Source organism: Bacillus rossius, chromosome 5, assembly GCF_032445375.1.
Source record: "Bacillus rossius redtenbacheri isolate Brsri chromosome 5, Brsri_v3, whole genome shotgun sequence".
In the NCBI taxonomy this organism is placed as follows: Eukaryota; Metazoa; Arthropoda; class Insecta; order Phasmatodea; family Bacillidae; genus Bacillus; species Bacillus rossius.
Genome location: NC_086333.1, coordinates 72,273,044 through 72,394,939, shown reverse-complemented (window position 1 = coordinate 72,394,939; position 121,896 = coordinate 72,273,044). Strand labels below are relative to the sequence as shown.

The 121,896-nt window shown below is 37.6% G+C and overlaps 1 protein-coding gene across 1 annotated transcript; it reads right to left on the bottom strand.

Annotated features, from left to right (window-relative positions):
• Positions 1 to 1,738: 1,738 nt before the first annotated feature.
• Positions 1,739 to 58,440, bottom strand: LOC134532298 (cyclic nucleotide-gated cation channel beta-1). Its single transcript, XM_063368716.1, has 9 exons — positions 58,302 to 58,440; positions 43,884 to 44,024; positions 41,023 to 41,175; positions 36,667 to 36,804; positions 15,664 to 15,888; positions 7,962 to 8,133; positions 5,764 to 5,894; positions 4,360 to 4,539; positions 1,739 to 2,019 (listed from the first exon to the last, which is right to left on the bottom strand). Exons 1-9 carry the CDS (start codon positions 58,438 to 58,440, stop codon positions 1,739 to 1,741), a joined length of 1,560 nt encoding a protein of 519 aa, XP_063224786.1.
• Positions 58,441 to 121,896: the final 63,456 nt, after the last annotated feature.

The following is a 121,896-nucleotide window of genomic DNA, read 5'->3' as shown; positions in this document are numbered from 1 at the left end:
CATTAATAACGCCATAAAATAGATTTCTAGGATCCGACGACACATGGCACTTTTCATGTTCTGTATCTATACAGCGTTGAACATTGGCACTCAACTTTCCCCTTGAACAGAGTTATTTTTTTTTCAAACGTTTGAAATATTTTCAAACAACATTAAATAACAATTCATAATGGTAATCCTAACTAATAATTTTTTTTTTACATATTTTGACAGAACACTATACATCCATAATGTACGTAAAATAGTTTGAGAGTGGCAGTTGCTGTAACATGTAATGTTTCGCGTGGTGTATCACAGAAACATATGCCAGCGCTACGGTGTGGGTTCTCCTACAGTAAGACACTCCGCACTCGTACTTGGCCACTGCCGAGGGTGGCAGTTCTCCAGCCAGGAAGATCACGTCAAGAACACTTGGGGACTGCGACAGGTGAAGGAGCGCAGGCTGGGGCACCCCCTTTGGTCCCGCACGGCTAAAGGAGTAGGGTGTCCCGACGAGACGCCACTGTCGGAGTCGCGTCTGGGAACGGATGTGTTCGTTTTTCCATCACTGCTGTCCATCCAGTGGCGAACACCACCACTGGTTCAATATTGTCACGTTAAGAAGCACTCATACACACAGTGTCCGGTGCTGCAATCTAATAATTATAGAATCCGTAGTAAGTGTACTCAAGTCTTTTGCAACGCACGCTGGCCAGAAGTAAATTGAATCTTTACCATGTGAACGCAAGGTTCTGCCAAGTCATCGCCACAGAATTCTCAGGAAACAGAAATGTGTTGCAGGATGAAAATGCCTTCTGAACAGACTTACAGAGGTGAGTTCAAACCACCAGGAAGCTAGCGGAAAGTTTCCAGATCGTAGCGATCTCCAGAGATGTTCCCATAAGCAACTGTCGAACCACCCGTATGTCTCCATGATATTAGTAAGCAACCGCCAGCACATTGAAAGAAGCCAAGAGATGATCTTCTTCCAAGTAGACACAATTGTTTTCATCATAGACGACCAGCATGCCCAAAGAAGGTAATTACAAAGTAGCTTCCTCCCCAGTGAATCCCACGTTTCGCTCACATGCAACAAACAGACTGCGTTAAAGATAAAATAAGGTAGCCACGAAACCTGTTCATTCCCACCACCGATGGCCCAACAGCATGCCAAAGGTAGTGTATTAGATTGATACTTCCTCCATATTGGCATCCCAGTTTTCCTCATAAAAAACCAGCAGACTGTTATAAGTATGACAGAAGACAGCCACCGAACATGTCCTTCCACAACACTGATGGACCAATAGCAAGCCCTATGGGAGACATAAACAAATAGTTGCTTACATAGCGACTTACATGCTTCCCTCTCATGCAGCCAAACGGCTGTCGCAAAGATGGCAAAAGACAGCCACCGAACTCGTTCTTCCATATCGGAGATCAGCAAACAGCACGTCCAAGAGAAGATGCTGGGAAGCAGCTTTCTCAAAAGTGACACCCATCCATCGCTCACAGACCCCCACCAGATGGCGAAAGGCAGCCACCGAATTCGTTCTTCCATATCGGAGATCAGCAAAAAGCACATCCAAGAGAGGATGTTGGGAAGCAGGTACTTCCTCCCATCGCTCACGGACCACCAGAAGACGGCGACAGGCAGCCACCAGACCCGCTGTTCCACGTCGTCGACAGGCCGCCGGGGAAGACCGGCGAAGAGCCGCCGCCACGCTCCGCTCACGGGCCGCCGCCGGAGCGGCCCCTCGTGTTAAATGATGGACTCGCGGTTGCGCTCGTTGTCCTCGGTGCTGGAGCCGCCGCTGCTGGCGCCGCAGATCTGCATCTCGATCTCGGCCAGCCGGTGCTCGACCTCCCACTGCTGCTGGTTCAGCTTCACGCTCATCGCCGCGTTCTCCGTCTCGAGCACGACCAGGCGCTGCCGCAGCCGCTTGATCTCCGAGATTAAGGCCTCGTGTGACATGAGGGACGTCGTCTCCGAGCTCCCCTCGTGGCAGATGTGCGACAGACTCCCGGCAGACAGCAGCATTCCTGGACACACCGTCGAGATACCCTGTCCTGCACTTGTCCAACATTTACTTTCTCACTAAATAACAATGTTAATACTTCTTTAAACAGTGTCCAACCAATGGACGGCGGTATACAAGACGTTCAGGTAAGGATATCGAATAAGCACTGACTTGTTGGGATATAAAAGTAACTCGCGGGCCGTATTCCAGAACGAGTCCAAACCGAATCTCAGTATGTACCAGAAAGGCCATCATTTTAATAAACGGTGCCCTGCGCAAGGCTAGAAACTTGTTCCAACGCACTTCAGCGGATGTTTGGCAACCGTCGATACAATTATTACGGCAAAAATACTAGAGAAAGCAGAAGCAACGTCGCACGAATTAAATGGTGTTATTCTAATATATTTTCTCAAGTACTTTTTAAGTTGCGATTTTTTATTTGTTATGACCATTAAAGTGGACAAAATGCATTCCAGGATAGTTTCGCTACCATAAAGGTTCATTTGGCACACCAATACGTCTGGTAGTTACCCCGATATCTTGAAATTGAATATATGGTTATAATGGTGCCAGAGGCGGGTCCACCATCTGACCAAAATCAATGAAAAAATGAACTCTGCGCATGCGCAGAGTTTGGGCAGGAGATATGTCACTGATAAGATACCGAAAGCCTTTCGCTGAATATGAGGGACTGGTTGGTGTCTTGGAATACCGGCCTTAAAGTCATTGAAATTACACCTTAGATTTACAATTACGATAATAATAGATGAAAATGAAAATGTAATTAAGTTCGAAACAAATTGGTATATATAACATTTTGTAAAAATCTATAAACACATGTTACGTGACATTTAGTTTTGTAAAACATGTTCAAAGTGATGTCCATTGACCTGGTTCATAATTTCCGCAAATCATAGAAGCATGGTATAATGGACTAGATGAAGCACATCTGGGATGCTTCCTTAGTTATTTGGCACCTGTTACTTAATGGCAACTAATTCAACCTCTGTGTTCATCAGCGTCTTGTAGATGAGTAACGCCTTGTCACAGGAAGACCTAAGCTTTCGTAAACCATATGTGTTAACATCATGCCACAATTCACAGAGCTGCCAATTAAGGTCAATGTTGGACATTTTGAATAATTGTTACTTTGAGGTTCGTAACATTGTTCACAGTAAACAAAATCATAAATTTAAATATGCTGAATGCATTTTTTTTTTGCTGGAGAGTACCAAATGATTAATTGTAGACAAAATTAGAAAAAAAAATATTTATACATTTGCAAAAGATTATTTAAATCCTGAGATACTAATACTTAAGTTATGTATTATTAATATAATGGCATAATAAAGCCATATTTTATTCAAAACTATTAGGAAGAGTCGATAAAAGAACATAAACTTCTTTATTTTAACTTCCTACTAACATTTCGCACCAGAGCAGTCCCTCTGCGACCCATTGGCGGGAAATAATGAAAAGAAGAGTGCATAAGGTATACTTATTCTCAGGTACCTAGGCTACTCGTGGTACTGATTCTGCATAGCTGAATGTTCCTTTAGTGTTAGCATCAACTGAGAAACATTTATTTAAACAGAAAAGAATTACGACACACATATTACCTTCAGACTGTTAACATATGGAAAGGTATTTGTTAGTTTTATTGCCCCACGCAGTAACTAAAACAGGTTAAACAGTTATAAATCGTGGTTTAGAAATTTACGAATTGGAATAATTTTGTTGCCATTGTTGATAATGGCTACATGGTACATCGAGGAATGAATATGCATTTCTTACTATATGTTTTCCGCGTGAAGCCGCTTTTTGTCCAGCTGAGGTCGGTGCCAATTTTGCAAGACCAAAGGGTAGGTTTGGCATTAAATTGTCGAAATAGGTTTAGAAATCTGTATTTTATGACAGGGACTGTGGGTAACGATGAAAATTCTAAGTTATACTTAACAACACAAGCACTACTTACACAATGTTTTGGGTGTTCCAATATGGCGATGTTGTGGTAGACAGATACTTCAAACTACGTCACAAGATGTCATCTCTTGGTAGTTCCTAATTCCATGTTATTACCCAGGACAGTGCACAGAATTAAATTTTGGGAAGGGGGATATATAATCACTTTGGATGCTGTTTGGTTTCAAATTATTTCTGTTTGTTGGTGGGGAATGACAGATTTTTATTTTTTTATTTTTTATTTTTTTAGGATTTTGGGGGTTTGGTGAGGTGAGATGTATCTCTCCAATCTCTATCTTTGTGTATGCCCCTGCCTATAGCTGTTAATGTCGTGCTTTACCCGCTCATTTTACAATTATCTGCACGCGGTGGTTCCCCCGGGGAGGGGACACCCGCCTACCTGCAGCAGCCTTCGCCGGCACGTCGCCGCTTATCGGGGACGCGGACGAGTGCTCGCTGGTGCAGGAGGCGACCAATGGGGTGGTCTCCAGCAGCTGCGTGGGGGTGGTGCTGTCCCCGTAGTGGCCGCCGGCCTGGTGCGCCTGCGTGTCGCACGAGCCGTACCCGCGGGCTGCTCTGCCTGCAGGACGCCACGCTCACCGTCAGATCATACACAGCAACGACCACTACCCACAGGGTTCGTTCAATACATCTCTTGGAGCAAAATGTGCCACATAAACGTGGGCCCTGTTCCCAAAATTCACGGAGAAATTAAAACATTAAAATAAATGAACACAATAATAAAAGGAGACCTGTGGTTTGGTGTTATTATTTTGTGTAAATCTAGTAATGAACCTTGGTCATTGTAGCACAGGTGATATCGTCTAAAGACATCAACAAACATCTAAAAATCATTTTACAACCAGGAGAGGAAGTGAAATGTGGCACCAACCAACGAACATTTGCGATCGACCTGGATTTTGCACACATTTGTGTATACCGGCCTGGCACCACAAAAATAAAACGAAATTTCTAGGACTCTTATTATAATACATTCAAAGGTAAATACAGCGAATTATCGTTTTCAGTTGAGCATCATATTGCGTGAAACAAGCATGGCTGTACACTCATGTACTGCATGTGTGGCTCTATGTAGTTGAACACGAGTGTCTTTTGATTATTGCAGCTGCGTGCATGGTATGACAAGTGGTTCATCATGCGTTTGTGCAGTCCTTTTCATCGATCCCGATAAAACAATAAGCTGTTGATTTTAAGGTATTTCCAATTTTTCGTATTACTCCGTCAATCGCGAGAACACAACTCACATTTATGTGATCATTATTTTTTCAAATGAAGATAGGAATAAGCAATGCGATTGGCGGAAAATTCTATTGAATCAGCCTGTAATATTCGATACAATCAATTATTTTTCTCAAGCAGAACTCCAAGAAACCTAAGTATTGGGGCTTCCTATCAATACATTGAGAGGGAATGGAGCTACGAAAAATACTAATAAATTTTATTTATATTTCACAAGTGTAATTTAAATTGTTTTTAATATTTTGCCCTGCCATTGTGAAAGTAAGTGAGCCCTTACAACACAAGAAATGAAATTGAAAACACCAAAATTGCCCAAACAAACATAAAGTTTTAATGATTACCTTTTTAAATGTAGAGATTACATGGTGGATGCGAAAAACAAAAAACTAAGAATAAGGTCCTGGAATCATAATTCACAAAAATTAAGAAATAAAAGAAATATACTGAATTTATGCGGGATGAATAATATTTATGAAATAGTAAACCTTGTTTGGTTCTAAGAACTTTAAATGGTGTATTCAAATAAGAACAGAATGGCACTTACCTGCTCTGGCAGTCTGAGGCACATGGTGACGTGTGGAGTGGACTCTTCGGTGGTCCTCATCCGACGACTGGCCACTTGACGTGGCCGACATGGGGGACTCCGCGGTGCGGATGTGCGCTGGCAGTGACCTGCTGCAACATAGCGCAGACCATGGTAAAGTTCCTGTTACAGATACTGTCGGCTTGCAGGAAGAATGGAAATGTTCTATCCTACCAAGCTAACTTTCCAGTGGTTCTTGTCCAAAATTTGGCCATTCAATGTGGCCGACATGGGTGAATATGCGAAGTACATGGAATCTGACAGTGACCTGCTGGAAAAATGCACTGGACAGATACTCTAAGCTTGCAGGAAGAATGCAAATGTGTTATCCTACCACCTACTGACTCTCCAGTGGTTCCTGACCGACGTTTTCCTATTCAACATGGTTGACATGGGTGAATATGCGGAGTAGATGGACACTCTCAGTGACCTGCTGAACGTAGCAAAGGTAATGGGAAAACTCTTGTTACAGAACGGAATTATTTTATCTATCACGTGGACTCTAAGGTCGTCCATGTCCAATGGTTGTACATTAAATATGGCCCACAAGGGTGACTTCAGAGTAGATTGACCATGACAGTGAACTGTTGGAACATATCACAAGCCATATCAAAGCTCATGTTACATGTACTATCTGCTTGCTGGAAGAACAGAATTGTTCTATCAACTATCATATATGTTCTATCTACTATTGTTATATCATCTATGGATTCTCTGATGATTCCTGTCCAATGTTTGGTTGTTAAGTGTGACTTACATGGGTAACTCTGAAGAGTGGATTACAACTTATGGTGACGTACTGGAACACAACACAAGCCTTGGTAAAGCTTATGTAACATATCCTGTCTACTCACAGGAAGAATGGAAATTCTCTGTCCTAACACGCGGATTCCCTGGTGTACAATGTTAGGCCATTCATTGCGGCCGACATGGGAGTCAATGCAGAGTGGATGATCATTAACAGATATCTGTTACAACATAGCACAGGCAATGGCAAATCTCTTGTTACAGATACTGTCTGCATGCTTGAAAAACAGAATTGTAATTTTCTATTACACAGGTTTTCTGGTGATCCCTGTTCAACATCTGTACAGTCAATGTGGCCGACGTGGGTTATGTACTACAGAGTATATGGCCACTGACATTGACCATCTAGACCTTAGCACAGACCATAGCAAAGTTCATGTTAGAAATACTGTCTGCTTGCAGGAATAACGAAAATATTCCATCCTACCCCGTGAAATCTCTGGTGTCTGATATTTGACCTTTTAAGCTATTTTAAAACCCATGTTACATATGACTTCTACTAGCAAAAAGAATTGACCCTTAAAATTCCAACTGTTGAATAATCCTTTGTTTATTGTCTAACAACTGACTGAAGGACTTGGCAAACATAAGCAAATCTGCGGAACGAGTTGTTGAAATAGAACCAATGCCATGATAAAGGTTGCCGATACAAATGTCGTCTAGCTATAAAAAGAACGCATTCGGTCCAACATGTGGGCTGATAGTTGCGCTTTGGAATCGCTCGTGACAACAGTCTATTCGTCACAATGTCAGGTATATTCTTTACGGTTTAAGAGAAATACTCGTAGAGCCTAAAACTAAGATTCTAGAAATATTAACTTACATTCAGTAACACAGCTATTTGAATGTCAAAAATTTTATTCATCTCGATTGAAATAAAAATAATTCTTGTTGTGCGAACTTTAAATGCAAAATTGTTCGAGTCTGAAGCACAGTAAATATGTGCTTGAGTTAAAATACATTGTATGTGTTTAAGTCTCACACATTCCAAGCTTTTACAAAATAGTGGAATACAGATAAAAATGATTACAAAGGGATATGCTAACTTTGTTTATAGTTCTTTTGAGTATTACCCCTTTTTTCTTAATATTAAAAAATGACTTCTAAGGAGTTAAGTCAGGATAGTCATTTTAAATTGACGGTTAACACATGGCTAGTTAAAAAGGCATAGCGGCAACCAAGGGCGTCGCCAGCCGATGGCCAATCGATGGCCTGGGGAGGGGGGGCAAGTTGTGGGAAAAGTATGTATTTCTTTGCATTTGGCTAGATTTTTTGAATCTCTAAGGCTCTAGGGGGGGGGGGGGGGGGACTGCCCCATACCCACCCTGGCGACGTCCTTAGCGGCAACTCACCTGGACGTGGGACTGTGCGCCGGGCTGAAGGAGTTGGCGGAGTACGGCGGGGGTCCCAGCGACGACCCGTCCCTCAGCAAGGGCTCCAAGGGCGAGACCCACATGTCCTCCAAGGGCACCCGCCCCCTTGACTCCACGAGGCCCGGCGTGGAGTGGCTGCGCCCCATCGCGGCTGCGGGACACCACCAGACTCTCTACCTCTCTCTCTCTCTCGACCACCCAAGTGATGATGCCCCATCCGAAATTTCGGGCGGCCCCCCCATCCTTCGGACACCAAACCTGACCTCTCTTTCTCCAGCTTACTTACACTCGCGATGCGTGGGAGGTTGATGGGACGGACACTGAAACACTGACGTCTGCAGCTAACATGACAAACTATAAAAAAAAAAAAACTTACAAGCCACAAGATGCTTGAAAGCTGAACGTACTTGCACTGCCATGGGACCCAGGCTAGATCTTGATGTAAGCAAAGCTGGTCATGACGTTCTATTATTTTTCCTCTCAAACATCTCCTGACCTGCTATTTATTTTGGATGTTAGCCAGTCTGAATATGCCCCACACATTTATCCCTCATCAATCTTAAACCTACCATCGAAAATCAATCAATCAATAAGATTTCCGATTAATTCCTGTAATGAGATATACAAATATTTAAAAACATACTGTTTTAGAAAGCCAATTTTTATGAAAATAACATTTTTAAAAATTTATAATTAAAACAAACTAAACATAATTAACAACACATGAAAAGCCTCCATAGTAAAATTTCTTAAAAAATAAATGAGATTTTTTTTTCTTCGTAAATTCAATCTTCATAATAATGTACATACCTCTTTCACGAAAACATTTTAATCAACAAGTAATTTTCACTCTCACACGAAACACGATGCTCAGACAAGGTATGTGCTTATTTAGTGATAATAAACTTTTCAATAGATAAAATTATGTAAATAAGACGCAATCCTATGTGAGACATAACTGAAATGACAGGATAAAAATGAAGAAAAGATAATAATTAATAATGATGGTATAATTGTGGTCTTTGGATAAAACAGATTTAATTATAGATTAAAAGTAAGGTTTGAGAAATTCAATTAGGTACATGTGTAAATTCCAAGTAGTTTAGGCATTTTTATAATCTTTATTCTTTACACTTTCATTTCTCAAAGAACTGGTAAATGTTTTCTAATTGCGAAAAGTAGATGGAAAAATTACTTTATCTTACTTAGCACTTTAACAAGTCATTAATCATTTAAAAACTTTTAAACAGAGTGGTTTCAGCCTGAAAACCAATTTTCAGTTAGATACTATATTTGTGTATTTGTGTTAATGAGTCGGGAGGATAAGTGCGACGCTCGCTGGTGCTTCTAGCGCGGCATCGCCTCTAAGCGCAAGGCTGTGAACTGGTGGGCAGTCTTCTTATCGTGCATAGGGAAATTATTACATTTGAGCGGTAATCGCATCATGATATAGGCAGAGAAATGAAGATAAAGGTGTAATGCAAGTCCCTTGAGTTTTTCCAAGAATCGACATCGGATGATTCATGCCTAAAAATTATTCTGAAAACACTCGTTTTAGCCTTTTTCACTCTCCTAAAAATTAAATTTAAAAAACAAATCCGGAAAAATAATTACTCATTCGCCCTCAGAATGTTATTAAATGCTTTTTTTAAATAAACAGTCACCAATCGGATATCTTGAATATATATTTTTTAAATAGCTTGGTTCTTCCTGATGCTCTGCTCACCGTATGTGTGATTTGCAGTTACCAATTACTGTGTTATCACGTATTATACGTTTGATGATACATCAGTGTCTCTAGCTAAGCAAATCATTACTGGGAATGTGAGTTGTTCATGCAGCGAAGATGTACAATGTGTTGATAAGACATGCATGCTACGATAGTGAATATCTCAAAACATAAGTAAAACATGATTATTTGATTTCTCGCACGTTAAGTTAAAACGTATGATTGTCAGCCCCACTTTTTTCTATAGCATATTAATGATATGCTTATCGATAAATAATTATCAATTGTAATATTTGGATGGATGGCGCGTTGATGGAGGATAAGTTTAAAAGGAAGGGTGGAGTCGAATATGTTTCACCTATAACCTTTACCTTCCATATCTTCATTAAATTACGTAAGACCAGGCAAACATTTTAAGCTTTGGAATTTATTGATACAACACACTGTTACTAATCTACAAATCGTCATTGCCATATGAACCACCTTATTTACATCAGGATCTACCTCTAGGCATACATAGTTTTAATTACTAACATTCAAATTCCCGCAAACAAAGGCTAGTTTGCGATAATTTCACACACATTCACTGTAAACACAGAAAGCTTTCGAGTTGATACTTATATACACAAAAAAGCAACTAGGCACTATTAGTTCCATAAAACTAATAGTATAGGCTCCTGCTATGCCAAAATTTTCCCATTCATTTTAATGTCTTTGAAATTAGTTTTGGGTTAATATTTTAAAGAAATTTTATACTTAAAGTCATTAGTTAGTTTTTGAAAAAATAGAAAAAAAAATTATGGATTCACTTGTGTATTGTTTTAGTGGGTTAAATTTTTTTTCATCTTTTACAGCAAAATTTCAGTGTTTATATTTACTTGAGTTCTACATAGTTATGTAGAATATTCCATCGTTAGGAGAACTGACTGAGTATTCTGTAACGCTCAAACATGAAGGATGGTAACAGGTAAAGAAACGAGATATAAGTGCACTGAAATATAATTAAAATAAATATTAAAGTTTTTTTTTTTAACAGGCTGTGAAAAAAAAAAATGTTCGGCTGCTTCGTTTAGGGCGCGAGAGGTGGTTTCGAACTGGAAACATCAGCCAGACAGCAGTGGAAGATCGCAGCCAGCCACAGCACAGCGAGACCCCCTCCGTCGCTCTCACTACGGTACACTCTACACCAAAATGCAAAGACACAGACCACAGAGCTGACTTCAAGCTGAGTGCCGCCCCGAGACGCATGCTGTCACAACACGAGCACACTGCTACACATTCACAACGATGGGTGGCCGTGTGCACGGAGTGTCACCTCCGATTCACAAATCCGTTCGTCCCACGTCCGAGTATACTTGCCTTCGTGTAACTTTGTCTTTTTTTTCTTTTGAACTCAACATGTAACTTACGGGAAACCTTAGATTCACACCAGTCCATACCGAGTCCACGTCCGTGCAAATTCGGAGTTTTTTTTAGAGGATTTAGTTTTTAAATTCTGTTTATAGTATATGTTCTGTATTTGGTTAGAAGTTTTACGTTGATTAAAAAAAATATTGGTAGTTCTGAAAGAAGTTTTATTTCTTGAAAATAAAAAATGAAATTTCCAAAATGTTAATTTTTAACACTTCAATGAGTTAGGTGTAAATATTACAAATTGGTGATATCCTGAGAATGGTCGGTTAGGTTGCGTTACCTACATTTAAAATATTTGACGTAAATAGCTTTAATAGCGTAGCCGAGGCTGTTTTCCAGGAGAAATTGCCCTGAGTGTTGTCGCCGTGTTTTATTGATAATAGCTGCAACTTGACCCTGTGGTTCTACAGAGATCTTTAGGAATACAGCGTAGCAGATACTGTTTCCAGAAAATGTAGGGACGTTTAATGTCAGTACATTACGGCCGGAGGCAAGACTGGTTTCCCCCCATATTTGTTTTCCATTACGAGTGAATATTGAAGAAGTATTATCCCATAATAGGCGATAATGAAGTTGCAAGCGAGCATTGAACTCCGGTGAACCTCGGAACTGTTCGGGCCACGGAACACGGGAAGCCCACAGTTCACAGGGGTGAGAGCCACGCCCGAACAGTTCCGAAGTTCTTCGAAATTTACCGATCGCTCGTGAAAAAAAAAAAACACAACATATCGGAAGGATTGATATATTTTACTGCCATACAGTATTTTAATTAACGCTAACCTAACCTAAAAAAACCTTTTATTTTAGTTTCGACACATTAACATATAAACTCCCGGAAAAATAAAATAAAAACTTATATTTTTTTACACTGACCGAACATAACCTAAAATTTTATTTTGGTTAACTTCTGGACTCTTTGGGTTGTAAGTGTGGCTTTCATCCCTCTGAACTGTAGGTTATCCACCACGGAATGGACAGGTGTGAATCTTACGGGAGTATTTTTTTTTTAACTAACAAAATAAAAGTAACACGAAGGTGAATATTCGGCCGCGTGTTGAAAAGACTTTGTGAACAGCAGGCTCTACTTCCGTGAACACGAGAAGGTGGTCCCCGCCATGGTCTCCCGGTTCGACCGCCGCGCTGTCTCGTGTCGGGTGGGTGTTAGTGGAAGCTACAGCAGGCAGTAAAGGTAGCACTGTGAACAGTGGACTGGGGTCACTCACCGACGTTCTCTTTGGATTGCCATTGGCCACCGTGGTTCCTCCACCTGGTACCACCCCATGTATCTACAAACACCATGCATGCCATCAGCCTCCTGCCGTCGAACTTCCACAGCGTTACGTCAGTCGTTATTTAAAGACAGTTTATATGGTTAGCATTTTAAGGTTTACATTGATTTTGTTTATTAAGTGTGAAATTTTCTCTACGTCTGTTCATCACATCGACACATTACATGAACAGATCAACAGCATTATTTAAACATGATTCACTTGCACAATACTGTGTCTTACAAATTATAATGTATTATAATCTGCGGGTAAGTGAAATTCAAGTATTTCATTTTTTTAAATTTTTTAAGGATTATTTAATTTACTTAATTCCAGCTTAATTTCTGACGTTTTTTTAAGTTGTGTAATTGCTATCTTTCGAAGTATTCTCAATCTGTAGAGGCATGCTTGAAGAATGACATAATATTTATTAATGATTAAGTAGATATACCTAGAAAGCATTTTAAAATTGGTAATTAAGTAAATGCAGGAAAATCCCCTAAAATATAAACTACTTTAGTTACCATAGGGAATCCTATTATCACAAACATTAGCTGATAATGAACACTAGAAACAATAATGAATGAAATTCACTTAAAGCTTAGTTTGAAAGGAGATTTTTCGGAGTTAGTATATTGATTTAAGATTTCGTAAGTAATAGACGACTGAATATTCCTAAATGAAGGTTTTACCGAAGGCACTATACTGCAGGGGCCTACACAGGAGGAGAAAGGGGTAAGATGGGAGAGAATGTATCCCCCCCTTCCCAAAATCCTAAATTAAAACCTATCATTTACACCAAAAAAATGAAATCATTTGAAATAAAACGAAATTCTGCACACACTCCTGTCCGATGCTAACATTCATCCCTATTATTTTAAACAATACCATTGTAGAACGATTGCTATAAATATAAAACAAGCATTACTTGCGGTAATGGACGAATAAGTTCTGTATGTATTCATTGAGATATAATAAAAGAACGCACACGTAGAAACTAACTGAAATTATTTTACAACTCTGGAAATGTGATTAAATATCTTTTAATATTTTGTCCTTCATTCAATGTTTTCATTTCAGGGATCTTTCGGGGTGGCACGTACCTGCAATCACTTCTTTCGGTAACAATAGTAACTCTAATACCAAATTTCAAGAAAAATTGTCAAAGGAGTTATTAAAATTTTCCTGTATATATATTCAGCTCACATTTTATAGCATACCCATCTAATCGCATAATTAATCTTTATACTGTGAACATTTTATTATTTAAAATTAGACTTGGGTAAGTAGGAGAGACTGAACTTGAGATAGCATACACATAACAACACTTTAATAACTTTTTCAATTGATACACATTTTTAAATCCCTTATTTGTCCTTCAAACTAAATACTATGACTAAAGGCGATTGGGAAGGGGTGTACATAGTTCACTCTTACCTTTAATTCAAAGGCTACGAATCCATTGATAAGGACATAGTGCGGTTACAGTTATCATTAAAAAAATATTAATTTTTTTATATATTTGTAACCTACTCCTGACATTTAAAACGTAATCATCTCTTTCCAGCAATCGTTTAATATTCCATAATTAGCTATTGCACATTCTTGCAATTGTTTCATACGAGTAAGGATACAATTATACAAACATTCTCTGTTGCTATTCAACGGCAATTTTTTTCTTTACTTTTAATGTCATTGCTATTATCAAACGGGTATTTATGCACATTTAGCACGAGAGATATGTCGCGTTTTATTTTCCACCATAAATCTTTCCACCTGATTTTCACTAAATGTTATCTAAGAATGGTAAAAATAAACACGCAAATGTTCGTAATTATGATAATATTTGTAACATTTTACAGTTCGAAGATAACGTGTGGTAAAAATGTGGTGGGAAAACTTCAGATAACAAATAAAAACCTATTCGAAAAAAAACTCGAATGATAAATATGCAAGAATAAAACCAAAGAATAAAACGAAAAAAAAAATGGAGTGTGAGACTTGGTCTCACAAATCATGTTTCTTATTACAATCAATTACGTGATTTTTCTGTAAATTAATTCCGTCAGTTCTCTGTCACTGGTTACGGAGTCACAATTGTTTCCGACCACGTATTAACCAAATGTTATTTCGGAGTTGCGAAAGGTCAAACAAGCGATCGTAATTATGAACACTTGCGTAAATTTTCACCGCTGTAAGATAATATTTAATCAATGTTACAAAAATTTGAGATGAAACATGAAATGGATGCACAGGAAAAGACCTCAAATAGCAATGACAAGTAAATGAAACATTGTCTTAAGACCAGGTATTGGCCACGTCTGCATGACTAAATGCTGACCGGATGAAAACCTTCCATCTTTTTTTTATCTCACGGCCTGCGCCATGTTGGCTTAAGTGCAGTATTTTGCATCGCGCGTACCTTGTTCAACGACTGTGTTTCATGCGGGCGACTGCTGGTTTACCAGCCATCGTCAGACGTGGTCAAACACCCTTTCCCGCAATGTTTCGGGAATGACAATAATGCGGCGATGGTGAGGTTAAAAATAGTGGCTTCAACCATGTCGCGGCATGTCGCCTCCTGACAGTTTAGTACTCCGTGCCCGAGGCCAACACTGACCTGCGAGGCGGAGAGTTGTCGCCGGCCAAAACACACAACTTGGAACTTTCGTAACTTAGTAACAATGAAGGTAAAATCTTGTAAGTTACGCCTGTTTTAAGTTGCATGTTCCTAAGTTGTGATGTTTCTAAGTTATGATTCTAAATAGCGTGGCTCTGCGTTGTGTGCTTCTAAGTTACGACAGTGCCAAGTCGTGTTTTTCTTAGTTAGGGTAGTTCTAAGTTGTGTGTTTTTAAGTTAAGTGACTAGGCATTGTGTGTTTCTTTGTTAGTACAGTGCTAAGTCATGTTTTTCTTTGATAGGGTAGTTCTAAGTTGTGTGTTTCTAAGTTATGTGGCTCAGCGTTGTGTGTTTCTAAGTTAAGACTGTGCTAAGTCGTGATTTTCTTAGGATAGTTCTAAGTTGTGTGTTTCTAAGTTATGAGACTCGGCTTTGTGTTTTTCTAAGTTACAACAGTGCTAAGTCGTGTTTTTCTTAGTTATGATAGTTCTAAGTGGCGTGTTTTTAAGTTACGACAGTGCTAAGTCGTGTTTTTTTCTTAGATAGGGTAGTTCTAATTTGTGTGTTTCTAAGTTATGGGGCTCGGCGTTGTGTGTCTCTAAGTAGCGACAGTGCCAAGTCGTGTGTTTTCTTAGAACAGTTCTAGGTCACGGCAGTTCTGAGTCGCGAGGATCGCAAGCGGCGCGCTCCTGGACGCCAGGGACAAACCTCTCTCGAGCGGCGCGCGCTTGTACTTCTCCAGGCGCTTGACGGCGATGACCTCGAGGCGCACGCGCGCCGCCGGGTACTCCTTCAGCACGTCCCACATGTCCTTCTTGGACAGCACGAACAGGTCGCTGTAGCCCACGGAGCGCACCGACGCCGTCCGCCGGTTGCCTGTCGGGACAGCAGCACACACTTGCCCTCAGTCACACTACGCCAGTACCCGAGCACGCTCTTCTAGTGCTTCTCGCGGGGTTGTCTGTGAAGTCGCTTTACGGACGATAGTTTAACGTGACAACTTCAACACAAAACATTGATGAAATTATTGCATACTTTTATGAATAAAATTGAATAATTTTTATTGAATTATCTCTATTTCGTATGGATACAAAGAAGAAGTGAAATGAAATCTACAATTTAATTGATAAATTTACTTTTTTTTTGGTACTCATTAATTCAAATATGTTTATTACTTTAACGAAGAGATTATTTTAACTGTAACTTATATACATGTTTGCTATTTAACTTCTTCCAATCTGTATTATTCTGTTAAGGATAGGACGATGATAGGAAATGTAGGAAACGAATGTGAGTGTTTCGAGTTTAATGTGCCTCGAAAAAGTCAAATCGATGGTTGTTCCAATCGAGTGGAAGAGAGATGCGGAGCAAGCGTACAATGAGTGTAACGGGACACAGCGTAACGGGACAATGTGCGTTACGGGACACTTTTTCGTGCGTGCAGCCGGCGTTCATCGATTTATTAGACGTTGTCACTTCAAAAAGCAAAAGTTGTCTGTAAAGTCGGTTCACGGACTATAATTTTACGTGATAACGTCAAAAAAAAAAAAACAGTCATGGAAAATTGCATACTTTTATTCAGTTAAAATATCAACATGCCAAGAAATAATTAAAAAGAGCTTAATGCAAGGAATAAACATGCAATATATATCTTATACAAAATAAAGTAATAACTTTAACTGACAGGCGAACAAATTAATATCCAAATCAACAGCCTCATATACCCAACCGTAGGCTCAGCTTATTCTTACGTCTCTTTTACTGATAGTTGCTCTTACGGAGATCAGTTTCAGACACATTTTGTTTACGATCAAATTTCAACATTCCAAGCTATCAAACAAACTTCTAGCATTTTAGCCTTTATACAGCTACGATTTGTTTTGCTCACCATTCCTAACCAGTTGGCATCAAATTTGAAAACAGACAGACACCTATTCCATAGCCTAATACCTCCATGTACATGACAGTGACCATGACTCGAAACAGTTTTCCTCTCAGCCTGCTGTTCTTGAATTAGACGCAAAAAAAAATACTTTATGTTTTCTTGCACAACGAGGGTGCGAAAAGTTCGTACATTAAATCTCACCAGCAGATTGCGCACTCGAGTTTGAAATCCCGCCAGGGACCTGCCTGAATATTCACAACTCTCACTGATCTGATTACACAGTTCGTCTGCTCAGAACTTTTGAGTAAAGCAATCTATGTTCTGGAAACTTCTTCTTCGCGAGGCAAATTAATTCGTTTGCCTCCGCATCAATAAATCCTGATAATTATAAAAAAATTTTTTCCATGAATTAATCAGTAACTTCAAAACAAAGAAAATACAGACACCTATATTACTTTCTTTTATTGCTGGTTTGAAGCTGTTAATTTTCATGAAAGTCTACGATGTTAACTTTGCATACATATAAATATATATTAATATTAATACAACGGAGTCAGGATGGATTACAATTTTCTAGAACGTAAGTACAAAAGTGTATTTTTTTTCCACTTTCTTCTTACTGATATTTTGAGCCATTGAGTGTGTTTTGTATGTTGCATATAAATATGCAATTCAATTTATTAGATATGTACTTGTAAGCATTATTTAGTAACATAAACCTTTAACCTAAGTACATTTAAGTTGATAAAACTATACTGTCAAAAAGTAACTTATAGTTCAAGTCTACAGTGGTTTACAGTACTTAAACTGGCCACGCAACTAATTGTATCATTCAAATAAATGCGAGCAGTGAAATAAGACACTTCAGACTAATTTTTTTAAAGTAGGTAAAAAATGAAAAGATGCTTTGGTAGATTCCCTTTCTTTATTTGTTACGGAACTTATTTCCGGAAATGACAAATGAAAATTTTCAGAAAACATCTGTAGAAATTTGTACTTAAGTTAATGATACAATTTTTTTAAAGTAAGGTATAATAATGCCAAATCTTACTAAAAAAACAAACATGTGAGCCAGTCTTTCAGTACTCGTCAATTATATGTAACATCTAACCACGGTATCCAGCAAATTCATGTGTTTTCACGTGGCAAATACACTTTAAATACAAAACTCGGACACGAAATAAAAATTTAGAATTTTTTATGATAATGCCGGGCGTGATAAATATGTACGCAAATAGTGTTTGCTACTACATTTATTGACGCGATTCACATTTAGTTTCTGAACCCGCCGCTAGAATTCGTTGTTGATTTGCAGAGCGAAATTTTAAACTATATAATGAAACGGCTCCGATAAAAGCGAAAAAAAAAAAAAAAAAAAATTCGAAAAAGATTAAAAACCAGGAATTTTATTAAAATATTTCCTATCTTGTTAAAATTCATTAAACAGTTAATGCTCTGAAGTTGGCCTTTAGCTTTGTGAACTTCGGTTCGCGCCTTCCGCCACGGATGGCAGCACCGTGGTAACTTCCGCTACATTCACTACCACTACTACTACTCCTACCAATTGCCGTTACCGAATTACCAAGAGCTAAGATGTTTACACTAAAAAAAACATTGGTTGTCTGTAAAGTCGGTTTACGGACGATAGTTTAACGTGACAACGTCATAACAAAACATTGATGAAATGATTGCATATTTTATGAATAAAATTGAACCATTTTTATTGAATTATCACTATTTTATATGGTTACAAAGAAGGAGTGAAATGAAATCTACAATTTAATTGATAAATTTACTTTTATTTGCACTCATTAATTCAAATATGTTTATTACTTTAACGAAGAGATTATTTTAACTGTAACTTTTATACATGTTTGCTATTTAACTTCTTCCAATCTGTGTTATTCTGTTAAGGATGGGACGATGATAGGAAAAGTAGGAAACGAATGGGAGTGTTTCAAGTTTAATGTGCCTCGAAAAAGTCAAATCGACGGTTGTTCCAATCTAGTGGAAGAGAGATAGATGCGGTGCAAGCGTACAATGAGCGTAACGGGACACAGCGTAACGGGAAAATGTGCGTTACGGGGCACTTTTTCGTGCGTGCAGCCGGCGTTCATCGATTTATTAGACGTTGTCACGTAAAAAAATATATATTTTCAACATATGCGATGATTCCAAATGGATGATGTTGGCATCTTTACCTCTGACAATTCCCTGGCAAACCTCCTTGAGTAACGCCGAGGCCGCACAAAGGGCTCCGCTATGTTCGCTATGTTTGCTATGTTCGCTATGTTCGCTATGTTCGCAATGTTCGCTATGTTCGCTGCGCCAGGTGGCCAGACGGGACAGTCTTGTTCGCAACGTCGCGTCGGAGAGACGCGTGCCGAAAGATTCGAGTGTACAAGTACGCGAGTGCGCGGACACGCGAGTGATCAAATATCTAAGTAGGTAAGCAAGACCTATGCGAGTGCGCAAGTATGTGAGTGAGAAATTATGTAAACGAGCAAGCATGTGAGTGCGCATAAACATGCGATTTTTGCACGCGTGCGATTCCGAAAATATGTGTACGAGTGCGCAAGTATGCATTGCGATATGTGAAAAAAATGAAAGAATGCCTAAGCGTCCTACTCCTGTGTCACCTTTCCCTTCTCCGCTGTGATGAATTCATCGCTGCTTCTCGCCCTACCGGCTGTAAAGAAGTTTCGCAAAGAAAAAGGGAGGGTAAGGCGGAGAGCAATTCTCAGGAGTCTGAGACCGCCAGGGAAGACAAGAGAAATACTCGTGAAAGAGGCTCGGCGGTTGTAGAATGGGAAGCGGAGGGGGGATGTAAGACTAACAAATACGGCTGTCGCACCGGCAGCAGCCAGCAACAGGTCACCATAAAATTTTCACGCGACAAGCTGGTAGAACACGCGGAGTGACGCCTTGTTTCGCGGCCCGAGGCACTCGCGGTTCCGCCGCTCGCCGAGAGAATGCGCCAGCTCTCTCCCTGCCTCCCATAAGTCGGGTGTTAGCATTTTAAAAAGTATTTTTTCGCTTTTATCGGAGCCGTTTCATTATTTAGTTTAAAATTTCGATCTGCCAAATCAAATTATTCAGTAGCCGACGTAGCTGCTCCGGCAGCGAATTCTAGTGGTTGGTGTGGAAAATACGTGTGATTCGCGTCCATAAATGTGGCTGAAAACACAATGTGCGTATGTTGATCAAGCTAGGCATTTATTCTAAATAATTCTGCGTTGTATTTCAATTTCGTGTTTCGTATTACAAGTGTATTTTTAACAAGACAACACATGAATTTGCTGGTTACCGAGGTTAGATGTTACACATCTATGGCGAGTACTGAAAGATTCGCTCACATTTATTTGGAAGTTAGGCTCTTCTCTGAGAGTTACAAAATCATGATCCTTAAGATATAATGGCAATGGTGTACGACTTCTGCATGTAGGGCTACTCAAAGTGATTTCTTCCATTGCAACAAAAGAAACAAAGAAATCGGAATCTGCAAATCGAACATACTTTGTTTTTATTTAAAACTCTAATTAACTGCTACCCTAATGGTGGCAAATGCAATGTCAACCGAAAAATCGACGAAATCTTCTCTCTCAACGTGACTACAACCCTGAAGCCATACAACTCTCATAGAAAAACCTGGAAATTTAGGCCTCAATATAATTAATAAATATTTGTTATGTAAATTTCCTTAAAATTACTTAACATCTAAAAAAAAAATTTCTAAGATAAAAATTGCAGTTTCCATACAACTTTTTACGGATTTTTTAAGGTGAAAGTTGAAGTAAACAAAAAATTACAGTTATTTAAAGCTTTGCTATATGCGCGTTACTCGGGAAAATAAACAAATTAATGAGTTAATGTATTAATAATATTTTATTCATAATATGTGTAGATACCGTGGTTGGACTATACAAGATTTTAAAAGTACATGTTATTATATTATGCCATCGGGGTAAACCAGTACAATAGATACATAATTTACGATACGTATGCGCTCAACGGCGAGCTTCATAAACCAATAAAATTTTTGTATTGTTTCAAGCTCAACCAGTTGAAATAAAAAAAATAACTAGCCCAATAACTTTCACCAAAAGTATATTTCCTAACAAGCAAAGATACAGAGTGGCTGTCTTGTGGTACTACCCGTGTTCTTACTACTTAGAGCATGCTTATTATCGAATAACAAAAGCGGACCATGAAAAGTTCTGCGAGTAATTAAAAGTTGTTTTCAATGTAGCCTACGTGAAGTAACAGAAAAAAAAGTCTTAAGACGAAATAAAATTTTCGTTGCTGAAAAGTTGTTAAGATTGATTTTAGTTCGTAACCGATGGAAATCTTTTCCTCATACTTTACAACGAACGACGTTAGCTTGCGTTGGTGAGTGTCGCGTACTTTAAGATCGGCTTGGAACTTTTAAGTGATCTGTCAGACGAGTTCAGTGAAGACGAAAGGGCGGGAATTAAAAGAACGGGTAAGTAAATGAACTAAGACTTGCAGGGAGGAAAACATCAATAAATGCGTGGAAAACCACATTTAAAGATCGTCTTCATTTTAGTGAGACGTTTACTCACCGAATCACTTACAAAGTAATTTTACCACAAAAACATATATTTTGACGTGAATACGTCTTTAAAATTACTTCCATAGTGGGAGACAATTCAAAAAACGAATGATAACAAAATCGGGGAATACAGATTGGTGTTGCAGCTACATATCTATCATCTCCATCCAAAACTTAATTACACCACTAGATACCTAAAGGATCAAAGAATTCGTCCCTGAGGACTGTGACGCATCGCGCGCGATGGAGGGGGAAGCACCGCCATTTTGAGGTCATTTTGCTGCGTTTCGACTCTTCGACCTTTGACTCTGAGAAGCTACGATGTTCGTTTAGGTTTCAATCGTCAGATCTCGTCAAAATCTGTCGATTGCATATATAAAACATTAGTGTAAAATAGTTACAGTGAATATATATGGTTTTAAAATTAAAAAATAGCGTATTTCATATTTTGTATAGAAAATATTACCTGTTACGTACACGTATTCACGTAAAACACACGGCGGTGTCAATGACACATCCACACCCAATTTGTTTTTTTTTTTTTTTTAAATTTATAGCACGAGTTAAGAATTCTTTATAAAGGTTCTCCGGAGAGTTTTGGTTACTTGATACTGAATCATGCATTCATAACTTCGACAGAGGATTCTAGGGAGATACAGGTGAACACCAAATGTTCATAAAACGCGCACATTCTAACCCTGCATTGGCGTTTGCACTCTTAGGCGCAGAGAAGATAAGGTAATATTAATGCACCACCAGGGGAACTTGCAAGTAGCCTAATAAAATGAAAGCTGGCAAACGTAGGAGAAATGGAGAGAGCGAAAAGTCTGGGAAGCATTTAAGACAATATCACCTCTCTTCGTGTATCTCCGCTTATAATCACCTCTCCCAGCTTTTTTTTTCACTTCTCTTCACTTCGCTTCACCTCTCTTCGATTATCCTCTTCTATTTTCACCTCTCTTCACTTATCCTCGCCTCTACTCTCTCCACTTAACCTTGCCTCTCCTTGTATCTTGTTGCCCCTCATCGCTTATCATCGACTCTTTTAACTATTTTCACCTCTCTTCACTCCTCTTTGCCTGGAAGATGATACAAGAGCTGATGTTAGGGTGATTGACGTTAATGTGAGCTTGTAGGTAATTAATAAACCAATATGGCAGTAACACACTTTAGCAGATGAAAATAATCGGCTGATCTAAAATGGATGCCATGACGTCACACTAATGGGAATAATTTTATGCCTTGGTAGTAAGGGTTCGAGCCAGGGGGGGGGGGGGGGGGGGGGCAGTTTGATTGAGGACATCAATGAGGAGAGACCTGTAGTTTTTGTTTTACAAGTGCATCCACCGGGAATCCACCGAAGGACCGAATTCGATTAAGTAATTAAATTTTTGGAAAATAATAATTTTTTATATTTTTTTGAAAACTTTTCGGTCAAAATGTAAAGAATTTAAAGTTGATTGTCAAGGTTGAGGTCATGACTCACAGGACTGAGTTTTTTCCATTTTAAGGAATTTAAGCCTCTGTGAGGAAATAAGCGTCTCCGAGGAAAATAAGCCTCCATGAGTAAAATAAAGTCTCCAGAATTTTGCGAGAAAAAAATTGGGAATTTTTTCTTTGCATAAAAGTTTTCATTTCAAAAAAAGGAAAATTTTTAGTAATTTGTAGGACTTTTAAGTCGTATTTGAAGACTTTGTGGAAATCTTGACACCAAATTGGCCACCGTGTCGTCACAATCCAAGATGGATGCCGGCTCCACGGCTCTACATCCTAAAACCTGCGCTCGGACATACCAAAACATACTATTGTGAGGTATAAAGCCATTTCATTTTTCCTTATTTAACTGGATGTCTTATTACCCTCACGTATAAGATAAAAATCACGAGAATACGATCAACTCGTACTTGATTTAATACTTAATGCTGGACATACGCCATTACCATTTTTCCCCACGTGTCACAGAGCAAACCTGAAGAAGGGACAAACAAAATGTGAATAAACATACACACAGAAAACCTAGATGAATCAGCCAGTGTTAAATTTTAAACGCACAGACAGTACAAGGTGTTCCGCGGAAGCAGTAGCGTAGCCAGGATTTGTGTATGGGGGGGGGGGGGTTAAGAAGCATGGTTCCCCCCTTATTAAAGCGGGGGTCCGGGGTTCCTCCCCCGGAAAAATTAGGATTTTAAGGTGTAAAATAGTGCTATTTGAGCAGTTTTCGGATCTTAACTTTAAATATTGTAATGGTAAAAATATTATTAATTTTTTAATAAAAAGTGTTTGAGTGATGAAGTAAGAAATTAATTAAAGATATTTTAATCAATCCAAGTGCCTTGTCCACGTCCACCCAAAATCATAAATCATGCTCGAAGCTCGACAATAAAAAAAAGGAATAAAAATGGTTGGGTTTCGGCAGAACTGGCATACTCCTGGAAACAATTAGCTTTAGCTTGATGAGTTACCCAGTCACCACCTGCTTATAATTACAGCGCTGGTTAAATACAATAGGTGTAAGATATTTGAAAGCTTGGGACCCGTCACGGCGCGGCGTCAAAACCTTACAGCTTCTGCTCGCGACAGGGGTAGGGGAAGGGAAGGAGAATCGGTAGGGCTCGCTTACTCTTCCCCTCCAGTGCAGCGGCCGGTGATAGCAGTAAGACACCCAGGCTTTTAGCTAACCTGCTTTCAGATAAGAAAAAAATAGTGGCTAGGGGGGGGGGGGGGGTTAGAACCCCTAAACACCCCCCCCCCCCCTGGCTACGCCCCTGCGCGAAAGGAATTGAATTAGAACATTATCACATCACAGACAAACACAGTGGTCTGAAAACGACGAGACAGTTACGACGATAACACTGGCTACCTGTCAAGCAACATATTTGGACAACACAAGAGCGACAAACAGAGGAACCTAACCATGGTCCGAACAGACAGCACAACGTCATCAAAGACACACACGCATGCGAACCCGGAGATAAGAAACCATGGAAACAACACTGACAAACAAAGTAGGCTCCTTGGGACACAACAGTTGCGACGTTTCGGCAACTGAATCTATTCCCGTCATAAGCACAAGTAGACTGTCAAAGTGTGAATATGTCCAACATAATGTTTTAAATCAATGTTCCCCCTTTGCAAGAATCATTCGAAGGACATCTCGTACTCATTAAAAATTGGTCTTTTTTGATGTGACGTCTAATAAATCGATGAACGCCGATTGCACGCACGAAAAAGTGTCCCGTTACGCTGTGTCCCGTTACGCTCATTGTACGCTTGCGCCGCATCTATCTCTCTTCCACTCGACTGTTTATAAAGTGAAGTGAAAAGTTTATGTGGTTTTCATTGCTTATTGCAACAACAATAATTTCGGCAGTAAAGTTGAATTACTCTTGCATTTTAAAAATCTGATTACTAGTATAATTTCAAGTATTTATTCTTTTATTATTAAAATAAAAATGATTCAATTTTATTCATAAAGTATGCAATCATTTCATCAATGTTTTGTTATGACGTTGTCACGTTAAACTATCGTCCGTAAACCGACTTTACAGACAACCAATTTTTTTTTAAATAGCTCGCTTTCTCGTCTGTCAATGGCGAAACTGAAAGATTAGAAAAGGGGGGCGGATAGCTCGCGTTCATCGAGACCCATGACGCTCTACCAAAATTACTGCATCTGAGCAGTTGGGAAAGTTGTGTTGAGGCCAGAGAAGAAACGATGACGCTTGGGAGGGAAAAAAGGGCCCGGGGGGGGGGGGGGATTTGTGGTACGGCAAAGAGGAAGGTGGGAGGGAGGAAACTTTCACCGTCATCCTTCAACCTCTTTGCTTCCTGTTTTCAACCTCGGCTCGGCAACGGAGGAACGATTTATCAATATTTTAACAATCATGTCATTCACGAGCGTAGTGCGAGATCAAGGGAAGCAAGTAGTAAAGAAGGAGAGAGGAGAGAAGGAGGGAAGGGTCGAAAAGGAAGGTGAAGTGAAAACTGTTTTTTTTTTTGGGCTCTTTCTACCCGTCCAAAGACACCCCCCCCCCCCCCCCATTACTCATAGCTGGTAACTTGGTAATTACGGACCTGTCGAGACTGGGGAGACAGATGATAATCTGGCGTGAACAAGTGGAGAGCGAAAAGAGTGGACGGACAGGAGAGGCCCCAGGAAGAAGCGAGGAATGTAACAGAAGGAGCCTGGCGACGTTGGACAAGAGCTGAAAGAAGATTACAGCATAATTAATTGGCATAACGCGGCTAGAGAGCCTACCGTGTTAAGTAGATTATCCATAGCAAACTAGGTACTCCTGAGTGCAAGTTTGATTCATCGTGGCTTTGCAGCGGGTTTAAGTTACCAAGAGATTCACTTTCGTAAAGGAAAGAAATGCTTAAAAAAAAGTTCAACACCCCTCCTATGTCTGAGAGATAATGCTTGCTGTAAGAAGGGCTGTCCAAAGAAACTAAGGGACCAAGGCAAATGCATAACTAAATGTACAACTTTTCAAACCTTACAATTAAAAAAAATGTGAAAACTGCAAACATTACCGTGGTCATAACTGTAAACGTCTGCGGATAAATTGAGGTGTCCAGCATTGTACTTTTTGAGTAACAAAGTTTTATTAATCTGAGTTTTGCTCCAAACGCACAGTAGGGTTCTCTGGCAAACAGATCTCATTCAGAGAAGTTCGCATATATCTGTCTCTTGCACCAAAAGAGACGAACTGTTGAATTGTATATTACGCACACACTAACTCATTTAAGACCAAATGTGATATTGACTGTTTTTTTTGGTAGCAGAACCATGTGTTTACCAATATAGGCTACGTGTTATTTTGTTCTACAGGATGAAATCATTCACAGAGCCTAAGCTACTTTCGTTACAGCACGAAAACAGCATGGAAAGAGTACGTGCTCAGCGCAGAATTCGAAGCTACATTCGTACTCAGCAGAGTGGTTCAAAAAATTCCAATGTTTTTTTCCTCCTTCATTTTTTATCATAAGTCTATTAGTAACAGAATTTATAGGAAACCTTAAAGTTAGGAATGGGACAGTAAAATCTTCTAATCCTACTTAGTATTTGAAGGATTTGATATCGGAGGAAAACTATTCGAAGAAATATATTAGAGAAAGTAAAGTAAATAAGAAAAAAAAATCAACACGGATAACCTCTGAATTTTACTAGCAATTTTTTTCCATACCTATCCTGTTATTATTCCCCAAGATACTGTAACTAAACATGTAATTTAATTATATAACGTATTGACTCTGGAAACTTCGTTTTTAATACAACATTTAAAGGGTTGAATGTTTCAATAATATAGTTAACATTTCTATTTATTATTTAAATAGACCTTTGAGACCTAGATTGGAATTCTAGGGATATATTGGAGGTACTCTTTGAGATTCCAATTCGAGAATCGGATTTGAAAAAAAATGAGACTTGGCCTATCACTTCTTACAGGTAATGCAAAGATTATGTTTATATTTATTGCCCCAGTAACGTTTAAAAACTAAAGAATATTGTTTTTGAATTTTGTGGGGTTTGAAAAATTTATTAAAAATAATATTGAGAGGTATCCAACCAAATATTTTTTTTCCCAGGGCCCCTGGTTTTCTCTCGAAGGCCATACACAGAAAAAAATTTTTACATTTACAAATGATTCCTTTGGAAATCATTTGCCAAGAAATAGTTTGTAATACTACAATAAAGACAATGTAATGTTTTTTTAGCATAAATCAAATACGTTTTTCGAGGTAACACAGAGTATTTATTATGAAAATTGGCGCGTAATTTTATACTTTAATTGGTCTACAGACAAACATAATTTTTTCAAACCTTGGAAAAGATAGTCAAATATCCAACAATTTGAATTTATTTTGTCGCAATATTCTCAGTTAATACTGGATAGCTATTCAGGGAAGATTTTACAAAATATCTTTAACTATTTAAAGTACTGGGACAACGAAAATCTTAATGCCCGAATGAGAAACCGAACCCAGTGTTACTGCGAACAATATTTTGTTTTCATGGAAGTGTTCAAGTGTACAAATATCTTTAATTTTACATAAATATTTCGGTTCAATTCACAAAAAATCCAGTAATATTAAGTAAAAAAAATTGGTTGTATGTAAAGTCGGTTTTAGGACGATAGTTTAACGTGACAACGTCATAACAAAACATTAATGAAATGATTGCATACTTTTATGAATAAAATTAAATAATTTTTATTGAATTATCATTATTTTGTATGGATACAAAGAAGGAGTGAAATGAAATCTACAATTTAATTGATAAGTTTACTTTTATTTGCACTCCTTAATTCAAATATGTTTATTACTTTAACGAAGAGATTATTTTAACTATAACTTTTATACATTTTTGCTATTTAACTTCTTCTAATCTGTATTATTATGTTAAGGATAGGACGATAGGAAAAGTAGGAAACGAATGGGAGTGTTTCAAGTTTAATGTGCCTCGGAAACAGTCAAATCGATGGTTGTTCCAATCGAGTGGAAGAGAGATAGATGCGGCGCAAGCGTACAATGAGTGTAAAGGAACACAGCGTAACGGGACAATGTGCGTTACAGGACACTTTTTCGTGCGTGCAGCCGGCGTTCATCGATTTATTAGACGTTGTCACGTCAAAAAAATTTACAACCTTTAAAAAAATCTTGAGAATAATATTTTTGAAATGAGTGGGGATTTTTAAAAGTTTATAAAATAAATAATAGAGATGATTCTCTATATGACCCTACGGGAATGATTCCCGGCAAACTCTGAGACGATGTCTTGCTGAGGGTCTCGCAACCTATTTATCCACCAGTCTGTGCCATCCGAGTCGTTGCGAGCTACTGACCCTAACGACCTCACCGCCGAACTTGGGACAGACCCGTTCCTCCGGGGCGTAACACACTGTGCCCACTTTCAAGTCTGGGTTCACAATGAGAAAACGGGTCGTTACCACAACGCCGAAATACCATAACGCCGAATGTCAAAATTAACCATAACGCCGACAGCTAGAAAACTGCTGTGTACCACAACGCCGAAATAACAACTCAATGAATTTTTGTGTGTTTCTTAAATGTACCTTAACGCCGAAATACCACAATCAAACCTAACCTTACCCAACCTAACCTAGCGTAATATAACCTAACTTAACCTAGCCTATTCTAGCCTAGCCTAACCTAACCTAGCCTAACCTAACCTAGTATAACCTAACCTAGTCTAACCTAACCTAACCTTTGTGGCAGTCCTGCAATGAAATTTTTCGGCGTTAGTGTATTTCGGCGTTGTGGTAATTCGGCGTTGTGGTACACAGCAGTTTTCTAGCTGTCGACGTTGTGGTCAATTAGGCATTTCGGCGTTGTGGTATCTCGGCGTTGTGGTGCGTCCCCTAAGAAAACATAAAGGAGTGCACACAGCAGGCCGAACAAATGATTGTGCACGCGACTCGTACGATATCGGTTCACAATTGAAACCTTACTGTTGATTCCAGCCAACGAAATTTAGCGAAGTATCCAACACCTGTTGGCAGGGTAAGTAACTATATTAACTACCAAAATGATTGCACCTTGATATCTAACCGGCAATTTGTGAACACGGTTTTTTAAAAATAGATAAAAAAATAAGGGTTATATAAAATTTTTAGTTAACGATTATAGCCACGAAACCTTTTTTTATTTACAATTTTTGCTAGAGACTTCTAAGTAATGGCATTAATCAAAGCAGGAATTACGCCTAAGCATTATAATATCTTGACAATTTCTTGCCATAGTACATATAATTATTGATAAATACAAACAGTTGTCTAGCCTCGTCAAAATTTCTTCCTACTCTACTCTCATTGGTTGTTGCGCCATGCGTCCGTAAAATAACTAAAATATATTCATTTTACTTCTGCGCACACGACCTGTCTCCCATGCACACACCCGTCCTATGCGCTATTGTGAAATAGTAGGTTGGAAAACATGGCGGTCAACTACCTACTGTTACTGTTATTTATATTTTTTCCAATTGTGCACTCACCTTAACCACAAACGTGACCACCGTTTTATGTTATTTCTATTGACATATAACACTCATATCTACTTTTGCCAAATATTCACATATTTTGGGTAGAAAATTGTTGATTATATTAGAGAGGTACTTTCTAAAAAAATTTTAAACTGCTCTCTTGAAAAATACTGTTTTTGTGACGTAGTGGTTTATGGCTCTGAGGTACAGATATATTTAATAAAAATAGTTTCCTGTCGACCATCTTGTTTGCCATTAGGTATTCACATCATATTTCAGAAAGAATTTATAGTAAAAAAAATTTAAAAAAAAAATGTTTTAAAAAGTTTTTATAATCAATCTCAACTTCGTTTTCTGAATTTTAACATTTCGTTTTGGTGATAAAATTGGGCTACAAAATGGCGTTTCAGTTATGTATACATTTAGCTTTCTACGCAATTAACAGCCTATCCGGTATTCGTTAGCATAATATATAAATTGTAAGGTGTAAATGTAAACCACATTATTTTGCAACTTTTCAAACATCAGTTATTTAAAGAAAGTGGATGTGTAAAATTTGTGTTACAAGTTAATTTAAGGAAGGTTAACTACGATAATCACTACCTACTCCGATAATTACTTCATAATTTTACAGAGTTGTAAACATGTGGAAACATTTTTTTTTATGTTTTTAGATTAAGTTTGAAATCTTCAAACTAATTTATAAAGAAATTATAAATAATTTCACAATAACTCTTCAAAACGCGTGATGAAACTACGATGGGGGTTTCTAAATGATAACCTACTAGCTCACACGGATGCTAATCACGTGACATAAGTATTATAAAAGTCGGAAATAGGAAAGTAGAAACAATTGTTATCTAATCTTCATTTTGCTAAAAAAAAATTAGCAGATTAGTTTTACAGAGAAGGGGACACGAAAGAGGTACGCAGTAAGGCAGCTTTTTAATTAATTAACTCATTGGACGACCATCTTTTATGACTTAAGTCCAAAATTTTGCACATGATATAAGTGATAGAAAAATACATCAAACAATATTTGACAGCCAAATTGCTTTTTTGCCCTTAAAAAAACTTTATAATGTCCAAACAAATCGTTTACAGTTACAAAATTTCAAAATACTGAAAAATAATTGAATAATATTTTTCACGTATTCTGAAGTGTTAGTTTAGTGCGCATACATCGCATATAATTCTAAATAAATAAATAAATAATATAATTTTAATAATCTTACAATAATCAATAGGACTTTAAATATAGAAAAAATGATCACCATATATTCTCTATATTATATTTTATATTATTTTCTAGATACTGTCGCTTTTTGAATTTTTTTTAATGCAGAGTTTTGTTTAATTTTTAGGCCTTGAAATCAACCTGAAATTGCATACCATAAAAAAACGGTACTAACACGTTTATATGTTTTAATGTTATGTGCAATTGTTTAGTTGCTTAAGAAAAAAAACTGATTTAATATTTTTCGTATACAATAATAAACAATACAGCATTTAAATCGGATCACGATCGATTGTCAAAGTCAGTCAACATTTTCGCCGCCTTGATACATGCACATAAGGACCTATCTTTGTAGTTTAATGGCAGTGTGATGTATTATAACCACGTGAACACGAGTCAACAAAAAACTTGCATGACAGCCAACTTTACAATATTAAAACTCAAAAGAAAAAATTACGTTTAAAATATATTTAATGAATATTTTGAGTGCTAAATGTTCTGATGAATTCCTAAGTGTGTGTCGCTTTCTGTATTGTTGTGCGTTTTTTTAAAAAATTATTTCTGTCGTCCCATAATAAGTATTATTTTCCCGAAAAATATTGGGCAAACGATATCGTTAATTTAAACTCATATAGCAAAAAAACCACAGTAACTAAAAACAATTTCTTATAACCAATAACCTGATAGACCAATGGCAACGAATAGCCTCCTGAAGGTTTCACGTATGTGTGAGTTAAAATTTAAACATTTCCCTGTCAGTGAAACAGGAAATACAGAGTTAAATTCATTGGATAGTAGCATCTTGTGTTGAAAAATCTTCAATATAACAACAGATAGAAAAAATAAAACTGTTTTACTGTTGACACATTTATTTTCATTGTTATAGTGTAATATCGTAAAAATTTACTTTATGAAAGTATGACCAAATCATAATTAACATTCTTATGATGTACACAGCTCACGGATATAATTTCATCAAATATAGTTTTTATTGTATTGCATTGCAAGAATGTTTTTTTAACTTGTGTTATAATTAATGTGTTGTGTGATTGATTGTTGACATGTTCTAAATCCCAGGGCGTTCAACTCCAGGTGGGATCGACGCAACAAAAAACAAATAACTAAAATAAACAATATCATGTCAATTGATAGAATTTGCTATAAGGGGAACCAAGTTCGCAGAGGCTTCGAACATGCACAAATCCCAAGCGATAAGTCGATAACTTGGCAAACAATTCAGCAATTCCCTTTAGTACGATAACTGTGCGTGGCTTTATTTCAAACTATGTGTTGCAGTCTATCACAGTTCTTACAAAAAAAATTCATTTCATGCTGTACCACGGTAACAATAATAAATCAATAGAGAAAATTTAATCTGTATGCAAATAAAAAAATAATAGTAAAAATATATATTCTTTGTAGCAAGAATATTGATGAATGCAAAATACACACAGGCAGAAAAAAATCTACAAATAATTACATTTTTAGAATAAAACCGTTGGTTCAACGGAGATGAATGGAAAGCAATTAACTTCCGAAAAGCAGACATGAAAATACAAGATCCTACGAATAAATTGTAAAACATTAAAAAAATTGAGAGAGAATAAATACAGAATACAAATTTTAAATGAATGTCTACAGAAACCTTCATAGGAAGAAATAATATTGAAACACGAGGACCCAGAAAAATTAAGCCAGTGATTTTTTTTTGTTCCCGTTACAACGTCAGGTTCACACAAAATTTCTTCTATTGGGTAACGAAGTTCAATAAGTATTGCAATGGAAATTCTTGATGGAATTTGAAGCAGAATTTTTTTTGCCATTAGGAAAGGTTGCGAAGGAGAGCTGAATACCTCTTTCCTGCGTCTTTGAAAACGTCACCGGTAATGAAAAACGCCACCAAAGTAGCGAAACAGCGCGCAAAAGGTCGTGGGATCAAAAGGAGTCGTTGCGGGGTTGATCAGGGGCAAAGGAGTTCAGGCCATGGTTCAGGCAGGAGAGTTTCAGAGACCGACTTCTTACTGGGACCGCGTACTTATGTAAAAAAAAAATAATATTATCATAAAGGAATTCTTGGGAAACTATTTTGCCGAAATATTTTCTTGTAAATCTCCGACCATTATTAAAGCGCCCCATACACTAGCGGACATGCTCGGCGCATGACCGCTACCACAAACTACACGAGCATGCTCGTCTCTTTCTCCATAAAGACAGTCGGCACAATGGCTGCAAGTAGCATTGCACTGTTTGGCGGATTATTTTGTTTGGATTAAGAGCCACTAAAAATGACACGAAGAGTTTGGTCTAAAAGGTGGCTTGTGGAACGAAATCGTTATAGTGAAATGTCAATGCTGAGAGTGCCATACTCAACAGACCTGCATAGTTATTTGAGGATGGATAAATGTACATTCGCATTCACATATAATGTTCATTCACATTTCTCTGGCTTCTGTTTTCACTAGCTGATCGTAGCAATCTAGATTGATATGCCTATTGACATACTCCTTACTACTTATATCCCACATCGTTCGAAAGGTGCGATATAAATTTATGAATTCCTCCCAAAAAAAAACTTGATTGTCACTAGAATACATGACGATGCAACAGACAGCACACTCGCTGTGGGCTCGGGGCGAGCATGTTGGGACCTGCCACTCACTGGCGGATATGCTCGGTCCGGGGCCCGGCTCGGAGGGAACTGCCATCCGACGGCGAGCCGAGCATACTCGGTCTGACGGAGGCCAAACCAGCCCACTCACTGGCGGATATGCTCGCCGAGCCAAGTCGGCGAGCATGTCCGCTAGTGTATGGGGTGCTTTACGGTCTCCGAAGTACTTCGTAACAGTGGGGTTAACCTGGAGACATGCCTGGAAGCTGGAATGGAACCCACTATCCCTCCAAAAGGACGTAAAACGTTAGCTACCACGGGCACGAAGGACCCTAAATAAACAAATATAATACAGCGAATTAAACAGTAGATTCCTGTGCAAAAAGTACTACAAATGTTTTATTTTAAGATGCACACATTATGGTTTCCCAAATCATGATGCATGTGGAGTAAGAGATTACGATTTGCAAGTAAAACAGAAATGTGTTCCATATTTTTTACTTTTAGCAAAACAATAAAACATTTTGGCAGTTAGAATTTTTAAAAAAAGAGCGAATCTTTCGGAACTCGCTAGAGATGTGAAACATCTAACCTCGGCAAAGAGCAAACTCATATTTTCTCATGTTTCAAATAAACTTATGATACGAAACTCGGAAATGAGATTCAACGTACATTTCTTTAAACTAATACCGAAAAAAACAACTAAATTACAAAAATAAAATGTGTATTCAAATAGATTTCTTGACCCGAATCACACGTAGTTTCCGCACCCGATGCTAGAATTCGCTGCCAGAGCATCCACGTAGACTATCGAATAGTTTGATTTGCAGAGAGAAATTTTAAACTATACAATGAAAAAGCACCTATAAAATTGAAAAAATAAAATACTTAAACAAATTTTTAACCGTGAATTTGGACCTGATTTTCGACAAGGAATTTTATAAAAATACAGCAAATCTTCTTCAAATAAACTAAACAGTTAATACTTTAAAGTTTCCCTATGAGCTTTTGAAATTGGGTTCGCGCCATTCGCCACAGATAGCAGCACCGTGCGACTTCCAGCACATTCAAGAGATTACGCCCACCAAATTCCGTATACCGAGAGCTAAGACGGAACACATCAAAAATTCCTACATAATTAAAATAACTTTGCAAAATGGACCAATAGAACACGGACTCAAATCTTCGTAATTTCATATAACTGAATATTCCTAGAAACCCCGCTGTATTTTGATTTCCGATTTGAATGTTTCGCTCTAAACAAAGATAAACTAACAAGTGGACAACAGAAGAGTGTTCTTATTGAAGTTTTGAAAGGTTCCGTAATACACCAAGAAATTGTAAATTTTTTTGAATTCACGTTCAAAGAAAGTGATCTCAGTGTCCGTAAATTTATGAAGATCCCTGGATAATTTTAAACCAGTGATCTTCGTAAATTTGAAGGAAATTTTTTTTAACACTGTAGGAGAGCAATGAGACAAGCCAGAGACTAGCGTCAAAGGTATCACCGTGCAAATCATCCTTAAAGTAGGAGAGATAGGAACCAAAATTAGCCACATTTGTTTTAACAGTTTTAATGCCATAACATATTTTTTACGTAAAAATGATAGTGACTTTGATAAGGCATAAATAAATTATTAAGAAATTTTTGAAGACCACAATATTATGTATCATGACGGTATTATTAAAGCTGCAGTCATTCCAGAAATGAATGAATTAAATACAAAACACCAATGATTTATACGGTAAACTATTTATAGTAGTTAGTCATTACACAGAAAAAACTAATTGCCAAGAAAAATATTGTAAATTTGTAAAACACATAGCGATGGAAATATTTACGTTCATGAAATTCCTTTTTCAAGATAATACTGAGCATTACTTAAAAAAAAACATCGTATAATTTTATATTTTAATAGATGTTTCTATCAAGCATAATTTTGTTAGACCGTGGAAAAGACAATGAAACATTAAAAAATTTGACGTTAGTTTATTTTACCGTGCTTGTTAACATGTGCAGTTAATACTGGAAAGCGATTCAAGGAACGATTTACAAATACCTTGAACTATTGGAGGTAAGAATATGAGACAAGTATTACTGCGAACACTTTTTTTAGTCATGTAGTTTTTTTAATGTAAATTTACAAATTTACAAAATATCTCTAAGTTCACATTAAAAAAAAATTCAGGCATTCCACTTAATTATATCCTATGCTTTAACAATGCTCGATTTTTAAAACTAAAACATAGAAGACTAGCTGCAGTACCCGGCGTTGCCCGGACTGAATCTCAGGGTGATATATTGTCCGTGAGTTAAAGCAAAATTGATAGCGTGGTGGACATAGAGGAATGACACACAATTGCTTTTCGTATACTTATGTCTATGACCTATCATATTTTTTTGTTTACCAATGGCGATCGGTTGAACGGTTTAGAAGTTGATGCGCTGCAGCGCCATCTAGCATGTGAGTTGCGAAGTAAAACCGTTAGCACAAAAACATTCTCCATAAAAAAATAATTGGTGGTCTGTTAAGTCGTTTTACGGACGATAGTTTAACGTGACAACGTCATAACAAAACATTGATGAAATGATTGCATACATTTATGAATGAAATTGAATAATTTTTATTGAATTATCACTATTTTGTATGAATACAAAGAAGGAGTGAAATGAAATTTACAGTTTAATTGATAAATTTACTTTTATTTGCACTCATTAATTCAAATATGTTTATTACTTTAACGAAGAGATTATTTTAACTATAACTTTTATACATGTTTGCTATTTAACTTCTTCCAATCTGTGTTATTCTGTTAAGGATAGGACGATGGTAGGAAAAGTAGGAAACGAATGGGAGTGTTTCAAGTTTAATGTGCCTCGAAAAAGTCAAATCGATGGTTGTTCCAATCGAGTGGAAGAGAGATATATGCGGCGCAAGCGTACAATGAGCGTAATGGAACACAGAGTAATGGGACAATGTGCGTAACGGGACTCTTTTTCGTGCGTGCAGCCGGCGTTCATCGATTTATTAGACGTTGTCACGTCAAAAAAAAACATTACTACGTGCCAACTTTCATGGCAATTGGTCATATGTTGTCGGAGTTTATCAACGTCAGACATACCAACGTCCTTTTTTATGTGTATATATATAATATAAATTGTTACGGAGTGAGAACGGCTGAAACCAAGATGGCGTAAGTTGGGTCCTGACCTCCCGCGCTGGGGCGAGCGACATCGAAGGTGACGCAGGGGTGCGCGCGAGTGTGCGAGAGAGAGAGAGAGAGAGAGAGAGAGAGAGAGAGAGAGAGAGAGAGAGCGTGTGTGTGGCATATTTACCCAGCTGTTTACCTGCGGTGCCCATGTTGAGGATGCTGATCTCTCCGAAGTAGGAGCCGGCCTTCAAGGTGGCCAGCACGGTCTTGCCGTTGTCGGCGACCACCTGCAGCCGGCCGTGGTTCACGATGTACATCTCCTTGCCCACCTCGCCTGCCGAGAGATACAGAGATACAGGGATGAAGCCGCTGTTTCACGTCCACCCGCAGGTCCGGCCGTGGTTCACGATGTACATCTCCTTGCTCACCTCGCCTGCCGAGAGATGCAGGGATGCAGAGATACAGAGATACAGCCACTGGTTCAAGTCCACCCGCAGGTCCGGCCCCCAAGAACGACACGGCGTCATCGAGGGATCTAAGATATCTTTAGTTTTGTAAATATGTAGTTGGGCGGTATTTGTGAAAAAAAAAAATTTAAAAATCCGAAAATACTTTTATTCTATGCTCTTTAACTTCCTCTTTTCATTAAACCTGGCGAAGATAAGAAATTCCAAATACTTTAGGAGATATCGAATTTTTTAATTTTCATCACAATACATGTGCATTCATACGGCGTTCACTTTGTTTCTTGTTTACGAGTATGATTTTTTAACGTTTCAAATTTTAATGTTTTATTTGTTATTTGGATATTGTTGCGAAAATAATGAGTAAAAAAAATACGTGAGTTCCTACTGTTAATCCTTTGTCCCGGTTTGTTAGGTCAGGTCAGTTACATTATAAACACTTTAAAACTAAACAAACATTAAAATTAATTCATATTATTTTCAATGTCTGCTTAGTTTGAAAGTATTTATAATGTAACTGACCTGACCTAATCGACCATCCACATACACACGGCAAAATAAAAAATGGCGACGGTCGAATGATTGGACAGGTCTAGTATTGCAAAATAAGATCGGCGATATCTCCTAAAGTATTTGGAATTACTTATCTCCGCCGGGTTTAATGAAAAGAGGAAGTTATTTACCTTTAGTTTTTCAGAATAGGCCTTTGGAATCACAGTTGGCAAGAAACAGTCTTGTATCACCACAACACGTGGCTATGGTTAATTTTTTTGCACATATGAAATACGTTTAAAACCACAATTTCTTTAAATGATTCATGCAATGGGGAATTTTCATTTATTCAAATTTTTTTTGGACATACGAAATTGCAGATGTTCACTGTTTGTCATGGAAAAATTCCATAAATTAAAAAAAAAAAATCATGATTCTGTTCGTGCCTGATGACGGGAACATATGTCAGTATCCGAAACGTCGCAACTTTTTGTCATTTGAAACCTTCCTGTGTTCGTCAGTGCTATAGTTGTTGTGTTGACCATAGTACTTGTTTAGTTTCGTCGTTGTATAAGTTTGTTTTACATCAGCTGATTCAGTCTTGTGTTCTGTGAATTTTTTTATCTTCATATTATTTGTTTATTGATTGATATTATTTATTTTTGGTATTTTCCCATGACAAACAGTGCAAAAGTCAATGTTGTATGTAAAAAAAAACTACATTAAAACGTTAAAACAATAGTAAATTAAACAGAATATGAAAATATGGGACTTTATTATGTATTATTTTGCTTATTAAAGTGCGCAGTTAAAACTGGAAAAATGCATATGGAAAGGTTTGCAAATAACTTATAGAGTAAAAGTGCCCGGGTAAGAATACGAACTCGGGCACCAAGGAAAAAAAAAGTATTAATTGAGATAAAACTTTTTTGACTTGCGGTTTTAACTTCATCACTATCACTAACCGATAAATCTAAAATGGTTTTCGTTCTACAATGTATTTGCAATTTCGCCCAGATAGGTCCAGGCAAACGCGACGTGCCCTCAGCAGTTTGCAGATCCGATCGGCATATCCCCAATCTCTCGAGCACCCCAGGTTATTGCATTAAACTTGCACCGAAGGAAGCAGTTTACACAGCAGCGATCTAACTTACAAAGTAGCCAATCCAGCACGGAAATTAAACCCGTGTTGCCATGGCTACAAGGCGCGCGCAGATAACCGCCTCGTAAACCTAATTAGCCCAGAAGAGGAATGGAGTGGCGTACCCTTTGTCGCGAACCTACTCGGCGCTGATTGGCCGGGCCATGGTGCCCGGCGCCATGTTGCCGGATCGTTAATTAATAGCCCGACTCGAGCCGGGGCGATTAATTACGCCCAGTGCGAGCTGTAGCTAATTTGGTGTTGCTTTCCGAGGAGGCCCATCGCCACCCTTGAGCTCGAAGTGTACTTGGAACTCGCGCCCTTGTCCACTCCGCTTCCCAAAGAAGCAAGGGCACGAAGATGAAACCCGAGAACCTACATTCTCCATCATCAAGAGGAATCGATCCTCGCCGTATTACACTTGTACGCATACAGCCGCAAGGCTGGGGTTGAAAACCTTCGCAAAATACGCAAGAACGCAGTGACGCAACATGCAACAAATGCAAAAAAAAAAAAAAACCTACAGAGTTTATAAAACACAAGTCAAAATACGCCACTACCTTGCAAACTTAAAAAAAAATTATCTTCGTTCTCGCAGATGCAGTTTCTCACACTGCAGATGTTGTCCCCGGAAAATTATATCTACTACCTTTCCTGCTAACATTGCCACCTGATGATAACATATACATTTACTGTAGTGAAGTCAAACGGATAAAATATATACCACCTTTCCTACAGACGTATTCTCTGGACGAGAAAATTCACTACCTTCTCTTGCAAATGTAGTCACCCGAGGATAATATTTTGTACCTTCTCTACAGAATAAGTTGCCCATTTATAACATCTACTATCTTTCCTGCAGACGTAGTTGTCTGATGTGAACAAACATTAGGATTCTTGCAGGCGTTGTCTCGCACGACGAGAACACATACTACCTTTCTTGCAGACGTAGTTGCCTGATGTGAACACACAGTAAGATTCTTGCAGAAGACGAGCACACATACCTACTTCCTTTCCTGCAGACGAAGTCGCCTGATGTGAACACACAGTAGGATTCTTGCAGATGACGAGCACACATACTACCTTTCCTGCAGACGTAGTTGCCTGATGTGAACATACAGTAGGATTCTTGCAGACGACGAGCACACATACTACCTTTCCTGCAGACGTAGTTGTCTGATGTGAACACACGGTAAGATTCTTGCAGACGACGAGCACACATACTTCCTTTCCTGCAGACGAAGTCGCCTGATGTGAACACACAGTAGGATTCTTGCAGACGACGAGCACACATACCTACTTCCTTTCCTGCAGACGAAGTCGCCTGATGTGAACACACAGTAGGATTCTTGCAGATGACGAGCACACATACTACCTTTCCTGCAGACGTAGTTGTCTGATGTGAACACACGGTAAGATTCTTGCAGACGACGAGCACACATACTTCCTTTCCTGCAGACGAAGTCGCCTGATGTGAACACACAGTAGGATTCTTGCAGACGACGAGCACACATACTACCTTTCCTGCAGACGTAGTCGCCTGATGTGAACACACAGTAGGATTCTTGCAGACGACGAGCACACATACTACCTTTCCTGCAGACGTAGTTGTCTGATGAGAACACACAGTAGGAATCTGGCAGACGACGAGAACACATACTACCTTTCCTGCAGACGTAGTTGCCTGATGTGTACACACAGTAGGATTCTTGCAGACGACGAGCACACATACTACCTTTCCTGCAGACGTGGTTGCCTGACGTGAACACACAGTAGTATTCTTGGAAACGACGAGAACACATACTACCTTTCCTGCAGATGTAGTTGCCTGACGTGAACACACAGTAGGAATCTTGCAGACGACGAGAACACATACTACCTTTCCTGCAGACGTAGTTGTCTGATGAGAACACACAGTAGTATTCTTGGAAACGACGAGAACACATACTACCTTTCCTGCAGATGTAGTTGCCTGACGTGAACACACAGTAGGAATCTTGCAGACGACGAGAACACATACTACCTTTCCTGCAGACGTAGTTGCCTGACGTGAACACACAGTAGGAATCTCGCAGACGACGAGAACACATACTATCTTTCCTGCAGACGTAGTTGCCTGATGAGAACACACAGTAGTATTCTTGGAAACGACTAGAACACATACTACCTTTCCTGCAGATGTAGTTGCCTGACGTGAACACACAGTAGGAATCTTGCAGACGACGAGAACACATACTACCTTTCCTGCAGACGTAGTTGCCTGACGTGAACACACAGTAGGATTCTCGCAGACGACGAGAACACATACTATCTTTCCTGCAAACGTAGTTGCCTGATGAGAACACACAGTAGTATTCTTGGAAACGACGAGAACACATACTACCTTTCCTGCAGACGTCGTTGCCTGACGTGAACACACAGTAGGAATCTCGCAGACGACGAGAACACATACTACCTTTCCTGCAGATGTAGTCGCCCGGGGAGAAGAGCACCGGCCGCAGTCGCAGCACCAGCTCGCACAGGAAGCCCGCCTCGGTGTTCTGGAAGATCTCGACCCTCTTCAAGGTGTCCAGGTGCACGTTGATGGCGATCTCCGCCTTCAGCTTGTCTGCGGGCACCACGCACGTCCCTCTGCGCACCTTCGCCAACCAACGTGCAGGCTTTGTTCCTTACACCACAGACACGTGCGGACGTTGCTCCTAAAGGTGGGTTTGCGATTCAAAATTAAGAATTAAGGATTAAGACTTAGTCGTGTACTTACCATATGACTGTATGTAAACTAGTGGAATGGTTTATGATTGTCGGGTGCGAATTTTGACGGGTCGTGTGCGAACCATATGATGACTTAAGACTTAACAGAAATGGTTATATTTTATATTTTTCGTTAAGACTTAAGGGAAGCGACCTATCTAAACAAACTGGAACCTTTCAGCCGGAAGTTTATGTCTTGGTATTGGACCGAGCGTGGCAGTATTTTTGGTTAGAATTCGTATATTTGTAATTACGAATTAATTTATACATGAGTGAACATTCTTATGCAACTGAATTTTACATTTCAGTAGAAGATGATGTAATGATAGAAGAAAAATGGATATCCCATTTGTCAATAACCTATTTCAAAACTGCTTCTCCATTTCGAACAATGGCCGACCATGTGTTTTGTGATGTGATTGGTTGGAATTAACGACTTCGATGTCAATCATAAACTGGAAAATGTAGTTTTGACTTAATCGTGTGCTCGATGTTAAGTTTTAATTCTTAAGGAAATCAATCGTAAACCCAGCTTTACACTTCGGACACGTGTACTCAAGAACAATCGGAACATAAAACTAACAACTGAATGTCTTCCAAAAAAAAAAAGAAAAAAAAAGAAAAGGGGTTTGTCTGTAAAGTCGGTTTACGGACGATAATTCTACGTGATAACGTCATGAGAAAACATTGATGAAAAATTGCATACTTTTTTTAATTTTCAAATATTATTTACATTTTTGGCATATTTAATTTAAATAATTTGTTTAAATATAATCACGAACAATTAGTTAAAAAGCCCACCTTAACCTGTTTGATATTATTAAAAGATGTTCTCGAAATATAAAGGTAAAAAAATAAAAAAATAAAGACGTGTTCACCAACAGTTTATCCGGCACAAAAGTTACGATTGTAAGAACATATGTGCAGAAATGAACATAAAAAGGAAGTAATTTTACACCTAACATAGATAAAGGACGATAAACTAGCCAGTATTGACCCGATAAAGAATTGCATTAAATAATTTTATTGATTTATTATAGATAATATATATACACAGGATGACTGTTAATAGCACCTAATAATTGATGGTATAGGAAAATAAATCATGAAAATAACCTTGACGCATTACTTGTGAGGTCCAATTTTGGAGCTCGTAGAATTCTTTGGTGGCACGCCTGAACATAGGCAACGCGTGTTGAGTGCAAGTATCGCACGTGGGCGCTACACAATCGACTGGTTGCCAGTGTGAGGGGTGCCAACTATAAAAAATTTATATACGCTAGTACTATATAAAACTCGTACACATAGATCCATATAGTATGACCGTGATTGAATCTGGCCATCAAAATCTTCTATTAGCGTGTATGCTAATTGACTGTCTTGGTTTAAATCACAAAAGCAGTTCGCCCCGAACTGTGACTTAGCCATTATCCGTTTTCAGTGACTGTAAATATGAACCCACAACTAATAACTAATATTTACAATGCAATAAACAATCTTACAACAAAATAATACTAAAAGTAGATAATTGTGGAAACGTTTTCAAAAGTGAACGCAATAAATACATTTTTAATTCATTTTTTAAATTAAAGTTTATATTCTTGTTTATCTACTGTTTTTTTAAATTTGATATTTGAAACGTGTACGTTTTCTCTGTAAGAAATGATACTACCGTTTAAGAGAACCTACTGAAAAATATTAATTGATTATATATATTTTCCCCCTTAGTTTAAGTGCAAGCTATTTTCTTAGCTTAGTCATTTCTTAGTTTTACTATTTAACTTTAATTTTTATTTGTAAAAGTAATATATATTTTTTAAAATAATTGGTTCAGTGTAAGAAAAGGTAGTAGCCACGCCTTAACTTCACCGCATGTATAATAAGATTAATAAACTCTCACAGAAGCTGTATAGATGTATTCCAGTTACATTAAATTGCATGTATTTTTTTCCCTTTAGTTCACCTTCTTTTATTTAGTTCACAGGCATCCAGTAACACGATCTCTGAGGGCACTTTCCTCTTTGAACTCCAAGCCAGGAATTAAAGCGATGCGTTTGATTTTGAAAGCGACATTGTACATTGTGTGTTGATTAAGTTTACCTTAAATTCCTTGACCGTTTTTTTGCTGGTACAAGAAATTAAAAAAAATTCAACGTGCACACCTGCGCCTACCTACAAAGTTTTCACGGAAATTCCAACCAACACGCATGCTATAGAGCCCGGAAAAATTCGCGAATTCATTTCGCGATAGGCTAAAATACAAATAGTTATACCTAAGTGCTGCCTCTGCTATTGGCTCACAACTCACCTGGATGACTCTGGGCCAATGTGAAACGTCCAACCAAAGCTTTATCGAATCACAGGCTGCTACGTTGGGACGTCTCACAAGACAGCAGCCAACGAGTGGGCGACATTCGACGAGAGTGTACGCAGAACTATGGAGTTCATCCTGCAGGTCATTGAACCCGCGAATTTTTCCGGTCTCTATATGCACGCGCGCACAAACGGCGATCGCTCTGGATGTTGCGTCGCCCGGCGGAACACGTTTCATGCGCCGCGTCTCACCAGGCAGACAGCTGACGGCCTTCTCCTCGTCCGAGCACTTCTGCGTGAGCCACAGGTAGTCGAACCACTTGATCACCTTCACCTGCAGGTGGTTCGGAACCCGGCGCATGCGCATGTACGTCTTCACGCCGTCCAGCTTGGCTGCGAACATCAGAGAACAGAGCGCGCGTGCTGTGGGCGTTCCGAACACACCCTTTCGTTTCACAAACCCTTCTCAAGTGAAAACTTCCTTTCTGAGGGGGATACAATTATCGAGCGTATTTCCACTATGTATTATCTATAGCTAGAGACCTGCAAAATTCGCGGATTCATTTCGTGACATGCTACAATTCAAATAATTATACCTTAGCGCTGCTTCTACCACTGGTTCACTGTTAATTCTGGAGTAATGAGGGCCAATTAGAGACCTTCGCTCAAAGAAGTGTCGAATCACAGACACTCAGTCGAGACGACTCACAAGTCAACAGCCAATGAACAGGTGGCATTTGCCCGAGTGTTTAGAGTGTAGTAGAGTCTATCCCGGAGGTCACTGAATCCGCGAATTTTGAAGGTCTCTATCTATAGCTATTTTCTAGTCCTTGTACCATTTATTGAAGAGCTTGATTTGAATGAAGCAGACATCTTATTTTCATAGGTAAATTCAAATCCTTAAATTATATTTTCTAGTCCTTGTACCATTTATTGAAGAGCTTGATTTTAATGAAGCAGACATCTTATTTTCATAGGTAAATTAAAATCCTTAAATGATATTTTTCTAGTCCTTGTACCATTTATTGAAGAGCTTGAGTTTAATGAAGCAGATATCTTATTTTCATAGGTAAATTAAAATCCTTAAATGATATTTCCAAACGCATGAGGGGAATAGTTAAGGGAGTGCCTCCCATTTCAGATCCAGATTTTATATTTACAGTAATTACAGATAATCTTGTATACTTTTTTAATTGGTTAACATTCACGAAATGAAAAAAACATATACAGCGCATACTTTTTGCATAGTTAGCTGCCAAAGTTACATTTTTTAAAAGTTTTTGGGTTGTACGAATAAGGAGAATTTAATTTATTGCAAAATTGAAACTTTGTAGGTTTAATTTCAATGCCACTGGCTACTTAATGATATGGTTTACATATCTATAAAAAAAACTCATTTCATTTTTCTTGACTGTCAAAATCGTAACAAATTTGAGAATTTTGAAATGCCAAATAAAATTATTAATATCTTCTGAAAGAAATTCAAACTATTTCTTGAAGTAAGCAGTGGCATTGCAGTTAAACCTAAAAAAGTTTCAGTTCTGCAATAAATTAAAATTTTCTTATTTGTACAACCCAAAAACGTTAAAAATGTAACTTTGGCAGCTAATTATGCAAAAAGTATGCGCTATATATATATATATTTTTCATTTCGTGAATGTTAAAAAAATTGAAAAAAGTCTAAAAGTTGATCAGTGATTAATATAAATATAAAATCATGACCTGAAATGGGAGGCACCCCCTTAAGATGAGGAAAGGACAGGGGAGAGGTAGAAATGACGCAGCACACTTACAGAATTGCATGCTTGCTCACTTTCATACTTGAACACTTACAGACTCGCGCAATAGCAAAATTTAGCGCTCGCATACATTAATATATACCTATATATATATATATATATATATATATATATATATATATATATATATAAAAGAGAATCATGTTCCCTACACCTATTAATATAATAAGCAAGAGGTTTCACTTCTGTCACGCGTGGATTCCACGCAAACATTGTTTTCATTTAAAGCTATTCTTACTTAGGCGCGTTGTGAAATTTTAGTATGCAACCTAAATGCAATTAAATGCGCGCGCATCCCAAAACGGATTTTCAAACAGCTGAAAAGTCCAATGCGCATGCGCGTTTCTGCTACAGCCACGAGCCGAAGTCGTCAAGTTGGCGTGACCACGTGCGGCAACACGCACCTGTACATATTCACTTTCGTGAACACCGGCAACACGAACCTGTACATATTCACTTTCGTGAACATCTGGGGATGTACTAAGCGTACAGGCGTGCCCAATAAAACTTTATGGTAGTGAAAAAATCCTGGCATACACTTTGTAAACTATTCATTACAAGAAATAATAACTACTTAAAAATACCTATAGTTTATTAGCCAAGAATATTGTGTTGGAATAAAATTAACATCAAGGATGTTTCACATTCTGTTGGTTCTCTTTAACATTACGAACTTGGAGCTGTTACTAACTATATTTCATATAAGCAGTTGCAGTCTAATATATATTTAAATAACATAAATTTTAACGAGCACATTTGAGTTTCTTAGGTTTTACTAAACAAAAGGATAAGCATGTTTTAAAATAAAGTAGAGTTTTGAAATTTTACGTATTGAAAAACTCAATGACTGAGCCATCAAGGATGACGCGCGGTGCTCTAACGTGTAAAGCTGGAATTAGTTAATTAATTACACGGCAGATTGCGCCAACGTGTGCGAAGTTAGAAAACAAGAGACTACTAGGCCGTGAAGTGTGACGTCTGTCTTTTGGCGAGAGGAGAGTTGCTTTCGGATGGGTGCGGCGTAAGGTGGTTATAGAGCGCGAAGTGTTCCGCGGTGGATCTATCGCGACATTCCACCATCTCGCTGGAGAGCCACAGTACAAGCGACGATGTCTGCACTGAGTCTCCTGGCATAGAGCATCCGCCTGCTGTGAGTCTCACGGGTCTCACCAAGGAGAAGGATGGGAAGTTGCCAGACCTTACTATATGGCCGTGTGGCGGCGGACATAGAGAAATGACACATCCTCAATGTGTGTGTGTTATAAAAATGAATTTTCCCCTTGTTTTTCATTTCATTAGAAATTTAATTTCTTAGAAATATTGTGGCCTTTGTGTAAAAAAAGGTTATAAGCTAGTTGTATGCCAAATCTTATCCAATTCCGTTCAGCGGTTCGGCAATTTTTGAGTAACTAAAATGCACACAAAAACTTTCGCATTTATAAAAATTCGTGTGATAAATGCAGAAAATAACCACAGCCATGTGTTGTACAAAGTTACAATATCTTTCTTGTAGCATGACAAGACTATTTCTTTGGCAATTGGCTTTCAGAGGAATGTTTTGTAAAAGTGCAGAATTGTTTTTTTTTTTGACGTGACGTCTAATAAATCAATGAACGCCGGCTGCACGCACGAAAAAGTGTCCCGTTACCCAAATTGCTCCGTTACGCTGTGTCCCGTTACGCTCATTGTTCCGTTACGCTGTGTTCCGTTACGCTGTCGGCGAGTGCAGTAATAATAGGTTATGTTACAATTGACTAAAAAATTATAGTGATTCATATAATTGATGATGGATATTTGATAACAGTTTATTTACTTATATGAAAACTTGTTCATAATTATATTTAGACTTTAAAGCTAATCGCCAGTTTTTAAAATTAATTACAAGTCATCTACACGTGAAACTGTTTCGTCGACTGTTTATAAAGTGAAGTGAAAAGTTTATGTGGTGTTCATTGCTTATTACAACTACAATTTCGGCAATAAAGGTTAATTATTCTTGCATTTTAAAAATCTGATTACTAGTATAATTTCAAATATTTATTCTTATATTATTAAAATAAAAATGATTCAATTTTATTCATTAAAGTATGAAATAATTTCATCAATGTTTTTTCATTACGTTGTCACGTTAAACTATCGTCCGTAAACCGACTTAACAGACAACCAATTTTTTTTCCCTCCCGAGGACTGGCTCATGCGCCGTCCACACGGGGTGGCCGGGAAAGGACACTCCCGTGGACCAGGGGACGGAGGAGGGGAGTCGCAGCGTCGGTCCTGAGTGAACCCCGAAGGACACGAGCCATGTTTCTTCCATGACGGGCTCCCTCGCGGGTGTGTTATCTCCCGCCGGAGTTCAGATCCTCGTCCGATGATCCAGCAAGCCCGTCATCAGAGGGGGGGGGGGGGGGGGCCCGACGGCGAGGCGACTGTCAATTTATTTGACTCCCTCGAACCCCCTCAATCCACCTCTAAATAACCCGCTTCCTTCCTTCCCCCAGAATATTTTTCGGCCAAGTGAAAGCGAATCCTCTAGAGCAGCGGTGGTCAATTTGCTGCCCACGTAAGAAAAATCTAGAGTCCTTTGGAAACCACAGTTGCCTAGAAATAAATTTGTTAAGCTACAAGAACGATATTGTAACCTTGTACAACACATCGCTATAGTTTTTTTTGTATAAATGTAATATGTTTATTTTTTGGTGATAATACTGAGGATTTTTTTTTTTTTTTTTACAAAAATTGGCACTTATTTTTAATTGATTTTACATTTAAGCATAATTTTACTAAACCATGGAATATATAATCGAATATTCAACAATTTGAATTTATTAGGTCTTACCGTGATTATTAATATGCGCAGTTAATACCGGGAAGCTATTCAGGAACGGCGCATAAATGCCCGGGTAAGATTCCGAACCCAGTTTTAATTTTTTAAAATTTTTTTTACAATATTTAATTAATATTTTAATAAATGTTTTAGTGTTTTACAATATTTTATAAATATCTTTTTTTTTGTTTCTTAATCGTATGCTACATAGAATTTATTGATTAACTTACAAAATAATCCTTGTAATATTTAGAGACCGAAAAATTCGCGCTTTCGATGACCTCTAGGATAGACTCCACAACCCCCTACATACTCAGGCAAATGCCATCTGCTCATTGGCTACTGACTCATGACACCTTTCAACTGGGACACTTGCGATTCGATACTTTTTTGGTTGAAGGTTTTCCATTGGCTCAATGTCCTTCAGATAAACTGTAAGCCAATCACAGAAGCAATATAAAGGTACAGTTGTTTGGATTCTAGCATATCGTTAAATGAATACGTGAATTTTTCCGGTCTCTAGTAATATTATAAATGCGAAAGTTTGTGTGCACTTTTATGAATTACAATAAATAAACACATGCATTAACCGAATAATTTGCCTAAAAAACCGAGTTCTTTGTAAATTCAGATAACAGTATCTTCGTATAAACTACGCCGTATTTAAACTTTTGAGCTTTGTTTTTCGTTATAGACGGGCGAACACACACACACGAAAGAAATAAAAGTTTTTTTGCAAGTAGTCTTTACAAGTTTTATAAGTTTTTTTTGATATAATAGGTTTAGTTTTGTTGATTCATGCTCATATTAAGTGAAGTTAGTACCCGCAAATTTACGCAGATCCCTTGATAATTTGTAGCCAGCGTTCTTCGTAAATTAAAGGTGAAATTTTTAAGTGTGTGTGTCTTTGTAATTTATATATATATATATATATATATATATATATATATATATGGTTAACCTACTCAGCTCCTTAACGGCTGCACCGATTTTCATGAAATTCGGTATTTAGTTACTTTAGGTCCTGAAACAGGACAGGGTACTTTTCATTCCCGAAAAATGTATAGTTACTGTGGGGTAGAAACAAAGCATCAAGTTGTTGAGGATAGTAACAAAAACGTAACATTACATTTTCTGTAAGGATTTTGTTTTTTAAGTTTAGCGTATTCGATAGGTGTAAGCCCTGAAATAACAAATTACCACTATATTATTAATACTTATTGAACCAAAAATTGTATGTGTAAAACTTTAACTGACCGTGAGAAACCTGATACCGTAGCTAGAACATTATAAGATCGCTGTAAGAAATTTATGTAATGATTTTTCAAAGGGGTCTGTCCCTCGGATTAGTTTCAAAAATGATATCTGGCCCTAGAAAAGAATGTATTTGGCCAGCGCTGCTCAGGATCAGTGATATGGAACACTACACTCTTTTAGAGGGCGACATACATATTAATAAATATTACATTACTCACAATCTATTTTTTTTAATGTCGTAGAACAACCTACCTATTGTAGCCGTTACCATTGTGCGACCTCCGGAAAATCTTTATATAGTTTTTCGTTTCACGGTCCATAGACCCCAAAACTATCGACAACTCAAAAGTTTATATATCAAATTTTCAGGAACACGATAATTGGCGTTATTTTTCACAAATAACTTCTAAACTGATACATAAAATATAATAAAGGAAAATCTCGGTCAAGTTAATTAATGGTCAATATTTGACCAAAGGGGTGGAAATGGGTAAAGTGTTTAAAAAAAAAACAACAGAAAAATCACTGTTATGATGAATGTCACATCCGTTTGAACATATTATAACTCATAGGGGTAATATCAAAATATTTTGTCTAAATATATATTTTTTTACGACCAACCATAACTGCAAGAGATGAGAAAAAAAAACAAGGCTTGGAGGACTCCCTTAGTAAGCACATTATCTAATAAGTTAAAATTATTTATAAATTATATAATTTTTATCTAAAACGTTTGTTTAAAATAATTGTTGATAAAAACGAACCACTGCAGAAACGAGATTTAAAAAAAGAGGTATAATTAAAAAAATCACATATTCCGTAGCATGTACACTATTAAATTCATTATAATTTAACAAAAATTATAACATTATAACAAAAATCATAAACAACTTTCGTCTAAAATAATTTGTTATACGACCATCTATTAATGAAAGGGGTGGAAAATAACAGGGGTTGCATGGCAAAAAAATTGAATAGCTCCCATAGTAATTACAATATTAAATCCGTTCGAATTGTTTGTACACCTTAAATATATTATTAAACTATTGTCTGAAACAACTAACCATTGCTTCAAAGGGTGGATAAAGATGGGTTAAAATACAAAACTACAAAACTAAATACATAACTATCTTAGAAATCACACCATAAAATTTGTTCAGATTGTTTGTAAATCTTTTAATTGTTATCTAAAAATTTTTGTCAGAAACCATTTTTGATAAGATGAGCCATTGATGCAGGGGGTTAAAATAAACTGGGGTGATATTAAATATAAATTAATAATTTCCGTACCTCGTACACCACCAAATTTGTTCTAATTTACTGCAAAACCAAATTATTATCAACAACTTTCATCTGAAATAATTGTTATTGTACCTACCATTAATGCAAGTAGTGGAATAAACAGGGGTTGAATGACAAAAAAAATTCATAACTCCGTTAGTAGGCACACTATAAAATCCGTTAAAATTGTTTGCACAACTTTCAAATATTACCTAAAACCTTTGTCGAACCAATTTCTAATACAATTAACCACTGGACAGGGTGGATAAAAAGGGGTTAAAATAATAAAATTAATTCATAACTCCCTTAGTAAGCACACCGTCTGAAACAATTTTTGAAAATACAAAGAATTATTGCAAGGTGTTAAAACAAACCTGGTGTTGAAATTAGAAAATAAATGAAACTTCACTACCATGTAAGCTATTGTATCTATTCTTAATTTTTGTTTAACCTTCTAAATATTGTTTAAAACTTTTGTTAAAATTAATTTTTACTTAACCAACCATTTTTGTAAGGGGTTAAAATAACAAAGTTTAAAAGTATACTATCAAATCCTTTATAATTTATTGTATGAATCCTAAACTTTATAAAAAACTTTGGCTGAAACAAATTTTTATGAAACGAATTATTACCGCAAAAAAAGGGGGTGAAATTAAAAACACACTTTCAGAGTATCAGATGCGTTCGAATTTATTTTAAACCATCTTACTATTATTATCTTAAGCCTTGGTGCAAAGCAGATTTTTATACGACTACGTTATTAGTTAAAAGGAATAAAAACTGTTGTTTAAGGTAAAAAAAAATTTAATAATTATTTTAGTTGGCATAACATGTAATTCGTTCTAAGCTTTCCAATGTTGGATGCATTGAGTTAAAAAACAAAAATATAATTTTTGCTACATGGAAACTGAGAAAATGTTTAGTCGATCATTTTGTAATATCGGAGAAAATAAATTTACCATGTACATTAAGTACAAATGTTCCAAAAAATATCCAAAAAGAAGTAGGTACTTAAAAATATACCTACTCCTGTAGGCTGTGCCGAAAGGGATTTTTTTCCCCTTTGTGTTAGTGTTATTTAAATGTTCTCTTTTTCAGACAGTGAAATATAAAAAGAAAATATTAATTTTGAGAAGGGGAGGGGGGGGGGGAGAGAATACTAGGTGAATAAATTTCGTGACTTCACTCTGACAAAATTTCTTTATAATTTATTTTTTAAAATCAGAAATTGATACTTCTCGTCTCCGAGGCGTGTAGCGGCGCGCGGACAAAGAGAGCGCTTCTAAACATGTTCGCGGCGTCGCGGGAGTTTTTTCCTCCGCTAACCAGAAAGCTACCCGACTTAGCCTGCATATCCAAGCAGATCTCCTTTCGCACTTCCAAAAATTTTTTTTTTTCGCATCTCTCTCCCCTACTTCCCCCCCCCAAAAAAAAACGCCTTCCGAGCTTCGACTTCCTGCAGACGATGCAATTTCCTGCGCCGCCAGCCTCTCCATTTGTCCGCGCGGCGGCGCCCCCGAAGCGCGCGTGACGGGAATGCACGAACAGCCGCCGGGGGAACCCGACTGCAAGGCGCGGGCAGTTCGTGGGTAGAACCAATGCAGTTCGCACACCCGCAGTTAACAGATAACTCTGACAGAAATTTATGCCCAAGATGTAGAAATTAATTTTTTTGACGTAACAACGTCTAATAAATCGATGAACGCCGGCTGCATGCATGAAAAAATGTCCCGTTACGCCGTGTACCGTTTCGCTCATTGTTCCGTTACGCCGTGTCCCGTTACGCTGTCGGCGAGTGCCGTAATAATAGGTTATGTTACAATTGACAAAAAAAATTATGGTGATTCATATAATTGATGATAGATATTTGATTACAGTTTATTTATATGAAAACTTGTTCATAATTATATTTAAACTTTATAGCTAAACGCCAGTTTTTAAAAAATTAATTACATGTCATCTACACGTGAACTGTTTCGTCGACTGTTTATAAAGTGAAGTAAAAAGTTAATGTGGTTTTCATTGCTTATTACAAAAACAATTTCGGCAATAACGGTTAATTATTCTAGCATTTTAAAAATATGATAACTAGTATAATTTCAAGTATTTATTCTATTGTTATTAAAATAAAAATGATTCAATTTTATTCATAAAAGTATGCAATGATTTCATCAAAGTTTTGTTATGACGTCACGTTAAACTATCGTCCGTAAACCGACTTTACAGAAAACCATTTTTTTTTAAAAAATGACATGTGACATTAAAACCACATTATTTTTAACGTTTCATTCTATCAGAATATTCCCCCAACAGTAGAAACTAAACAAAAATGTTTTGAAATGATTTGTAACACGGCAAAACATAATTTACAGTTAATGCTGTAAAGGAAATTTCCCCAGAAGTTGAAAATTTAAAATTATATTTAACCACAATAAACAGTTAATTCTGTCAGAAAATTTGCCAAGAATTAGAAATTAAAAAAAAAACGTTTTTTTTCCTTCCAAATTATTTGTGACACGAAAAACCAAAACTAACTGTTAATTTTGTCACATAGTTCCTAATTACAAATAATATTTTAGAATGTTTTTTTTAAATTATTTTTATTATGGAAAACCATAACCAACAGTTAATTCTGTAAGAAAATTTTCAAAGAATTAGAAATGTAAAAAAAAGAATTTTTAATGTTTTCTTACACTGAATGCCACAATTAATAGTTCATTGTCATAAAATTACCAATAAGTAGAAACTTTAAAATCCACAATCAATAATTAATTCTGTCAGAAAAACTTCCCAAGAAGTATAATATTTAAAAATGTTTTTAAGTGATGTGTGATTAGGAAAGCCACAACTAACGGTTAATTCTGTCTGAGAATTATCCAAGAAGTAGACATTTTAAAAGATTTCAGATGTTTGGCGCGAAAACCACAATCAACAGTTAATTCTGTCAGAAAATTCCCTAAGCAGTAGAATATTTAAAGAGGTTATTTAATGAATTGTGAAACGGGAGACGACAAAATACAGTTAATTCTGCCAGCAGATTCTCCATGAAATAGTATATTTAAGACACGGTTTAAAATAATTTGTGACACGTAAAAAGGCAATTAACAGTTGATAGCAGTTAACATAATTATTCAAGAAGTAGAATATTTAAAAAGGTTATTTAATGTTTGGTGAAGTGGATAACCACAATTAATAGATAATTCTGTTAGAAAAATTCCCAAGCAGTAAAGTTTTAAAATGATTTTTATTCCTAACTTTCGATTGTTTTCTGAGAACCAATCACAGGCAGGGAATTTTTCGAACGATCTTGGTGTCTTTTCGCATCATTTGAAACTTTCCGCAGTGATGTGCAGTAGCTTCTCGCATCAAAAAAAATATTTTTGCAAAACTCCGTTCCCCCGGAGAAACCCCCGGAATGGCCACCGCATGGGGAGCCCAAGAAAAGAAACGGGCTCCCCATTTGGAAGCCACCTGGAAGATTTTTTTCTGTTCCACCCACCGTTTCTTTGGTAGCCTGACTTGTTACAAGGGATTGTATTCCTACCAGAGAAAATGCCACCATTTTCTCTGGGCAATCCGCCTTGGAGGAGCCGGGGCGCGAACCCGGGTCCTACAAGTCACAAGGCAGGCGCTCTACCCCAGAACCAGAGTGGTAGAGCGGATACTTGCAGTCTTCTTAACACTGACATGATGTTATTCCACGACTTTATTGTAGTTTCGTGTGTCATTAACACGTGCATTACGTGCAGTAACATCTAACCTCGGTAACGAACAAATTTATGTGTTCTTATGTTGTTCGTTCAGCATTAATTATGTAATTTCATAACAGTGAAATATAATTTGTATAACTAGTCTGGCCATTTTTTAGTTACTTTCCTGCAAAAAAACTTACAATCCCGCTGTACAATAATTATATAGAATAGTAAAAACATATGTAAGAGCTTGCACTGTCGATGTTTAAGTTATTTTGAAATAAATTTTAGATATTAAAATAGTGTGTTTAGTTAAAACATGTGTGTGCTTACAAGCATTAAGTTATTGTATAAACATTTTATTTGGTTTTAAAGCCACAGAAAAGTAAACTTTTTTGACGTGACAACGTCTAATAAATCGATGAACGCCGGCTGCACGCACGAAAAAGTGTCCCACTATGGATGTCCCACTACGGATGTGTCCTTTTTGCTCATTGTTCGCATGCGTGGCATCTCTCTTCATGCTCATTGTAGGGCCTACGCATGCGTGACATCTCTCTTCCACTCGATTGGAACAACCATCGATTCGACTTTTCAGTCATATTTTCGTCGTTTGAATTATTAATATTATGTAATTTAACGATCGTTCACCGATTTTCAGCACAATCGGTACGGTTATTTAAAAGTAATGTTGAAAATTCAAAAACGTTTAGAACCAACAATGGTGTTTTACAGTTACAGATAACAATTCAAATTACACCCAGGATCTTTTGCACAATTTTTAAAAAATATTGCAACACATTATAAATAAGTTTGGTGTATTTGGAATGCGTATTTGTTATAAAATCGTGTTCATATTATTCCCCTACCGTGAACAAATTTTTTATAAATATCTATATATGACATCTGAAACTACTCTACTTTAGTATGGCCTCGTGGGCGTGTGGTTAGCGTACCTAACTCTTAAACTAAAGATTGTCAGTTCAAAAACCCGGCATCTGCGAAATTTTTTTTTGTACTTGTAAAAATAAATACGGCGCACGCAACATTTCAAAAGTAATAAATATATTTGAATTAATGAATGCAAATAAAAGTAAATTTATTAATTCAATTGCACATTTCATTTCACTCCTTTGTATCCATACAAATAGTGATAATTCAATAAAAATGATTCAATTTTATTCATAAAAGTATGCAGAGGTAGATTTTATCATGCAAAATATAGAAAAATTAAAAAAAATTTCTTCCTCAAAGAATATAATATTTTTAATGTCTAAATGGTTTGGTTGCAAAAACCTATTACGGCTCAGTCTCAGGCCGAATATATTTCCTTTTCCTCTGGATCAATCATTTCATCAATGTTTTGTTATGACGTTGTCACGTTAAACTATTGTCCGTTAACCGACTTTACAGACAACCAATTTTTTTATATTACTTTTGGCTTTCTTTTGTTTTACCGTGCTAAACCTTCGCAGCTAATACTGGAAAGCCATTCACACAACTGTTTGCAAATAACTTAATATTGGAGGTAGCTACTGGGGCAACACGAAGCATAAATGGTAATACTATATTGTAGTGATACAGTTATTTTCATGTAAATGTACAAATTAACAAATATGTAAATTTACATTAATATTTCTGTTTCATTTACAAAGTAAATTTACGGTGCACAAAGGCAAACAGAATAACTCAACGATGAAACTTGACAGATAGAAATTGAAAAAAACAACGGCTATACAGAGGGTGGGGGGATGATGGTTTGTCTTCCCCGGGAATATTCTAAAATATATAGTTTGAACACTTATTTTTTATATCTGATGACCCTTTAGTCCTTAAATAAATGAAAAATTCTAAGTATAAAAATTGGTTGTCTGTAAAGTCGTTTTACGGACGATATTTTAACGTGACGTCATAACAAAACATTGATGAAATGATTGCATACTTTTATGAATAAAATTGAATCATTTTTATTGTATTATCACTATTTTGTATGGATACAAAGAAGAAGTGAAATTAAATCTACAATTTAATTGATAAATTTACTTTTATTTGCACTCATTAATTCAAACATGTTTATTACTTTAACGAAGAGATTATTTTAAGTATAACTTTAATACATGTTTGCTATTTAACTTCTTCCAATCTGTGTTATTCTGTTAAGGATAGGACGATGATAGGAAAAGTAGGAAACGAATGGGAGTGTTTCAAGTTTAATGTGCCTCGAAAAAGTCAAATCGACGGTTGTTCCAATCGAGTGGAAGAGAGATAGATGCGGCGCAAGCGTACAATTAGCGTAACGGGACACAGCGTAATGGGACAATGTGCGTAACGGGACACTTTTTCGTGCGTGCAGCCGGCGTTCATCGATTTATTAGACGTTGTCACGTCAAAAAAAATTGGCATGGTGTGCGAGACTAAGATTAAGCATGAGTCACAATGCCTCGACACGACACGACACGACAGGCCTGACACGCTCAGTATCCAGTGACATATAAGCTCACCGTGACGTCAACACGACGAAATACGCGCCCCGACGGCCCGCAAGAAGTAGATTCTGTTTATAATGTCGTCGTGTCGTGCCGCACGACGGAAAGCAAAACGGAAAACCTTAAAAAACTAAACTTCAAAAATGATTACGTGATTGGAAAATCTTCATGCTAATAATAGGAATTTAGTTTTACGTTTGAGTACACTTTCACATTTGTAGAGTGCCTTCAACAGTTTACTAAGTTTATTTTCAATTTTTAGCATAACTAACAGCTGAATTATTTTCTGTCCCTTACCAACATATCTATAGATTTGTTTCCTTGTATCTAATATAAACTTAATCTCACTTTGTGAAAGATACGACTGAATGTTTTATATTTATGCACTTCAGCTATCATAAGGAAATAAAAGATTGCTATAGGGCCTAAGTACACTGTTTTTTTTAGCGCATTCTGCACTGCATTTGGCATGGGACGATTTTCCGACAGCCATTTTAGTGTTCGTCGTGTATGTTGTCATGGTGTTGTGACCCTACGCTGTTAACTCTGTCGTGGTGGACGTACAATCTGATTTATCGTGTCGTGTCCGTCATGGCATTGTGACTCCGGCTTTAAGTGACAGAACTCTCATTAAGAAGGAAACGGGTTCGAATCCCGAATTCCCCCCCCCCTTCCCAAACTGGCCCGGTTGTTGTTGACAAGACGCCAATATTCCATGATGATGTTGCTTTGTTCTTTTTTTTTTTGTCTTGAACCTGGCAGTTGACAAGATTCAAAACTAGATCTGTTTTTTTTTTTAAATGCAAAATCCAAAATCCACGTTGGCGGCGCGATGTTTCCCGAGGAAATTATTCGGATGTTTCCCGCGCGCGGGAAGCCCGACGTTATGCCGCGCATCGCCACTTACTCCCCAGTTCAACCCCCCTTTGCACCCCGTCCAGGTTTATCACCCGCGAAACCTTCCCGTCGGAAGATGAAAAGGAGTGAGTTTTGGGGAGGGGGGGGGGGGGGGGGGGGAGGGACGCCCCCTCGTTGAATAATGCAGGGGACAAGCCCGCGCGGTGGAATAGAAGGCGCTGCGGATAAAGACCGGGAAGAAGTTTCTGGAAGGAGGGGGAAGAAGAGGGAAGGGGTTGGGCAGGGTTCATTATGAGCGAAGGAGGGGTGCAGGTAGTGCGCTATCTCCCGGTGCCCGGCGCCACCAGGTGGTGCTGCGAGGGGCGTGAGGGGTCGATGGAGCAGCCGCGAGATGCCTGGAGCATCTCTGGAGTGTAGCAAGGGTCGGAAGGGTGGTGAGGGGGAGTAATGATGCGAGCTAATGACCCGCGTACTCCGGAGAGTGGCGCCCGACGTCGCGACGCCTGATTGGACGTCCGTCCTGGACTCCAGGAAGGCCGCTTGAACCCCCTGCGGGCAGAGGTGTCTCGGGGCTGTGGGGCAAAATGCAGCGGACGGGGCCACCCCCTTCATTTCAAACACTGTCAAAATATTTAAAAAAAAATGGGTGCGTGTACTTAGGTACGCGCGTGAGAAGTTATACCTACTTCTTTGGCATCATTAAAAAATAGTTTCTAATTGCATGCAAAAAAATAAATCATGAAATCATTCAACGATAAAAGCTGTTTATTTAACTATAAGCGGACGGGTTCGCCCCAAGGAGAAAATTGACGCGGCGAGACCTCGTGGACATAGAGAAATGACACACACTCACTATTTATGTGTCTATGAAACATTATTTTTTTTCTGCAATTTAAATTGTAATATACAAAAAAGGGTATTGGAAATTGGAACAAATATGGCGACACTACAAACTGTCAGGATCATTATTTTTTTCTTACTCTCTACTTAGTTCGTTGGAATATTGGACGCTACTCGTTGCTAACGCTCGCGCTGGCCTGTAACAGGTTTACTACGCGCATGCGTTCGAGTGCCACGCATTCACTCTCGCTCTGTCTCTTTCTATTCCCCCTCCCCAGGAGCGTTAAACGTTTAACGCAACCTTGTTGGAAGTCGCATTAGAAGTATAACTTCAAAAAAAACGCTGACAGTACATTTTTTTTATTTACTCAACGTGGTTTCGGGAGTAGTTACCGCCAATCGCAGGACTTATTCCTTACACGAATTCGAGCAGACTGTATTCGTATGAATGTGTGTCCCACGACAAGTACTAGCAGAGGAATTCGACCAATTGTAAAATTTCTCGGATGGACATAGGACGTTGTTTACCAATGCCGCTGCAGTAATCAAAGACAGCCACTGTAGAAGCAACTCGTGCGGTACGTAAGCAGTATTTTTGCTAGTGTGTGGAAGTAAAAGGAAACATATTTATGAACATCTTTTGAATGCTTGTTACACAACTTTTAACGATGCGGTATGATGACACATTACTGTAATTAATTTTGAACGGGTTGTTATAGTATTCGTTATTTTTATAATGTTTATAATAACTCATTAAATTAATTTTGGGATGGAAGTCATATTTGGACGGCTTTATGCAAAAATAAGTTAAGGGTAAGTTAAGGGTGCATGTCCCGTTCCAGGTAATTATTTATTATTTATGTTCCACAAAGGTTAGACTTGCCGACTTTTTTGATTGGTTGAAATTTCACAATATGAAAACAATGTACAGCCATACGCTGTACATGAATAACTGCCAAGATTAAATTTTTAACGTTTTTTCCCCTTTCAGTGTCGATAAGGAGAATGAAACGGAATATAAAACTGTAACTTTTTATGTTTAGAGTCAATTTACTAGATGCTATGGATATGGTTTAGTTTCTTCCAGAAAACGTATTTAATTTCACATAGCATTTTAAATTTTCAGAGTTTTTATGACTTTTAAAAACTAAATAAAACTAAAGTGATTTTTCTGGAGGAATTTTAAACCAAGCTGCGCAGTAGCCACAAGCATTGCCTTAAAACACAAAAATTTTCAGTTATTTATTCCATTTACCGGTCAGAAAAATTAAAATTTGTCAGATAATTATGCATAAATTATGACTATATAATTGTAATCTTTTTGAAGTTATGCCATTCAAATATTTAACAAGTTTAACCGTGTTAAAAGTAAAAATAAAACAATGATATTTAACGGAAAATACGTCCTTAACCAGTAAAAGTAAAATAAAAGTGAGTTTCTGATACAGCTGTGTAAGTAAATTTACAATACATTAAGCATAATTATTTAACTGACATTACATGTTACTGTGCCATATAGCGGGCGAACTTACAACCCACTGCCACATAACCGGCCATTCTGTGCTCAACTTTGAGCTCAACATACTCAGTTCTACAAAATTTGTGGGTTGGCCCGTTTTTACAAAACACCGTCCATTTATATGACGTACTTCGCTTCAAATGTTAGTGTTGGTGGCGGCAGCACCTCAAGAATCACTCTGTGTGTCATGTTTTTGTTCGTTGACGTCACGTAACAGCAAAACCGTTTTTTTTTCATAACTTCTTGCATGCTTCGAGCCAATTAGATCCAGCCGGTTCCGAGAATTACACGACAGAGTGCGCTTCCAGGAAATGATTAAAATCGACAATCTTGTTACATATAAGAAATGGTAGCTTGTTACGAGGACAACACAAATTTGATTTTCTTTCCCTTGAGACCTATTGAATCCTTACTTCTCTTGCGAACACCAAGTATACATCCTGCATGCTACATAATAACATAGCTTTATAAACAGTATGAATACACCCATCATACTCTGAAACGAAGTGGGTTGAAGATCGGAATACATAGGCTACAGGGTTACATTTGTAGACAGATGGAGAAAATTGGTTACATTTGCTGCCGAATTGATTACATTTGTAGTCATATGGGGGTAACATTTATATTTTCTTAACTAATATTATGTACTTTGTCTAAGGTTTACTTCATTAGAAATAAATAATTAAGTACTTCAAATCAGCATGTTGCAAAATATGTTGGTGAGAAGCGGAACTACTTAACTATGTATTAATTAAAATTTGGAATTAGCTCTCGCTGATAGTTTATTTTAATGTTCTATTTAAGTTTAATATTTGCGTTGGAACTTTCCGGTTGCTTCTGACATTTGTCGTAGAAACTAATATGGATTCTGGTTCGGTGCTATTAACGTCATGAAAACGTAACTGGTGTAGTTATTGTGACAGGGGTTTTACTTTGAGAAAGAATGATCATGTCAAAAACCAACTACATAAGATAAGTTGTGATCGGTGTGATAGATATTTTGCTCTAAGAGAGAGCTTAAAAAGACATTGCAAGACTTGTAAAGCTATGCTCACTGATGAATATTATTCCTTGCCATGAATGTTAACAGCTCGTATGATCTCGACAGAGAATTTGAAATTAAGGATGCTGAAGGTTTAAGGAAGACAGAAAATGATGGAAGTATCATTAGTGTGAAAAGTGGGGATATGTTTCAGCTCATTTCTACTAGAGCCTTCGAACTTTGAACACTGGTGAACACTTATAATGGATGCTTCAAGGCAAAGAAGAAGCTTCGACGCAAAAGATTACGAAATATTATAATAATCTGGATGAGTATGTTGATCAAGATGATAGCTGAGAAGATGATGAGGATAATCACTATGAGGCTGGTGATAAAACCTAATATTTTATCATTTTTCAGAGAAAACAGTATTGGTGTAAAGTTGAAGGTGGCAGCATCATGGGGCGATTCAAATGGGTTGGGGGGACAGGCTGAGACATTGTTTACTTCTTTTTGTGTAGGAAACTAGAACATGTAGTATGGATGAGATAACCTCCATACTTGAACTTTTTCTACTTGTATTTTTACATTGGTGGTATTTAAGTGATTCCAATATTAGATTGAATTCAAAGATGGTGGAAGGCTGCAATATGCTAACGTACAGATTAATTTAATGGTGTTGTGGGTTGGTTTGATAATTTATCACTTTGGTTCATGGATTTAATGTGGGCTTCTAGGTATAAAATTATTTACTCAAAATGTTTCGTGAGCAACTAATGTTTTTACTCAAGTCTCATAATTAGTTTCACACATGCATGTCTATGTTCTAAATCTAAAATGTATTATAAAAATATTTGAAACTTAAACTTGTGATTCTTCAATATGTCCTGTGTTAAATATTAATTCTTCAAGTAATGAAGCTAGAGACCCTAATACCGGAACAAGTTCTACAGAAATGAATTGTGATTGTAACTATCATCACCAATACCATGGTTTCTGCGAAAGCATTCGCTGACTGTTTGCATATATTTTTAAACGATGAGTCATACAGACAGGTTTTAACCGGTTATATGTTAAAACTGATCAGTAGTATATGTAAAAAAACTGATCAGTACGGGTTTGGAAGCCTCAGCATGCAGACGTTTCATCCTGCTAATCCGTACGTTAGTGTGAAACAAGCTTTATCCCTGGTAAGCTACTCTTATTGGAGTGGCAGTGATTTAAAAAGCTACTCGGAAACATGTGACGGACTATTTAATACTTTGGTTTCCGATGACTTGACTTCATACGAGCATTGTCAAAATATTGTTAGCTCTCAAATATAAGGACAATGTCCTGTTTATTACATGAGGGAAGAAACTGTACTACCGAGTTCTATCGATCAAGTAATTGAGTTCGCTAAGAATCAAGAAAGACTACCTCTTCATTCACCCGAGTGTGCAACCATACAGTTCTACAATCCTGCAACAAAATCCATTACTGCGAGTGAAATTGGTATTAAAACCATGAAAGAACAAATTTCCAACGCGTGAAAAGTGTACCATAAAGAAAAGAATCCTCGCAAGCCTGCTAAAAACAATTTGAAAACTACAAGTACTTTCTTCGAACCAACTGCTTACTACAGATGTTCACCTGATTGTACGCAATGAAATGCAAAAGATTTTAAAAAGAATGTCGGAGATAATAAATGTAGAATAAATTTTTAGTGTTATAGTTTTGTAATGTGTTCTTACTTTTAATAAATGTATTAAATGAATCACACCTTTTTATTTCCTTACATATCTATAATGAGTATTTAGCTGTCTGTTCCCCGCACGCAGCTTGGCGCCACGAAGTCGAGGACTAATGGGCCTGTTGTAACAGGCTTAGGGATCGAGCCATTGTGTGGCCCTGTTGTGCTCATGAAGTCGGTGATTAACAGGTCAGCTGTGGCAGGCTCAGACATTCTTGAGTGATGGTTCATGATGCAGGCAGTGCCTCGCGCCCTAATCTCTAATCACCTAGGTCATTAATGGGTGCACTTGGACTTGGCTCGAAAACCTACAGCAAGCAGTGTCGCATGGCCTAAAGGTCGCAATAATACATAGAGTCCTCCAGTTTGAGCAGTCGGCATGGTTGGAGCCATACATTCAGCTGAACACCAACAAGCGTAAAGCAGCAGCTGATGAATTCGAGAAGGAGTTCTTTAAGCTGGCTGTGAACTTGACATTCGGAAAATTGATGGATAACAAGAGGCGGAGGCTCAAAATGGAGTTGGTGTGCTCCGAGAAGAGGTTTAAGAAGTTGGTGTGTCGTCCGTCCTTCAAGGACCGCACGATGTATGAGCCAAACTTGTCTCTCGTTCACCTTAATCACGAAACCAACATTTTAGACAAGCCGATCTATGCCGGACTAGCAGTACTCGACCCCTCAAAACCACTGATGTATGACTTCCACTATGACACCATGAAACCGAAATATCAGGAAAACATTCATCTGGCGTATATGGACACAGACAGTTTCGTATATGAGATTCACACAGCAGACTTCTACCATTATCTAAGAGCTGACCTTATACTGATGGACAAATTCGACACCAGCTGCTACCCTCCCGACCACCAATGCTTCTCCCCCGTCAAAAAAAAAAAAAGTTGTCGGCAAATTCAAAGATGAATATGGGGGAGAAGTGATGGAGGAGTTTGTATGCCTACGGGCCAAACTCTACGCCTACAGGTGCGGTGGTAAGAGCGAGAAAAAGGCCAAGGGCATCCAGCGCTGTGTGGTCAAAAACCACATAACATTCAGTGACTACCTGGATGCCCTGCAAGAACACCACACAAGGAGGGCAGGCGTTAGGGCTATTCGCTCACACCAGCATGTGCTCTATACCAAGTACAGCAATAAACTGGCCATCACGTGTGAGGATGACAAGCGCCGAATCTGTGAGGATGGCATATGTATGGTCCCCCACGGGTATGTCGGTGATGACATGTAAATATTTTACTGTATATGGTTTTCTGCTGTATTTTTTCGATTTTTGATGTATAGTTTTCCATTTTTGTTGTATAGTTTCTGTTTTTTCTGTAAAGTTTAAGTTTTTTGCCGTACAGTTTCATTTTCTATTCTATCGGTTTCAGTTTTTGATGTATAGTTTTTGTTTGGTATTAATTTTTGTTGTATAAAATATGTTATTAATTTAATAAATATGATTTTACCTACATATTACTTATTATTTTTTTAATTTTTATAACCTATATCCCCCAAGGTACTGATACTTAAAAATGTCTTAGAGAATGGTAAAATGGCAGACATTAAAAAATCTACTTCCATGCAGCTTTTAAAACACGAGCATGCAAACATGGGAAGAGAATATTACTTGTGAGTTAGGACTCTGAAAATTTTCTGGTCCTAAATGGAGTAAATAAATTAAATTTACTAAGTGTTTTTTAATTAATATTACTACAGCCATCGCATCCACAACGATGAGATGTTTAATTTAATATACAATAACATATATCTTGTCATATAAAAGTTTAAGGAAATGGTTGTGGACTTCGTGGATTTTTTTCTATAAGTTTCATAACAACACTGGTAGATAATTGAAACTCGACCTTACATACATACACTAAGGTACTTTAGGATGGTTATGACGACATCGGATGAAATCACGATGGCGGTCTCCAGCAGACATAAACAAGATGGCTGCCGGAAGTGACGTCATCCAAGATGTCCGCCACTCGCCGGCGCCTAACAGACCAGACTGCAGGGAGAGGGAGAAATCCAAGATGGCGGACGTCACCTGGCCCCATTTACAGGGGCTACGATCAGTTTACCCCAGAACGCTTAAAAATATAATCTCCGGAGTCATTTTATACAGGCTTGAAATAGACTTGAGCAAGTATCCGGTGGGAAAAAATGTGCCGCTAAGCGGAAAATTAAAAAACCAAAAGCTGCTGTAATAAAAAAAAAGTACTGTAATAGCCCTTACCTAACAGTAATAACAAGCAAATGTTTTTATTCGCTCTTTTAAAATCATTACTCAAAAATCCACGCGAAGTTAAAACAAACAACATCGCCGTTTGCTTTAGCAACGATCGCCCGCAGCAGACCCGAGTCCCGTGCTTTTTCGAGAAAAAAAAAAATTTCCCGCGCCGGAACCTAGCTTTTGCGTTTTGACGGAGATGAGAGCCACGCCCAAACAGTTCCGAATTTCTCAGAAGTTTGCCGATAACTCGTGAAAAAAAAAACTCCCATCATATTTCTAGGATTTTGATATTTAACTGTCATAGAACATTTGAAATAACGCTAACCTAACCTAAACAACTTTTAATTTTAGTAACGATAACCTAACCTAACCGGAAAAAAAATAAATATTATTCAGTAACTGAGCGAACATAACCTAAACTTTTACTTCGGTAAACTTCGGGTTGTGTGGTCGTGTCTTTCATCCCTCTGTCCGTTGACGACGGACAGGCTGTGCAACCAGAAAAAAAAAAAAATATTACCCTCAAATTACGAGAGCGGTGCTGTCTCTTTCCGCCCCGAGCGTGTACGGTAATGGACGGGCCGTGTACAGCTGTGTCCTTTACAAGCATCCCTCCCCCTTCCCCTTCCGACACAAACCCCCCCCCCCCCCCTTTTCCGTCCCGCCGTGGGCGCGGGCGAATCCATCATCCAGCTGTCACGGGCGTGCGAGTTCGTAGGCGAGCGACCGAGCGAGCGAGCATCGCAGCTGTGTGGTCTCCGCACTTCGCAAGACACGCCATGTTGGTTTCCTGTTACATCTTCTTGTCGCGTATGTTATTTTAACGTTATCCCCCCCCCCCCCTTGTGAATCCATCACGGTTGCGCTATTGCGAGTTATGGTTCGCCACACAGTTTTACAACATATATTTACTAAAAAAAACAAACATCCCACGCCAGGATTCTGGAGGCGGAGCGAAAATTCTACCGCCATTTTGGATCTGTGACATCATGACCACCATCTTGGCCACAAAAAAATATTTTGAATTTAAAAAAAAAAGTGAATCATTCAGTACTTGCCATGGGACCTTGGTAACACGAAAATTCACGTGTTATCATGTTGAAAATAACTTAGGTATAATACGAAACCCGGATACAAAATTTTAACGTGGAATTATTTGGAATAATGCCAAAAGTGTTATACTTATTATGATAATTGTGTTTTAAAACTACATTTCTTGATGTGAATCACACGCAGTTCTCGCACCCGCTGCTAGAATTCGTTGCCGTAATAGTTACATCAACTATCGAATCATTCAATTTGCAGAACAAAAGGTTAAACTATATAATGAAACAGCTTCAATGAAAACAAAAAAAAATACTTGAGAAATATTAATCCCTGGCTTTGGACCTAATTTTCGACAAGAAATTTTATTACAATACTGCCCATCTGGGTTAAAATTCATTAAATAGTTAATATATTATAAAGTTTACCTTAGGCTTTGTGAACTTCGTTTCGCGCCATCCGCAACTGATGGCAGCACAGTGGTTACACTTTTCGGTTCCATGAACAAATTCCGGATACTGAAAGCTAAGATGTTATATAAAAAAAACGTATGTCATCGAGTTTGGAATCCTCTGTTTGAACCAAAAGAGGGTTTGTGAATGAAATAAATATTTTTCAAATTATTTCTTTCGCCAAATAGATTTAGCCAGCCAAATGTGAAGCGGTGAATATGTGATTAAGGAATAACTTAAATTAAGCTTTCTTTGTGTTCTATCAGTGCAACGTAAAAATAAGCTAATTTTTATTTTTGGTTGGCTTTTTTGCCTGGTATGCTGCTTTGAAAAAAATTGTAAGATTTCAAGGCATCTCATTCAATTTATAGTGGTTTATCTAGAGATTGTTCACCCATAATTTGTAAATTGCTCAAAGTGAAATAAATCTGACTGGAAATTGTCATATTCTAACAATCGCAATACTGCAGATTATTTCTGTGACAGAAGAGCACTGATGTATTTAATTGACTGAAAATGACTTTATTTAGGATTTGTTTTTAGGACATATAGCGTAACGTAAGTGTTTGAAATGTAAAGAAAGGTAATAAAAAAGTATATTACCAAATTAAACCTAAATAAAAAAATTCCAAAATAAGGAAAGCAAACTTCATAGAATACTGTACGATATTAACTAAATAAACAAATTAATGGCAAGTTTGAAAAATATTTAAATTAATGACATATTAGATACTAAAAGTAACGTTATTAATAGAAAATAAAAAAAAATAATTAAAAAATGTTATTATAAAATATTGTAAGTCTTAAAAATTCTAAAAAAAATTTAAAAACATGCTTTGTTAAAATAAACTAAATCAATATAAACTAAAACATACCTATCCTAAAATTTATTTAGATATGTATTTAAAAATACAGCCCCTTAATTTATATTGTATTGACATCACCAGTAGATAGTCAGCAGAAGTTTAAGCTAAAAAATATTTTAACAGATTAAAAGCACACAACCAGATTTGTGGATCAGTAAAACCGTCGTCATTAAGGAGCTGTATTTTTGCTCGGCAGTTTGGAACAGTATTCGTGCCTGAAAAGATGGACAACAGTATTACTTCGATATTCCTAATGAAAGAGTTGCGATATATGTATCTGATTTCCCAGTAGTTTCGAAGCTGCATTGGAAAAGTGAGTGGGTTGTCAAAAGGGAGGGGGGGGGGAGACGTCTGAAGCAACGGGAAGTTGGACCAACTCGACAATAAGTACAACCGGACAACTTGCCTCTAACTTCCACGCATCGCCCAGACGAGAAAGCGGTCGGAAAAGGAGCATTATCGCCAGTTCGTGTTGGTTTCGCGCGCAAACCTACTTATTTTCCTGATTTTTATATTTTTTGTTTTGTTTTAGTTCCGTCACTCGAAGAGCCTCGCTTGTAAGAGATGCCAACTAGAGAAATTGAAAAGTTTGGCGCAGTAAGACATCTATACAACGGGAAAACTGTTACTGAAAAAAAAAAGTTTTTTGTTAGTATTATATTCAAAGGAGCAATTTTATTGACAAATATTTTGGCACTAAAACATTAAAAAGCATACTAACTGTAAGAACATTTAAAAAAAAAGTTATTTGAATTTCACCGAAGATGACTCTGCTTATGGAAAACTCCTCTCGGTAATTTTTTTTTCTATTGGCAGGAAAAGAGTATTAGGTGAGCCGCCATAGAAATAAATAAAACTTTGGTTTCTGGAGTAAATTTGGAACGGCACATATTTAGTTGTGAATTCAAAAACAATTTATTTTTAGGTAGTTGCTTGCGAATTGTTTTGGAACACTTCACGTATTGCAGCAATTTATTTCAAAAGTTGGTTTGAACAGTGTTCAGATCAGCATGGCAGGAATCCACGGAGATAAGCGTAGATTGTCTACGCGAGAAGCTGTGGAGGTTTGCTGCTCCCAGCGGGAGTCGAAGCAAGCCCCTCCCTTACCAGCGGGAAGGGACTCGAACACAGTTGGGCAGATCGAGTGGCGGGCAAGACGTCACAACCAATAGGATCACGCGTAGAACTAACTTTCAATCTGGACCGAAGGAATACCGAGTGGAACATAATCTCAAACATTTTTGAACTGGAGTGAAGAGAGATGATCTTAGTCCAGTCTTAGTCCAGTTGAAAATTTGGCAATTTCACACTACAAAATTTTCGACTTCAACTGTATATGACTATGAAGTTTTGGAGGTTTTCAATTTCTCCATCACATAATGTAGGGGAGATAATCTGAAAAAATGTCTTAAATCTTGTCACACAATCAAAGTTTAACAATGGACTGAACTTGCTAAATCTTTTCAATTTTTATTCATATTTCAAAACTAAAGTAATTCATCACATTGCTGGATGAAATATTTGAACCTGTTATGGTTCCTGTGCGTTTCTTTACTTTCGAAACATTTGTAATAATTTAAATCACACACTTTTTCTATAGTAAAATGAATATTCTGCGATCCACAAAAGTTTTTTTTTTTACAGAATATTTGTTTTTTTTTTAGAGATAAATTACTTTAAATATGGCAATATTAACATTTCTCTAGCTATTTTTATTTTTAGAACCTCTTCAATCACCCATTAATCCTTCGCCATTTTGAAGATTGTTTGGAACGGATTCACACCCCATTCCCGTGTTCGCTAAGTACTATTCTGGTCTCATGACTGGAGATTACGCCTGAACTATAATGAACCAACTGGCCATGCGTATGAAACACGTCACGGGCTACGCGGCGTAGGTAGCACACGTATGGATGAAGGGGGGGGGGGGGGGGGTAGGGGCTAGAAGAGTGTTCCTTGGAGGGGGAAAGGGTAAGGAGGGGAAGGAGGGGAAGTGCCAGCACGGCACGCCATGAAAGTGTCGCTAGGCAACAGCAGCGAGACAATACCGCGTTTAAACTACATCTCGCGTGGTCGTAAATATAGGTCGTTGTCAGCGGTAGGGAGGGATACTGCGCGTGCGAACTGGAAAAGGAGGGGGGGGGGGAGATGGTTTGCTATTTTTATAAGCCCCACGCGCCAACCGCAAATTTGACCACAAAAGGCTAGTGCGGTTTATATATACACTTTTTATTTATATATTTTCTTTTGACTGACGGACTTATACTTGTCCCTATAGGATTTGGAGGTTTTTCTGACAATCACACGCGAAGAACAAGAATGATTTAGCACACTTTTGTTGGTTGGTTCATTTTCTTGTCATTGCTTTTGTTTGAGGGATTTCCCTTTTAATTCGTCATAATAGCTCTCGTGTATTTGTGGTTGGGAGACAGTTTTTTTTCTCTCCAGATATTTACTAAACGTCATTTTCAAAATGTAGAATGCCAGTTAAGTGAACTTAAATGTAAACACTTGTAGACTTTTTTTACAGTTTGAATTATAACGTTAAGAAAATATCTGTTGAGAGAATTTGAGACGAGAAATAAAATGCAAGAGAGTTATTCCGAACAATTGACAGGGAAAATCCTCAAATGGTAACGTTGGCAAGAATTTAAATAACCAACGTTTTGCTTGTGAGATCGAGTAAGAGAAGTGAGTTGTGAACAATCGAATAGGCAGTAGGAAGTGAGTCTTTCAAGACATAGGATACCAATATAAATTTAGCGTCTAAAATTTATGTTCGCATTTCGCGGAAACGTCTTTCCTGAACGTGTTCTACCATGTTGATTTTTGAAACGTTTAATTTGATGTATTTGTAAATGAAATATTCCACTCAAAATCCATTGCAGATTTGTGTATTAAATTACGCGCTGAAAAAAAGGGTCACCGGCCACTTTTTGTTACTGGTGTTGCCAAACGTATTTTCATGACAGTAATATCTCATCTGTAAGAAACACTATTCGCCAGTTTGTCGCTTAGCTTCAAATAATAATCTACAATATATATAATTTTTTTTCCAAGCACTTGTAATTCCCTAATTGACCTTCAGAGAAAAGTTGAAAATATGTTTTTGGATTTTAGACGTGAAAACGCCTATTTTTCGTTACAGGGATAGTAGGTCGAACTTTCTTGGGTGACGCAAAATATCGTCAGATTTGAATCGCTAATAACTATGAGACTAATAATGCGCCAACAGTGGTTGACACTACAACGGATAGATCATGTGATATATAAATAAATATATAAGTATAAACACATAAATAAAATTTTTCTGGAAGTAGCACTACGGTAACGGCTGTAATATGCATTATTTCTTTAACATCAACCTAAAATGTTTCTCACAGAAATTAAAATAAATTATTAACCTTTATGACCTGTAACATCTTTGCTTTCAGTATACAGCATTTGGTAGAAGTAATTTCGTGAATAGAACGGACGCCGCGAACAAAATTTCACAAAGCCAAACGGAAACTTTAAAGTATCAACTGTTTTGTGAATTTTAACAAAATGGATAGTTTTTTAAATAAAATTTCTTGTCGAAAAATTAGGCCCAAAGTAGGGGTTCAGTATTTTTTCTGAATGGAGTTTCTTGGCTTCTGGGTTGTAGCTGCTTCGAAGGCGAAGACGTTTCGCCGACGTTTCGGTCAACGTTGCAGTTGCCATCATCAGGGAGCAGTTACCTACCTCCAGACAATTGGCGCGAAAGCCTGCGACCTGTACTATTTTCCCGAAACTTTTTCGCTTTTACCGGAGACGTTTTATTATGTAGTTTAACCTTTCGCAATGCAAGTATAATGATTCGATATCCAACGTAACTGCTCCGGCAGCGAATTATAGCTTCAGGTGCGAAAACTAAGTGTAATTCGCGTCAAGAACTGTAGTTGGCACACAAACACAATTTACGTGAATTTATCACGATCAACACAATTTTTTTTAAAAAGAATTCTATTTTAATTTTTCTATATTTCAACATAATAACACACGAATTATCTAGTTACCGAGGTTAAATTTTTAACCTGTCTGGCGAGTATTGAAAGATTCGCTCAAAAAAAAAAAATCATGCCACTAAGACTATGGACAGACTTGCAGTTCTACTGTGGGATCGTTGAACAAACGGAGTTAGCAGGTTTAACGGTGAAAGGAAAGCTTCAAGCATATCATTACACAAGAATAGTCATGCTCCTTTTAAAATGTACTTAAACTATAACTGTCATACAAAATATCGGCGTACATACATTGTTAATTTGCGGTGGTTTTTTAGCTGTACGCAAGTCAACTACAGTTTTCAGTTACAGACAGTAGCCAATAGCTGTGTAGCATTTCATTGATTGGGCAAGTGACAACATGCATGCTGCTTTGGTTAGTCTATTATGGTTTTGGTAGGACTTACAACTTACTGTTTTATTCAATTATTTAAGTAGTACCGTAGAATGTCACGTTATTTTTAGTATGAAATCATATGTCTATTTTGATGTCTTGGAAGTACTGCTACCAAATATATGGCCCCTGAAGCGACAACAGTTAATTCCAAAGCTTCTCCGGTTTTTCTTACCGGACTTAGAGAAAGCCCACTCCCCTAACACTAGGTTTAATCATTTTCCAAGCTCACTCTGTGATAGCAACGATTTTACAGGTAATTGCTTCTCGTATATTTGGATGGGGTTGATATACTGAGACCAGCTAACAACATTTATTGATTCATACCCTTAAGAAGTCTCTAGATGTACAAACTAACGTGTCAGGTTGGGTTTACGTTTTGTATCTAACATTTATCGTGCACTCAGCCACGTTGTGAGTGGTATTTCAGTAAATATATGAATGTAATAAAACATAAGATAAAGCCCTCTAGTATTAGTAAGAGTATGCCATAATTATATGCAGCATGTAAACAATAAAAATCTGGTAAATTTAGTTTTATATAAAAATTTCACATTTCTGTAGTTCATCAATATGAAGGTATTTAAATTACTAGCTCTTTACATGTTTTTAAATGATTCATTTTGATTTAATACAATATTTTGGAAACACGCCATTACAGTTTTTTACTGTCTGTCATGGAAAAAAATTAAGAACACAAACTAAGAAATAAAAATGAAAACATAAACTCAAAGGGAACAAGCATAAATCAGCTGATGTTGAACAAATGGACACAACGATTAAACTAAACAGGTATTGTGTACAAAACAACGACTACAGCATAGGCGAACACAGTGAGCTAACAACGACTAGACAGTTTCAACTAGTTCTTGTTACATAATATGTTTAATCAATATATTAAATAAGCTGCCTAAAAAAATTCATCTTGTATTATTTGTTCGGAATTCATAATTGCTGGATTTAAAAAAAAAATCTGATTGTACTGAAACGTGTTTGCAGTGTTTATCTATCACTCTGTTTTCATTTTACAAATACTTTATTATTTTAAAAATACTCAAATAATAATTCCAATACTCTATGAATATTTAAAATAGAGTATTTCCTTTAGCAACACTTTTACTGCGTCTCTTTTGCATCCACCAAGATGCTAGGAAAACCCGCAAGGAATAACAGAAGAAAGAGGGGAAAAAAGCAATCTGAAATATTTTGCGCAGCCCGAACCATGTAGTAGGTATTCTTCCAATCTCATTCCGCTGGCAAATATGCATATAAACATAAAGCATTTGTTTGTATTACAGGGCACGTACACATGTGTGGGCTACCTTGCCCCGCTCGGGAGAATCATCCTCTGCTCGACTGTGTTCCTCACGGAATGAGGGGAGTGGGGGAGGTAGGGTTGGATGGGTGGGGGGCAAACTGCTTTTCTTTTGTTCGCTGCAATATGCCCCGCTGCGCGTGGCGACGCATAATCCAGTTACGACGCGTACGTGTAGGAGGGGGGTTGGTAGGCCGTGGTTGGAGGGGGTAATGTTTGAGGAGCGAGGAGGGGAAGAAGCGTACGTGAAGCCAGGGGATTGGTCACCCTCCCCTTCTCCCCGGTGCAGAAGGGGGTTGGGGGAGGCCGGAGTAGACGGAGCTATTTTTAGCCGAACCGTCGCATCGATCCAGACACTTCGGGCAGGAAGCCTCGAAAGGGGGGGGGGAAGGTTGCCCCTGCCGGTTAGAGAGGCCCGCCACGCTCGAGAGCGGAGCGGGACGACCTCCTTGCAGGAGCCGCGGCCCCTGGTGATTAGCCCACGTGCGTGACTCCTGTGGGTGATCCTCTCGTAATTGCACTTTCAAACCTCCCGGCATGCCTTGCCGCAGATGCGTCTCACTTTCTCGTGCTCCGGGTCTCTTACTACCGACAGGAGTTCAGGTGGAATAAATGCTTGCATTTCAGTTTCATAAGCTACTTGTCTGCGGTCAGTGGTGTGCCAAGGGGGAAGGCGATTGTGAATTGAGGAGGAAGGGGGTGGGGTATGTATCTCCATCTCCGAAATCCTAATAAATCCTAAAAAAAAAAATATTTCCCACAAGAAAAGAAAAGAATTTAAAAGTAAACTGCAAATTCTACCCCCATCCCTCGACCCGTATGTTTATTGCTACGGTAATCTTCTTCGCAAAAGCAGATAAATATTTTTAACACAGAAAAGAATCTATTTATAAACAAAACTTATGGATAAATTAATTATCTTTCCATATTTGATTTTAAAATTTATTTAATCAACTGTTTCGACATGATGGCAAATATAATTACAGAAAGAAATGGTTTAAGAATCGAGAATTATGTTCACTTGCGAGATATTTAAGATTTATGTGGTATATAAGATGGCATATTTCGAGCACACGTGTCCACCACGACAGTGCCGGCTCGCATGAGATGGTTATTTTGTTACACATGCAAGGAATAAATAAGCTTAATACAAGAAAGCGGTCAATTTGTTCATTTTACACAGGGTTTAGAAACAAGTATTGCTAAATGTTACGGAAACATATTAAAAAGAAATAGAACATAGCATCTGTCCATCTTGAATAATGTGGCGTTATACTAGTGAAAGCCTGTTTTGAATGGACCCAGTAAATTCAGAGTATACTTCTTAATAAAATAAATACAAGCTTAGCTCTCTCATTAACATCTGCTCCTAATACCGGGAAATTTGGTAAGCGATTGTTCACAAATAAAATAACTTAAAAGCAACCATGAAAAGTTGGACTCAAATCTACAGAGTCGAGGCTAGACATGTTTCTATGCTGACCCCATAGAGCAATAAGGCCGGTAAAAGAAACACTAACTTTCTTAAAGGGAACTGTCACGGCAGGTTAACAAAACAAATGGTTTATCACTCACGCTTTTTCATGAGTATCCGCTTTGCTATGGACGAGTTACGTACGAAAAAAGGTGCCTCAATATTAAGGAGAGCATTTACACTTTGAAAACACTTCAAGCTTTTATATATATATATATATATATATATATATATATATATATATATAAAGGGGAGGGATAGGAACATAAAGATCTTTTTTTTAAACCATTTATTTTGGATATGTAAATTTTAAATATTTTTATTTTTAGAATATGGCTTTGTTAAAGCGTATTTTATAATATTATTGAATACCTGAAGTTAATTGTTACTAGCTGCTAAAAATAGTTGGTAAATAACATGTCGAAAACTGTTATAATACTATGATTATACAAAATGTTATGATTTGTGAAAATCCTTTAATTTTCCACCTATAAACTTAATAAGGCAGATATTCAATATTAAATTTAAAAAAAATTGTGTTTGATATACAGATAATGTAGGTTTTAATGAGGAGAGCAAGACAAGAGTATATATCTAAGGTTGTGGAACTTAATTAAGAGATTGGTATTGTCTTACTTTAAAACACACACGATACTCTAATACAGTATTATTTAGGGGGAAAATGAGGACATTGAAAAATATTTCTTTCGTACACACCTCATATCTAGTAACTCACACTACCCACACTTGAACATGAATTAGTGAGAAACAGTATTTTCTCTTTATTTAATCTGACAATCCCCTTAAAAAGTTTGTAAAAAGTTTGTGGGGGTATATTCCCTTCGCAGATTATTTGTGATCCTCATCCTCCTTATTTGCTTCTCTTCCATTCGAATCCCTGTATTTCAAGTCTACTTCTTGGATACTTTTTACCTAGTTAGCTTTCCTTTTTATTTATTTCGAAGATGCTTCTGCCTTACTTCGTTCTCGTAATTTCGTTTGTCATAATACAGTTTGTCCGACCATTTCACAATTTACATTCTTCTCCGCAAATAATTTTTTTTCAAGCTTTATAAGTAACACTGGTATAGTGAATCCAAGCGAAAAGGAATAATTCGATAAGTGACAGGCCTCTGATAGCAATATGCAAATCCAGAAAAAAAAAAAATTTTATTCATGGTAACTAAATCGCGTGACATTATTCAGGAAAATGCATTCAATGTTAATTGTTTTAATTATCATGCATTCGTATCCTCTTTATACACCGTAAAACTACGTTCCACACGTAAAGTAGTTTATTTTATTTATTGCCACTATCATCGCAATAGCGTTCTGGTTTTTTCATTTTACGTCACAAATTTTATCGACAAACATTTACTTAATACAAACTGACTACGGTAAAATGTCATGCAATATTTCATAACTGTGACCACTAGCGTGGCCGTTCACAGTTAAAAATAAACTTTTAGAAAATATCGAGTGAGAAAACTTGAGGCCAAAAAAAAATCAAGAGAGATCGCGGAATAAATGATCACGAAAGTCCTTCAACGAACAGAAACTACAAGGAATTGTAATAACCAACTATGGGTTTGAGACCAAGTCAAAGGTGAGAAAAAAAAACAGTAAACACTGAATTTAATAAAAACAATAAGGTTGGCTATGAAATAAAAATGGATATACCCGTTGTGTCCGGGAATTCTGGAAGGAATACACGTAGAATTGGTTATTTTAGCGGAATTATTTGTAACTGTTTTCTTAAAACACCATTATATATATTATAATTATTGGATTAGTTATAGGCAGAGACCTGCAAAATTCGCGGATTCATTTCGTGATATGCTACAATTCAAATAATTATACCTTAGCGCTGATTCTACCACTGGTTCACTGTTAATCTGGAGTAATGAGGGCCAGTTAGAGACCCTCGCTCAAAGAAGTGTCGAATCACAGACACTCAGTCGAGACGACTCACAAGTCAGCAGCCAATGAACAGGTGGTATTTGCCCGAGTGTGTAGAGTGTAGTAGAGTCTATCCTGGAGGTCATTGAACCCGCGAATTTTGCAGGTCTCTGGTTATAGGATATAATTCATTGTGATTCGTTTGGGACGGCACACGCGCAGTTTGCCCGCTGATGCGTAGTAGGTAAGGGTTTGTGCTCTGTGGACGGTGGTGCTGATGCCAAGTTCCGAAGACCTGTGTACACAAATCAGTGTGCTGTACGATCTAGGCACGAACCTGCGCGTGTGCCGCTGCGACGACACGGATTTCGTGCCAGGGTGCGCCTGGCTAGGGGGCCGGAGACACACACTCTCGGTCAGGCTCCCGAACTACGCGAATGTCAGTCCTTAGATTTTTGAAACGGTAAATAACGAACTTAAAAAAAGTCAAAGAAATATTAGATGATAGATTTCTTTCTCCAAACATAAATAAAACCAAATATATTTCTTTCTCTGCCAACATTTCGGGTCAACCTATCGAACATGAACTAAAAATTCGTGTATGTAACGAAATAAACGTTAACTGTGTGAAAAATTTAGTGTCATAGAAAGAGTACAGGATATAAAATACTTAGGTATACAGCTCGACTCTTTTATAAAATGGGATAAACTTGTTTCTTATCTTACGAACAAGATTCGAATAATGGTGTATACATTCGTTGAACTAAAAACAATATTATCTATTGAAAGTGTTAGAATGGTTTACTTTGCTATTTTTCAGTCTGTTATGAAGTATAGCATTCTGGCTTGGGGAGGGATGAGTAAAACGTCAATTAAGTCACTTACAACAATTCAAAAACTTATTTTACGAGTTATTTAAAAAAAAACCACACGTACCCATCCAAGGAACCTTTTAAACTATTAAATGTATTTGATATTAAAAGTTTGTTTACTAGAGATGCAATAATTAATATGTATCAAAGGGATAATCAGTTAAATTATATAGATCATAACTATCCTACACGGCATAGACAGAATATAAATTTACAAATCCCTCAATTTCATAAAACAATATCTCAGAGATCTTTAGAATTTTTGCTTCCAAAAATTGTTGTTATTCTTCCTGAAAAACTAAAAACTAAAAATTATTTTCAAATGAAAAAAAAATGTATATATTTGGCTACATAATTTAACTGATGAAGAGATGGCTTTAGTATTTAAGTAAGTTTTATATATTGTTATAACTTTGTACCTGTACTTTCCTTAAATACTAATTTTTATTTAATTATATTATATTTATTCATGTAACAATGTTATAATTTATAATAATTTATACATTTTTTGTTTATACATAATATTGAATTTTAATAAATTGCTCTTTTTAACTTTCATCTTTATATAACTAATGTAAAGTTTCTTAGGTTATATTTTGTATATTTATTTCTCAGTTATTATACATTAAAAAATGTTTACACTCATCAAAATACCGCATGTAATTTGAAATGACTAGATGCACTCACATACAAGCTTGCTTTCGTGAGTGCTAAATTTCCTGGTTAATTAAGTGAATATTGTTAACAAAGTGTAAAAAAAATGGGAAATAAATTATTATTATTATTATTATTGCTGCTGGCAGATGGCTTGATGCACATGTTATGTACAAGTTGAACTCAGCAAGTAAAAGCAACATATGTAATTGATAATGTTAAGTTCTTTCCCGGGGTACATATAACTTAAAATTCGGTTACTCGGAACTCGAACCCACGCCTGTCCGGCCACAGAGACAGCCGGACAAAACACACCTGAGTGAACATGAATAAAAAAAAACACAGATGAATTCGCAGTTCGAGTCCGTGCCGTAGATTACTCGTGGTTAAATCCGGGAAAAATCAAAACAATTGTTTCGTATTAATATATCATTTACTTATGAAGCTCATTTTTCATTTCCTATTTGACGCAGTCGTAGCTCATGCATTCGCTCAGCACTGCACTATTTTTGCTTTTGGATTCATATCCGATTTTAAATGTCGAATGAAATATAAATTTATTTATGAATATAAAAAAAGTTTTAAACACTAGTAGAACTGTAGTCGCAAGGACTCCGGGGACGAAGATGTGTCTCGTAGCAGGCAGAAGAATTGGAAGTTTTGGAAGGGGGAAGGGTATGTTCTGTCACGTAGCAGGAAGAAGTGGTGGAAGTGTTGGAAGTGTTGGAAGTTGGGAAAGGGGGAAGGGAATTTTCTGTCCCATATCAGGCAGAAGTGGTGGAAGTGTTAGATGTGTTGGAAGTGGTAGAAGTTGGGGAAGGGGGAAGGGAATTTTTTGTCACATAGCAGGCAGAAGTGTTGGAAGGGGGAAGGGAATTTTTTGTCCCGTAGCAGGAAGAAGTGGTGGAAGTGTTGTAAGGGAGAAGGGAATGTTTTGTACTGTAGCAGGCAGAGGTGTTGGAAAAGGTAATGGAATGTTTTGTCCCGTAGCAGGCAGAAGTGGTGGAAGTGTTGGAAGGGAGAAGAGAATGTATTGTCCTGTAGCAGGCAGATGTGGTGGTGGAAGTGTTGGAAGTGGTTGAAAGCTATAGAAGTTGGGGAAGGAGGAAGGGAATGTTTTGTGACGTAGCAGGAAGAAGTGGTGGAAGTGTTGTAAGGGGGAAGGGAATGTTATTTCCCGTAGCAGGAAGAAGTGGTGGAAGTGTTGGAAGTGGTTTAAAACTATAGAAGTTGGGAAAGGGGGAAGGGAATGTTCTGTCCCATAGCAGGCATAAGTGGTGGAAGTGTTGGAAGGGAGAATGGAATGTTTTGTCCTGTAGCAGGCAGAAGTGGTGGAAGTGTTGGAAGGTTGAAAGCTTTAGAAGTTGGGGAAGGGGGAAGGGAATGTTTTGTCCCGTAGCAGGCAGAAGAGGTGGAAGTGTTGGAAGTGTTGGAAGTGTTGGAAGTGGGGGAAGGGAATGTTTTGTCCCGTAGCAGATTGATGGGTTGGAAGTGCTGGAAGTGGGGGAAGTGGGGGAAGGGAGAAGGGAATGTTTTGGCGGGCGTCTCTGCAGTTGCTCGCGCCAAGTTGGCAGCAATGCGCGGGCTGAACGGGTTCGGCGGGAGGGTGAGAAAGGGGATAAGGTGGTTACGGGGGTTGAGTTCGAGCGGAAACTGGAAACTGTGTCGCGGGAAATGGGCGGATGTCCGGATAAACCGCGCGGAACATGTCCTCTACCAGGTGATATTCACACCCCTCCCTCCCTCCCCTGTGTGAGAACTCGCCCACCAAGTACCGTGCTTTGTGAATAACCCGCCGGCTGACCTAGATAGCATTGAATCGTTGGAAGCAGCGCTGGCCTTTTTAATATTCTTTGAACTAATCCGAGGGCCAGACACACTTGAAAAAAATAATACATTTCAAACAACTATTTTTTTTTTAAATCTCTTCTTTGTCTGTAAAGTAACAAATTAATTCAGTACGTGGCATGTTTTGAAGAAAATAAAAACTTTAATTTTAATAATAATATTTACAGACAAATAAATAAGAAAAAAACCTTTTTCATCTGAAAATAATTAACATGAAAAAATATAAGGATTACAAAACAAAATTATAAGTATTATTTTAAAATATTTCTGTGAGAATCCCATGGCTTCATAACAGTATCTGCTGACAAATGATCCTACATACAAGCAAAACAAAAGATAGCTAATGCACGTAGGTTGTACATAATGGTATTTTATTAAAAGCTTCTTTAATCGTTCCGCCTGTTGGTGTTCAGCGAGATATAATAACTGCATTGTGAAGGCACATAACTTTCAGATTAAAATCCGCATGATGCAATTAAAATTTCTAGTTTGTTTACAAAATAAATTTAATGTTTGTTTAGACTATTTTACAAAAGAAAATAATTGGTTATGAAATGAACTTCCTGTTTGTGTGTGCGCGCTTGTGGGTCCCTAATTAATATTTCTCCCGTCCAAAAGACTACTACAAAATGTGGGTATGCAGCTCCTTAATTTGAACGGTGTGTAATTTGGTGAAAATATATTTTTAAACACTTGGTGGAACAAAAAACGATATAAAATTATACAATATGAAAGTACTTACTGGCTCTGTAGTCAGAGTTACTTCATGTTTATTTGTACGCCATGTTAATTATACTTAGATACGTTTTTTTAGGTGTAATGATGTAATGAACGAAGTTTTAATACTAAAGTAAGAAAGTAAGTGCATAACAGATGAACTGAAATGTTTTAAATTCTTGCTCAAATTACCCAACTTGTAAGTTTTCGTTGGAAGTTAGTGTCATAATTAGAACCAAAAATATTCATATAAGCTAGAATGTACTCTAATAAAACTGTACTGTATCTTAAGGATTTCTTTATTACGTTCAAAACTAAACTTGTCCTTAATGTTTGGCTTTGTGAAAAAAATGTATTATTTACTGACTTAGAACTGCAATGACAAGTTAGTATTATAATTATTTTTATAAAGGATGTACAATTAATAAAATGCAGTAATATTAATTACGACATAAAAATAATTTTATTTTGTCAAAACTAAATATTATAACCTTTTTCCCCACTAAAAAGGATAAAAATTAAACAAAATATAACTTGAAAACAAACATAATTCACACACTTTCGACATACACAGTCATAAATATAATCGCAGTAAATAAACCCCGCCTATTAATAGCCTTTGTTAATCATTAAAACTATAATCATATACTCTTTTATTTGTTAAAATCCCTGTCAGCTATCCTACAGATGCATGTAGATTTTATATATTATTTTTCTTTTGAAACATTGTGAAAAATTCTGGCAACATATAAAAAAATTTATGTCTAGAGCATCCTATATATTTTCAAAAGTCAAAATGATCGAAAAAAAAAAACATTTTCATGTGTCCATGCAGCCAAGATATTCAGAAATAATATTAATTATAGACCGTCAGAATTTCCTTAGAATTTTTATAATATTCTCTATAAGAATGATATGGCCATGAGCTAACATTGTGTACTTTGCTGTACCGCTAGTGAAAACTTCCATATAAATATAATACCCATTTACCCTCATAAGCTAAGCATTAAAAAAGTTTATTGACCATATTTTAAATAAGAAAACAATTTTTCAGACTTAAGATATCGTTATATTCAAAATATTTGCAATTTCGAACGGGCTTACTATTGTTTATTCTAAAGAAGTAATCCAATTTTGTTCTGCAACATATTTTTTGACACCTCTTGCATTGCGGGTTGTTGCTTTCATAGAGTGTTTCGAACAAAAGTTTGAGATAGTATATTGAAGTGTTTTATTAATGTTTAACTTTTTTTTTAATTTACCTACTAAGACGCCTTTTAATTTTTTCCCCCTTTAGCACCTATTTTTTTTCCACCCCTTGCTGATCCAGCAATGGTTCCCATTTGCCTTTCGCAGTACTGAGGTGAACGACAACGTAAAACCCAGTCAAGAATCGTGAAAGGATATCCCCCCCCCCCCCCCAAAGAGTTGAAAGAAATCTTCGACCCTGCCGGGAATGTAACATATATCTTAAAATGATGCTAGTATTTCTGTATTTTCTAATCCTTTCATACTACATCACAACCTACTTTTCCAGCAAAAGAACTTATTCTACCGTGTTCTGATAGGCGTTTTCCTTAATACTTCTGGTAAAATATAAAATATAACCATCTCTGTTAAGTCTTAAGTCAACGTATGATTCGCACACAACCCTTCCAAATTCCTAAATGACAATCATAAACCATAAATATACAGAGTCATTTTGGTTGAGTACACGACCAATTCTTAATTCCTAAATTTTCAATCGTAGACCCACATTGAGCGGCACGAAAGGACAAACAACGCTTGCATTTATTTTATATATATATATTTATGATTTATGGAGTAAAATACTGAGATTTTATAGTTCCATACAATTTTTTGATGAAAGACAAGTTTAACGCACGAATTAAAGTATTTAAGTAGGCATAAACGTACACTCAAAAATAATACAATTGTGGCTCGGGAGGGGTTTATCTCCCTCGGGCCCTGGATGACAGGAAGGAGAAGCGAAGAAAACAACTGACAACAAAGAGGAAACGCGGATGTACGAGTCAAGAGGACCGAGTAGAGGAAGACGGCACCCGAGACGGAAGAAAACTCCCGGTGGAAGTTTTTTTTTTTCGAAAAAAAAAAGGGGGGATAGGGTCGCGAAGAGGAATCCGCGGCACAAAAGAAATCTCATTTCGGTCCCTCTTTCCCCCCTCCACCAAAGTACGCGGTCAGCCGACCTTATCTGTCAGCTGCCACTCCGGGGGACCCCGCAGGGATATGCGCCTCTATCGCGGCTCCAACTCCGGGGCATTGTGCCGGGTGCACACGAGCTGTAAATAACGGTCAGCGGGCCTGGCAAAGCTCCGCAGAAACCTCCCCTCCTCGCGGCAACCACCCCTGCCGCGTGCCTTGTTCGACGACCCCACCCTTCGAGGTACCCGGGACTTTGGCAAACAAGAACGACGAAGATCACACGAGTCCCTCGGAGACGCGGACGTCCAACTGAACTTCGGGAGCGGCAGGTCCGGCCATCTTGTGACTTCTGTGCGTCCCCTTCGGTCCACCGGGGTCATCCTTCCACGCGCCGAGGCTTCAAGGCCACGGAACCTCCAACATCGCAGTAGGTCCCGAACCACCTTGATACCCCTACTCAATGCTCTCACATCTGAGCAAAGAACGGATCTATGCGGGTTTTTTTTTTCTCGCCCGGGGCAGAAAGGAAGCCTAAGATGTAGGCTACATCAAGTTCTGTCCCTGCCCGAACACGCCCGAATATTCACCTTCGGCCAACCTCGGGTTTATTTATATATATTTATATTTCTCTGTTTTTTTTTAAATGTAGCTATACTAACCTAACTAACCGTCCATAGTGTTTCAGAGTGTTTTAATGTAGCTAACCTAACCGACCACTTTTAATATTTGAATTCATTTTTCCTGCGCAAAAATAAAACAAATCCCGAGGTTGGCCGAAGGTGAATGTACGGGCGTGTTCGGGCAGGGAAAGAACTTGATGGACATCGTAGGCTTCTCGGGGCAGAAACTGTAATTAGCGCCTCCCACTTTCCCCTTACCCGCAGACATAAACGTACCAGGCATAATTTGCTTTGCATACGTGTTACATTAAAAAAAAAAATCAAGTTATATTTCATCAAACTCCGTGTTCTTACCAGGGTTTAGGTGTACGTTTTATTTCATGTGCTGTATTTATATCAATGACATTGTTTGCAATAGACAATGGAATCTCAAGTAATAAAATACACAAAGTTTTAATTGTTTTACATTCTTTAATTACAGTATTGAAATTTTCTTTTCACAAAGTACGGTCTCTAAGCAAGCATGCTGCGCATACTCACGAGGAACTGAGTAAAACAGATCTCCGTTGAAATCATAATAATTGGTGATGAGTAAAGTCCAAACATAAGTTGATATATGTTTTTTTATATTTTTTCTTTATTCTACACTTCTTGTAGTCCACGAAAAAAGAGTCGGACCATCTTGCGCCCCCTTATAACCCGGCGACCAGGACAGGCTTCCCCCTCCGCTCCCCCTCCACTTATCCTCTTACCCTCACCCCACCTCTCTTCGCCATCTACACTCCCCTTCCCTCTCCCCTTCCTCCTTCCTCTCCCTCCCCCTCTCACTCTACTCCCTCCATATAACTTACCCCTATACTCCCCTTACACTCTCCACTCCCCATCTCCTCCCCCACTCTCCTCTCCACTTCCCATATCACTCAACCTCTCCCCCGGTCTACTCTTCCCTTGTACACTACTTCTCCCCCTAACCTTCTCCAATCCCCTCTGCTCCCCCCTCTTCTATACCACTATACCTATCCGCTCCCCTTCTAGATCAGTCCCTGAGTCTTGCCGCTGTGTTGGGATGGTACATGGGACCATCACAGTAAATTGTTTTCCACGGTTGCTTAGTAAATATCCTTACATATTTATGCAAAGTAATTTACAATTTTTTTTTCATTTTGCAAGTACATTTAGTTAAATTAAAATAGATGAAAACCCTCTTAGAAAATATATTAAATACGACTGTAAATATTTTCTTTATTTTTGATGAAAGTACTAAACACATTTATTTTCAACAATTTCGACAAAATATTATTCCATTAAACAAATATGTTTTCAACTAGAATCTACTTTTTAATCATTTAATAAAAACACTTATATGGCTATCATGCCCTAATCAATCAGGCAATATGGAGACCAGCCAGGACTTTTATTCAGCATGTTTTATCTGAAACTTGATCCAGATTTTATTCGATTATTATCAGCAGCACAAGCTCAACTTCGAAAAAAATAAACTTACACTGAAACCAATTGTCGCTACAAATCAAAAAGTGTTAGTGTTTTATTGAGTTTTCATGTTTGTAGCAATCAAAAAGTTATCTTTTACTGGAAACATTATCATCAGCATTTCGAATGCTTACATTCGACAGTACATTCGATAATCCACTTGGTCGAAGTACATATAGAACCATAGAATACCCTTATGGCGTGGGATTACTGTATTAAGTAGGTAATATTGACAGAAACATGCACAAGTATTTTTCTGTTGAGACAAAATTGTACTTAACAAAAAATTTCAATGTCTTAAAATACTATAAGGAATTAATATGCATTGCCCTTAATGATTTTTTTTTGGTTGCAGCAAACATTTTCATCACTTTGGTGCCAAAAAAATTTTAGGATTTGATTTTACACATTTTTCTCAATTACTCCAAAATATGTTTTTCAAGAAATCCCAGCAAACATAGAAAAATCAATAAAAATACAATTAATTTACACATATTTCTGCTAACTAACGGTGATATATTTTTGGTTTGTATGTTACAACATTTAGTTTGTTGATAACCCTCAAAACGTAACACAAAATATTTTAAAAAAGTGAGTGGCAATCTCACGCGTTAGAAGTGAAAATTCACAGATAAGAAAGATGAAAATTTAAGGGTACTCTTATATTTGAAACACTCTTAATCATGCGTTGAAAATTGACCTTTATTTTCTAGCGCCTGAACATGTCTTCAAAGTAATGTAAGAATGAATTAATGGGCTTATGATAACTAAAATACGATACATAACCCTATTGAAAAGGTCTTTTAAACTGTCATCATTCTAATGGAAGCACCCGGATCCATCTACAGAGTTGAGAGTCTAGAGTTGCCAATGACGAGTTGCGAAATTATGCAAAAGTATGAGAAAGTTTGTCAAAGTTTATAAAAGTACGCCATCATGCGCTTCTGCTGCCATATGTAACCGGCTGTAAGGATGTTTCAATTACAATTCAAACCCTTTTTTAAAACCCCACGCCATTAATAAACATTCGTTACATACGTTACGTCTGTTGCACCCTGTTATTCTATTGTTACTCTTCCAGTTGCAAAAAAATAAAAAATAGTTCACTAAAAATAATTCAAAAAAAAAAAACAATTGGGGAGGTGGCCGCTACGTGGTTTAGAGATTAAACATTACAGAATGGTTGCATTCTTGCTTTAGCTCTCTGACAGCGCTGCAGGCTAAATAGCAACGCATTAACACCACTCTCTTCTTGCTCGCTACATTTTCCGTAAAGCCCCAGTAGTTAATTTTTTTTTTCGTTACGATAATGTTCGTTACTCTGTGAAGTCATAGCTTTGATTCAACACACCAACTGTAAAGGATTTTCAGTTTCAGTTTAAAAAAAAAAGATACTAAAACAGCTGTGAAGGTAAATATTTCACAAACGATTCGGTCGACCTTTAAGTGGCCATCTTTATGGTTAAAATTACATACTGAGATCTCTTGGTTAACACGTCGGCCACAATGTCTGTAGGAATCCAACCCAACACAGGCAGGTATCCGTAACTGCCACCCTGAAGATGGCGACTGCGAGCTCGACCGAAACGTCGTTGAAATCTTTGCCGTGAATGCAGCTAGAACCCGCCAGTCAGACAATGACTATGGAAGCCTCCTTATTGTCAGTGAAGGTGGTTTAGAACGACTCTGGTAACGCTAATCGTTACTCATCCACCTATGCATGTCTGGTCACAAATTCGAGGCATGATGCGCTTGTTTGCTAAACACTCGTCCCTATCTACACACAGATAACAGTAATGGTCCGGCTGTAAGTGGTCTATTACTGGTCACCACACTTATCTCTCCATTCGCACACGGAGCGCTGTACCCGAGTTGCAGATAAGCACGCGAGACACACTCAAATTGCACATAGTCTGCGCCGTGTAAATTGTCTCCAATTGGACAGTTCTCAAAATTATTGGCCAAACCTTGGTACTCGTTTTCCACATGCCACTTGAAGTTTTTTAGCTTGTAGGTTATAGCGCTCGTCGCAGGCGAAGATTTCATCGACGTTTCGGTCGCCTATACAGTCACCATCAACAGGGTATCAGTTACCTACTGAGGATCTCGGGAATTCTCCTGCCTTTAAATACTCTCGCCTTAGAGGGGAGCGTTTCTTCTGGTTGGCCGGTTGGATTGGCGGATCGGAGCCCAGGATCTCTGTGATTGGTTCCGGGCTGCTGACCAATCAATGGCCTAATATCTTCTGATTGGCTGGGTTGTCTGGCCAATCAAAAGCCAAGCACGATCAGACAGTGGCCGCGAAACCCTGCGATCCTTATTGCACGATGATTGTAAATATGTCAATCTGATGCAGTTGTTTATGAATACTTTTAACATTAGCATAGACCATATCTGCCACTTTTGAATAAAGGTAAAAATTTGAGACAAGTTACGTGATACAACTTCCAGTAGCAAGGATCATACTTATTATTCAAGAACAAATGTTTCGCTCGTAATTATAACTCGTCCCAGGGAAATGGGAGGGGGGCGTAGCTCCCCCTCGTTATAAATTATCCATGGGCTAGATTGTATTAAAGCTCTGTGAAGCCACTCTGCAATTCCTTGGGTAGGGGAGGGGGTTGAGAAGCAACCCACCAAAGGAGAAAATTGAACTTAAAATAATTTTCGTAGCCGATATGGATATTGGATTGTGCTTAGTTGTGGTACGTGTCTTTTATGGCATAGCAAGCATAGTATAACTTTTAATATTTCCCTGCATGCGTTGTATCGCGTCCCGTCGTCTGGTACTAAGTTAGTCGCGCACAACTCTGTATTTAATCCCCGAGGAGTTATTTGTTTTGCTCTTTTAGAGTATCATTGTACATAGAAGATGAAAATGTACTTAAAAATGTAACTATACCGAGAAAAAACATGCTTTAGCTTCCCTGTGAGAAGTTACGTAAGAAGATAATTGTGTGCACATCGCTAAAACTTATGTTTTACTATATTTTATAATATTTTTTGATAACGAGAGCTTGGGATGCAATTTTGTTCGGAAAAAAATGTTACCGACAAAAATATTGTATGTTTGTGTAACGTACTATCTTATTTCCAATCAAAAAGAAACCTCTCTAAACGGTTTTTACGCTGGACATTTTACTAAAGCTGAGCTAAATCAGTAGTTTAAACTTTTTATTTAGTTAAAATAATATATTATTAATGGCTTTATGATTTTTTTATTTGTGTGACAAGCACCTTGAAGAACAAAACCAAGTTTCAATTAAATTCAATTAACTTCCTGTTAAGAAGGCACTGTAAATGGAATGTTTGTGCATATTTCACTGAAACGCAGGATTATTCGTCATTCAGTGCTTATTCTATGATTTTGTTTGTAAGACATGTGATTATTCTAATAAGTTACAATTAAAACAATGAAATAAATAATTTTCTTGCAAAAAGCTACAGAAATATGCGTTGGACGCTCGCTAAAAGCTACAATGATTTGATGCATATTCCCTTTTATATAAAGAGACTGTATATTCCCTTTTATATATAGTATCAGCATTTCCGGAAGAGGTCCTGTGTTAAGATGAATTAGTAAAATATCTCCAACACATTAAAAAAGATGATAAACGACCACAACAAATAAAATAGTGAGTTGAAATGCTATATAAGAAGTACGTATTTCACATACATGTATTAAATTATACGCATCATAACTCCATTCGACTAGAGCGGATAAAGGAGAATTAATTATATAATATTTCGTAAAAAACCCTCTTTACAACAACAAACAACAGCTATTCCGTTGGAAAAGAAACATTGTAAAAAAAAAGTAATTTTATAGATAATATCTAAAAAGAAAACAAATACTTAAGCATTATAGGTTTTAAATAAGCCCTATTAATGGTTTAAATTGACCAAATAATGAATCAAAGAATTTTGACGGTATTATACCAACGTGAAATGCAGCTAATACAAAGTGTGTCCAGAAAGTAAGCACATTTGGTTATTAAAAAAATAAACTCATGAAAAAATGTTTTTATTGAAAGTTGTAGGTTACTAGATATCTACATCACATTTTTACATAGTCGTCATTCAGTTCCAAGGACTTTTCGCAAAGCTCTACCAGTTTATTTAACCCATCTGCATAGAAATTCGCCGCCTGGAAATTAAATCAGTTGAGAAATCGCAATTTTGTACAGTTTGCTGTAATTGTTAACTCACGTTTCATTAAATCAACCAAAATGAAACCCTTTTCATACCCCCAATGAAAACGGCTGCCATAATTTTTCGACTCGTGTAAGGAGATTGCTTAAACGTTTTCCGGAGATGTTTACTGAGCGCCTGTACTTAGGCTACACGCATTGCGCATTCAACTTCCATGATGCCTATGACCCAGGCGTCCGATCCATTCCCAGGCGGCGAACTTCAATGCAGAGGGGTTAAATAAACTGTTACAGTGTTGCGAAAACTGCTTGGAACAGAATGGCAACTATATGAAAATGTGATGTAGATTTGTAGTAGACTAAAACTTTTATTAAAACCTTTTTTTCATGAGTTTATTTTTTAATGACCAAACGGAGCATACTTTCCCAACACGCCTCATATAATGAAATGAAAAATTCAATACTTACTCTTTTCATAACTGGTCTTGCTAAAAAAAATGGACTGTACAGGAACACTTGCAAAATGTAGACGACTTAAATTTAATGAGCGACCCATGTAATACTTTATTTACAAAGACGTAGTAATTTTCCAATTATTACAATAATACCGTTATGAATAACCCTATAGCAGATAGGTTTTTAGATCTGTGAATGTTTTTATTATTTAAGTAAATTTCTCGTTATAGTTTATATAGCAGTTTTTGCTATAAAAATATGAAGCAAGCGCAACAAACATAAGGAAAAATAACAATGAAAAATACAATTTTCCTCTGAATTGAAGTGCTTTACGTAAATGTTTCAGGCAATTTTATTTTATTTTTTTTTTTCGCTTCAGTTCTCTTCAGAACAAGGCATACTGCGATTTTTTTTATGTTCAAACAATAAAGAAGAGTCGCGCTGGCAGTAACATTCAAACAACTGCACGCTGTGATATCTGCGATAGCAAAACGGATGACGGACGCAAAAAAAAGAGTCGGAGGATTTGTGCGAAAGGGACGGAGGTAGAGAGGAAAGGGAGAGTCAGTCGGAAGAGACAGGAGATGGAAGAGCCGCCAGTGAAGGTCGTAAAAGTTCAAGCGCCAAGATAAAAATATTGTGCGATGGAAAAAAAAAAAACAATGCGCAAATTACGAGCTACTCTTTCCCCCCTCCCTGGATGAACAACAGAAAACAGAGCTATAGTGAGGCTTAATTGAACCCTCACAGTAAGTGCACAGAATGATAATAATATTGTTAGATCTTTATATAATCACGTATTTTGCGAACGAAATTGGGTTATATTTTATGAGAAAAATCTCCTATGATGGCCCAATTTCTTCTGAATAAATTTACACAAGGTGTAGATTATTATAAATAAATACTTGATTTTAAGTTTAATTTAATATGTATTTATTTTTTACTTCGAGATTTAATTCGTGTCCGATTCAAAACTTTTCACCGAAGTGTTGGCAGTCTTTGTAATAACAATAATTATAAGCGTAGTAAATGGCTACAAAAAACAGCAAGTTAATATATATTTTTTAAATTTTTAGTATATGCAATGTATGCAATAGTTCTCACGAGCTATATGCATTTCTTATGGACTTTAAGTTAAAGGCTTAAGGCCTGCCTTTCATGTACTTTCGCCTTAAATCGGGCGTGTTTGCTACTCAATACCAATGATCGACAGCTTGTAGACTATTCTCGGAATCTGTGATTTCTTCTACAGCAGTCATCCTCCCAGTAATACTTCTTTTTAAATATTTATTTTTAAAATGAAAATTATTTGCAGCTGGTTGTGCAAGTGAAGACGATAGCGTCTTTAAATTGAAACGAATAACGGGTTGCGAAAACTGTAGGTAAGCACACAGAGAACACATACAGCACACACAGATAACACACAGTTCACATACAGCTCGCACATATCACACACAGTTCACATACAGCACACACACACACACACCACAAACAGCACATATTACTTCAACACTACTTACACACTTTCACACTACTTGTGCACTACCTGCACACTTCTTGCACACTTACGTACTTGCATACTTGCGCATTTGCGCATTTAACCTCTCGCATACCTACACAAATTCTTACACCTCTAAGATTTACTTTATTAAGGATTCAATGTGCGGTTTTATAAGAGTACCGACGCCGACGGTCAAAACTGCGATATTTAGACTTTTGGCCGTACAACTACAACTGAGTAGTTTACACTTAACTCTGCACTGCGTGGTTACGCAAGAAGGATTAAGGTGTTTAGAACTTTTAATTCAGAGATCTATCCTGAAATATGTGTATTAAATGGAAGTGTGGAAATTATTTAGGCATCATAGAAGATTCCATTATTTCTACCATTCTAGGACGACTTTCTGCATAGCCAAAAGGTTTTGTGGTACACTATATTTTTTTTTTGTAAACGGAACAGAAATATTCACGTAAAATAACACATATTTGTAAATTTGTACATTTACAAGAAAACAGTTTGTATTTGCTTTGTGTTGTCCGAGTACCTCTAACAGTTAAAGTTGTTTGTAAACTTTTCCCTGAATAGCTTTCCAGTGTTAACGGCGCACATTAATAAACATAAGTTAATAAAATACATGAAGTAAAATTTTTTAATATAATTCTAATGGTTAAAAAATTATGCTTGAATATATCAATTGAAATATAAAATCATGCGCCAATATTTGAAGAAACTGTCTCGAAAAACATATTTCATGTATACATAATCAACCATAGCCATGTAAAAAGTTACAATATATTACTTGTAGTGTTACAAACTATTATTTGGCAACTGGATGACAAAGAAATATAATTAAACGCACATAAATATTTTTTTATGTAAAGTTAATGTTTTCTCGTGAGAATTTTCTGGATTTTCCCTCATTGTATAGACCAAAGTCGATAATTTTTGAAACAAAAAAAAATAATAGTAGGATGAAACCCGTTAAAAAAAGGTCGAGAATATAACAAAAATGAAAGGAAAAATAATTTACGGGCAATCTGAGGTCGGGAAGTGGAAGGGGGTGAGTTTTTAAGGGTAAAAAACAGTGTATCTCGATTTCCGGCAAAACTACAAGTCCTATGAAAAAACAATTAAATGACAAAGTTGTAGGTTATAAAGAGACCTACAACTTTTGTAATTACACTTTTTTCACATAACCTAAAAATTTATGTGAAAAATTCAAATAATCAAGTTTTTGGTTTTTTATTTTTATCTTATGCAATAAAAATTTCTTTTTCACGAAATTTGGTGAAAACTTGCCTTTTTATGTCCTTAAGACACTGTTATTTTTTTATTTGAAATATTAATATTTTCACCTTATTTCTACTTAATATCGAAAAAACACCCTAATTTTCAATCGAAAATTCTCGCGTCAAAATATCAGCTTTTTAAAAAAAGTTGGAGAGTTTTTTGTTCGTTGAAATCTCTTCTTTCTGATAATGTAAAAAATATATACATTGCTATGGTAAATGTTCTCAGAAAATGCAAAGAAAAGAATAAAACTCGAATCCGAATTTTTTTTTAATCACTATGTACAATTTTGAGCTATTTAGTAAAATTTACACTTTAATTACTTGAAAAACGTAAGATTCTATGTTACATTGATAAACAAAAAATTACAAATCCATTAATAATAAAGATTGCAAGAAACATGCGAAAATAGTTGTTCTAAATATTAAAGATAGGATTTAAAGGGGGGATTTCAATTAAAAAATGTGATTGCTGCAATTTTTTTTAGTCAAAAAGTTGATTTATTAAATTCTAATTACATTTATGCCATAGAAAATCTCATAATATATGAATAGAAATGTAAATCGTAATATTGAATTTAGATACTTTATACTGATTATTATTATTCATAATAATATTTTAAAATGCATTAATGTTCTTATTTATAAATATTATCTTGAACCCTAATCACTTATCCATTACTTTTTGTCTCTTCGGTGGCATTTCTTCATCGTTAGATTCGACAAACCTTCCCGATTCTAGTAGATCTTCGAAATCTTCAAGACCATCACCGTCTTCGTATCCAATATTATTTTTAGTCTGAATTGGTCCTTCATCCACAATTTCATCTGAATCACTAACTTCCTCGTAGGTTTTTACTTCCACATTGGTGCATTTTTCAGAACCATGACAATTTGAGCAAAAATTTGTGCATTTTAAGCCATGTTTTTGGCAGCCACATTTTAAACTGTTACATCCAGTTTCACAGCTGCAGCAAATAGTTTTGAGCAATATTTCCGAAATTAACTCCTTCTCTGTAAATTTGGGCATAATCCCACGTTGATGTTGCTTCCAGCCCCAATCTGTTGCTGTCAGTTCGTTACCTAGCCAAGTTTGAAGTTAATAATATGCCCTGTAACAATGTTGTTCTGCTGCAACTTCTGTGGGTAACTCAGGTATATAAGTTATCTTAAAATAGCAATAAATAGGCATCTATGCACATAATTTAAAGAATATTCTACAACTTTCTCAAAATATTGTAGATGTCTTATTAAATATTAACTTATTTGGTTGTTAATTATAGTAGTATATTTCGATTTTTATTTTTTTGTTCATCAATGTAACATAGAATCTTACGTTTTCAAGTAATTAAAGTGTAAATTTTACTAAATAGCTCAAAATTGTACATAGTGATTAAAAAAAATTTCGGATTCGAGATTTTCTTTTCTTTGCACTTTCTGAGAACATTTACCATAGTAATGTATATATTTTTTTACATTATCAGAAAGAAGAGATTTCAACGAACAAAAAAATCTCCGACCTTTTTTAAAAAGCTGATATTTTGACGCGAGAATTTTCGATTGAAAATTAGGGTGTTTTTTTCAATATTAAGTCGAAATAAGGTGAAAAAATAAATATTTCAAATAAAAAAAATTACAGTGTCTTTAGGATATAAAGAGGCAAGTTTTCACCAAATTTCGTGAAAAAGAATTTTTTTGCATAAGATAAAAATAAAAAACCAAAAACTTGATGATTTGAATTTTTCACATAAATGTTTAGGTTATGTGAAAAAAGTGTAATTACAAAAGTTGTAGCTCTCTTTATTACCTACAACTTTGTAATTTAATCTTTTTCCATAGGACTTGTAGTTTTGCCGGAAATCGAGATACACCGTTTTTTACCCTTAAAAACTCACCCCCTTCCACTTTCCGACCTCAGATCGCCCGTAAATTATTTTTCCTTTCATTTTTGTTATATTCTCGACCTTTTTTTAACGGGTTTCATCCTACTATAATTTTTTTTTCACTTTTTACCATTTTCAAAATTATCGACCCTGGTCTATATGGATAAAATACTGAAAAAATACTTAACTTGGTTATGTATGCACTGCGTTCATTGCATTCGTGGAGAATACGTTCCTGAATTCATCTAGAGACACACTGTCCGATATATAACTCAAGATTTGGCACAGATATAATTTATGGAAGTCCACACTTTTTTGCTGTATTATACATGTGCAGCAAACGAACTCTAAAGCGAGATAGATGGGTTCTATTTCTCCAACAGTTTCAAAATTAGAAAACTATGCTGTGGTTAAAAGATTTTTTTCACTATTATTTTAAAATTTATTTTTGTACCAGCATATAAATATCATGCATGGCTACAATACTTGAAAAAACCATTCTTTTCACGTATGTTTAATTTTTTTTTAACAATTTTGAGATGCAATACTATAATTTCCTATAAGTGATTCTGTAAAAATAATGAATTAGTAAAAGTAAAAAAAACATTAACTATCATCAAAAATATTTTGTTGCCACTAACCAAGAAATGTCTAAAACCGTGTTTGTAATTTAATTAAAAAAATATATGTTTCCACAATATTTATGAACCTTTAGTTTTGATGAATTTGTTTCGGTAATTGTTTTAATGCTAAGAGATCTACTTAAGATAAAATAACGTTGCTGGCTGTAATGCGTCTAACAGTCTATAACACTGCACTTATATCACGTCAATAAAGAGTTTTGGACACTTATGTTATCATTATAAACACGCATCGCTCCCTTTTATTTTGTGGTTTGTGATTTCAGGTGTTGTAAATGTTCACCTTGCATCACCCAAAATAACATGTTTTCGCAAGATCTATTAGCTGCACTCATCCGCGATTCTGTGCCTGAACCTCAAAGGTATAATCAGAATAAGCCAGGGATGGATCTGTTTTACATGGTAGTGAAGCTGCCATGGGCCCCAATGGACCTGGAATATTTACGATATTCAGACGCGGCACGGTTCTGAGGAACCCACAGCTACGCACAGAGGTTGAGGAGAACCCATCCCAACGTGCTACGCCACCGCAGGCCCCCCAGCCGCCGAATACCCCAGGTCACCACCAGTGCAAGCCCCCCCACTGTGGGCCTGGTAAATACCGACACGACACTGGGACCCCTCGGTCACCCAGATGCTCGTGATCCAGCCGAGGATTACCCAACCTCTGCTAGCTTTGCAGGCTAGTTCCCGAGCATTAAAGTAGATCACGACTTCCACTCGTCATCGGGGCGGGGACCCCTCCAAGTGTGCTCCAAGCGATCGGAGCACCACTGCCACCACGAGTCCATCTCCATAATCTGATCCGGGGCCGTTTAAGAAAACCTCAGCGGGGATCTGTATCATCAAAGGATCAGTCCCATGGTACCCTTCACTTTCAGGTATAGTGCGTTCCCGGCACCACCTCCAGTCCCAGCGACCGCCGCCCTCGGCCGCATAGATATCCTCGGTTACTCACCTCGGACTCTCCCCCGCCACCGGGTTACAGCCCCATAAGAAAAGGCCCGGGTTGCGCCCGACCACTGCGACCCTCAGGACTCTCAGCAGTCCTTCGCTATTCCATGCACACCATGTGGTTCATCACTATGAGCCAGGTGTCTTGAGACACCACCTAGGGTTTGGGGGTCCAAACCCCCCGATAGCTTTTCGGCAGGTCAGGGCGCAGCCACCCCTCCACAGCCTACTAGCCTACCAGAATTCCCGTTTCGACTCACCGAGGAAGTCAGAGGACCGGACAGTCCCGGCAGAGCCCTATTTGTATATCAACACTGGCGCCGCGTGAAGGCTATGGGTTGCCGTAAGCAGGAGAAGCTATGTATTCGCGTCACTTGCCCGTTTCGGTAACCTGGCGAGAGCATCACTCAGATACTAGAGCCGGCTACAGCTCCGACACGTCGTAGGTCAGCAATCATTCCCCGAGGGGACCCAGGCACTTTGGCCAGCACCCAAAATAACAGACTACTTTCACCCATATATCGCATAATTTTTCATAACCTCGTGTTTTTTTTTGGGGGGGGGGGAAAGTGATAATTACCCCCCGCCACCAAAAACCCTGCGTTTGCCACTGTTCATCTTCGATCCACGTTGCCTGTTTGGAAAAGTTCGGGTGTGATGAAATTTTTCGTAGAAAAAATCAGAAAATAATGGCTGTTTTTTTTTCAAAAGATTCCACCTGAAGCCTGTTATTATTTTTTCGGGACGTTGTTCAAACTGCCCAACAAATGTCAGCAATTCATGGGGCACGCAACTCCTACGCTCCACACTAAAAATGGCGGCCCCCCCACCCCCTTCGTGACATAAATTAAATTTAAATAAATTTGGCTTGCAAATTGTACAGTAATTCCCAATTAAGCCGCGGAGCGCTACAGAGAGGAAAGTTGCAGCTTTGAACTCAGTGCCAGAAAGGAGATTAAAAATGAAATTAGTGCAGAGGGGAGGTTCGAAAAAAATCTTTAATGAGTCCTTGGGAAAAGGGCCTGAGACCAAGGGTATGAGAGTGGCAGCTATTGGCCGTTTGGGCTGCGCCATATTTAATTAAATTTTGACCTTTGTGACGTGCTCGCTTTCGCGTAATTTTCGGCAAGCGGAGGTATGACCCAAGAGGTCACCAAGGTACATCAGTAACGAGGTCCTGGGTTGGAATACCGCTTACGAGTGCTGGTTTCAGCGCGAACGTCAGCTTACGTCAGATTGCAAGTTTTCACGAAAAAAAAGAGAAGTTTAAAACCCACTATAAAAATAATCCCATTTAAGTGCAAAATTCACCTCTGGAAGAGGAAAGAGCAATGGTCTAAATACGAACTATGGAAAATATAGATAAGAGGAGCGATGAAACCTGTACGTGTATCTGGTAGAAGGGGTTCCCAAGTATCGAAAAGGAAACGATTGCATACAACTCACAAACGTCATTAAGGATTTTAATTGCTTGGAATATATTTCTCCAGAACCAAGGATGTAACTTAAACGTTCCAATATAATGTAAATTGTGATTCTCAATTTGCAGTTCTCTGAACTACTTCGTTCGTCATGTGTTCACAGAATTTGTTAACAAGCACAGGTTTATAAAAGTGACATATTTTAACGATGAAAGCTCTTCTTTTAGACTGTAGATTATGTAAATTTTTTTATCAGATATTGTGTTCAAAGATAAAAAAGGCTATAAAAACCCTTTCAATACCACAAAAAAGTTAACATGTGTAAGTTGCTTTGGAGTATCTGCAGCAGTGTGAATGAATTAGTCCTTCTTTCTATCCGCGATTATTTTTTGCCATCACCGAGGCAAATGCTTCCTGTCTTTTCCTGTTTCCTAAATTGACGCAATCCTTGTAAATAAAAACTTCATTTTTTTTCCCTTGAGGGTTGTTGGAGAGGTATCAGAATTGAAAATCAACGCTTGTTCAGCGATACACAATTGTTTCCAATTAGAGCTTTAGAGCTTTGTGGCAACCAAACAACTAGCAACGATTTAGTTTTCGTGTTTAACTTTACAGTCCTCTAGTTTTACAATAAATGGAGGGGGGGGGGGGGGGGGGGTTCCAGTAGGGACTGTCACAAGGGCAATTATTTTTCCGATGGGGTGCTCTTGTAATTTGTGTTAGTTCACTGTTCGCCCAAGGTTTTTTTTCCCTGCAGAGCTGAAAGGGACAAAAACACAGCAGCTACACAAAAACACAACAATAACACAAAAAAGCCCAGAAAACAATTGGAGTTTGCCGTGTCAAGGTACGGCCGCAATGTTTTTACGTGTATTCGTCCTGCACTGAAATTTAATTTTTTTTTTTGTAAATGGAACTGAAACCTCATGTAGAATTAAATGTATTTTTTAAAATGTATACATTTTCATGAACGCAACTGTATCGCTACAAAATAACGTTTGCAGTAATACTGGTTTTGGATACTTGCCCGGGGATAACGTATTTCGTATTTAAAAAAATAACTATTGTCATGTGTTGTACAAATTTACAAACACGTTATTAAAAAACTATTTCTTGGAAACTGGTTTCGAAAGGAATCTTTTGTAAAATTACAGGGAAAAAATGTTTTTCTGTTTGCAAATGGGAAGTTTGGAGACATCGATGCCGTGAGATTATTACTGGAACTCATATCATTGTCAGTAATACCTTTTTTTTTAGTACTAGGCCGCGGCTTATTACTATCGGTGACTCCTGCACTCGCACGTACTAGGCCGGGTGACGTCCGACATCTTAGATTTCTTCCTCTCCCTGCACTGATTGGTTCATTCGGCGCCGGTGAGTGGAGCCTTTTTGGAATCCTCACAAGCTGTTCTTTCTACCAACCACCGTTTCTTGAAATTTCGATTGTATTCACTGCCTCGACATTGTAATTTATTCGCACTATTCTTCGTAATTTCGTGTAACAGTTCTTAAATAGTACACTTTTTTAGAACTATTAGATGTGTTTTAAATAGTGCACTATTTTTGGCCAGTAATTAATAATATTTTATTTAAATTGATTGACACGTGTGACTAATATCTGATGTCAAAAGTAGAAAAGTCACTTTGCATCAAACATACGGGAATCTTGCCTATCACTCGTAGGGATCTGTAAATATACAAAAACTGTTTATAATGGCGTATGCGTAAATCCTAGCCCTACCTACGCAACTTGACAATACTTAGCGCGATTTATAATTTATAGCGTTTCAAAAAACTGTCCTATTTTTGTTACACTTCTGATTTATAAGACGTATCCGCTTCTTAACGTCATTCAAACGAATAAAAACGCAACGAGAACATGGGAAACTGACAGACAATGAAACCATCAAAATATGTACTTTCTTTCGACAGTCGATAACATGTCGCGTGCAATTACGATGGTTCGTTAAAAATCTGATGGTGATGCCAAGTGAACTGGCACGGGGGAAGAACTTAAAAAAAATAATTGGTTGTCTGTAAAGTCGGTTTACGGCCGATAATTTAACGTGACGTCATAACTAAACATTGATCAAATGATAGCATACTTTAATGAATAAAATTGAATCATTTTTATTGAATTATCACTATTTTGTATGGATACAAAGAAGGAGTGAAATGAAATCTACAATTTAATTGATAAATTTACTTTTATTTCACTCATTAATTAAAATATGTTTATTACTTTAACGAACAGATTATTTTAACTATAACTTTTGTACATGTTTGCTATTTAACTTCTTTCAATCTGTGTTATTCTGTTACGGATAGGACGATGATAGGAAAAGTAGGAAACGAATTGGAGTGTTAAAAGTTTAATGTGCCTCGAAAAAGTCAAATCTATGGTTGTTACAGTCGAGTGGAAGAGAGATATATGCGGCGCAAGCATACAATGAGCGAAACGGGACATGCGTAACGGGATAATGTGCGTAACGGGACACTTTTTCGTGCGTGCAGCCGGAATTCATCGATTTGTTAGACGTTGTCACGTCAAAATGGAAACAAGGACAAATATGTTTTAAATATTGGGCTCAGTAATCCTGGATTATGTTTCAAACAGTTTTCCATGAAATAATTCTAGAAAATGCGGATATGGTTCCTTACTTAAAGACCATTGCTTACCCAGTTCCTTCCATTTAACTTTTGTAGAATACTCCTGTCTTTAACAACATTGGTGTCGATGGAATATTAAGTCATTTATGACTTAAGAGTGGAAGACAGGAAACGAAAGACGCCATATTGGTTTCAAACGTTTTCATACCACAACAATTTTTTTAACGTTTAGTGTTAATTTTTTTTCTTTCGTTAACGCAGAGATCAGATGATATGAGATTTTAAAAACTTACAACATAGTGTCTTTTGACAGTATTATTACAGTTGTAGTCATACTCAAATATGAATTCAATACTTAACACCAGTGCCTTCTCAGTAAATCGCTATTAACTTCAGGAATTCCAATAAGCTGGATATTGTGCTATATCTAGAGACAAGAATTCATAGTTTTAGTTTTGATCCGATTTAGTTACTAAAACAGTAGATTTCGGTGTTATTGTTCTTATTTTTATAAATTATGATTTTTAATACTTATTCCAAGAAATAGAGGTAATATTTTATGTTGCATTTTTACGACGATATAATTTATAATAAATGTAACTAAAAAAGATACATTCATAACAATAAAACTAAATAGGTGAAAATTTGTGATTTAAAATTGTTTCAATAATAAATGCACAATAAAACAAATTAAATTATTATTTTTTTACCTATTGGCTTTGGTGAAATCTTTTGCCAGGAAAAAAAATCCTCGAATTAAAAATATTGAAAGATTACTTTTTATAACTGAATTAAATTTTGGTTAAATTCTGTTTAATTCCATGATATAACTTGCATTTAGGTGCTATATGGTGCATTAACTTGCATTTCGGCGTTATGCGGTGCATTGAAATGATATTCGGTGTTATTTCGTTTTTATCGCAATTCACATATAATCTTATCTTTAACTTAAAAAAAATCCAAATATTCATGTTTAAACAATAAAAGTATGGGTTTGGACCAAAATGGTTGAAAACAAGATTATGAATTTCGGCTCCTGTACTTCCCCAATAACAGTAAGGATACTTTCTGTGTGCAGCAAGTCAGATATCAGCCAAAAACATAAAAGCTATCCCCACGAATTACGCTCATGAGTTTAAATGGAAAGTTATTTATCGTAAAAATGAGCAATCTTATAAGCGAAATTTTACCCATATTAAAAAAAAAACACGTTGAAGATATTTGTGTTATTTTTCCTTCTCCGAAGTTTCACTGCGCGCAAAACTGCTTCGTTTTGTATTCGTAAGAGGAAATTAAAAAAAAAAGGTTTCTCATTCATTCTTACTCAGGTTTATTAAGTTTCTTCAAATCTTAATTCGTTTTATTTTAGTCCAAACTGCCGCCTGAACCCCACAGGATACGTTCCTGAAAAATGCAATCACGTTCCGAAATAAAACTCTCTTGGGAGAGCGAGAGAGAGACACAAGGACATCGACAGTATTTTACATACTTACGGAATATTGTTTTCGGGGGACAAAAGAAGCGACGGAAAAAAAACAAAAAAAAAAAAACAACAACCTCGGTGTTCAAAAATTCAATTTGCATGACCAATTTCAAAAATGAATTAGTTTTGCAAGAGTCTGAACCACGATGGGAAGTGGGGGAAGGGGAAAAGGACGGGTGTTTGTGTTCGGAACTAAAATAAAAATAAAATGAATTAATTGTCCCGCCAGTTCGGGGCGGGGGGGGGGGGGGGGGGGGGTTGAAGAGTAAGGGGTTGTGGGAAGCGCAGAAATGTGTTGAAATAAACCACTTAGTGGAGCAGTTGGGTTGGTTGAGGGGTGGTTGGAGGCGGAAAGGGGGTTGATGGGGGCGTGTTTTGTGTTGTGCCGCGCCGGAGTTAAGAGGTGGCTCTTCCCCCCCCCCCCCTCTCCAGCAACCCCCTCCCACGAGGACAAGACCGTGGTGGGCAGATTGGCCACCAGGGGCTCTGTCGTCGGGTCTTCGGGCGGCCGTAAACAGTTTCGCTCGATGCGACCTTCCACCCGTCCACCCCCCCTCCTCTACAGAGTGGTGCCCACGTCACACGCCCTCTGCGGGGCGACCTTTGACCCGCGGCTCCCCGGCGGACAGGAGGACACACACGCACACACACACACACACACACACACAGACACTGTCAGCGGCGCGGGTTGCTGTACAGGAAGATACTATCCCTCTACTCTTACAATAGGTTCCTTTTTTAAACTAGTTGCCAAGAAATAGTTTTTTAATACTACAAAAAAAGATTTTGTAACTTTTGACAAAACACGTCTATGGTTATACTTGCATATATTAAATACGTATTTATTTTGGAGATAATACTGAGTATTTCTTACCGAAAATGACGCATTTTAATTGATGTTTCACTTATGCATAATTTTTTTTTAAACCACTGAGTATAGTTAAATATTCAATAATTGGATTTTTTTTTACTTTGCTTAAAATTTTACGCAGTTAATGCTGGAAAGCTATTCAGGGAACGGGTAACAAATAACTTTAACTATTGGAGGTAATGGGACAAACAACACGAAAATATAAATGCCCGGGTGAGAATACGAACACAGTATTACTACGAGGAGTATTTTATAGTAATACAGTTGTTGTCATGTACATGTAAAAATTTAATAGATATCTGTAATTTGCATAAATATTTCCGTTGCACTTACAAAAAAAAATTTCTTTGTGTGGGAATGCCAACGGGCAAGGGATTAATTTCGATCGCTGATCTTACCGCGGGGAAAAAATACGACAACGTTTATTTTTCCGATTACTATTCCGTTGTACACGTTGTCTTGTAGGCTGTTCTTATGCTTTAGACCACGTTGTGATATACTTACGACATCAACCTCACTGTCGCACAGATTGTATCATCTTTATCACGTAGCATCAAGAAACTAGTATTATTTACACTCAAGTCATGTTTTTGTGAGATTTTGTGAGTGTTTTATTTCCTGGAAACTGGATGTTAATGTGTAAAACATGTAAAAAAAGAAAAAAAATGCTGTCCTGTGCCAGATCAAGCTTAAGTTCATGAAGTGTAATTACTATCGATAAAATTCTAGATATCTCACCAAAATGCTAGATGCATTAAATACAATAGTTCGAAACGTTTTTGCTGCAATGACTATGAGAAAATGTCATTTTGATAATTTTGATATCATGTAAGATTTTTTTGTACATAAAGCTTCTAGAATGTTCCTCAAGTTTCTATAATGAACCAATCGAAATATGAACTTCACATCTACTTGCGGCTATAGACCGAGACAAAGGGGTATAGGTAACTACTGACAACCGATATAAATAACTTTTCATAAATTTACGCAAAAAATGTTTCAAACAAAAGTTTATGAAAGATACATATCGCGTTTGAGCTAATTACAAGCCACAGCCATTTATAATGGATAACATACGTTCATGTCTAGTAATCCACCCATGAACTTTACTGCCATTATGTCTAGGATGTTTTTTTTACGTTCCATACACGTACCTATAACTCTGAGAGTGGCTTTCTTTGTCGAAGCAAGACAATAATTGTTCTTCAAGGCTATTTGAACTAGCATGATGTGGTACATATTTATTCTATAAGTGCTAACATTTGAGAAAGAGCCAGCTTAAATTCTTTTTCATATATTTACATCCCTTAAACATGTCCACACTATTAAATATTTGATTTTCAAATGAAAAGCTTGATTAAGTTTTTCATCGTTTCATTTCCTTCGATAGTACTGTTATTTTGTACAACGTAAGGAAAATCCAACAAGGAAACCAGCTGAATAAGGCAAACATTCTTGACAAGTCTACAAACAAAATTTGATGACTTTTGAAGAATATTTTGCAAGAATTATTAAAATACACCTATTGATGCCTTTCACTTGAAAAAAACCTTTTTAACTATATGGTACGCATGCAAAATAAAAAAAATAAACACATACAAAAGACTTTAACTTGTCCTTCAAGTTCTCCCACTCGCTTGTGAAGGCAAGAGAAAATATCCCGAAGCTCAAACCCACCTGCCGGAACGAATGCGCTCTTAGGGAAAAATCTTAAGTTTATTTTTCGAAGAGTCTGATCCCAGATCAAGGATCAGCGCTGGCTAAACCTCTCGGAAGGCCAAGGGTATCGGGAGAGATTCTGGGGATAAGGAGGAAGAGATTAGCGATTTCTCGCTAAAGGAGAAAATAACGAGGTGACTCACACATAAGTGAGACAGATAAAGTGGCTTAACGTGAAAGCAAGCGAATCTAACTAAAAAAAATCTTACGTTACTTCAGAATATTTTATTAAAATTCACACTGCGAAATGGCTTGAAAAAAATATTAAACATCGGCTAAAGTTGTCTAGCGAAGACTAATTTTGCACTCCTTATACTTGTTAATGACAAAAAAGTTTGTAGTCATTACAAAATGACTTTAAAGAAAATTTATGTTGTATAGAGAAGTCAATTAAAAAATATCAAAATTATATAAACATATATACATAGATATATTTTGCTGTAGATGCGATGATTTCGCAACCAGACTCTTTTGAATTCGGTTTATCACACAGTCAGTTTGATAAAAGATTACATCTAAGTCAATAAGGCCCGGCTGTAATACTGCTGCCTTGACACGATCCTGATATATGCTCACATTATTATATTTTAACGACATTTCATGCACGGAAAGTATAAACGCCTGGTTGGCATTCAAAGAGTATCAGTAACTTCTAATGAAGCCGTGCAAAATGAGCACAAGCAACACACACACACATATAGGTATATCAAAGATCGGGCCTAGAGTATGTTTCGGGGAAGGTGAGCGTAACGTGGCGGTTACGCACAGAGGCTTAAGGTGACAAGGTGACAGAGAATGACACCCTACAATGGAGCAGCGACTGCTTGACGAGTGACAGCCTCACCTCTGGTCAACAACAATGTCCACAACATTTTACAAAGTGCATGCATCGAACGCTTACTTAATGCGTTTGGAAATACGGAAGTGATCTGACAGTTAAAGAATACCTACGATTAAAGAATTCTTTAGGTTTTTAATCCGGCGTGTAAATGTGTGTTTAAGCTCGATAGTAGTTCTGGGTGTGATTCGGAAATTATGAAAGGACCATCGATCTAAGAAAATCATTCGCCACACAAGCGACAAATCGTTTAACGTGCCGGGATTGATGGTGTTTAAAACACTTTTAGGTCTGGAACACTACCAAAAAGAGATCCTCAAGGGCCATTTAATCGCAACTTTGGTGGTGTGTATTTGTGAGGAGCCACATTTAGAAGCTGAGACTACCCATATCAGCGTAAATTCCACCCACTCCTTCTTATCCTAATCAGGCTAACCTGTGGTTGACTCAAAGGAATCCTCTAGCTGAGGGTATCACACGGCGCTTAACCAAGTCCTACCACGTCCCAGGTAGCCCGTGGTCTGGTTGAAGCACGTCAAGTCTCTGCTAGCCGTCCAGGCTAGTGCCGGGGCTGTTTCAGCGCTCAACGGGGTGCGGACCCCTCCGGGTGTGCGGCAAGCCTTCTTTTCACAGACGAGAGAGACAAACGTCCGATCGTGCATCTTCAGTTTTTTTTTGTTCATTGTAAAAGGTTAGGTTAGCTACATTATAAATACTTTAAAACATTGCGGACGGTTGAGTTGGTTAGGATAGCTACATTAAAGATACTGTTGAAATCATGTAAACGGTTTCCTAGCCCTGAATAGCTACACATTAAAAAGGCATTTGCTAAGCAACCATAAAAAGATTTTACAGTATTTTTAATGTAGCTATACTTACCTAAAATAACCAACCATCCACAATGTTTTAATGTTTTTATAATGTAGCTAACCTTTCCTAATCGACCGCAAAAATTTAATGCCACAACACCGGTTTATACAATGAGTTAGAACGGGGAAAAAAAGCGAGCATGAACTTCGGGGAACTTCGGGTGTGGCTCTCTCGTCTGTGAAATGAAGGCTTCCCCGGCGTGCTCTGAGCGACCAGTGCTACCAACTGCCAGTGCTACCAACTCGCCGGTGTAGAGAGCAGCTGGCGGGGATGTCCAGGTGTCCACCAGGTGTCGTCCCGCGCTACTGCGCCTGCGGGCTAGCGCGGCCTGCTAGCTCGCGAGCTAGTGCGGCGACCGCCCCGACCCAGGACACTAGAAGACCTCGGAGGGTAGCGGTGACCTCCCCCCCTCCCCAAGTAATGGAACGCAAGAAGAGAGTCAACGCACGCAGATCGGCCTGCTGCGAATATTTACTGCGTGGTCTGGGACGGATGAGTAACTGTTCTGATGAAATTTCATGGGCTTTTTGGATTTATGGGGGGAAAAAAACCCTGCGACACATTAAATTAAAGAATGTTGCAGTACATGAAAAGAAATCGAAAGTGGAACGAGCGCAACGCAGGTGGAAATGAACCGGAACCAATCGAAAATTGCGAGAAATCTTCGGGGCTATCCGCTGAAGAAGAAAGCTGAGCGGGAAAAACTCCGTGCGCCTTCACGTAACTTACGTAGAATGTGAGATTTTTTTTGTGTCGTGTATGCATTCAGAAATTTGCATGCACATTAAGAGGAAAACCCGCAAGAAATAACATCTCAATAAATTAAATATGCTATATAATTTAATCGTTTCAACCAGAATGTGGCCATGTCAGCACAATCGTCGATGAACATCACCCAGAATTCAGGGCGTTGACTCCTGTGACTGAATGCGTGTTGTATCACGTGAGTGAAACCGCCTTTGTCGTACGAAGATTTTGCAGATGAATCCAGCAGTAATGTTAATAAATTTTATCATTAATAAAAATCCGTTTATATTTTTTAGTTTAAAAGTTTTAATTTAGTTTAAATGGGTTTTCAGAAACCTTACTATATTTTCCCCGAATAAAACCTATCGATTTTTAATGTGTAACATCATCTTAGATCTTGATAAACGGCATTTGGTAGGGGTAATTTGGTGAATGGAACGGAAGTCTCATGGAACGGAAATGAGCAACCTCGGTGCTGCAATCTAGGGCGGATGACATGACCTTAAGTTCACAAAGCCAAAGGAAAAATTATAGTTGTATCTGTTTGATGAATTTCGACAAGATGGGAAGTATTTTAATAAAATTATTTGTCAGAAAATCAGGTCCAAAGCCGGGGTTGAGTATTCCTTCAAGTCTTTTTTTTTCATTTTAATCAGAGACGTTTCATTACATAAGTTTGACGTTTAGCTCTGTAAAACGATTAGTCGACGTGGCTACTCCGGCAACGGATTTTAGAGGCGAGTGCGGAAACTACGTGTGATTCGCGTCTAGAAATTTAGTAGAAACCACAATTTTTATATATTTATCACGCTAGCGTTTATTTTGAGGAATTATACGTTAAATTTCGTGTCCGATTTTAGTATTATAAGTGCATTTGCAACATTAGAAAAAAAAACATGAATTTGTTCGTTTCCGAGGTTAGATGTTACACATTTCTGGCAAGTACTGAAATACTCGCTCTCGTGTTTTTTTTAAAAGAACATTTAAAAAACATGTTTTTACAGCAGAGAGGAAGTTATACATTTGCATTTTTCAACTGGGAATTGCGCTTGCCGAGCGCCAGTGTTTACACAAGCCTGGCTCCTGGGCCACAGCTTCGTGTTGTGTTCCATTCTCGAGCTGTTACAGCGGTCGAGGGGCGGGCTCCTGCGCGATGCCGGGAGAGCAAACACCCGCGCACGGCGGTGCTGCGTGTGGCGTACATCCAAGGGACTCAGGGGCACGCGCCCTTGCACGCCACCTCTCGCAGCGCAAGAGGCGAAAGAACCGGCTGCTCACGTGACGAACACGTCGGAAAAAGGGGGAAGGGGGTTAACAAAACGGTTGTTTTATAGCTGATTACATCGTTCTCGTACGGAGCGGTGGTCCGAGTTACACGATCCGATTCACGTGATGTCTTCTACGCCGAGATTTAAATAGCGTACTAAATAGGGCACGCCACTGCAGGTATAAACACTGGAGATATTATTCGTTGCTACACATTTCAATGAACAAAAAAAAAGGAAGTTGTCTGTAAAGTCGGTTTACGGACGATAATTTTACGTGATAACCTCATAAGAAAACATTGATGAAAAATTGCATACTTTTAAATTTTCAAATATTATTTACAGTTTTTGCAAAATTTAATTTAAATAATTTTTTTTAAAATATAATCACGCACAATTAGTTAAAAAGCCCGCCATAACCTGTTTGATATTATAGAAGATTTTCTCGGACGGTGGTTGGCCGGTTCTTGCACGCTCGGCTCATGCGGAACGTGACAATTTTTCGTGCGTGCAGCCGGCGTTCATCGATTTATAAGACGTTATCACGTAAAAAACGTTGTGTAAATCGTACACAGAATTGTTTAACAAGATGGTACTATCGATTTCTCAGGGCTAGCCGAACAACAAGAGTACCGAACGCGTAGCATGGAAATTACTCAACGCTTAGCATGTGACATTTTACCCTTGGACTGGAATTATCATCACCTGAATTAATGAGGTTATACTATTTTTAGGTGCGTGAAGGATTAAATTTTAGTATGCACCAGAAATGCAATGAAAAAAGCGCGTTTATACAACGGAAATTTAACAGGTTGTGAGTACAATGCGCACGCATGCAGAAACTGCTATAGCCACACCAGAAATCATCAAGCTGGTGGACACACGTGTGGCAACATGCACCCGTATATATTAACTTTCGTGAACATCGGGGGATGTACTAAGCATATTGGTGTGACAAAGTAAACTTAATGGTAGTGAATATATTTTGTAAACTTGAATAGTCATAACAAGATATAATAGGAAATATAAATACATAATTTATTAACCAGCAAAATTGTGTTGAAAAAAACATGGCATCAAATATGTTTAAAAATTGTGTAGTTCTCTAAATCATTATGAACGCGGCGTTATCTTTTAAGTATTTTTCAAACTGTTGCAGTCCAATAAATATGTACATTTAAACAAAATTAATTTAAACATTTTAAAACAAAAAGCACTATATATATATATATGAATTTATTTTTGTTCAAACGACAGAAATCAGTTTGTAAGTAATCTCTACAAGAAAACCTTAACGTTATTGAACTGATTTAACTTTTAAGATTTAACAGTAAAAATTTCATCACGAAATGTTCTTTTATCAAATATGGCGTCAAATGTAGGTAGGATTAAACATTTTTGTGTGTCTATAGTATCAAGAACGCTACGCAATCTTTACATTTCAATGTTAACAAAGGAGTGTAATAATTGTAACGCAGTTTTTTTGAAGTTGTCATGATATTTTATGCCTATAAATTATAACATAAAGTATCGAAGGATAGTTATACTATTATAAAATTTATTTTGGCACACCAAATCGCTTAGTACATTCCCCGATATTTGCGAAATTTAGTTTACATGAAGAATCACAAGGACTTCTGAACCTTCCACAGAAGGCAGCACAATGTTTAGGGGTTACAATCGACTTCCGTTCCAGTCACGAAAATTTTCCTACCAAATGCAGTGTACCGAGAGCTAAGATGTTTACACATAAATATATAATATTTAAGTGATTTTAAACAATAAAATTGACAAGCTTCATGAAAAAAGATTAAAATTATATACATATGTTTGAAAAAAATTTGTTTAGTAATCATGAACACATTCCTTTTCCTCTGTCATGAGTCATTACGTAAATAACTGCCTTGCACGAGGGGAGGGAAGGGTTGCATAGTCGTTAAATAAAAAAAAACATCTCCCCGTGTGCAGTCGACGCGCGGATGTTTTCGCAACAGCGCGAGCACGCCCCGGGGCCGTTCAGAGCGACTCAGCCCCTGCAGCTCCGCGGGTGCGCAACCCGCCCGGCTGGCTTGTAGCGCGGGCGGCGTGCCCCTCGCGCCCTTCAGGGGGGAGAGAGCAGATGTCTTCGCGCGGGAAGGCTGGCGGCTCTGGGATCGATGGAGGCGTGTCTCGCGGTGATCGAGCGCTGGGGAAACATCCCAGGAGCTGTGTGTGTGACGGGGGAGGGTTGGAGAAGGTGAAAGGGGAGGTTATTTTCACCCATTCATCATCGCGAACCGGCGTCCCACTAAAAACTCCCCCCCTCGACCATAACCCCCACCTACACGAAGTGTGACGCCACTTCCGTCGGCAAACCAGGCTAGGGCCTTGGATATCCGTTACCAAAAAAAAATTACAACAGAAAAAATGGAAGCGAAATTAATTTCATTGTGTTGTTACCTTACTCTACCAACTACATTTATTTTTATTACCAGTGTAGAATGTGTTCGTCTAAAATTTCACGTTTACACTATGTTATGTTTATTAAAACTAAGATATATATTTTTAATGCAATTACAGTTCCTTTTTTCTTTATATTGATTGTAAGAATTTAAAATGTTCAGTTCGGATACGAGTAGGTGTTACTAATGAATTATCATATAAAATTCTATAAATTTTAAAAATGTAAATATTTATGTTAATGCTGCCGAAGAGACGACATGAAGACAAGCTATTCCTAGTGATGATTTGCTGCTGCACGCAGTTTTTCCAAGACAAAACATCCGTGACAAATGACTGAGGCAGAGCCGTACATTTCTTTTATAAAATAGGTAAATTGTGAGATCTTTATCTCATAAAGTTTTAACAGTGTATTTCAAGGTATATTTGAAACTAAAAAATTCTAAACGAATAGTTTTAATAACTTTACATTTCAATTTATTGTACCGATACGAATAAATCCAATGTAAGGAGTAGCTACCAACATGTTACAAAAAATTAAAAAAATAACTTACATATAAAACATTCTCCAAATATGAGTTGTTTATTTGAAAAAAAAATCAATAAAAACCACATATGAAAGCTTTTTGGAGCTAAATCCTTTAAATATGTAGATCTTGATCAATTATAGTATACAACGGCATGAAAAAAAAATCGCGAGTACTCGCCAAAGATGTGTAACATATATAACCTCGCCGAGCAATATCATGTCAACTCTTGATGCAAATATACCGTATAATACAAAACTTGGTCGCAAAATTTAAAATAGAATTCTTTTGAAAATTCCCGAGCGTTATAAATGTACGAAATTTGTGTTTTCAATGACATTTATTGACGCGAATAACACTTAGCAAAAAAGTACTTGGAAAAAAATTCTAAAACCACGGCTTTGGACCTGATTGCTTCTCATCTTGTTGAAATTCATCAGTTAACACTATCAAGTTTTCCCTTTGTATTTGTGAACTCTGTTTCACGCCATCCACCACAGACGGCAGCACCACCGTGGTTACACGTTTTCCGTGTTCCGTACGACATCCGTCCCACTCACCAAATCGCGCTCCCACGAAACGCCGTACACCGGGAGCTAAAAGATGTGACGCGGCCGGCCAGCGAAGGCGCCGCGCGACGCAAAGTTGTCGAAGGAGGTGTACGCAGCGGTAATGGCAGCCGGCTGGCGAAGGGACAGCCCTTCACGGTCCTTCCAGAGACCCCTGCGTTCCCTTCGCCCGAACCGCGGCGCCAATTAAACGCGTGTTACGGTCCGAAGGGCCGCATGCAAAGGTCTGCCCTGTCTCCCGCGAAGCCCTTGCGAGTGGTGGGTAGCAGGGGAGAAGAGGAAGAGGGGAGACGTGTTTAGGAAAGTTTGTCAAGGGTCACCGGCCCTTTTTTTTTATGAGCGAAGCAGGAATATCGAGTTTTTTTCCCCAGAGCCACTGCGACTAAACGTTTAACACTGACAATATTAATGTTAAATACTATTATGAGTTTCATCTCCTCGAAGATACAAATCACTTTGATTAATCTTCCATATACGATCCACTATGAAATATGTCTCGATTTTTTCCCCAGTAAATCGATTTAAATTTTTTTAGAACTCCGATTCAACTGGATTAAATGTAATGACAAATAATTTTTACGTCGTAAAGATTTTGTTTTTGGGTTTTTTGACCACAGTTATTTCTTCAGAATGCCATCATTTGGAATTATACGCGCATTTTACTTGTTAATAAACTTTTCTTAACTGTAAGAGCAAGTGAAACACTCATAGCTGTGAATCCAATATAATTTAATTTATTTACGTTAAACTGATCTTAAGTTTGATTCCAAACGAGCAGTTGAAGCTAGGTGCTGATCTTTTGGTAATATAATCACCCTGACAAAACTATTGCTATCATTATTATTTTTGGGTATCTACGAACGTTGAAGAAAACTTCGTCAGTTTCTCTGAGTCTCACAGGTGGATCAAACAGGAAACAATTTTTTTTCGCCCTGATGAATCAGTCGCTCTAACATTTGGGAAGGAAGGGAGGAAAGCATTTTTCTAAAGTCAACTGAAAGTGGAGAGAGGACTCGAAGGATGCCATCTTATTTCAAGAGTTTTTTGAGTCATTAAAGTTTTATATCGACTGGATTTCCTAATAAACTTCGTTACCACAAATCATATAATTGTATAATTGGGTGGGATATTGACTAGCTGATAAAAATAGTTTACCCTGGCATTTGGGTTTAATTTTTTTTGGGAATGGCTACAACTCTAATAATACTGCTACAGAAACTACTTTATGGTAATTGTAAATTTATAGGTGTTGGACCTTTACCCATACACGTTCTTTTAATGTCTCTTGGTTGGGAAAGATTGATTTAAAACTGTGTCCGTCTGAGCTGTGTATGCATTTGAATTTTGTAATCGGCTTTTTTTTTCCTGTGTGTTTGTGTGTTCATCTATTTGTCCGTTCCCTTTTTTTCTCTGTGACGTACAGTAAAAACCAGCAATGGCATTTGCAAAAAAAAAAGCAATTAAACGGACTTCTTATACGTAAACGTAACTATAGTAGCACACATTATATTATCTTATGTGTTAAAACTGCTTTGGAACCAAACATTTCGTGCTATTTTTGTATTTCACCACATTTCTCCTAACATCCAACGTCAGTTAAACATGTTTTGCAACCCTGGGAAATTAAATTAACTTCTTCCAATTGGGTTCGGAATACTTCACCCGTAAACGAATATATATATATATATATATATATACACACATGCATACATACATACATACATATACACGTTTAGTATGTCCCCTAATGTGTATGAAAGTGACTATACATGGCGGCGAGGATAATCGCAACTCCCCCCGTGGTGTGCAAGGCCTGGTCGGAGTGCGCGGCTGTGCCCCAGTCATGTGACCTCCCTCCGAGACGACCCGAGCGCGTGTTTCCCGCTGCTGCCGTGATGGCGCTGCCGGCGAGCTACCGCGTTCTCTGTGTTCTGTCCGCGCCCTATTGTCTCCGTGCGGAGAGACCTCCAAGCCCTGGCCAGTGCCTGCGATCCACGCTCCACACTCCACGCATCACGCTCAACGCTCCACAGTCCACGTTCCACACTCCACGCTCCACACTACACGTTCAACGCACCACACGCTCCACGCTCCACAAATACGATCCACGCTCCACGCTCCTCGCTCCACACCTCAAACTCCACGCTCCACACTTCACGCTCTGCGTTCTGTGTTTCACACTCCATACTCCACGCTCCACACGTCCATCGCGAAGCTCCGCCGGGAGACCTGAGTAAGCTACAAGGTGTGAACTGTGTAAACCAATACAGCGAAGCAATGCAGTATGAGTTGCTATGTGCACCAACTGATAGTTCTGAGAATGCAGTTCTTGGTTTAATTGTTTCAGGCATGGCAGTAGATCCAGGGACGGGAAGGGGGCAGCCTCCCCTGGAATTAAGAAGCGCCTCACTGAGAGGACCCTTTTGCGCTTACAAAACGTTTGACTGCGAAACGGGTTTGATGACTGAACTGTCTCTCCCGGAAAACTTTATGAATATTTTAAAGTTTCCTTTACTATATAATACAAGAATTAATGATAAAATTCATTTACCTTCTGTATCATTATCAGTTGTTCAGAAAGGTCCCTTTGTGTCTCTGGCAAATTTTTTTAATTCTTTACCTAACCAATATAAAGTATTAAACTGCCTAGATAAAAAGAAATTTAAGGTTAATGTAATGAAATTATTACATAAGAATTGTTTTTATAATATCAATGAATATTTTAACTCATGTAGTTCTTTTAAATATCATTTATAATTTATATAGGTAGTTGTTACTCAATATGGTGTGGTATGTTGTCTTTTTTTGTATAATGTTTGTATCGTGATTATGATTGGTTAATTTGTTGTATTTGTTTTTTATAAATTTGTAATCTTTGTTATAATTTATATGTGCAATTATTGACGTTCTCTGTACCCCAATTGTATTACATACATGTATAGGGGTCAACAGAGAGATGCAATTAAATAAATAAATAAATAAAAATATTACGTGCATATAAGCCAGATAGGGGCAGTATACAACACACAAACAACCCTATCCGGAGATGACTTGTGTCGCTTAAAACCCACGCGCAAAACTTTCGGGCCGTGTTCCTTCCCCACCCCCCCTTTTCCATATCTTCTCCACGGGATTCAGGTGCATCAGATTCCGTGATGAGTATTTCCTGTTGTAATCTTTTCCTGCGTGATTTCCCAACCGGTTCAGTTGAGAGATGACGTGATGTCTTTCTCACTTGCAGATGGAGGTGGTTTAGTGGAGTCTCGTGCCATGCGAAAGATTAATAGATAGAATGTTTGAGTGTGTTTTTCAAAAAAAAGCACACTATGTGCACCGTGCACTATATAAGAACAACGAAAAAAAAACATTTGGCAAGGTCACAAACTGCCACTGTTTGTAAATAAAGTGAAAAAAAATTGTGAAAACAAAAACATTACTTATGTAATAACTTAATTAAATTAAGAACTTCGCAAATATGTTCAATCTGGTACACGAAAAAAAATAATGTTCGTATGTTTAAACAAAACTGGGTAACAAAATAATTGGACATTTCGGTTTTGAAGGAAATAAAACTTTATCTACATATATAAAATAAGATGTTGGTATGTATGTATGTATGTATGTATGTATGTATGTATGACGTTGATAAAATCCGACAGCGTTTGATCGATCGCCATGAAAATTGGTATATTGCAATTTTTACTGTCTTTAATCTTAAATAACAACACAAAGTGATTGTGACTGTGATAAGTATTTGGTGAGTGAGATTAAAAGGGAATACCATGTCAAGCGCTTTATAGATTCTAGAATACGTACAAACAATTCACTTAAGATATTTAGAGAATAAACACTGGCAGGAAAACGTCTGCTGGTTTCTGCTAGTTAAACTTAATCTTCCAGATTATTGACAAAAGCACTTTCTGCATGGATTGTGAAAAAATAGGATACTTTTCAAAACATCTTAAATGCATTTATATTACACTGTCAAGACTGCTCCATTATGAATCAGTTTGTTCCTGTGTAAACAGCATTTTAATAAATATTTGATCGACTCACAATTGATCTCTGAGTTCCATACTTTTACTTTGTTGCCGCCGATGAAGTAATTCTTCTCTCTCTCTCTCAAAGATAAATTTTTTTTTCGTACTCTTACAAAATACTCCTTTGGATACTAGTTGCCAAGAAATAGTTTTTAGTACTATAAGAAAACATAGACATGGTTATTTTCACATATATTAAATATTTTCGGAAATAACACTGAATATTTCTCGACAATTTTTCGAAAATTGGTACATAAATTAAAATTTCGATGTTTTGTAGAAGTATAATTATTTTTAAAATCCATGATAACGTTAAACTTATATACAACAATTGGACATTTTTCTTTTGTTTCCTAGCGTTTATTTATGTACGCAGTTAATACCGAAATGCTAGCCATGAGACGGTTTAAAAATTAAATTTAACTAATTTAGGTACTGAGACAACACAAAGCATAAATGACCAGGCAAGAACACGAGCCCAGTATTACTGGTATTTTTTTTCCGGAGCGATACAGTAAATGTAAAAAAAAATATCTGTAATTTTGCATGATTATCTCTGTTTTATTTACAAAAAAAAAAGAAGAAATTACAGTGCTCTCCCTCTCACTCTCTGTCAGTCTCTCACACTCTCTGTCAGATTCTCTCACTCTCTGTCAGCCTCTCTTACTCTCTGTCTGTCTCACTCTTTGTCAGTCTCTCTCACTCTCTCTGTCTCTCTCACTCTCTGTCAGTCTCTCTCACTCTTTGTCTCTCTCTGTCTCTCTCACTCTGTCTCTCTCTCACTCTTTGTCTCTCTGTCTCTCTCACTCTCTGTGTCTCTCTCACTCTCTCTGTCTCTCTCACTCTCTCTGTCTCTCTCACTCTCTCTGTCTCTCTCACTCTCTCTGTCTCTCTCACTCTCTCTGTCTCTCTCACTCTCTCTGTCTCTCTCACTCTCTCTGTCTCTCTCACTCTCTCTGTCTCTCTCACTCTCTCTGTCTCTCTCACTCTCTCTGTCTCTCTCACTCTCTCTGTCTCTCTCACTCTGTCTCTCACACTCTGCCTGTCTCTCTCACTCTCTCTGTCTCTCACACTCTGCCTGTCTCTCTCACTCTCTCTGTCTCTCACACTCTCTCTGTCTCTCACACTCTGCCTGTCTCTCACACTCTCTCTGTCTCTCACACTCTGCCTGTCTCTCACACTCTCTCTGTCTCTCACACTCTGCCTGTCTCTCACACTCTCTCTGTCTCTCACACTCTGCCTGTCTCTCACACTCTGTCTCTCACACTCTGCCTGTCTCTCACACTCTCTCTGTCTCTCACACTCTGCCTGTCTCTCTCACTCTCTCTGTCTATCACACTCTGCCTGTCCCTCTCACTCTCTCTGTCTCTCACACTCTGCCTGTCTCTCTCACTCTCTCTGTCTCTCACACTCTCTCTGTCTCTCACACTCTGCCTGTCTCTCACACTCTCTCTGTCTCTCACACTCTCCCTGTCTCTCCTCGCTTCCTGCCGCCCAGGGGCTCAGACGCGCCTGTGTCCTGAAGGACGCGTGAAGGACGCAACATTAGCCCGCGAGGAGTCCTCGCCGCTCGTCTTACTCCCCTCCTTCCGCGCGGAGCGAAGCGCCTGGAAGGAAGGAAGGAAGGTGGGAAGGAGGGAAGGTGGGAAGAAAGAAACAATAGGAGCTCGTCGGAGGCGCACGAAGCCAGGAGACTGGTTCATCAAGGACTACCCCCACCCCTCGAGGGGTTGGAGAGGAGGGGATGAAGGCGAGATGTGACGCAACCACCGAGGCGGCCAGAAGCCAAGCCTGCATTTAGAGGAACAAGTTCAATTTTAGTTCATAATCAAAACTATGTTCCTTCAAAATTGTTATTTTGGCAAACATTTCAATTGATTTTATTTTCAATGCGATCAAATTTCAGGACGTTTTTGAAATTATTTAAATGGAATTGGGTTATAACTATGTTGGAATTAAATTATGACTTTTGGCTGCCGGAGAAAACTAGTATAAGTTAAGTTTTGACTTTTTTCAATTTCCGAATATGAACCGTAAAATTACGACTTAGTTCATAAAAGCCCAATGATATGTAGTATTTTTTTTTCTCATTGAGGGTAGTTTTTCGCTCGTCAGGTTATCTTAACTGGAATGTAACTTTGGTTACGTTAGGTCAGGGACGTAAAAATTTCTCTGAATTCGCGAAAAAGAAAAATGTACGAAATATCGCGAAATTGAGTTTTTAATTCAGACGACCGTGTACATTAGATGTAACATTTTAAGTAAAAATTTTATCAAACTCCGTGTACTTTTACGGTGTTCGATTTTAAGTTTTATTTAACGCATAACTATATTTATTGAAATAATATATTGTTCAAAAATCAATGGAAACATTAAATATATAAAAATTACATAGTTTAAATTGTGTTACAGCGTTAAAATTACAATTCTGAATACTTGAAAATAATGTTGTATTACCAAAATCCTAAACTTGTTCAAGATCAAATGAAAAATTATCGAGCCATTCTGCATCTTTCCCTCCCCCTCAAAAACCTCATTAGATCAAACTTAGAGTACAGGGCGGTCTTTAAAATAAACCCTGTGGACTTGTGTGAAAAAATTTAGCGATCGAGTTAAATATTGAGTTATGGAGGTACTAAAGAGTGTGAGGTTTGTTACTATACACAGAAAATTGGTTTTGTATTTTTATTACAAATTATTTTGGAAACTAGTGACCAAGAAATAGTTTGTAAAGCTTCGATAAATATATTGTAATTTTGTTACTATGTAACTTTGTAACTATGGTTATTTTTGCATACATAAAATACGTTTTAAAATATAATACTGAGTATTTATTACGAAAATTAGCTCAATTATTATATTTTAATTGATGTTTCATTAAAGAATTATTTTTTCAACCTTAGAAAAGATAATCGATTATTAAATCATTTGACATTATTTCGTTTTTATCATGTTAATTAATGTGCGCAGTTAATACTGAAAAGCTATTCAGGGATACAAATAACTTTTTACTATTGGAGATACTGGCTCAACACAAAGCATAAATGCCCAGGTAAAAATACGAACTTAGAATTACTGCGAACACTAATTTGTAGCGATGCAGTTGTTTTCATGCAAATGTAAAAATTAATAAACATCGGTAATTTTATATGAATATTTATATTCCAATTTACAAAAAAGATTTACAGTGTACACCTGTTCCGTTAGAGCTCCTTACGAGGAGACGTCCCAGAAGGATAAGCCCGTAGAACAAGATGACCAAGGTCAGCTTGTGTCATGGCTGATGACTGGAACTTATATTTAAAGATGGCTGGCTCTTGCGAGGGCTGGAGTATTTCCTTAATTTTACAAAAACAAAAAAGAGTGAGTCTTTTGGTACTCGCCAATGATGAATAAACATCTAACAACAAACGCATTCATGCATTTTCATGTTGCGAAATCCACTTTTAATACGAAACTGGAATACGAAATTTAACGTATAATATTTCTTGACGTGAATCACATGTATTTTTTTCACCCGCCACTGGAATTCGCTGTTGTAGCAGCTACGTCGACTATTAAATCATTTGATTATCAGATCAACATTTTTTACTATAAAATTATTTTACTAAGATAAAAAAGAAAAAAAACCTTGAACCTGATTTCGACAAAGAATACTGTCCATTTTCTTAATCTTACTAAACAGTTAACTATAAAGTTTACCTTTGGCTTTGTGAACTTTGGTTTGCGCCATCCGCCACAGATGGCAGCCTCGTGGTTACACATTTCCGTTCCACGCGACTTCCGTTCCATTCACAAAATTATTCCTACCAAATGCCGCATACCGAAAGCTATGACGTTACACATCAGAAACTATCCCAATATCACGCAAATCGAACGATCTAGACGAGCCCTGCACAGAAACGTCCGAATCATCGCGCCACGAGGTGTGGGTTACGAGTTACTCTTAACGTAAATGGTCGCGAGTGCCAGTTATGATTGGTTGACGCTGGCATGCAAACTCAAGATCGTATTAATGAAGTTAATATTAAAAGTTATAGTCGTTTTGATCAATGTACTCATTTTTACAGTAGTATCAGCATGCTTCGGTGTGATTTCGTCACAAACTGGTCCAATGCTCTTAATGCTACAGTGGAGATTCCATTAAAATAATAAAAAAAATTATAATATCGTCGGAATTATAATATCTGCTCATATTGTAAGAATTTTCCTTTATTTAATTCAAATTTAACTATAACACGTTTAATCCATTAGATTCTGCATTTAAATGAGCAATTATTTTCTCTCTCCAATACACGATATCTGCCATAAGCGCCATCCTCATTTCGGCGTGATCTGTTGCCAGATAAACACCATTGAGCAAAAACGTTTTATAAACAACTTTGTAATGTAACGATTTTTTTTAAAAAAATGTATTTGAAACATCGTGTTTTGTAAAGTAAATTTTGGAATGACAATTTTGGAAATATGTAATTTTACCTGCTGTGTTTCATTAAGAGCATCATCCTATAATATTAATTATTTACAGTTTAAGAGTGGTAGGCCCTAACTGAAAGACGCTTTTATTTTTTAAATGTTTATGTTTCAAAATTTTTTTATTATTTAAATTTTTTTATTTTAGCTCTTCTGAGCATTGCACATAATTAAATAGTATGCCTTGTTATTAAATAGTGATAAATGGCTACAACTGTGATAATAGTCTTCAAAAAAACAGATTAATGAAGGAATAGATATTTAAACTTACAATAATTAAATATAATTAACGAAAAAAAAATTGTGATGTTGAGAAGCTGGGTAGTAGCGGTCGCCGTTCTCTGCACTGCGATCTGAGCGTGACGCAGACTGCAGACGGGAGAACATGCCAGATATTTCCCTCGCGGGCAACAGGGTACGCAGTCCGGGAGTCGGCGGAGGTCTAAGGGTTGCGGCGAAGCGAGAGAGCGGGCCAGAGAGGACCGCAAAGACTCGCAAGGCCGGTACATTTCCGCCGCGTAACGAGTTCCCGCCGCTCGCTCGGCCGCTGGGTCCAGAGCACGCCGGATAGAGGAGGGGGCTTCTGCCGGTACATTAGGGTGGTTCTTGCGTCCCTCGAGCGTGCCCCGGTCCGGATTAGCCGGCCCTTCTCCCACATTTACTTTTCCGACCCCTTAGCGAAACGAGTAGGGGTAGCGGAGGGTTCCTAGGGCACAGCAGGTAATCGGCTAAAAAGGGGAGGGTCCTCCCCCCCTCTCTTCCACATCTTGGAGAACCGCCGGGAATGTTAACCAAGGGCGAAGATAGGGGAAGGGGGGGGGGTTGAGGACTGGCCCTGTCTCGCGAGCCTCTGGTTGGCAACAGCCCTATGGGCGCCGACCACTTTGGCGCCCCCCCCCCCTGGGGTCCGCGCAGGCTGGGAATCAGGGTGGGTGAGGGGCGAAACAGACGCAAAATAGGGGAAGGTCGGAATGTCGGGGTGGGTGAAGCGGAAATGGACTCTGCAGCAGCGGTCGTCGGGTCGTCGCGGTCTCTGATAACAAGATGGCCCCCCGGTTATCGTCGACGCGGGGCTGGACAATTTGAAATCTCGCGGCCACGCTCCCCTCACTCCGGCCTTTTCGCCTCGGATGTGTGGCTACGTGCCTCGCGTACGGCGACGTGGTGGGCTCAACGCCTTCGCATTACGAGTACACTGTGAGGTACTTCATTCGGATGTCATCATGGTTCGAACGGGAAAACTAAGTGTGAAATGTAACGGGCTCGGAAAACAGAAACACGTTTTGAAGTAGAAACAACAGTAATGACAGTACACAACTACTTTTTTGTTGTTATTGTAATTTTACAAAAGATTCCTTTCGAAACCAAGAAGTAATGTGTTTTACAGAACATTGATATGCTTATTTTTACTTGTATAAAATGCGTTTTCTGGAAACAGTACTGAATATAGATAGTCGCGCTTACTAAAATTGTTAAATATTGATTTATGTTTAATAAAATCATATTTTTTCTAAGCCATGTGAAAATAATGGAATATCCAACAAACAGTAGTGTTTATTTTTTATTAATATTTTATCCATCATTTTGGATTGTGATGTCACGGCGGCCATCTTGTATGAACTTGAACTTGACAATCTGGATGTAAATCTACTCAAAAGTGAGCTCTACATATGCGCGGAATTCGGGCGTCAGATCAGCAATTGATAGGACACCAAAATCTGTTCTCCTAAAGCACTAGGAATACGGTTAAGGTACAGGTATAGCATATTCATCGACTAAACCCTCATTTTTGTGTCTTGGAACACCGGCCTGAAGGGTGAGACCGGAGGATGGCACAAAAGGATAAAGGACGACAAGAAAGGAAAAGGACGAGATGAAAGGATAAAGGATGAGACGAAAGGATAAAGGACGACACGGAAGGATTAAGGACGGCATGGAAGGATAAAGGACGGCATGGAAGGATAAAGGACGACTTGGAAGGATAAAGGATGACGTGGAAGAATAAAGAAAGACACTAAAGGATAAAGGACAAATTGGAAGGATAAAGGATGACTTGGAAGGTTACAGGACGACTTGGAAGGATAAATGACGACACTGAAGGATAAAGGACGACACGGAAGGATAAAGGACGACACGGAAGGATAATGACCACACTGAAGGGTAAAGGAGACATGGAAGGATA

Excerpts from the sequence above, each read along its gene's own strand:
- LOC134532298 (XM_063368716.1), bottom strand. The coding sequence starts at position 58,440 with ATGAAGGGGGTGGCCCCGTCCGCTGCATTTTGCCCCACAGCCCCGAGA. Across the intron at positions 44,025-58,301 it reads GTCGGGCGCCACTCTCCGGA|CCAAGCTGGACGGCGTGAAG; the intron begins GTACGCGGGTCA and ends TGATGTTCGCAG. Across the intron at positions 36,805-41,022 it reads CGACTACATCTGCAGGAAAG|GCGAGGTGGGCAAGGAGATG; the intron begins GTAGTATGTGTT and ends ATCTCTCGGCAG.